General features: G+C 48.1%; 2 protein-coding genes across 8 annotated transcripts; both read left to right on the top strand.

Annotated features, from left to right (window-relative positions):
- Nucleotides 1-17377: 17377 nt before the first annotated feature.
- Nucleotides 17378-108561, top strand: LOC133359451 (uncharacterized). Of its 6 annotated transcripts, XM_061577862.1 has the most exons (11): nt 55397-55530; nt 56385-56469; nt 62698-62794; nt 63125-63253; nt 72563-72676; nt 76001-76141; nt 76953-77348; nt 94491-94766; nt 96914-97092; nt 97409-97482; nt 101639-108561. In XM_061577862.1, exons 2-11 carry the CDS (start codon nt 56428-56430, stop codon nt 101745-101747), a joined length of 1557 nt encoding a protein of 518 aa, XP_061433846.1. In that variant the 5' UTR covers nt 55397-55530; nt 56385-56427; the 3' UTR covers nt 101748-108561. The 6 variants fall into 6 exon arrangements, with proteins under 6 accessions (XP_061433849.1, XP_061433848.1, XP_061433847.1 ...); XM_061577865.1 differs by lacking the exons at nt 55397-55530; nt 56385-56469; nt 62698-62794; ... (6 more) ...; nt 97409-97482; nt 101639-108561 and adding exons at nt 17378-17993; nt 24130-24226; nt 24552-24680; ... (5 more) ...; nt 33893-34068; nt 35996-36618; XM_061577864.1 differs by lacking the exons at nt 55397-55530; nt 56385-56469; nt 62698-62794; ... (6 more) ...; nt 97409-97482; nt 101639-108561 and adding exons at nt 17378-17993; nt 24130-24226; nt 24552-24680; ... (5 more) ...; nt 33893-34068; nt 35996-36618.
- A 3808-nt stretch (nt 108562-112369) lies between these two features.
- On the top strand, nt 112370-130524 carry LOC133359375 (uncharacterized). Of its 2 annotated transcripts, XM_061577773.1 has the most exons (10): nt 112370-112986; nt 119289-119385; nt 119723-119851; nt 122363-122476; nt 124251-124376; nt 124724-124809; nt 124935-125223; nt 126117-126392; nt 127732-127907; nt 130102-130520. In XM_061577773.1, exons 1-10 carry the CDS (start codon nt 112921-112923, stop codon nt 130264-130266), a joined length of 1524 nt encoding a protein of 507 aa, XP_061433757.1. In that variant the 5' UTR covers nt 112370-112920; the 3' UTR covers nt 130267-130520. The 2 variants fall into 2 exon arrangements, with proteins under 2 accessions (XP_061433757.1, XP_061433758.1); XM_061577774.1 differs by lacking the exon at nt 124251-124376 and having other exon boundaries at nt 130102-130524.
- Nucleotides 130525-138244: the final 7720 nt, after the last annotated feature.

Genomic DNA, 138244 nt, shown 5'->3' with positions numbered 1-138244 from the left:
CGCAAGCACCTTCGGTCGCTCACTATTGAGAGATCCCCCGCCGTGCAGCAGCCTGCACGTGTTCACACTCACTCTCCTGGCCTCTCCACAATCTCCTACAATGGCAGTCAATGGGGCTCAACCAACACATCTTTTCCAGCCTATAGCTTGGACAATATTTCATGCGCACTCCATATTGGTGTCTAACTCGTCTACAATTAACTTCTCGCATGTGTAGTGGTGTTAACTACTCGCTGTTCGCAAACTGTGAGAGAGCGGATCGTAAACAAGGTTCTCCCGCTCAATCAAACGGTCAGGGTCAAATGGGGTAAGGTAGGATCCAAACGCCAGATTGGGAAGGACCAATCGGACGGTTCCACAAGGTGGCCGGGGATTGGACAACCCGGCCACGAACGGCTATAAAAGCCAGAGCGATGAGAGCTCTTGGCCAGTTCTGCTACACGAAGACCCAAGTCGGCCGAAGACATCTAGGACCCTGGACCAAGCCCTCCAGTCCTTGTCAGGGCTAGGGCTCAGTGTAACCAGTGGTCGGGGAGAGATCCCCTCGGTCCAGCCAGAGGACGCTGGGATAGCAGGGAGATTAGATAGCCTGCAAGGTCCGGAGGCTGTGTCTCATCAGGGTAACGGGTGAGGGGACCATATACCCCCCTTGTGTGATAGGGACTATGTATTAAGATAATAAACAGTGTGTGCCATAAAGAAGTTTAGAAGTCCGTCCTTTACAACACTACACATGTATTAGCTTATCACACTATTATATGAACTTTACTTTGCACATCTCTGAGCTTATCACAATTTCCAGCTTAATGCAGTACAACTTCTCGAAGTCCTTAACTCTGCAAGTGAATCAAACTATTAATAAAACGACGAATAAAACGTTCATCGATACTTAGAGTTTGCCTTAGTCAGAAATCAAATACGCTTTGCCTCTGCAAAGCTCACTCTTAGCCAAATTGCGAGTGCTATCCCCGGAGTCTGCCTTAACGGTACTAATGCATGCTATTTTTGTCTCCTCTTATATATAATTTCTAGCTTATTTAATTAATTCCCTAAGACACATCAAAAGCCCAAAGCTTCTCGCGGTATCACTGATCTCGTGCATTCAGTCTTAGTTCACGTTTTGTTCTGGTTCCACAGACATCCTGGCACCTGAGGTCATAACCCCTAACATACTCCCTTCCTTCGGAGGTTTGTTCGTTTTGTTTGTTTCTCGATCCACTTTCCTGGTGAGGATTGTGGCGGCAGCGTGTTGAGTATGGCGGTCCAGACCTGCCCTTTCCTAGCGACAGACTCCAGCACTACTATACTTTCCACTACACTATACACTACTACACTATATTTTACTACGTTATACACTACACTACTATACACAAACTCTAGCTCTTCCTGGTGAACTCCCAGGCGTTTCCAGGCCAGCTGAGCGACATAGTCACGCCAGTGTGTCTTGTGCCGGCCCCAGGGTCTTCACTCAGTGGGACCTGCTGCCCAGTAGAGTTCGAGGGGGGAGTCTACCAGGGGGCATCCTTTCCAGGTGTAATGCGGGCGTAAACGGCCCTCCGGAGGTGACGTCATGAGGGGAGGAGTTAGGCCACGTGGGGGGAGAGGGGTTAAGCTATAGAGAGAGGGGAACCGGAAGAGGATAGGGAGTGACGGGGGACCAGGAACGAGAGAGGCCACGAAGGGCGAAAGCGGAGGGTGGCGAGATCGCCACGAACACAGGGGAGCGAGGATCGGCGCCGTTGGCCAGCGGTGACCGACCCGAAGCAGCGAGGAGGCTGCAGTCAGCAGCGGGGCTGCATACAGAGTCAGCAGCGGGTCTGCATACAGAGTAGCAGCCAAGAGGGTCTGCATATAGGGTTAGCAGCGGGGGTCTGCATAGGGAGTCAGCAGCGAGTCTGCAGGGAGAGAACGGAGGTTACAGTAGGGGAAGCAGAGAGTCTGCGGGGAGAGAAAGGAGGCTACAATAGCGATAGCAGCCGGGGGCTACAAATACAGTGTCTATAACAGAGTGCCGTGTGGGAGAAGACAAGAACCCAATAAAGGACACGAAGTCAGAGAGAAGCGTCTGAGTCCTTTTATTACACTGGAGTCAGAAGTGAAACGGCATGGCGAAACAATTGAGGAAAAAGAATATTCCATCTCCCGCGTCGGCTTCATCTTCAGACGACGACGATCTTCCTCCTGCAGTCGGCTTGACTTCGGCAGAGGAAGAGATCCGTGAGGGTCCGGGTGTCGAGGAGGTTGCCGCGCCGTCGGACCCATCTGCTTTAAAGGTCGATGATTTAAGATGGACCCAGATGGCGGAGCAACTGGCAACTCTTAAAAACGTCATCACACAGTTGTGTGACCTTGTCACGCCAAGGGCGGCGTTGGAAGGTGATGGTGGTGATCGGCAGGAGCCCGGGTCGTCTTCGATGGCGCCGCCATCGGCCACGCGGCGCGAAGACGCCATCTTGGGCGTGGCGCACCACGGAAAGCGGGAAGCCGCCATTTTGGGACCGCCGCGACGGTCGTCCGCCATCTTGTCGACACCGCGTTGCGACGCCTTGTTGAATTTACCACCGGAGGAGTCAGCGGCGGAAGGAAGCAAGCCAAGGAGTCGCAGTCGTCACCTAACAACCGTCAAAGAATTCTCTATTGGGGGCGATTGGAGTGCGTTCGCCTGTAGATTTTTGGTGGCGGTACGAACAGCAAGGTGGACGGACGCTGAGGCACTGGAGGTGCTTCCGACTCTTCTTGATGATGAGTCCGTTCGTTTTTTTCGCTCTATAAAAGCTGCGAAGAAGAAGACTCTGCGAGGGGTGTTCGATGAAATGGCGGACGCGTACGAGCCACCGGATGACGCCCATTGCCGATTCGTGCAACGGCAACGCGCACCTGAGGAGTCACCTGTGGCGTATAGGGGCGCCGTGTTGGAACTCGCTATGGCCGCTTACCCGGAGACGGAGCCTGACCTGCTGGAACCTCTCATCTTGGGGAAGATGTTGGAGTTGTCCCGAGATCTTGGCATTCCTATGCCGGCGTGCGGTCACGAAAAGCTCACGTCCCGGGCCGCGGCCAAGTGTCTGGACGCCCAGTTTAATCTCCGCCGCTGGAAACAGGTTACGGCGTGGACGGGCGGTCCTGTCATCGATGGGGGTGCCGTAGGGTGGGACCCTACAAAGGCCGTGTACGTGCCGGATGGGAGCGGCCAGAAGGAGTTGTCGGCTGCCTCTGCTCCGTGGCCGGCCCGAAGCGGGCCGGGGCCGCGGGCTGCGCCGCCGGTGCGGCCGCGTCGGGACGGGGTGCCCGCTGCGCGCCGCTCCGACGTCGAGTGCTTCCGCTGCGGCCGTCGGGGCCATTATGCCAGGGACTGCTGGGCCCGTGTTCCGGGTCCGCCCCAGCAGGAGGCCTCGACAGCGGACGCTCCAAAGAAAGATCCTCCAGCACAGGCAAGTCGGTGCGCACCAGACACCCGGCAAGGCCCGACACCTCACTCATCGCCGTTGTTGTGCGACGCGGATGTTGTTAAATACGGGAGGCCAGTATCTGCGCCTTGTCGCTCGATAACGCAGTGGCGTAAGCTGGCTCGGCGGGTTGTCGCGGCCGCTACCGGTTCGTCCACTGTACCTGGGTCGATTCAAGGGGTGGACGTACGCATTTTGGTGGATTCCGGTGCGTCCGCGACCATTATTTCGGATGTGATATTCCATCTTTTGAACATCCCACCGGGGGCCGTGAGGCCGGCTTACGCTTCCTGCATCGCTGCAAACGGGGGTAGTATGGGCATCGTGGGACAGGTGGACGCTAACATTTCTATCGGGGGAGTCTCGGCCTCGGGCGTTGTGTTAATTTCGAGGTCCCTGGCGGTTCCTTGCCTGTTGGGTACTGATTTTATGGCTAAGATGCTCATTCTAATTCGAATCAATGAAAATTGCATTGAACTGCCGGGGGGCCGGAAATTGGCATTTTTACAGTCCGCCTGGGGGCGACCGGCTCCTGTCGCCCAGGTGCAGGCGTTATCGGAAGTTTCGGTTGATATTCCACCTGGCTCGCAGATACTCATTCCCTTACGATATCGGAAGCCGGTTCCGGGTCGGCAGGGTGCTTTTGGGATTTTGCTGTCGCCGTCCGCCGCTGTTACGGGCGGATTGGCGCTAGTGGGGGCGCAAACTATTGTCCGTCCAGATCAGCGGCCGTTTTTGCAGGTGTTAAATGCGAGTACTGAAAGCGTGTGTGTGCCGGCTGGTACCGTTGTGGCACATGCCACTACGGCGTTTACGGCTCAAGAGTGATCTGCCGGACGGAGGGCTGGTGGGTGGTGTTTCACATGATGGAGGGGTGGATGATCGTTGGATCGCTGAATTATGTGGGGAAAATTCGGCCCTTTCCGCCGAGCAGCGTTGTGCGATTCATAAATTATTATCGAGTTATTCAGATGTGTTTAGCTCGGACGATTTGGACTTAGGACGCACCTCGCTGCTTTATCATCATATCGATACAGGGGACGCTGCCCCTATCCGCTTGAACTCGCGTCGGATGAGTCCGGCTGAGCGTGAGCATGTTCGAGGGGCAGTGGATGACATGTTGAAAGCGGATATTATATCTCCGTCTAATAGCCCGTGGGGCGCGCCTGTTGTGTTGGTTAAAAAGAAGGATGGTAAATTGCGATTTTGTGTGGATTTTCGGAAGTTGAATAAAGTGTCGGTGGCAGATGCGTATCCCCTGCCGCGTATGGACGATTCTCTCGACGCCTTGTCAGGGGCTAAGTTTTTTTCAACGCTAGATCTCTCTTCGGGCTTCTGGCAGCTCCCCCTTGACGAGCCCTCGCGAGAAAAGACAGCTTTCCGTACGCCGCAGGGGTTATTCCAATTTAACTGTCTTCCGATGGGGTTGAATGCGGCCCCTGCCACTTTTCAGAGGTTGATGGAGTTGGTATTAACGGGGTTGCAGTGGGAGACATGTCTGATTTATTTAGATGATATTATTGTCTTCAGCCGCACATTTGATGAGCATTTACTGCGGTTGGAGGCTGTATTCACCAGAATGCGTTCTGCTAATTTGAAATTCAAGCCAAAGAAATGTCACCTACTGCAACACTCCGTTCGATACTTGGGACATATTGTTAGTGCGGACGGGGTGGCCACGGATCCGGAGAAAACTGCGTGTGTCCGTGATTGGGCAACCCCGGCCACGGTGGGTGATGTGCGTCGATTTTTGGGGTTCGCCTCGTATTATCGGAGGTTTGTTCCGAATTTTGCTACTATCGCGAGGCCCTTGCATCTCCTTACTGGGAAGGGACACAAATTTGCTTGGGGACCGCCGGAGGAGGCGGCGTTTCGGAGCCTGCGCAATTTACTGGCTACTGCACCGACGTTGGATTATCCGGATTTTGAACATCCTTTCATTCTGGATACTGATGCAAGTGACACTGGTATTGGGGCGGTGTTGTCCCAGTCGAAAGGTGGAGTTGAGCGCGTGGTGGCGTATGGGAGTCGGGTTTTGTCTCCCGCGGAAACCCGCTACTGCGTCACTCGCAGGAAACTTTTGGCCATTGTTTTTTTTCTCCGCCAATTTCGACCGTATCTGTACGGTCGGTCGTTTATTGTCCGCACGGACCATGCGGCCTTGCAGTATGCTCTTAAGATGGACCAGCCATCCGGACAATTGGCGAGGTGGCTGGACACGCTGCAAGAATTTTCCTTCCAAATTTACCATTGGAAGGGTGTGCGTCACGCTAATGCGGACGCACTTTCCAGGTTGCCGCAACAATCCCCTTGTGCGTGTGCGTCGGGAACGCATAGGTGTGGACCGATTCGGCTCCCCCCTCAGCCTGTCGCGCTGGCGGTGGATGTTCTTGAAACTCCGCTTACACCGGGACCGGTTGATGGGGGACCGGCTGATGGGATTTTGCGTCTCCCGCGGTCTGTGTGGATTCGGGAGCAAATGTTGGACGATTCCTTGGTGACGTTACGAAAACAATCGGAGAAGGCAAGTAAGGGACTCGGTGCGGGTGGTGTACCGGAAACTGCTCTCCGAGATGGGTTGCTGATGTGGAGGGAAGGGATACAGGAACACTGGCGTCTCGTTGTACCTGCGTCATTGCGGTACGAATTGATTAGATCTCTGCACTGTGACACACTTTTACATCTGGGGGTGCAGAAAACCCTATTGACGCTGCAGCGAGACTATTATTGGCACGGCATGACGACAGATGTCGTCGGTCACGTTCGCGCGTGTCCCGATTGTGCCCGCCGTAAGCCGCCTAAACATCCATATGTTCCGCCGATACAATCGATTCAAGTATCTCGGGTTAATGAGCTGGTGGCGTTAGATATTTTGGGACCCTTTCCGCCATCCGCTAAGGGAAATAAGTATTTACTGGTGGGGGTGGAGTACCTCTCCCGCTGGCCGATGGCCTGGCCTTTGCCTGACCAGTCAGCGGCGTCTATCACTGACGCCTTTCTATTTGGGTATGTAATGGACAAGGGGGCGCCGGAGAGGCTCCGTACAGATCAAGGGCGTAACTTTTCGTCCAAATTGTTGGGGGAGGTGTGTGCGGCTCTTGGAACTAAAAAGATACGGACATCCCCCTACCACCCACAAACGGATGGTATGGTGGAACGGTTGAATCGGACTCTGTCCGCTATGCTGTGCCATACAGTCGGGGAAAATCAATCTGATTGGGATTTGCATATCCCTGGGGTGCTTTCGGCGTATCGCATGACGCCGCACGCGGCTACTGGATACTCGCCGTTCTTTCTTATGTACGGCCGTGAAAATGTGCCGCCGATTAATGAGCAGTTGGGAACCGGTGCGAGGGGACCTGTTAAGCCTCTTCCTGAGTATATTCAGGACAACGTTCGCCGTGTCACTGAGGCAAGGGAAAGAGCCCGCATGGCTACGGCCAAAGCCCAGGCCAGGAATGAGCGGTGTGCCCGACGTTCAAAGGGGGAGTGCCCCTGGAAAACGGGGGACCTGGCCTGGCTTCATTGCCCACAGGTGCGGCCAGGTACCTCTCCTAAATTACATAAACCATGGCAAGGACCGGTCCGCCTCATTGAGGTTCCCAACCCACAGTCAGCGCGTGTTCGGGTTGGTTCGCGGCGCTGGTTCGTGCATACATCCCGGTTGAAGCCGTACATTGCCCCGCGACCGGATGCGTCATCTCCCGAGGTTGCCTTGCCGGGGTCTGTTGCTGCCGACTCGCCCTTGCCTGTGCCTGCTGACCTTGCAAGAGCGCCTGTCGTACCCTTCACAGACAAGCCGGCCGTGACGCCGCACGAAGGAGGACGTTCCGCTCGTGGGATGCCGACCGGAGCCGCAGAACCTACGGGACCTGCAGCTCTTCCTATCCCTCCGCGGACGCGATTACGGGACGTCTCTGAACGCGACCGGGACAGTGGCAGGCCTCCATTGGCGACGGATGAACTTGCTCCCGTCGCCCTTAAAACCCTGCCACGTTCCCGCTCGGCGGGTGGGCTGCCGGCCGTCCGGGACGGCCCGGCTACCCGTACTCGCTCGAAATCCCTCACGTTTCGTTAAATTGTGTTGTGTTGTGTTCTTGTTATATTCTTGTTGCATGCTTCGTGTCTTTTTACGTGTTGGTCCTTTACACCCGCATTGCTTGTCAAGTTGCATTTCAGCCGAGGTCGGCTGGATTTTCTTTATGGGGGAGGGTGATGTAATGCGGGCGTAAACGGCCCTCCGGAGGTGACGTCATGAGGGGAGGAGTTAGGTCACGTGGGGGGAGAGGGGTTAAGCTATAGAGAGAGGGGAACCGGAAGAGGATAGGGAGTGACGGGGGACCAGGAACGAGAGAGGCCACGAAGGGTGAAAGCGGAGGGTGGCGAGATCGCCACGAACACAGGGGAGCGAGGATCGGCGCCGTTGGCCAGCGGTGACCGACCCGAAGCAGCGAGGAGGCTGCAGTCAGCAGCGGGGCTGCATACAGAGTCAGCAGCGGGTCTGCATACAGAGTAGCAGCCAAGAGGGTCTGCATATAGGGTTAGCAGCGGGGGTCTGCATAGGGAGTCAGCAGCGAGTCTGCAGGGAGAGAACGGAGGTTACAGTAGGGGAAGCAGAGAGTCTGCGGGGAGAGAAAGGAGGCTACAATAGCGATAGCAGCCGGGGGCTACAAATACAGTGTCTATAACAGAGTGCCGTGTGGGAGAAGACAAGAACCCAATAAAGGACACGAAGTCAGAGAGAATCGTCTGAGTCCTTTTATTACACAGGTACCAAAACCGCCTCAACTAGCTCCTCTAGATCTGAGGCTCTCCCGAATTATTGAGCTCTTCAACCCATCACAGAGAGTGAGCCCAGCAACCCTACGGAGAAACCTCATTTCGGCCCCTTGTACCCGCGATCTCATTCTCTCGGTCATTACCCAAAGCTCATGACCATAGGTGAAGGTGGGAATGTAGAGCTACCTGTAAACCGCGAGCTTCACTACCATGGAACGGTACAGTGCCTGCATCACTGCGGACGCCACACCGATCCGCCGGCCGATCTCCTGCTCCCACTTACCATCAATCGCAAAAGAGACCCCTTGGTGCTTAAACTCATCCACTAAGGGCAGCTGTTCCCCCCTCGCTTGGAGAGCACACCCACCGTCTCACGGGAGTGAGCCACGACCTCAGATTTGTAGGTGCTGATCCTCATCCCAGCCGCTTCACACTCGGCATCAAACCGTTCAAGTGCACGCTGGAGATCACAGACTAACGAGGCAAAGAGGGCAACGTCATTTGAAAAAACATCAGCAACACCACCTCCATGTCCCCAAACCAGATACTCTCCATACATCGGCTGCGCCTTGATATCCTGTCTATGAAAATCACAAACAGGAGTGGAGACAGGACACACCCTTGGCGAAGTCCAACACCCACAGTGAACGACTTTGATTTAACACCAAGAATACGGAAACAGCTCTTACTCTGGGAATAGGGAGACCGGATAGTGCACAAAAAAGCGGGAGAGGTGCATTATACTCCCGCAGCACCTCCCACAAGACATCGTGGGGAACACGGTCATATGCTTCATCCAAGTCTACAAAACAGAGGTAGACCAGAGAAGCATACTCCCATGATCCCTTTGATAACAAAGGGGTTTTCCTGGTATTGGGGATGTAATGATAGACCTACTAAAACTCATCGTTATGATCATGATACGTGATTATAACATGCGTGTAGAAATCATGGCAAGGTGCTCATTCTTTGTGTTCTAACCATTGTGGGCACCTCGGTGGCTAGGAGATGTTAACTTACCTCGCCTAGAACGCAGTAGGTCGTGGGTTCGCTCCCAACCGTTACCCCAGCTGTATATTTGGTGTCTGTGTCTCTCCTCTCCCCGTGGAGGTCGCATGGATTTTTCTCTGGGTCCTCCGGTTTTTGCCCTCCACACTTGGAATCAATGTCACGTGTTTAGGGTATTTGGCTGTTATATATGTCCACGTGAAAAAACACTTTGTTGAGCTCTAATTTGTTATCGCTTCTGAAATACAGCTACTATATAGCTCAGTGTGCCCTCATCTGGGGAAAACATTTTTAGTTTCTTACCGCTCTCCTGACAATGTGAACAAATCTTGATGTTTCTATTTAGCAAATTATCTCTAACTTCCAAACCTAGATATTTTAATGCAGTAGACTCTCGATTGTCCATGCTAATGACAGGGAGGATGGCAGCGGATTATCCAAAAATATAGATTTTACGCACATCTCTTTCCCAAAAACCACTCATACACGTGTAGTGGTGATACGCGCTGGGGTAGGGATCGTGTGCCAGCGCGTAGTGATTGGCTGTGTATGTGGTGACGCGCGCTGACGGTGGAGGATCAGGGGTCAGCGCGGGGTCGTGGGTTACGGGGTGCTGATTGGCTGTGTGCCGGTGACGCGCTGAGAGGGAGTGATCGGGTGGCAGCGCGGTGTGATTGGTTGAGAGTGTTAACACGCGCTGGGGGAAAACGGATCGTAGAGATAGCGCGTCGTCATTGGTTAACTAAGAAGCGATGCTCACGTCGACGTCCGCATCAGCTCCGTCTCCCGTGAGCAGGGGCTATAAAAGGGGATGCACACAGGCGCAAAGGCAGTATGTAACCAGCGAAGACTGAAGACGGGGATGAAGAGATAGGGCCCTGCGGTACCTAGTCCCGCTGTCCTAACGGGACCGGGACTCTGTGTAACCCAGAGGCGAATGCATGGTGTGTAGCCATAGGCATAGGGTCTACACGAGTCGAATGCATGGTGTGTAGCCAGAGGCATAGGGTCTACACGAGTCGAATGCATTGTGTGTAGCCAGAGGCATAGGGTCTACACGAGTCAAGTGCATTGTGTGTAGCCAGAGGCATAGGGTCTACACGAGTCAAGTACATTGTGTGTAGCCAGAGGCATAGGGTCTACACGAGTCAAGTGAAGTGTGTGTAGCCAGAGGCATAGAGTCTACACGAGTTAAGTGGAGTGTATAGTCAGAAGTATAGAGACCACACGTTGTATTGTGACACGTCGAGATTTAATAAAAGTGTGTTACCCGTCAAGAAGTTCCTGCCGTCATTTCCAATACTTCAACTGGCGTCAGAAGTGAAACGGTCTTCCAAGCATGGATACAAGGAAGACCCGTCGGACCCACGGGATTGACCGCGGGGACAACCTTGACGACTCGGGCCAGCTGGCATCGGGGGGTGAGGACGAAGAATTGCCCACGCTGCAGGATCCGCCGACGGCGCCGGACGAGCGACGGGGGACCGATGCCGTGCTCCGCGAGGCGCACTCCCGTCTGGCGGAGCTGCTGCTCGCCGCCGCGTCCATCCTGGCGGAGATCACCTCGTCGGGAGGAGCGGGGACGGCGGCGGACATTCTACAGGGTCGCCCCGCAGATTCCCGCCAAAATGATTTGGCGATTCCCGCCATTTCATCTGCGCCGACTTTTGGCGGGAACGCCCATCACCACGTGGCAGCGGTTCTCCAAGCGCGCCCGCTTACGTCACCAACGCGCGCTGCGGACCGCCATCAGACACCCGCCACTGGGGCCGCCATCTTACACACCGACGGGGGGGCGGTGAGGAACCACGAGGCGGAGGACGACTTCATCTTTCAACAACGCCTTCCCACATTGTCAGCCTTCAAGGCGGAAGGCGGGGACTGGGGCCAATTTCAGCGCAGGTTTTTGGCGCATCAGGAGATGTCCGCCTGGTCCGACGCTACGGCGCTGCGGGCACTGCCTGCCATGCTGGACGTCAACGCGCTCGCGGCCTTCACGTCCGCACGCAGGTCGGACCGCTCCACGCTCAAGGATGCGCTGGCTCTCATGGCAAAGGTCTACGGTCCTCCCTCGGCGTGTCGCCATCATTTTTATGCAAGGCGGAAGGCGGACACGGAGACCGTGCTTGCATATCGCATGGCGTTGCTGGCTCTCGGCGACGCCGCGTTCCCTCGTATGGACGAGGAGGGCAAAGATGCGATGGTTTTGGAGCAACTGCTCAAGTTGGCGCAGGACCTGGGGGTCCCCATCAACATGGCCGACGAGATCGATATTTCTTCCTTGCGGGTCGCTACAAGTATACAAGCGCACGAGGTCCTTCAACGTAAACAGGGGGTCGTCTGCAACGCTGCCGTGGCCTCAGCTTCGGGCCCGGTAGTCACCGAACCCCAAGTCGTCAGCCCACGAGAGGAGGCATTCACCGCGGGACGACCGGGGGACTGGAGGTCGGGGGGTCGTTCGCCTCTGCGATCGGCCCGCAAGCTGGAGCAACCGAGATCTCCGACGACCCTCATCACGTGTTATAACTGCGGCCTCCGGGGCCACGTGGCGTCCGGTTGCCGCGCCCCACGTCAGCGCGCCATGGGACCTCGGCTGGACGACGAACAAGGCCCCAAGTCATCCCTACAAACCCCGGCAAGTCGCGGCACCTCACATGCTCGGCCCGCATACTCGACACGCATGGGCCGTCGCGTTGCGGCGGAGGAGAGCCGGTTAGGGTTCGGGGATTCAGTTCGGCGAGGGGGGTTCGGCCGGGACCGGGGAGACATTAAATGGTCGGAGTTGGGGCACAGAATAGTGGCTGCCTCAGCGGGTTCATCCGTCGTTACGGGATCTATTGATGGGGTCGAGGTCAGGGTGTTAGTGGACACGGGGGCATCGGCGACTATTATATCGGACCTCATTTACAACATTCTCCCTGTACAATGCCGTCCGCTGCTTCCAGTGGATGTGCCATTTTACGCCGCTAATGGGGGATCGTTGGGCATTATCGGTCAGATTAGGGCGTCCATTTGCATTGGAGATATCAAATTGTCGGGACCCGTTTTCGTTTCATCCTCCTTGGCGGTTCCTTGTCTATTGGGCACTGATTTTTTGGCAAAAATGCCCATCAAAATTCTCATTGATCAGCGTTGCATTGAACTACCATCGGGTTGCCGTATTTCATTTTTGACGAGCCCTACTGAAATTCGGACGGCGTGCGCTACGATACAAGCGTTAGCGACACAGACCGTGCACGTGCCCCCGGGTTCACAAATGTTAATTCCCCTCCGGTTGCGGAAACCATGGGTGAGGGAGACCTCGGATCAAGGCATGCTTTTGGGTCCTTCTAATAGGGCTGTTGGAGGTCTCGATTTGTCGGTGGCTCACACTTTGGTTGGGGCTGACAGGGATCCGTTTGTGATGGTTTTGAACGCTGGGTCGCGGCCGGCCGTCATTCAGCAGGGCACCGTGCTAGCTCACGCGGCACGGGTCCCTGCGGAAGAGCGGCTGGTTGCGCAGGCTGATCCGAGCCCCACGCAAAACGTTAATCCGAAGGAGGACCTCGAATGGGTCGATTCGCTGTGCGCGGACTCTGACGATTTGTCAGCGGGACAGTTGGGTGCGCTGCGCGGGTTGCTGATAGAATTTTCGGATGTGTTCAGTAAACATAAGTATGACATTGGGTGCACGGACCTGTTACGCCACCACATTGAAACTGGCGATGCGGCACCGATCAGGCTAAATCCCTTCCGACTGAGTCCTGCTGAGAAGGAACATGTTCAGTCGGCTGTTAACGATATGCTAGAAGCCGACATTATTTCGCCTTCTTCCAGTCCTTGGGGAGCACCTATTGTGCTCGTTAAAAAGCAGGATGGTTCCTTGCGATTTTGCGTAGATTTCCGCCGCCTGAATAAGATCTCTGTGGCCGACGCGTATCCGCTCCCCAGGATGGACGAGTCCCTCGATGCATTGTCCGGTGCGCGATACTTTTCGACTCTTGATTTATTATCCGGATTCTGGCAGTTGCCACTCGACGAAGAGTCTAAACCTAAGACAGCATTTCGGACTCCAGGGGGCCTGTTTCAGTTTAACCGGTTACCCATGTGACTTCACTCCTCTCCTGCGACGTTTCAGCGCCTTATGGAGTTAGTTTTGTCGGGCTTGCAATGGGATACGTGCTTGATTTACCTTGACGATGTCATTGTTTTCAGTAAAACGTTTGAGGAACACCTCCAGCGATTGAGAGGGGTGTTCTTGCGAATGCGATCGGCTAAGTTAAAGTTTAAACCGGCCAAATGCCACCTTCTTCGTAAATCCGTTAGATATTTGGGTCACATTGTCGACTCTTCGGGGATTTCTACCGATCCCGCGAAGACTGACTGTGTCAGTTCATGGCCGACGCCCACGTCAGTTTCGGACGTGCGCAGTTTCATCGGTTTTGCTTCTTATTATCGCCGATTCGTTGAGCACTTCGCCACCATTGCAAAACCATTGCACGCTCTGACGGCGAAAGGAGTGAAGTTCCGATGGGGACCGGAGGAGGAGGCTGCATTCTGCTCCTTCCGGGACGCCTTGGTGGGTGCCCCACCCTTGCGCTATCCTGACTTTGCGAGTCCCTTCTTGCTAGACACGGATGCTAGCAACAAGGGCATTGGGGGGGTGCTGTCCCAAGTCGCTGGGGGTGTCGAACGGGTAGTCGCCTATGGTAGCAGGGTGTTGTCGCCGGCAGAGCAGCGCTACTGCGTCACCCGTCGCGAGCTGCTTGCCATTGTTTTTTTCGTACAACAATTCAAACCATATCTCTATGGTCGTCACTTTACGGTCCGGACTGACCACGCGGCGCTCCAGTATTCATTGCGGGTCGCCCAGCCCTCGGGCCAATTGTCACGGTGGTTGGAAGTCCTCCAGGACTATCAGTTCACGACTACATACCGTAAGGGGTTGCAACACACAAATGCCGATGCTCTGTCGCGATTGTTGCCTTGTCACAAATGTGCGTGCTTATCGGGATCGGCGCGCTGTAAACCGCCAGTTACGGAAGGCGAGGGGGCATTGGTTGCGACCGCGGGCACACCAATTGGGGAGGGTCCCGCTACCCCAGGGGGTCAGGACTCGCTGCTCTCACTGTCGCTGATTGAGTGGGGCCGTCTCCAAATGGCGGACAGCTCCCTGCTAGCGTTGCACCGCAGGATGGAGGGTTCCGAAGGGGACCAGGAACGGACTGGCTCCTACGTACTTAAGCAAGACCTGTTAATGAGATGGGACAGTTTGTCCCGGCGGCACGCGATTGTGGTGCCATCTGCTGTGAGGGGGAAAGTTGTCTTGGCCGCACACGAACGCCTCTTGCATTTGGGAGTAAACAAAACGCTTGCCCTGCTTCAGCGTGACTATTATTGGCCGGGGATGGGGAGTGACGTGGTGAATATTCTGAAGGGATGTGTTGAGTGCGCCAGACGGAAACCACCGCCCGTGGCAGCAAATCCACCGCTGCAATCTATTCAGGTCTCGCGCACTAACGAGCTCGTTGCGCTCGATATTCTGGGGGCCTTTTCCAGTCACGCCTAGGGGTAATAAGTACCTGTTGGTGGGGGTCGAATATTTTACCCGGTGGCCTATGGCGTGGCCACTCGCCAACCAGTCGGCGGCGGCTGTGACGGACGCCTTTGTCCAGGGCTACGTCCTGGACAAGGGGGCTCCCGAACGCTTGCTGACCGACCAAGGGAAAATTTTTTCAAGTAAATTGCTGCAAGAGGTGTGCGACCTGTTGGGTACTAAGAAGGTGCGTACCTCCCCGTACCACCCGCAGACGGACGGGATGGTGGAGAGACTCCACAGGACATTGACTTCTATGCTGTGCCAGCAAGTGTGTGAGGCACATGTTGATTGGGACCTGCAGGTCCCTGGGGTCCTCGCCGCGTATAGAATGGCCCCCCATGCAGCTACGGGGTTTTCCCCGTTCTATCTGATGTACGGTCGGGAAGCTGACCCGCCCATGGAAACGCAGCTGGGCCTGCCCGCACCACGAACTAATTCGAAATTGGCAGAGCATCTTAAATTTAATATTCATAAGCTGACGGAGGCAAGGGAGGCCGCACGGCTTAATTCGCGGGCTCGCCAAATTGCGAACGAGCGGTTGCGTGCACGGAAGGTGTCCGTGCACAATTGGGAACCAGGTGACAGGGCCTGGCTGCATTGCCCTCAGGCACCTTTGGCTACGTCGCCTAAATTGTTGAAGCCGTGGCGGGGACCCGTGGAGGTCGTGCGGGTTGCACGCCCCCAGTGCGTTCAGATAAAATGGGGAAAGCGCCGTTGGTACGTCCACCCCTCCCGACTGAAACCGTTCTCGCCTCCATATGGCCTCCCCTTGTGTCGTGAGGGCCGAGCATGTGACGTGACCGACGACCCTAAGGGGGAAATGTCTTTGCCTGATCCTCACATGTCTCCGCCTGATCCGCTCCCAGGTGTCTCGGAACTGACATCTGCCGACCACCGGCGGCCGGATCTGCGCGGCGGGGCCGGTCCTTCCAGGCCCGATCCGCGCCGTCTAGAGCTGCCGGAGCCACCGGGCGGTCGTCAGCGTCCCGTCCCATACGACGGACCGGCCAGACGGACTCGCGCTAGGTCGCGCTACTTTTCATGACCTACCACGTGAGGAGTCGAGGCAGCCGGAGCGCCTCGTCACTGCGTTTAGTCACAGGGACATTTGGCGCGTTCGTTTTTTGGAGTTCGCTTTTATTGTGTTGTTCGTCGGGCTGTACATTGCTTCTTATTTAAGTGTTGCTGTTGTGTTGTTGTTGTTGCGTTACGGGGCACACTGGGGGGTGGGGTTTTTATTATTGCGTTGACGTTGGGTTGTGTTGTTGGTTAGCAGCCGGGCCGGCTGCGAGCTATGTGGGAGGGGGTGATGTAGTGGTGATACGCGCTGGGGTAGGGATCGTGTGCCAGCGCGTAGTGATTGGCTGTGTATGTGGTGACGCGCGCTGACGGTGGAGGATCAGGGGTCAGCGCGGGGTCGTGGGTTACGGGGTGCTGATTGGCTGTGTGCCGGTGACGCGCTGAGAGGGAGTGATCGGGTGGCAGCGCGGTGTGATTGGTTGAGAGTGTTAACACGCGCTGGGGGAAAACGGATCGTAGAGATAGCGCGTCGTCATTGGTTAACTAAGAAGCGATGCTCACGTCGACGTCCGCATCAGCTCCGTCTCCCGTGAGCAGGGGCTATAAAAGGGGATGCACACAGGCGCAAAGGCAGTATGTAACCAGCGAAGACTGAAGACGGGGATGAAGAGATAGGGCCCTGCGGTACCTAGTCCCGCTGTCCTAACGGGACCGGGACTCTGTGTAACCCAGAGGCGAATGCATGGTGTGTAGCCATAGGCATAGGGTCTACACGAGTCGAATGCATGGTGTGTAGCCAGAGGCATAGGGTCTACACGAGTCGAATGCATTGTGTGTAGCCAGAGGCATAGGGTCTACACGAGTCAAGTGCATTGTGTGTAGCCAGAGGCATAGGGTCTACACGAGTCAAGTACATTGTGTGTAGCCAGAGGCATAGGGTCTACACGAGTCAAGTGAAGTGTGTGTAGCCAGAGGCATAGAGTCTACACTAGTTAAGTGGAGTGTATAGTCAGAAGTATAGAGACCACACGTTGTATTGTGACACGTCGAGATTTAATAAAAGTGTGTTACCCGTCAAGAAGTTCCTGCCGTCATTTCCAATACTTCACACGTATAAATTAGTCGATTTTTAAGCACATCTGACGATTTTGATTGTTACTCCTTGAATTTAGAACGAATACTAATAATTGACCGATCGATTCGCGTGCTCAGGGATAACACTTTCCTGCTCCTGCGCATAAGACTCAGCCCACTAACTGGACAGCAGAGTCACGTCAATCAAAATAAATCAAACTCTGTCCACTGTTTTTAAAGATATGCAACTGCTGTGGTGTCGAGGCGATTACGTAGATTTCGGATGAACCAGGGCACGTATTTATTTGGTTTAAGAACGCGATTTGTAATTAATGGAGGTATGCGCACCACTTGGACATGTGACCGCACCCAAAATTACGACTCTTATCATTCAACGAGCCTGCGTTGTCAGGGCTACAGCAGACTGCCAACTCCCTCTCATAAACTTAGCACTACAAACCACACACGTGACCTTCGCAAGGAACTCGCAGTAAGAAAAAACACGAAGAGAAAACGTCCCACTGTGTCACCAAGCAATTGCCTAGTCTCTTCGTTTAGCATTGAATCCGGCTGCGATTTAACTGTTAAGAGCGAGGTTTAATTAAAAAAAACACCTTTGGAGGTGACAATGTAGAGAAGAAGCTTGCGAACTCAGGCTTCTGACAAGAGTGGGTCGAGAAGCGTGACAAGAGGGTGAGGAGACAGGAGAGATATAGTGGGGAATATAGAGAAACAAGACAGATGTGGATTTTTCCCTCCACATTTAGAATCAACATCACGCGTTTAGATTTACGTGTCTGCTCTACAATTCCACTTGATAAGCCACTTCGTTGAGCTGCTATCATTTGTGATAGCCAGGTTGCTCTTGAAAAAGAGTTACACAGCTCAGTGGGGCCTTAACCCGGTGAAATAAAAAAATATAGTTTAAAAGTAGTTGAAGAGAAAAATAATATTACGGAGCCGTCATAGGAGGTGAGAGGTGAGAAAGGAGTCGAAAGTCTGAGGGCGAGGAGTGAGGAGCGATGAACTTCATGACCAAGCGGAGGAGCTCGCCTGGGCTGGCGCTGAGAGGAACACTCCTACTGATGGTGAGGACCACCACTTATAGTTTCATTCACTCGTTCATTCATTTGTGATGTTAAGGGCTATAACCTTCATAGGGGAAGCATTACTTGAGGATGAATCATTTTTCCATATCCAGCAGTTGATGTTCTCTCTCTGGAGTGTTCTTTCCTTTGGCAGCCATTCCGTCGTTAAATCTCGACCACCCGGCCATCATTCTTTCACTTTATGACGTGTCTTTTCCAAGCTCAGTTACTTTTATGAACAGTCAAGATAATGTTTGTAACCTTTCTATGTTCTCTAATCCACATGTTCCACTTTCTGTCTCTCAACGAAATTCCAAGCCTGCATATTTCCATAGTTTTACGTGCACGTTTCAGTTTTTGCTAAAAATTTTCCATCAATGTCAACGTTTCTTAATGAGATTGAATTTCGTCTTTTAACCAGGAGACAGCCCATTGTTATTCACTATCTCTGTCTCAAGTGGCATGACAAAGTAATTATTACGAGTAAAGCAAAGATGATTTATTATTTAAGTAATCGATTACTCTATACATTATCCATTTTATCACTCAATCAATCAGATAACACAAAACCAGTTGTGAGGAAGATGAAAAAATCTAACCTCTTTCCACATGTGTTGCTGGACGGGAGGTGATGGGCAGGGCTTTGTGACGCCATTGCCATCATGAGCCTTCAGGGATACAGGACGTGAGGGTGGCTGCCATTTTTGAAGGGGTCTAAGTTATTGACCACCAAACAGCAGTCTTTTAAGATTGTTTGGCCAATTCATCAATTGAATAGAAGAAATCGTCCCAAACTCACCTCTACAAAATCAGCTTTTTGTGTCGATCATTGCGCCTATAAGTGGTGGCAGAGAGCAAGGTGCAGATACCGGGTTATGATCCCACTTGCTGTAACGACCACCCAGTGTTACAGTGAGGAAAAAAAATTATTTGATCCCCTGCTGATTTTGTACGTTTGCCCACTGACAAATAAATTATCAGTCTATAATTTAAATGGTAGGTTTATTTGAACAGTGAGAGACAGAATAACAACAACAAAATCCAGAAAAACGCATGTCAAAAATGTTATAAGTTGATTTGCATTTAAATGAGGGAAATAAGTATTTGGCCCCCTCTCAATCAGAAAGATTTCTGGCTCCCAGGTGTCTTTTATACAGGTAACGAGCCGAGATTAGGAGCACACTCTTAAAGGGAGTGCTCCTAATCTCAGACCAACTGTAACGACCACCCAGTGTCATGTCCTCATGCATGGCGGGTGTTCTCTGAGTGTCCTTCTTTCCTCCCCAAACGATGCCGTGCGCTCGCTATTTCAAGTGCAATTGACAAACGTCCCAATGGTGCGTGATCCACTTGAAAAAAAGTTAGTTGATTCTTAGTCAGGCTGTTATGGGCATACCGGTAGATGAATTACATTGTAGCTGTGCGTGACTTCAAATAATATTGTGTGTGTAAGAATGACTAAAGATTATAGGGAAAAAAGGGGTGAACCAGGTTGTCTTAGTTAATGTACAGTGCATTGGTAAACATGAACCAGGTCTACAGCTTCAGTATCAGTCTGTCTTTTGCCGTTGCAGTCAAAGGTACAGAGTTTATTGTCCTCATTATATATATGACCTCTCGTGAAATGTAGTCAAGTTAATGTTTAAACCAGGTGACAACTCAAGAGAACAGAGTTATCTTATTTGCAAGAGTAACCTGATATTGTGGTGTAGAGAATGGACAATATGTATATGCAGTAGTCCCTCAGTTTACGTTTTTAATCCTTTACACGAAAACTACTGCTTACCGAGATAACTGCTAAATTAATATAGAAATTACACGTTAAAAGCATGAAACCATTCTAAGATGATCGGAAGTGAACCTTAAAAACGTCCTGCTTCGTTTTAAAACGAATTACTTTCCTATTCCTCGTTTCCTTTTGCGAATTCACTTTCGAGGCCATTGCTATCGCAACGAATTCACTTATGAGTTGAAAAATAAGCAAAAAGCACTTAGTATGCAAGAGAGCTGTTTTCACTCCCTCAAGACCCACCTCTTCTCCCTGGTCCATCATTCCCTCCATCCCAAGGTAACCACCGTAATTCCTGAACCCACTATCCTCCCTCCCCATACTCCATCCCTATTCACCATATCACTTTTAGCTACCCTCGTTGTGCAACTCATAACCCTTATGAATCGCCTTGGATAAAGGCGTTTTATAAAAATATAAATTACGATAAACAATTCCAGTCGAGGTCTAAAGGCTTATAAACAGGCATCGCTGATTGGCTGAGGCATGCCCATTCCCACTTACGAGCGCTCGGATTTGCCGAAATTCGTGACCGCGTGTATAATATAAAACAGGGGTCCCCAACCCCCGCCCGTGGACCGGTACCAGTCCGTGGCCTGTTTGGAACCGGGCTGCACAGCAGGAGGTGAGAGCGGTGATTCCTCGCGTCGCCCGCCATTATTTTATTGACCACTTCCGTCTGTGCCTCTTTCCCGCACTTTGCACTTGTCTCGGTCAAAAGTCAGTTTTGGAAAGCCCACAAGCTAACCCTAGCCAAAATGAGTAAAATACAAACGTCGCTAACAGCTTCTTCCAGGAAACCGGTCTCTGGTGCCAAAAAGGTTGGGGACCGCTAATATAAAACATACCGTTAATCAACGACGTTAACGTGACTCAAAACCATAGGGTCCTATGGGAGGTTTAACATTAGCTGAAAAACCGTTAACTGATGTCACTGTTAATCGAGGGACTACTGTATATTAAAAATACAGAACACTGGGAAGACAATGAAAGTCGCCCTATTGTGAATGTGATGCAGTGCGATCTCTGAATCACGTAACTCACCACTGCCCATTATAGCCTTACAGAGGCACTGACTTTATACATAAATCAACTTTGGATGCCATCGAATGGATCACCTTCTCAACATGAAGTTTAAATATTTTGTCCTTGGCTTTGCACTTGCCATAAGAAAGAAATACCGGGAAGTTGACTGCTATTATCCCAACGAGTCTCACCACCACCATGGGAATGTGAAATTAATACCAAGAGCTCAGGGCCGCAGTTGAGATGAACGCTGCTCTATGGTTGTTCGAGCAGAGACACTGGCATCTGCTACTGTGTAGGTTTATACCAGGGATGCTCAAATCTGAAAATGATGCGCAAAGATGTGTCTTGCATGTACAACATGTCAGCCCTGTTCAGACCACCAGCTCAATGCACACGATTGTGTGTTGCTCAACCTATTTGTTTCATGGCCTATGATAATTTTGTCTGTTGCAATGAGTGTCATCGTCCATAATATGTTTTTTTTGGGTTAGATCGTGAAAATATAATTGCGTCGTTAAATCAGCCACCACCCGACACAACCAATTAGTAATGTTTATCACGTAAACAAAATATGCCAATTCGTTACTAGTGTTGTGTGGTTATTCTTGACACCACTGGAGACTTGTAGATCCACACTGAGACGGAGCTTCATGTAAGGACTTGAGCCAGTTGTTTATTAACCACTCTTCACACGTCACTTACTCCCTGAGTACTACACACTCACTGCCTACACTCCACACCCGACACCTGCACCCGTTATGGTGCGCGTCAGAACTCTGGCCTGCAGGGGGAACTGTCTCCCATTATTCTACGCCCCGGCACGGCTTCCCCTCGTCTGCCCCGGGCGGGGGCACGCCATCACTGCCCGGCGACGAGGTTAGGCTTCTAACCCTCTAGCCTTCCTTCGGCGGCGGCTGGACTGTTCCCACTGCAGGCACACGTTCCCATCTCTACTCACACTCCACACCCCAGGGGAGGGGTACTGGGGATTCCTAGCACTCACACAGGCTACTCTAGCCTGGCGCTAATTTCCCCCTACCCTGGGTCTCAACTTCCAACCTCACACCTTCCCGGCTCCTTGCGATGACCCGGAACACGTCACGGGTCCCACCCTAAATATCCCCGGGGACATGACATCACCATCCCACCCGCCATGCATGACGTCATTCTCTGACGTCACTGCAACGGAGGGCGAGCGTGACGTAACGTCATTATTTACTACTCTACACTAGTACAGCACACCGGTGTGTTGGAGAGCAAATCCACAACATTTACAATCTCACTATGACGTTGATCCAGTAATTACAAAGAGCAAATTAGGCGGACAGCCTAATTGGCTGTGTTGGGTGTTGGCGGGTTTAATGACGCATATATGTACGCGATCTAACCCAAAAAAAACCTGTATTATTGATATTGGTCGTGAAAGCCTCCTACGTATTAAACTGAGTTTCATCGTCGTTTATTGATTTGAATTATTGCCGCCTTCACGCAAGTTATGGGTCCGATAGTGTAAACGTACAACTCTCCATATTTGAGGCTCCCGGAGGCAGATGGCAACAGCATATATGACTGTGCTGTACTGACGATTCCTAATGTGGATGAATCCGGTCTAGAATTGTCTTTGTTTCATTGCTGTTTGTTGTTGGGGTGACCACATTTTCTCGACTCTGTGAGTTGGCATTTAAAAAAACACAACGGCCACATTCAGTTATTTTGAGCTGGTGATCTGGATTATGGTGACAAGCCTTTGTTCGTAAAATGCTGCACACGTTTGCCTGTTGTAAATCTGCTCGGGTTTGCTGTGATATGATGATGCTTATTACATTACAGTTGTTCTGCTGTGCCTCCAGGCACATTCCGTCTTCTGAGTTTCTCATTCACAGGGAGTGATTAAATTGGTGGTTTCACTTAGTACATTCTTCATTTTTTGTATGATGGTTAAAGCTTATAATGTGAGGTCTAGTTTTTAAATGGACTCAATGGCCTCCTGAGATGCTTAGTGAAGAAATGAAACACCTCCCACAACAGATATTAGTGTTCAAGTTAAATTTCGATTTAAAGCTTTCGTGACTGCAGAGATTCATCTTCTTGGTTCTTTCGGTAAAGTCACGTAGAAGGGAGATACAGTGATACCTCGGTTCACGAACGCTTCTGTTCATGAACAACTCGGTTCACGAACAGAAAAGTTCATAAAAATATGCTCCGGTTCACGAACTCCGCTTCGGTTCACGAACAGGAGCCGCGGCCATTTTAATGCTATTTCCAGGCTGTCACATGGTCGTGACTTCCTGTAGGAAGATCGTGGAGAGAAGAAGAGACACAGAAAGAAGTACTGTGAGTACTGTGAAGACACTTTCAGTGACTTTTTGCTTTTTGGTGTGCTTTTTAGCACATACAGTACTGTACTGTACTACTGTACTGTACAATACTGTACTTACTGTATTGTACAGTTCACCCGTTTGAGTGCTTACTGAAGTCATCTCAAGCAAGGTTAGTGTTCTCTCATTATACATTACTATATTGTACAGTACCAATGTGTATTGTAATTTGTTTCATATTTTTGTGCTTCAAAAACCAAAAAAAAAGGTCAGAACGGATTAACCGGATTTACATTGAACCCTATGGGAAAATGTGCCTCGGTTCACGACCAATTCGGTTCGCGACCAGAGTCAGTTCACGAATTAAGTTCGTGAACCGAGGTATCACTGTAATAAAATAATACAAATAAAACATAATAAAATACAATTCTCCGGTTCATGGCTGTCTTTCCGACAGCCATGTTCTTCACCTGAGGACAGCTGCTTGCGTTGTGGCCGAAACGTCGTGAGAATTGTATTTTATTATGTTTTATTGTTATTATTTTATTACTTCCCTTCTACGTGACTTTACCGAAAGAACCAAGAAGAGTGTTCAAGTTGATATGTTCCATGGTCTGGGAGTCATCTCTCAATTGTGAAGAAGGGCAGCCGCCATCGCCTGTTCTCTGTGCGAGTTCAGTTGACTGCTGTTTATCGCCTTCGAAGGGAGGTCTACGCCAGATACCTGTGCTGCTGGATTAGTGATGAAGGTGTTGTGGGTTCTTTATGTTGCATGCGTGTCCACGATTCCATCCGCCTGATAAAGGGTTGGTGCCAGCTGCACCAATCGTTGCTGCCGATTTCCAAATTTGCCAGCGTGATGAGTTTTAAGCTCGTTACAAATGCTTCATGGTAACAACAGGGATAGGTTTTCTAAAACCACCAGGACTGTCGCAGTCACAAAGTTACGTTTGTCGACGTCACCCTGAATCACTCCATTCTGTGTCGACCTTCTCTGCAGGTGTGTTGTGCACTGCAGGAGCCGTCTGCCGCCAAGGAGTGCAGAGATGGATTCTACAAATCACCAGAAGGAGTCTGTTGCCTGTTGTGCCCTGCAGGTAAAAGCAACACACAGGCACGGAGACTCCCAATCCCTGTGGAACGACAAAGTGTGGTGGCCAGGTCCTTCCTGTCCCAACCAAGTCACAGGCCCTACTCCTGTGGAAAGGAACACAACTGGCCCTTGTGTTTACCCCGTGACCTCATCACTATCAGGATACAAAAAGTGATTCAATACTGAAGAAATTTTTTAGTCAAGCTATTGTACTCTGAACAGAACTTAACACTGGTTGACTCTCAGTACAGCCCGTGTCTCTCTGAACCAACTTGTGGTCACTGTGTTTGTAAAACGCCTTTGCTTGCTCGCATTTCGTTGTCCTTCAGGGACGTTCAAGGTGGTGGACTGCATAGCTGACGGAAGGAAGGCTTTGTGTGATCTGTGCTCTAAGGGCACTTATATGGACAGAGACAACCAGGAGGAGAAGTGCTTATGGTGCAGCAGCTGTGGTTCAGGTAAGTGGCAGCACAGCAAGTAGGTTGTTGTCATATCTGCAATGTGCGTGATATTTATCTCATGTATGCATGACGGGTGTTCCTTTGGATACTCCCATTTTAACTGGCATGAAGCAAAGATAAAACTTGATAAGCAACTGACCAAAACTTTTTTAAAGAGAGACAACCCCACCTCGAACTAAATATTCCAATTGTCCAAATCATGATCTTGTCAAGAGACAACAAATGCCTGGGAACTCTCACACGCCACAGAAGATGACATCACAGAACCACATTTTAATTCCAATTTGTAGGCCCCTTTATTCATACTATGGTTAGGCAATTGTGTCCTTCTGACAGACAGGTGGCATTCAAACTGAAATGAAATTTTCAAAATTAATTGGTGCAGCTACTTAACATCAACTCGGTATAATCACAGGCAGCTGAAATCCAGATTAAAATCTAGGATATTGTACGATTTTTTTGCAACATACGTAGCCAACTGTGCTACTCTTAGGTTGTGTTATTTTGATGTTTTACCTACGTGACTTTACCGAAAAAACCTAAGAATAAGAATATGTGTATAGTGTATTGTATAGTGTAGTATATATGTAATAGGTTCAACTGAGTCTGAGACGTAGACTTGGAGGCAACACATTTATTCAGTTCCAACACACGGGGTAACTTTCCCCTTAACAGAATAACAACCTGTGGTGTTGACCACAAGGTTAACTACACTAGTTACTACACTACACTAGTTACTACGTAGCTAGTGTAGTTAACCTGGTGGTGACCACCAGGTTAACTACACTAGTTACTACACGACACTAGTTACTACATTACACTAGTTACTACACTACACTAGTTACTACGTAGCTAGTGTAGTTAACCTGGTGGTGACCACCAGGTTAACTACACTAGTTACTGCACCACACTAGTTACTACACTACACTAGTTACTACGTCGCTAGTGTAGTTAACCTGGTGGTGACCACCAGGCTAACTACACTAGTTACTACACTACACTAGTTACTACGTCGCTAGTGTTGTTAACCTGGTGGTGACCACCAGGCTAACTACACTAGTTACAACGTAACTGCTAATTTGGACCGGGACCAACAGCTTCGGCCCGGGTCTACGTGTTCGAGACTCGTTGAACGGAGAAGGTAGACGAATATTTCTTCCAGGACGAACAATAACCAAGGTCCCTCTCGGGACCCGGCTTATATTCTCTGTGGTGTGGCCAGCTCCGCCTTTGGCCACGTCCACTTTCCAGAATCCTCGGGAAGGATCTGGGTCCCAATCACGTGACCCCCCCCCCAGCCCCTTCTTGGGGCCCCTTTGTCAGCATAACTGGTCACGTGTCCTCCCGGGTCAACCAGAGTGCCATGGCTTCGAATAACCTCATCCTCCGGCCGGCACCCACACACCCTGTCCTGTAGGGTCGGCACTGCACGCCAAGCGTGGCACCATCTAGCGCTATCATTCAGCACTCACCGGGCCCCTCTAGGGCCAGTACTACACCCAGCATGTCGACATCCAGCGATGTCACTACATATAGTAGTGTGCGTGTACGTATCCATAATATCAAATTTTGGGTTAGATCACGTGAATATAAATGTCTCGTTAAACCTGCCACCACCCGACACAACCAATTTATAAGGCTTGTCACGTTAAGAAAACATACCAATTCGTTAATAGTTTAGCACACTGGTGAGTTGGAGAGTAAACCTACTACAACATTTACAATTAGAGTACCATGACGTTTCGCTAGTAATTACAACCAGTAACATCAGTCAACATCCAGAGTTACGGAGAAATCTTCGTGTTTTGGTCTTAAATAGAGGGGACAATGTAATGTCTTCACTTGTGAGCCAATCAGGTGCGAACAAAAGAGGGGGGTTAATGTATGCATATCAACTACAATGGATAACATCATGGGACCTCCTTTGCCAGTATTAAATTATAATAATAGGGTTTTCCCATTTATGGCAATAAATCAGGTGTTAAGATGTTAAAACACCAAACTGAAAACTTTGCAAGAAATCATGTCTGCATTAACCACATATACTTGTGGTGAACATGCAAACTAAAAAGACGTAATAATCAGTTGTGTAAAACTTAATTATTACTGGCCGAGACTATTTGGAGAATCTATTGAAATTGAGATAAATACAATTAATTTTAACTGCTCTCACAGACTTAATGCGGCCTGGAAGCGTATTATTAAGTAATACATCTTACAACTGTATTCCTTACAAAGTAAACACATGCTAATCAACTGGGATTAGCAATCTAATCTATTGTCATATAATTTCAATACCCCCACCCCCTCCTCCACCTCTGATCCCTCCAACACACAAGTGGGCTGAAGTTGTAAACTAATTGGCGCGTTGTTTATGTGACAAACCTTACTGGTTATGTCGGGTGGTGGAGGGTTATGACACATTTATACTTATGCAATCTAACCCAAAAACGTTTATTATGAAATATATGTTGAACTTCTTTCACACCGTATGTAGCCAATCGTGCTAATCTGTGGGTTTCTGTGGGTCTGTATTGGTCTGGGTTTGTGTGGGTCTCTGTGTGTGTATGTTTGTTGAACTTTAGCACCGTCAACTTTCTCATTGCAGGCGAGGAGGTGGCTGTGAACTGCTCCGTGGCCCAGGACACGGTGTGTCGGTGCATGGAGAGACTCAAGAGAGATGGCGATTCGGGAATTTGTCTGCCTGAGGAGCCACACTCAGGTAGTAGTAGTGTAGTGAGTCCAACTGAGTCGCAGACGTTGTTCCTTTTAGAGGCAACACATTTATTGTAACACCATAACACAAAGGGGTAACGGCTCCTTTACCCAATATAGCCTAGGGTGGTGGCCACCCAGCCAACTACGCTATACAGAGGGGTTACTGCTAAGAAGGGTCGGACCCTCACTCGGGTCTCCGACGACATGGTTGCCTCGTAAGAGGGAGATCTTTTAGCTTGAGACGTAGAGCTTCCTGCTTGTAGGTGTTGAGCTTCCAGCTTGTAGAATGCAGTGACCCCGGTCCCTCTCAGGGACCCGCCTTATATCCCCTACAGTCAGGGCCGCTCCGCCCTCGGCCCCGCCCGCCTTCTCCAGCATTCTCGTTCCCTCTCGATCCCTCTCAAGAGCTCTCCCCGGACACGTAATCACCCACTAGCCCCCCCCCCCCCCCACCTAGGGCCCCCTATGTGGACACTCCGGATCACGTGTCTACGGGGTCAACCAGAGTGCCATGGCCCGGGGCAACCCTGCCCGTGGGCTGACACTCACCCCATCCCCCTCGTGGGAGCCCCCACCACAAGCTTGCGTGGTGCTTGCACTATTCCAGTGCTCACCAAGCCCCGCTAGGGCTGGTATTACACACAGCCACCCACACGGTGCTGTCCATGTTGTAGGAACATCGAACGGCGTGGCCCTTCTATGCCGGCACCATACAGTGACATCTCCTATGTTACTACAGTAGGATTACGAAGCCGCTCAAGTCAACCACAACAGCAGATTCGTTTCTCAGCTGACAGTGGGAGCAAGGGACAGCCTGACAACTCATACAGCAGAAACTGTCTGCAGTAGAAGCACAAATTGAAATTCAACCTAATGTCTATTGCAGGCTTCAGGGACTGCATGTATGGTCAAGCCAGCCATGTGTGATGTTATCAGTTTAATACCCTGTGCAATACTGAACACCTAATATTTATTGTCTCTACACAAAAATTTTAGGCTGGAGTCCCCTTGCTTCCAAATCTGCACACTGGGTAGTAGGACGTTTCAGAGGTTTGTAGTTTAAACCCAACGCCTACCCTAGTTGATTCTGCTGGTGCATTCAACAAAATAAAATTCACCATCTGCTTCATGGTGAATGATAGAGGTCTGGTAACCTTATTTGGAAATAGAAGGCCATGTGTTCTGGTATCGCGGTTCAAATGTGAAAATTACCTGCAAAGTTCGTTCTTGGGGGAAGGATAATTATCAAAAAATATCGCCAACAGCTGTCCAACTGCTGCAAATGATAATCTGTGAAAAGACGCCTTCACGATATTGTTGTGCTAAACAAACTATAGAAATAATGCAAAGAGCAATTATTTTATGGTTTGATAGAGGTCTGGATTCCCATGCATTGCAATGCATCATAGAGACCAGACGATTAGGCGAAGAGGGGACTGCTGTTGACAGCTTGTTATTTTTTTCTCCCTAATAAAATTTCAGACACCACAGTAGTCGTGTTGGTAACAATCTTCGGCTTCGTCCTGACTGCACTCCTGTTGTACATATTTTACTTAAACATGAAACTGAAGGGGTCTACTTTTTAGAAAAAACTGTAGAAATTATGCAAAGAGCAATGATTTTATCGTTTTATTTTGATAGAGGTCGCGTTAATACAACGTACTGCATTCGTATACATTGCAATGTATCACATAGACCTGACAAGTAGGCGGAGAGGGGACTGCTGTTCACAGCTTCTTCTTGTTTTTCTCCTTCATAAAATATTCAGATGCCACGTCAGTCGCGTTGATAGCAGTCCTCATCTTCGTCCTGACTGCACTCGTGTTGCTCATAGTTTACTTCAACTTGAAGCAGAAGGGGTTTACTTTTAAAAGTATGTTGAAGCCATCCGGTAAGTGGTAATGTTCCGTGCTTAATCCAATGATCTCATCCTGGTATTCGGGATGAAATTATACATCTACCAACATTTATTTTTACTCTCATTATATGTGAATAAAAATGTGTGGAGAAATCAAGTCTCGGCACTAGCCGCCTCTGAATGCTCTCTGCAGACACCACTGCACAGAATGATGAAAATTAGTCGCATTCCATTTGAGAGCTTGGCTTCGGTGTCATTTTTAATTGTCCCTAGGAGAGTGTTGGTGACAGTCATCTCTGCCATGCCTCAACTCATCCAACAATATTTCACACTCGCGTAAAGTCGTGTTGGACAGGACACTCAATTGAAGTTTTGTCATTCATTCGTTGTGTGCTTACCGCTCTTGTGACAAAGAGAGGAAGTGGACAATTATCGGAGTCCGGAGGGGCATCGCAATAGGATTTGTATTGAATCAAAAACGATTGTAAACTGTCTGTTCCTGGTCTTTGGCCGCAGGTGATGACATTTTCATCTTGACAATGCAATTATGCAACTTTACATACCAGTTAATGTCTGTCCAATCTTAAACAATATAAATAATTAGTCTTTGGTTCTTTCGGTAAAGTCACGCAGAAAGAAAATTAATCAAATAATAGAATACGACGTTTCGATTGCAACACAAGCAATCGTCATCAGGTAGAAAACAAACCTAGTGAACTTAGAAATAAAATGCAATACAACACAGAGAGTCGGCTAACACGAGTCAGCACATTACCTGGTTGCTTTACATTCTTACAAAGATGGCTAAATTTGAGAGCGAGACAAAACACAGACACGGAGACACACAGACAGACACACAAGCAGAGAGAGACAACAAAGAGACACACAGAGACACAGAGAAACACACAGAGTATACATAATGTAAATGTTCTTCATGACTCTAATATCACCATGTTTAGAATTCTGTGTCCAATTTTAGAATAGTTTTTCGTTTTGGACCTATAAGAAAATGATACAACCATATCAACTGTGCTATGAATCAGTGATAACCTAATTGTATCGGATTTTTTTCAGACACTCCTCCTACAAATTATGAGCATGATGAAAATCTACCGCTTGTTTATATAATGCGAAATGAACACAAGGTGCCATATGGAGTTCAGGTAAACTCAACACAGCATGGTTACATGATGACCCTACTCTACATTGTTTCATTGTGTAGGCGTACATACCAGTACAGTGAAGACTCTATCCCACAAACACAGAAACAATTGTAACCGTGTCTTCTCCACACGCTACAGAGGAGCAATGATAGCAGCGATACAATGCAACTCATCCAAGAGAACAAAGAGAATCTCAAGACCTGGATCGGAACGGATCCCTCGGCTTTCCTGGAGCATCTCAATGGCCTCAATTTGATTCCACGGCGTGTTCATCAAGCGGCTGTCGACAAGGGCGGAGAGGAGAGTGTGGAGCTCGTACTGGACCACTGCATCAGCCAGGGAGAGGCGGGCTGTGAGAAACTGTGGGACGCCCTCTACTCTGTGAGGATGCAATACGTGCAGCTGTGGAAGTGGATTCAGAAACATGGTACGACCCACGTAAACGAACCACAAAAACAACTACGGCTAAACAATTTTTTATATTACCAGCTATAAGGGCTCCCACTGAGTTATGTATCTCTTTATTAGAAGCGACCTGGCCATCATAAATGATAGCAGCTCAACGAAGTAGCGATATCATCATCATCACGTGGAAATGTATATCAGCAGCCAAGTACTCTAAGTACGTGATGTTGATTCTACAGACTCACTCATAGAGACTCATACTCAGAAGCTTACAGAGATCTCGAGTCCAATATAGAACCAAAGAGACCCATACTCATCGAAACCCATACTAAAACTAAACTATGTTTTATTTATGTTACCAGGTAAAGCCAAACTGAGCAATGTAGTAGCTCTCTTTCAGAATCGAAGTGTATAGAAGCAGCCACATCCTCTAAATGCATGGATGTAAATATGGAGCGGGAAACCAGAGGATCCAGATAAAAATCCACACGACCACGTGGAGAGAGACACCGCAAACTCCAAATATACAGCAGAAGGCATCAGGGTCGGGATTGAATCCACGACCTCCTGTATACAAGGAGAGGTAATTAACATCTAGCCACCGCAGTTGCCCACCAGTATATTGATATTGAATGAATTTTATTAGAGTGAAGGAGGGAAAATTTTGGCATATGCATTGCTTTTGTAATGCTTTCTAACACCAGCTCGTCCTCGGCGGAAGTAATTAGCGACAATAACGCGACGTTTAAAGCAGCACGGGAATGGCGCCACGCTGCGTGTGACTGAACAATGTCACGTTACGTTTGAGAATGTTTGAGTACCGATGTGAACTTAATTATGTTATATCTTGTGCCTTGATTCCAGAAGTACAACTGTAGCTGAATATTGAAATGTGTTAAACGATACGTTTTAAATTCATATGCACCTCTGTTGACTGCAGGCGAGGCATTGAGGGCCATTCGAGATAAGGAGTCGGATCTGAAGCTGTGGATTTCCAGAGACCCCAATCATCTTCTGCTGCAGCTGATGAGCCGAGGACGAATCTCGAACGAGCTCTTCACTGAAACCAAGGGCATCCGGGATGGCGCGGAGTGCGCGGAGCTGCTGCTCAAATACTTCACAGAGAGAGGGAACGATGACTGCCTCAAGCTTCTGTTTGCTCTGCAAGCCGTGCAGGACCGTTATCCTGGAGTCAAGGAGTGGCTGGAAGGCCTTGGTAGCAAACAATCTTTGAGACACCTTCCACCTCTTTCATGCTAACCGGCCATCATCTAATCCAGTGACATGTCATGCCCAAGTGTAGCCGGTGTGAGCTCAGCTGTGATGAATCGCACGTGTACATTGTGCCCTCTGCTAATTGCTGTGGAGAGGCAGGTGCATTTATTTAATTATTATAAGTGGATCCCCCTTCAAGCCTCACGTGCACAGCAGCGTGAAGACTATTCAAAGTAGAGGGCATGCCTCCAATTCAGATTTGGGGTGGACTACGTGCTGCTGAGATTACACACTACATTAGCTCTATTGTAGAGGCCGACCGAAATTCGGTTTCGGCGCTGAAAGTTGGCAATTGGTTTCGGCCAAAAGTAAATTTTTAACTTTCGGTTTACTTTCGGTTTCGGCCGTAAGTCACTTTTTTACTTTTGATCTGGTTTCGGCCGAAACTGATATTGACTTTCGGTCGTCAACCGAAGATCTATTTTTAGAATACAACGCTCGTGCTAAGTCTATCAGCCGGTCAGTCGGTGGATCTTTGTCTTTAGCCTGTGTGTGTGGGGGGCGGGGCAGCGACTCTGTAGTGATTCGCGCGCTGCGCTATGAACCCGGCGGCCCGAGTTCGATTCCCGCTCACGGCCGGTGACGATTATTTGAACCGGTCCTGGGCCTCCCCTAGGTCGACTCAGCCTCAAACGAGTAAGTGGTGTGGTATGTCAACATCGCCACTGGGGAGACAAAGGCGGCCAGTCGTGGTGAATCCAAGTCCCGGGCGAAGCCGGGTAGTAAAGCGAGTATTTCATAAATCTTGTGTTCGGTAACTTTGGTTATATACCTTTCTGTTTCGGTCTTGGTCGAAAGTGTAGCTAAACTTTCGGTTTCAGCTTCGGTTTCGGCCGAAAGTGAAGTTAAACTTTCGGTTCCGGCTTCGGTTTCGGCCGAAAATGTAGTTAAACTTTCGGTTTCGGTTTCGGCTGAAAGTGAAGTTAAACTTTCGGTTTCGGCTTCGGTTTCAGCCGGAAGTAATTTTTTCACTTTCGGTCAGGTTTCGGTTTTGGCCGAAACCATAAATTCAGTTTCGGTCGGCCTCTACATGAATGTAATATTAATTAATCGACTGACAGGAACTCGGTTAATGTTAATTGACTGTTGATTGGGGTAATCGCTTGTGTTGCGTTTCCGAACTTTATTATTGTTAGTTTAACACGTAGTAGTCGTAGGCATTCTCGACCAATTTTTTCCACAGTGGAGGTTTTTTTTGTGGGGATTTGCATGAATATCAATGTTTCGTTTAGCCCGTAGCTACAGGCGTTATGCTGCTTGGAGGTGCATTGTTAAGTGATACACTGTTTAACTGCATGCCTATAGAGATCACCATACATGGATGGTGATTAGCTGTGAGCAGCCAATAACTGGTATTGCGATATTTGCACCCAAAAAGGACAGGATGTACATTGTGTGCATGCATAATATGCACGCGTGAAGTACATACATCATGTATGTTGATTAACTGTGCATAATAAAACCAATAATAGATACCCGTGGTCATTTATGTGACTACATTAACCCCCCCCCCCCCGCTTCTCGCACATGATTTGCTCACAAGTGACGACATCACATTTATCCCTCTTCGATTTAAGATAAAAATAGGATTTCTCCACAACTCTTACTAATTGGCTGTGTCGGGTGGTGGCGGGTTTAACGACACATATTCCTTTTAACGCAATCTAATCCAAAAACCTTATGAATAAAATATTCTTGAGTGCTAACATTATGTTCAGCTGTCCAAGAGCACTCCAACCTCCCCTAAAGGCTGAATCAGTGCGAACGGTGTCCCCTTTCTGGTGCTGCAGGCTTCCTCAGGAGAATCTCTAAATCCCACGTGGTTCTGAACAGCTACAGCGACTTTGTCCTCCGGGACAAAATCCGCTTCAACACGAGAGAGCTGCTCATGGCACTGCGGGACGACCTGACGCCTCTGCTCTCCCAACTACAGATCAGGAACATACTCACCGACATCAGTGTATGGGTATGTCCACTAAGATCATCGTCATCATATTCATAATCGTCATTTATCATCTCATAAAGAGGTGTTTGGTATTCGGACACAGAGGTCTCGAACTTAAAAACGCCTCGCGTCAGTCTCTCTGCTGTCACCGCCTCGGTGTGGAACTCTGTCCCATTGGACATCCACAACATCAAATGCACTCTGACTTTTAATTATTATTTAAAAATATTGGCCAAATAATGATAATGACATAACGCGCCAGATTTAGTAGTGTGTATCATGACGTGAGGCTGTAACATTTCGAGACCTTTGATATCCGAAGAAGATTTGGAGCGACGCTGCTGTGTAGGGTTCTACCATGAGCCTTCAGTGCAAGGCGAGAGTTGTGAGGCGAGGTGTGGTGGTGGGGAACCGGTGGTGAAGGGGTGATGATAAATGCAGGCGATTATTATAATTTGTTCTTGCTGGGGAAAGAGAGCCAATGAAGAGCACGGAGAGCAGTGGCCGAGTCGAGTCGTGGGTTGGTGGACACCAAGGGCGACACGAGTAAGGTTGTTCTGGAACCCTTGTAATTTGGAGACGTTGATTGATGATGACTTGGAGGGAACGACATTGCAGTAGTCGAGATGAGGGCCGACCTATAACTGCAGGTGACGGTGTTCGCAATATTTATGTTAATGACTGGTCGTGGGTGACGAAGAGTAGTTGACATGAATGTCCAGAGAAAAGGTGGAATAATCCAGTGACACCAGTGAATTTGATGCGGTCCATAAGGGGATCTGTGGTGCCGGTGATCGTGATGTTGAGCGGAAAAGAGGGTGACATGAGCCGCTGTCTGTTCCCAATGAGTGTGGCTTCAGATTTGGCTGCATTTAAAGAAAGATCATGCGACCAAAACCAGTGCTGCGAGGCTGTTGTGCACTCTGAGAGATTTTCAATTCCTTGAGCATTAGTGGGGTTCATTGGTGTGTATAATACAATGTCATCAGCATAGGAGTGGTATTTAATTCCGAAACTATTAATAAGTTGGCAGCATGGGTGGATGTGTAGACATCAAACAGTAGTGGCCCATGCACGGAGCCCTGGGGTCCCTGCACAAGTCCTTTGTGATAGTGGATGTGGATTCACCTTTATGAAGAGGTGGTTCTCTCTCGGCCACATAGGATGAGATTAATTTTAGGACTATTTCTCCAATTCCAAAGTCGGACTCAAGAAGACTGGTAAGCTGGTAAAATTAACAAAATCGAGAGGTGATCGAATGCCCAGACCAATGAGAGCCGCGATTGCAGAGTCGACGATTAAATTTCAGTCTCCATGGAGTAAGTCGAACGGTCGCCAGATTGACAGGGACAGGCGTTTGGCGACGAGGTAATCTGAGTCTTAATTTGAGCAGGAGTACGACTGTCACGAAAGCACTATGGATATGCTTTCTAGGCTTTACAGAACATGTCCCATTTTGAGTCTACTGCAGAATTGGTTGACAGTGATAAATCAGAGTTATCAGCAATGAGTGCTATGCGTGTGTCTGATTTAATTCCTTTTAGTGCTGGTTTTGTTTCCAACTTTTTAGGGGAATCCTGTGATCAATGTGGCCAGTATTCTGCAGGGGTAAGACCCGAAAGCAAAATCAAATTTATCCAGAAGTGTTTGTTCATATTGGATCATCTTTACTCGAGTTATTGTAACCACAGGCATTACAGATTGACGGAGCCAATTTTAAACTTTTGGTTGGGAGGCGTGAACAACAAATATGGGACCTTGTTGTACGTGTCTCACAATCACGCGCACCAAGTCAAACTTTTGTCATTAACGTTGCTTCACGGCTGAAACAACACAAACAGAGTGGTTCTGGAGTATTGTTGGCAAGTGGCTCTGAAGAATCACCATCGCTATAGAAACGTCATTCCGCTATGAACGTCGCTTCTTGCGGTCATGTGTTCACCCGCAGGAAGTGAAAGGAATGCAAGCTCGGCAAGGCAGCGAGAAGGCGACGCAGCACATGGTGGAGTTGGTGATGGCGAGAGGGCGACCCAGGGTCAAGCAATTCTGGGAGGCGCTGTGGGACCTCAGGGAAAGTTACCCAGACCTGAAGGACATCTTTGAGAAATTCTAATGGATGGAACCAGAAAGAGAGGAAGACCTAACAGAGAATGGCTTGACGACGACATCATAACGAGTTTGGTGCCAGAAAGCTTAAAATCAATTTTGGTCTATGAACGTGCAGTGTTTGTGTGCATTGTGTTTGTTATTGTAATGTTCTGACCCTGTGCCCCTACTGAACATCTGGTGAGATGTTAACTACCTCGCCTTGTATATAGGAGATCGTGGGTTTATTCCTGACCCTGACGATGCCTGTTGCTGTATATTTGGAGTTTGTGTGTCTCTCTCTCCATGGTGGTCGCGTGGATTTTTCTACGGGTCCTCCGTTTTTAATAAATAGTAGTTTTATCTGTGAAAAACAGCTGTATAGCTTATCAGATTCCTTCTGAATTATAAATATTGTAAATCTAGTCAGGTTATTGACAAGTCCTTTGCAATAGCCAGATGTTGCTGATACATACAGCTAACTTGCGTTGTCTTATGCGGTACTGTACATTAATAAAATGTGATCACTTCCTATTACCGGGTGCTCGTTATATCATCTCACACAATACAACACAAAGACCCCCCCCCTCGTGTAGCCCGTAAACGGCAACAACACGGAACTTAACGTGAACTTTAAGTACACATCGGAAGGCGACGCCTACACCGTGTACTTGTCTACCGCGTTGCCACGCTGCTACGTGTGCGGTGGATTCGGCCTTGCCCGTGCAATTTGCACGGGCAAACCAAAAGGAAAAAACTCGCAGCCTGCAACAAACGTCATGCAGCAGCAGCAACAGCAGCAGCCGCCACAGCATCAGCAGCGCGAGCAGAAGCAGCAGCTGCAGTAGCAGCCTGCACAGCCGCAGCAGCAGCCGCAGCAACCGCAGCCTCAGCAGCAGCAGCCAGCACTGCACGAGTGCCAGCTGTTGCAGCAGCAGGACGCTGACTCGGCGGCCGGTCGCGCAAAGTCTCCCACCGACGACGAGGATGGCGAGGGCTTCACCCTCGTCACCTCGCACAAGCGCAGGGTAAAGCCCGGCCACGGCGGAGGAGGCCAAGCGGCCCCTAATCTTACGCGCACGGCCACCGCCGATCACGAGCCCTATCCAAAAGTCGCAGAGCAGGACGAGCAATGCCCCCCCGCGAGCGCCGTCCCAGACGGCGTTGTGGGGGGTGGATATGAAGACATGCTCGATGGCGACTCGCCTGAGGACAGCACGGTGGGACAAGTGCCGGAAACATCCTCGCTGACACCGCCGCATGCTGCCTCAGCATCCTCAGGGCAAGAGGAACCACCAGCCGGTGCCACGCCTGATTGGCGCCACACTGCAGGAAGGCGACGAAGGCCGGCTCACCTCACCCGAAGGGAGAGTAAAAGAACCTCCACTACCAGAGGGCAGCCACATTCTTCACGATGGGGCCCTGCCATCACCAATGACAAATTAGGTTTCTGCCGAGTCACAGTTTGACAAGCTCGAGGACTCGGACGATGAGGTGTCGGAGACTGAAGGAGAGGACAACGTGAGTGAGCTCAGCTACTCACAAGTCAACAGCGAGTGCGATTACTCACCTGGGAACATCCACAGCTTCCTCGGGAAAACTTTCAGGAAGCGTCAAGATAGGGTTGGGGCCATTTTCCCTGACCTCACCACTTTCCTAAAAGCGTCCCAACAAATCTGCCGCAACAGTGACAGGTTTGTTTTCTCGACTCAAGAATACTACCTCCTAAAAGCGTTCATGCGCAAGGCGTAGAAGGAGCTTACTTAATTAACCCAGCCACCAGCAACTATCGTTAACACTGCCACCACCACACAACTACATGATGGCTTCAGCTATTAAGGTTGCTAGTCTGAACTGTAATAGCGCTCGCAGTGACAAGAGGTGGGACCAGATATGCCGCTTTGTCAGGGAACACAAAGCAGATGTGACTCTCCTCCAGGAAACTCACCTCGACGCCACTCTGGAGGCCCAACGCCAGCCTTTTCTAGGCGGCCGGGCCTTCTTCAGCCGTGCTGAGGACAACCTCGCCGGCGAGGCGATTGTGCTCAGTTCGCTGTTTGCACGAGAGAATGTCTCCTTAAAAGAAATCGTCAAAGGTTACTTGATTTTTGTTGAATTCGTCCTGAATAAATCCAGCCTCAGGTCTTTTAACGTTTACGCGCCGAGCAAGGCCCCCGAGAGGAAGCTCTTCTTCAGCGCACTGCGGGATGCACTCACGACAGACAACATGGACGACGTGCTCACCGTCGTGGGGGGAGACTTTAACTGCATCCTCGAGCCAGCTCTCAACCGTAACACTGCCGAACCTCACCCTGAATCCGCACGGCCATTAGCCGACCTCGTGCGGAGACTGGATCTGCATGACGTGCGGTGACTACAGCATCCAGCCCAGTGGCAGTACTCTTGGTGCAGCTACGGCTCTCAAGGCAGGGTAAGCCTTGCCAGGCTCGACCAAATGTATGTCAACATCAGCAGCGTTAACCTGCTCATGGACAGTAAAATCGTACCCTCCGGTTTTTCCGATCACCACCTGGTTTTTGTGCTGCTGTGAATTCCCAGAGCGGAGCAGCACAGCACCTACTGGAGACTCAACGTACAGCTGCTTGATGACACTGACTTCAGAAAAACCTTCAACACCTTTTGGGCTCAGTGGCTGCCTGCCAAAGGAAGCTTCAGCTCCCACCAGATATGGTGGGACAACACAAAGGCGCAGGTCAGGGCTCTCTATCAGCAGTTCATGAGCCAGCATGCCGCCGCCAAGAACGAGGTGGCGCGCCAACTGCAGAACGAGCTGCGAGCACTAGAGGCAGAGCTGAGCTCATCCCATGGCACACAGCAGGGTGAGACGCTACTGGAGAAACAGTGGCTTTTCAGGTCCATCACGGACGAGCAGGCACATAGTGCTTTTGTGTGCTAAAAGATGCAGCACCTGTCGCAGCTGCACTCTCCCTCTAAGTTTTTCTTCCGCTTAAGCAAAGCACCGGCCAACACCACAAACATTTCCAGTTTGCGAACTACAGATGGACAAACAGCAACATCTGAGAGCGAGACTGCCAAGCACGCCAGGGATTTCGACTCGCAACTTTACGCCGCCGAAACCATACACGACGAGGCTGTCCAGGAGCTACTGGACGGGGGCCCTACCTTCGAAGTCCCCAAGCGGGATCGTCTGGACAGCCCCGTCAGCCTGCAGGAGCTCCACACCACTGTGAAAGGGCTCTCAGCTGTTAAAGCCCCGGGGATTGACGGCCTGCCGGTTGAGTTTCATGTGGCCTTCTGGGATGATCTTGGCTCTTCACTACTACAATTGTTGACGGAGAGCCTGCAAAAGGGTGCACTCTCACAGAGCTACAGGAGAGCGGTGGTCTCCCTGGTACCCAAGAAGGGGGACCTGCGCCTCGTCGAGAATTGGCGACCCGTGTCCCTCTTGTTGCGCTGACTACAAAATCTTCTCCAAGGTGCTGGCAAACCAACTCAAGACAGTGCTGGGTCAGCTGATCCTGCCAGAACAGACGTATTGCATCCCCGGACAGTGCATATACGACAACATCGATACAGTCAGAGACATAATCTCCCTTGCAAAAGCGCACAACATGGACTAAAGCCTCTTCTTCTTGGATCAGGAGAAGGCCTTTGACACGAGTGCTTAGACAAACTCCTAACGTCGCTCAGCTTCGGCCAGGCCTTCATCTCGCACGTTAGGCTCCTGTACACGGGCACTTCCAGCCTCTTGAAGATAAACCAGCAGCTCGGCGCCCCTTTCTCTGTGACGAGGGGGGTCAGACAGGGATGCACCCTTTCGGGGCTGCTGTACATTTCATCCATTGAGCCACTGCTACGCCACCTGAGACGAAATCTGTCTGGCCTCAAAGTCCCGGGACCTGAGAACGCGGCCGTCAAGCTCTCGGCTTACGTAGACGACATATGCGTCTTGCTCAACGATGCGCATGATTTCCTCGCGCTCTGCCAAGTGCGAGGCCCTGTGTTTGGGGTCGCGAGGCGGCGTTCACTCTGTGCTCCTCCTAGAATGAGTTAGTTGGGAGGACGACGGAGTCAAGTACCTGGGCGTTTACCTGGGGAAACCACACGTCGCTGTGAACAACTGGACCGAGCTGGCCGGCACAATCAAGGCTAAATTACTGACATGGGCATGCCTCGCTCCGCAGATGTCATTCAGTGGCCGAGTGCTCCTCGCTAACACCCTGGCAGCATCTGTGCTGTCGCACAAGACCAAGGCCCTCCAGCCTCCTGTTTGGCTACACACCACAGTCAACTGCTCACTCGCGCACTTCGTCTGGCATGGGAAACACTGGCTCAGGCCGGGCGTTCTCTGCCTGCCGGTGGGCGAGGGCAGCCAGGGTCTTGTGGACATCGCCGCCAGGATCATGAGTTTCAGGCTCATGGCAGTCAGGCGGCTGCTGTACGACCGGGAGGAGATACCCTGGAAGTCGCCGGCCCTCGCCCTGCTGAGGAATGCACGGGGGTGCGTGGGGTACGGAAAGGAGATCTTCCTGATGGACCTGAGCGTGGTCGACTACACGAGGCTGCCAGGTTATCACCAGAACCTCTTGGACGCGTGGCAGAGCTTCGAGTAGAGCAGAACACGCGTGTCCTACGACCTCGCGCAGTTCCTGAATGAGCCCTTGTTCTTCAACGGCCTCTTCCATGGGATCAGAAGAGAGAGGACCCTGGCTCTACGCCTCACATCAGCAGGGATGCGGACAGTCTTCCACCTCGTGCAGGCCCACCAGCCCAAGTGGAAGACCGCAGTTGAGATCGCCAGCACCGTGGGACTCCGCCTCATGCTCGCTGGGGAGAAGCTGCTGCGGAACGTGCTCCGCGCCATGAAGGAGCTGCGCCTGAAGCTGGAGGCGCCGGGGGATGGTGCCGGCCCTCCCCCCATTCCTTCTCCTTCTCGGAGGTGTGCTTCTCCTGCGCGCAGCCCCCTTGCCACAACGAGCCGGAAAGCTACTGAAGCTCCGAGGCTGCTGGAACGTGCCCCTGAAGAGTGCCCCGAACACAGCGCTCTACACGTGCTGTGTCAAGGCGCTGCATTCCCGGGACCTGGCCGACCTACCGGACACAAAATGGAGAGACCATTTCTCTCCCTTCATTGCGGCCGCCCCTCAGTGGAAACAAATGTACAAGTCTCCCGTAGCCAAACGCTGCGGTGACCTCCAGTGGAGATTGGCACACTCCACGTTGCCATCGACCGTGTGGCTCAGCCAAATCCCGCCAGTGGTAACAGACTTGTGCATTTCCTGCGGTGCCAGGGAGGATCTGCCCCACCAGTACTCACGCTGCCAGCGGCTCAAACCAATATTCCGCCTTTTGGGGGACATCTTCAGGAAGCTGGGGGTGCCATTCTACAACATCAGCTTCGTATATGGGGTGCCTTACCTGGCTAACAAGCGCCATGACCTCGCCAACTTCACCTGTGCTCAGGCGACGATGGCGGTGTACAGAATGAGAAAAAAGATACTGGAAGGTGACACTGACGGCTGCTCTGTGCTTCCAGTGTTCAGGGGCCTGCTTAAGGCGCGGCTCCGGCTGGAGCACGCATACCACTCACATGTCGGTGATGTGCACGTCTTCTTCGAACGCTGGGGAGCCAGAAAAGCCCTCTGTACCAGCGTGGACGGCACCCTCATGTTCACCTTCTGAAGCGCTCTCTCGTCACCGTGGCGTGCGTAATGACCACTACCACCACGTGACTTTTCTTTCGTGTTGTGCGCGGTGCATTTAGCGCCACAGCGCGTGGATTTATAGCGTTTGTGTATTTGTTTGCAGGTGACTGTGTATTTCATATGCTATTGCTGCTGGCGGCAATAGAAGTTGTTTAAAAGTCAAAAGTCTCTTTTTCCAATATCTCCCTCTCCCCATCCATCTCCCTCCCTCTCACACACACGCGCGAAGGCTATGCCCAACACTTTGTAAGCAAGACCCCCCACCCACATCGTATCCCAGGTGATGCGCATTGGAGAGACGTCGAATGGCGTTCGACTTGAGAAATCAACGAAATTAATATAATCTAACTTGTACTGCAGTACATCAGTGGTGCAGCAGAGGGCAGTCGTCCCACGTCAACGTACAAAGCCACCCCATAGCACCAACGCGTAGTCGGCCAGCGTGGTGAAGTATGATCGAACGGAACGTGCGCCATATTAAGTAAATACAATTGAATTGTACGTGCTATAAAACGACGGTGATTATCTGGCGATGATGCTACTACATAGAGAATCATGTATGCATAGAGACCCATAGAGATGCATGTCGAATTATATATACATATACATAGAGATGCATGGAGAATCATAGAGACCCTTATAGATGCATGGAGAAAAACAGATATAAATACAGACCCCCTATAGATGCATGGGGAATCACTGAACTAAACTTTTTTTTTATTGTAGCTCTTTTACATTGAGCTATCGCAAATCATAGCAGCTCAACAAAATGGCTGATATCATCATCACATCGACATTTACAGCAGGAGCCAAATCAATCTAAACGCATGATGTTGATGCTGAACGTGTAGAAGGAAAACCGGAGGACCCGGAGAAAAATTCACGCGACCACCACGTGGGGAAGAGAGAGAGACGAAGGCTCCAAATAGAGAGCAGCAGGCATAGTCAGGCTCGGGATCGAACCCACAAACTCCTGCATATCTGGAGAGGGAGATAACATCTCGCAGGGTCGGGATCGCACCCACGACCCCATGCATACCTGGCGAGGTAGTTAACATCTCACAGGGTCGAGATCGAGCCCACGACCTCCTGCACACCAGGCGAGGTAGTTAACATCGCACAGCGTCGGGATCGAACCCACCACCTCATTCATACCAGGCGAGTTGCTTCTCCGTCTCCTTGCCACCGTTGCGCCCAATTCAAATCACCGGATGGAGCGCGCGCGACTACCTCCAGTCTCCCGCCAACATCTCCACGGTAACTGAACAGGATGCGCGATGACCTTTCCTCCCACTCGCCTTTACCCTTCCATTCTAAGGGCTAACGCTTGTGTTGCGTTCGAAACGTCGTGATTTATTTATTTCTACCTACGTGAATTTACCAAAAGAACCAAAGAATAAACAGAGTTTATGTCAATGGATCACTATGCATCTATATCGGGCTCTATGAATATCTATGGTCTCTATGTGTATCTATTGGTATCTGTGTCTCTTTGGGTCTCTAAGTGTATATATGGGTCTCTACGTGCATCTGTGGGTATCTGTATCTCTTTGGGTCTATGTGTGTATCTTTGGGTCTCTGTGCGTCTCTATGCATTTATAATATTTGGCTGCTATATATCTCGACGTGATGATAGACCACTTCATTGTACTTTTTTGTAACAGCCAGATCGCTTCTGTAAAAAAGCTATATAGCTCAACGGGCATTACCTGGTGAAAATTACAGTTGTTTAGTTTACAGTTGTTTAGTTTAGTGCAATAAACACTCATCAAGGAATTGTCTGAAAACATCTTAACATAAAATTTGAATGCAGAAGCCTCCTGAAAAGGAGTCGTACGACTCGGTGCGCCCTCTCCTGGATGAGTCGGTACGAGATTATCTATATATATAAAATCGTGAATCTGTCTGTCTGTCTGTGTGTCTGTGTGTCGCCGGACCATACACACTTTCATTGGACGAAATGTCAGGGATTTGCGACACACCATTGGTCCGGCGGTTGCCCCTGCATTGCGACACACGATTGGTCCGGCGGTTGCCCCTGCATTGCGACACACGATTGGTCCGGCGGTTGCCCCTGGCAACGGGTAGCGACGCATGCGCCATTTTTAATTCCCGTTAAAAATAGACGCACGCATTAACACGCGACTCTGACGTTAATTCATCACAGTTCCACGTCCTCTTCAGTCCCCTCCCACCCCAATCTGTTAAATTACTGTTATAGGCTCCGTAGATAATAAAATAATAGCGATTAGACACTATTATTGTAGCGCGGGGGGAGGGGGGGAACGCCACCCGTACCCTGCCTCTGCCGGGTGGGCAATTTAGGCGAGGCCGGAGGCTCTGCACGCTACTAGGCCTCGACACCCACCACGCGAGTCTGAGGTAAATTCATCAAAGTTTCACGTACTCTTCACTCCCCCCCCAACACAATGTGTGCAATTCATATTACTTTCAAACCCTAAGCGCCAATAATCTATTCTTTAAATGGTGACTGTACAAATAGTCATTAAGCTGGGTGAGCGTACTGACAGTCTATAATGTATACTGTAGCCTGCTTATTAAATTGCCTGAGTCTACTGGCAGTCTATTATGTAGACTGTAGCCTGCTTATTAAGCTCCGTGAGCGTACTGCCACTCTATCATGTAGACTCTAGCCTGCTTATGAAGCTGAGTGGGTGTACTGGCAGTCTATAATGTAGACTGTAGCCTGGTTATTATAATCGATTCTTTAAATGTTCTTTGTACAAATAGTCATTAAGCTGGTTTAGCGTACTGCCCGTCTATTAAGTAGACTGCAGCCTGCTTATTCAGCTGGCTGGGTGTACTGCCAGTCTATCATGTACACTGTAGCCTGGTTATGAAGTAAAGTTTGTCAATTTGTAACACGTACGCCGATTCCCACTCACGGCCACCACCGGTGACGATTATTTCAACCCGACCTGGGCCTCCCCTAGGTCGACTCAGCCTCACACGAGTAACTGGTGTCGTGTGTGAACATCGTCACTGGGGAGACAAAGGCGGCCGGGCGTCGTGGATCCAAGACCCAGGCGAAGCCGGGTAGTCAATCTAGTAATTTATTATTAGTGCCGAACACATTACTACTCTTGGGGCATATCACGGCCCCTCTGGAGGCTGCCTCTGTTCTAATTGCGCTAATTGTGCTCTGAAGATTTTTACTGTTTTTTCCTGGATCTTTCTGTTGGGAAACGTCAATTTAAGATGTTCTTTGTTATGATTTGTTTGTTGCGGTTGCACCCGAGTCAAGAGCCTCATGGCTCACAGGGCTATACCTAAAAAATGTAACTGAAAAAAAACTGAAACAAGCCGACAGAGCAGTCTCTCTGATCATCTTCGGGTGCCTTTGGAACTTCCTCACCTGCCTCAGAAAGATTACGACAATTCGGATTCGGCATTTCAGTGTCAATTTTATTTAAACTCACGCGACGACGTTTCCATTAGAAAAGGATTTTAGAGATGGATTTCCATTAGATTCCTCCAGGATAACTATTCTGATTCTAATTCTGAACACGTTTCGATGCCGAGAACCCGCAACCAGGATCTCGGTTGTTTCTCGTGTGATGCGTTGCCCCACTGTGTGTGTTGTTCTTCTGGCCGTGAACTTCACCGAGATCACAGCGGTGGTAATCAATGAATCAAATTTACAGAGGTTTAAATTGCGCCCGTGCGTTTGTCTTCTTGCTTTTGCTTGTTACACTTCTCTCTCTGTCACCCGAGAGGGACCCCAGCCGCTCCCCCCTTGTACTGCAGAGTTTGTGGTACACCTCAATGTCTCTCACTCCCTCTCTAGCCACCAGGAGCTCAGGGAACAGCTTGGCCAGTGGTTCTCATCCGGGGTTACCACGCGGCAATGTCCTGGGGGGGGGGGTATGTGAAGGTAATTTATTAACGTGTGAAATTCTATTGTACGTTAGAGTCATTGGTGAATAATCTTGTATGTATCTGCCAATCAAAAATAACTACAATAGCATTTAAATCAATATGGTAATTTAGAACGATTTAAAATACCTTTCTAAACTCATCGATCATACACAATGCGGGTTTCCTCACAGTAATGGACCATTGGCTAAACCGGTGATGTTCATTCTTCGTAAAATTTATCTCTCAGAACCACGTTGGGTCAGGCAAGGGGGGTACAACGTTTCGGTTGAAACTAAATTCAACAATGGGGGAAGGATCACACAGTATTGTAGTAGCCAAATAAAAGGTTGAAAACCATTAACCTCTAGGCAACGTTGAAGAGTCACGACCAGTGCCCCCTTATTCATTCCCACTGACTCCCCAACACGATGGCACAATGAGTCCTAGATTATGATTCACTAACACTGCCACCTCCCCCCCCCCCGAGCTCCTCGTGTCTTAATGCACTGCCCCATCTGCCTTTGGCCCAATCACATACCTGTCAACCTCGTATCAGTACAGACCAATTCAGACGTTGCAAAGTCCCATCACAAGACAGAAACACAAACAAATTGACAAAAATGCCCATATTGAAACGGCTGTATGCCATTTACACCTGAAAACGCAATTTCCCTGTCCACGAATACATGGTAAACCGTATGCGTTGACAAGGTATGCATTTAATTACGTCACAGATTAATTTTATCATGTTACAGCTCGTCTTTGTAGTTGCTGTTGCTGCCTCAAATTAATAAATAAAAATAAGAACATTCCTTCAATACCGTGCGAATATTTATCAAGCCGATGGGAGGATGGCAAGACAGTTGAATTTCCTGCCAAACGGCTCGAACGGTGGGCGGTAACTCCCGCATTGACCCCAATGTGGGGTACGAGATGGCCCCATTCAAACCTATGGGGAGCGCGAAACAGTCGGCTTTCCCGCGAAACAGCTTCGAATGGTGGGCGCGCGCTCCCCATTTCAACCAATGGGGGGCGCCAGACTCATCCTGGCCAACAGCTCTAACGGTCGGCGCGAGACCTTTACCTGGGGGCGCGAGACCTTTCCCTGAAGACAACGGATTTTACGATGGATGCTGCTCATGTCGCGCGTACATACGAGTCGTGCAAGTTCAACGTAGCCGCGCCTGCAACCTAGAGCAGTGTGGCTCTTAATATTTACTGCAGCATTGCACTGCTTTGATTGATGAAACAAATTAGATGTTGTACTTACGCGCCCATGCCTAATGTGTGTTTTCATGATTTACCTTCGAAAAAAATCTGTCCATGTCTCGCTACCCCCAGAAAGGGCATCTCGCACCCCAGCGAGTGCGTGCGCCGCAGGTTAAGAACAACGGCCCTAGAGGGTCGCGATTCAGCCCCTGGCTGAATGACTCAGCAGATGGTCACCTTCGCACATTTTCCGTCTCTCCACGTAACAAAACTAAACGATTTCTTAAACAACCTTCTGGGAGCGCCTACAGTAGTTAAATAATTTGGTCGTTAAGCAAGTATAGGAAATACACGCTAAAGGCTTTATTGATTCCAATATCGAAAATGATCCCTTTTCACCCAAAAAACGTACTTTATAATATTTAAACAATGGATATGAATACGTAAAGATACTAACAACATTATATACACGGAATATGAAAATAAACACGGTTATTTTATGCCTTGATTAATATTTACTGTACCTACAACAGCCTGTGATTAACAGGGGAACATGTTGGGATCTATGGGGGCACTGCACTATTATAGACTATACCACTATAGAATACTATGCACTACACTATACACTACACATTAGGCTCTATAGAGGCCCGTCGTTAAATGATTCGTCGCTAACAGGGGTGGCTGTTAAGAGGGGCTTCTGCTGTATTTTCCTACAGAACTGAATATACGAAAACATTTCTTTAACCGATTTATAAAAATTTTATTCGCATTTACTTTTTACAAACTTCTAAATTCAACGTCAACGCCAGCAATTGTCAACACACATTCGTCATCTCCAAGGTACATTTTGGGCAGAATTTCTGAAGAAAAATATCGTCCTAGACGTTATGTAGTAGCGCTTTAGAGATTTCAATCCTTGGTTTGCGGAACATCTAGGAGGCTATTCATTACATTGGCCATCTACGGCCTATCCACTGATCGGCGAAATCATCATTAAGCTTCGCGTATGAACAGATAATGAAAAATGTGGTGGAGCTCGAAAAAATAAATGGTCAGCTTAGAATTAATGGCAAGATGGTTACAATATCTACAACACTCTTGGAGTGATTGTACTTTCAAAATAGTGACTTTTCAGACATCCTAAATTATCTACAATATATTCCCTTGAAGACTACGGTGTTGAACAAGCCTGTTGAATTGCTTTTTATCATGGGATACCTTTTTTTTTACAGAAACAAAGTATAATAGATAAGAATTAGGATGTTTTACCCTTTCTGGCAATAAAACACAAGTTGTGTTAAGATGGTCAAACACCAAATAGATACCCTTTGCAAGGAATAAAGTACTGTATTGACCACACAGTAATTGTGGTGAACATGCAAACAAGCATGCTCTGCTAATAATATATGCATCGTCTTACTGCCATAAAAGTTATCCCAATGATATAGTTGCTTACCCCGAGCTATAAATGTTCTGATAAGTGTGCAAATAAGCTCCTTGGACACATTCATTTTTGTACAAGTAGAGATTTATTTCTAACAATGTACTTACAGTTCTATGTTACAACCGCCACACTCCTAATTACTTTGGCTATCTTCAGAACCGCTGGATTGCACCAAGTGGGTTCTCAAACAGTCAGCCCCGCTGGTTTGCACCAAGTGGGTTCTCGAACAGTCAGACCTAATGCTTTCCACCTATTTGGTCACAGACATTTATCCCCGATGGTTAGCAACAAGTTAACAAATAGGCAACCACGATGTTTCCTACTTAGTTGGTCACAAACAGTCAACCCCGATGGTTTCACCAAGTTGTTCACGAGCAGTCGGCCCCGATTGCATCCACCTTGGTCGTCAATCAGTCCCCAAGAAAGTGCCCAGACTGTGCACCTCACTGCTCCTTATATACTCGCTCGGCCTCGCCCCTATCAGACAGTGTCCCTCCCCCACCACTCTACGACAACAAGTTGTGTACTTTATTTAATAATGATTGCAGTGCCTTCCGGCCACCTGTTAACAATGATCTCAATCTTGATTTGAAGCTTTCATGACTGCAGGAATCCATACTCTTTCGTTCTTTCGGTAAAGTCAGGTAGGTATAAAATACAAAAAATCACGACGTTTCGGGCGCAAAAAACAAGCGTCCGTCATCGGGTGGGAAAGCATGGTCTGCTGCTGAGGCAGATTGTTTTAAAAAGTTTGAAATGGGTGTAGGCCAAGGGTCATAAAGAAGTGGCCAGGTCTAGTGATGTTAATGTGGGAAATTAGCATGTAACTGTAAGATAGGAGAGTTGCCTCCTCGATGAGGGCACGGAAGTGAGAGATTAGCATGTTAATGTAAGAACGAAGAATGGTGCAATCCAAAGGCATCAGAGTGCAATCCAAAGGCTATGTGAGCATGAGAGTGCAATCCTAAGGACATGTGAGCATGAGAGTGCAATCCAAAGGCATGGGAGTGCAATGCAAAGGACATGTGAGCATGAGAGATCTAAGAGAGATGCATCGAGAGAGAGAAAGACACAGAGAGTCTGAAATAACAGCTGACATAGGCAGGTAGAATTGAAACATCACAGTCAGTTAAGACTTTACCTGGTTAATAACATCCTTCCAATGATTTCTCAGTTTGTACCCATCTTCTCGGTTGAAGTTGTGTCTGTGTTTATATATCTGGATGGCTTCATGAACAAATCTCTGAAGGTAGCCAGTAGGTTTGCAGAATTTCGTGTGAGCCCACAGCATTAAAACAATGAGCAGCAACGGCAGATGTATTGGTCCAACCGTGTTTCAGAACTGCCTTGTGTTCACGAACGCGGTCCGAGACATGTCATTTCGTTTCCCCAATGTAACTGCTGCCGCATCCACAACTCAGTTTGTAGACACCAGGATATTGCATTTCAGGAATCACATCCTTTACAGATGGGATTAAATCATGGATTTTGTGTTCTGTGTTGAAACGAACCTGGATCTTGTGTTTGTTTAAGATTTTGGAAATCTTTTTGGTAACCCCTGCTATGTATGGTAAAGTGATGGTTTTGGTTGGATCCTCAGACGGTTGTCTCCGCATGGCTGGGGAGACCGCTTTGCGGATTGGACGGTCCGAGTATCCGTTCATCCTGAGGGCTTGGTGTATGTGCTCCAACTCACTGGCTAGGTGGTGCTGGTTGGAGATGCAACGGGCCCTATGGTGTAGTGTTTTGATGAGGGAATTCTTCTGGGCTGGATGGTGGTGGGAGTCTGGCTTTAGATCGGCATCCATTTGGGTGGCTTTCCTTAGACCGAATGTCCTAATGAGCCATCAGGTCTCTTCTCGATAAAACATCTAGGAATGGTAGCTTGCCATCCTTTTCCACTTACATGGTGAACTTTAACGAAATAACCAAAGAGTAATGATCTCAACGCACGCCTTCCCGCACTGTCGCTGTACAGTCCCCTACATGTGCATTGTCTTTGTATTATTCGCCTTTTTGCGTTTTCTCTGGGCTGACACTGGTGGTGAGACTAGGCCATAAAGAAGGCTGTTGTCTCTGGCCAATCAGTTTCAAAGACAATGCCCACACAGTGAGGAAAAAAGTATTTGATCCCCTGCTGATTTGGTATGTTTGCCCGCTGACAAAGAATTGATCAGTCTATAATTTTAATGGTAGGTTTATTTGAACAGTGAGAGACAGAATAACAACAACAAAATCCAGAAAAACGCATATCAAAAATGTTATAAATTGATTTGCATTTTAATGAGGGAAATAAGTATTTGACCCCCTTTCAATCAGAAATATTTCTGGCTCCCAGGTGTCTTTTATACAGGTAACAAGCTGAGATTAGGAGCACACTCTTAAAGGGAGTGCTCCTAATCTCAGCTTGTTACCTGTATAAAATACACCTGTTCACATAAGCAATCAATCAATCAGATTCCAAACTCTCCACCATGGCCAAGACCAAAGAGCTCTCCAAGCATGTCAGGGACAAGATTGTAGACCTACACAAGGCTGGAATGGGCTACAAGACCATTGCCAAGCAGCTTGGTGAGAAGGTGACAACAGTTGGTGCGATTATTCGCAAATGGAAGAAACACAAAAGAACTGTCAATCTCCCTCGGCCTGGGGCTCCATGCAAGATCTCACCTCGTGGAGTTGCAATGATCATGAGCACGGTGAGGAATCAGCCCAGAACTACACGGGAGGATCTTGTCAATGATCTCAAGGCAGCTGGGACCATATTCACCAAGAAAACAGTTGGTAACACACTACGCCGTGAAGGATTGAAATCCTGCAGCACCCGCAAAGTCCCTCTGCTCAAAAAAGCACATATACATGCCTATCTGAAGTTTGCCAATGAACATCTGAATGATTCAGAGGACAACTGGGTGAAAGTGTTGTGGCCAGATGAAATCAAAATGGAGCTCTTTGGCATCAACTCAACTCGCCGTGTTTGGAGGAGGAGAAATGCTGCCTATGAGCCCAAGAACACCATCCCCACCGTCAAACATGGAGGTGGAAACATTATGCTTTGGGGGTGTTTTTCTGCTAAGGGGACAGGACAACTTCACCGCATCAAAGGGACGATGGACGGGGCCATGTACCGTCAAATTTTGGGTGAGAACCTCCTTCCCTCAGCCAGGGCATTGAAAATGGGTCGTGGATGGGTATTCCAGCATGACAATGACCCAAAACACACGGCCAAGGCAACAAAGGAGTGGCTCAAGAAGAAGCACATTAAGGTCCTGGAGTGGCCTAGCCAGTCTCCAGACCTTAATCCCATAGAAAATCTGTGGAGGGAGCTGAAGGTTCGAGTTGCCAAACGTCAGCCTCGAAACATTATTGACTTGGAGAAGATCTGCAAAGAGGAGTGAGACAAAATCCCTCCTGAGATGTGTGCAAACCTGGTGACCAACTACAAGAAACGTCTGACCTCTGTGATTGCCAACAAGGGTTTTGCCACCAAGTACTAAGTCATGTTTTGCAGAGGGGTCAAATACTTATTTCCCTCATTAAAATGCAAATCAATTTATAACATTTTTGACATGCTTTTTCTGGATTTTGTTGTTATTCTGTCTCTCATTGTTCAAATAAACCTACCATTAAAATGATAGACTGATCATTTCTTCGTCAATGGGCAAACGTTCAAAATCAGCAGGGGATCAAATACTTTTTTCCCTCACTGTATATAATAACCAGAGTGTTTGCATGTCCACCACAAGTACTGTGTGTGGTTAATGCAATGCTTGTTTCCTTGCAAATGTATCTACTTCGTGTTTGAACATCTTTGCACATCACATGTTGTTTTTCCACAAAGGGTAAAAACAACCTATTTTTAATTGTCATACTTTTTTTTTACTTTACCCAAGCCTCAACGCTCATCTGAGAAGTAAATCACCTTCACCTCGACACTGTAGACCAGCGGTTCTCACCCTCGTGTTGGCTGCTGTGTTACCCCCTCCTTGTTGGATGTTGTCTCAACCGAGTCGTTAACTCCCCATTGCCTGGATACCGTCAAGCATGGTCCTGGGAAATAAATGTTACGAATTATGAACCTCGATATTTTAAACAAATTGTCCTTTTGGTATATGAGGTTGTAACCTAACTTGGCTAAGTAACTTCAAGCGAATACTCAAAACAGATTCCAATGGTGCCGCTCTGCGTATGATGTAATTATTTGTCCGGCTCGCTGCTTTACTCTAGGAAGCCAGCAGCATTGTTTGACGATTGATGAGTTTAGAAAGATATCTTTGATATATCGTTCTGGGTCAGCGTACGGATTTACATCTTGATCGTAATTATTTTAGACTGGCAGATTTGTCTCGGCATCGCTGTGCGCTGCATTGCACCACTATCCGAGTAGATAACCTCGCTTTCACTAAACCTTCAGAGCCAGGGTGAACATCCGACTCCAAACGTATTTAATGAATTGAACGAGGTAAAACTGATGGAAAAACACAGCACAAATACAGCATCTGTTAATACTTGGAAATATCAATACAATGACTGAACACTACAGCATCATAACATTGTCTTAGGTAACATGAAACTCAATAATAGAACCTGGATGGACCAGGCACCTACATTAGTACTGAATAGCTATACAAGAGAATAAGCTACTGTGTTAAATAAGGGCACTTCGTGTAATTACCATACTGCAGCCTAAATGTACAGCACTACACATAACACTGAACTGTGAATGAGATATTTCGTCAACCTTGCTCTCAAGATCGCAAAAAAGTTACATGGGAACAAGCCTGACTCGACTTATTCAATTACAAGTAACATCCACAATAAGGTAAGTGGCAGGCTTCGTTGTTAACTAGGCCTCATATTTATCATAACAATTTAACAGCATTATAAAGACATTTACAGCATTCCCAGTATTATAAGAAAGTAAACGAACTTACAGACAATGCTTCTTAAAGTCCCACAATGAACAGTTGCACCTGTTTTCACTGAGACGCTATTTGTGCCACCATTTTGTACTCTGTGTAATGGCCGATGGCTTAGAGGATGTCAAATCGTAACTTCCTGGTCACGTGACCAAACTCAACAGGAATTTCCTGTGTACACACACCTCCACACCTGTCGTGAGGCAGAACAAGATTCATCATACACACAACGGGATTATTCACCAATGACTTTCATGTTATGATATCATTTCACACGCGTTTAAAAATCACTTCACGTACATACACCCCGTGGGCAATTGCCACGTGTATCACCCAGGGGTCCGCGTATCACCGGTTGAGAACCACTGCTGTAGGGCAGTGTAGTGTACAGTGTAGTGTATAGTGCAGTGTACAATGTAGTGTATAGTGTAGTGTATAGTGCAGTGAATAGTGATGTATTGTAGAGTAGAGCATAGTGTATAGTGCAGTGTACAGTATAGTGTATAGTGGTGTATTGTAGAGTAGAGCATAGTGTATAGTGCAGTGTATAGTAGTGTAGAGTGTAGTGCGTAATGTATTGTATAGTGTAGTGTATCGTAGTATAGAGTGTAGTGTATTGTATAATAGTATAGTATATAGTCTATAGTAGTCGTTAGCGTAGTGTATAGTGTAGTATGCAATGACTTTCATGTATAGTATAATTTCACACATTTATAAATCACGTCATGTGTACTCCCCAGTGGTCCCGAGGTTAAGAACCACCACTGCTGTAGTCGATACGAAACATGCAGGGAGCATGTCTCTAGCACTGCATCGGTATTTTGGGTTCGCTCTTCCACAAAGCTGCTTATGGATGATACCCTGATGCACAAATGGAACATTAGAAACCTCTCGGGCTGTAGTTGTGCGACTGTTGTCATCCAGAACGAGAGATCGTAGTACGAGGTGTAGCGACGCAATGCCCCGATCCACAAATACGAAGCAGGAGACATCACAGCGATGACGATTTACTACTCCGCTACTCCTGATCATGGTTGTCTGCCGCCTCGACCACCTGAATGTGACATCATTATTGTTGTCTCTGCCATCTACATCAGCCATATGACAAGAAGAGACCCATAGAGACTCAGATACATATAGAAACTCACATAGACTTAGAGACCCATAGAGACTCAGAGACCCATAGAGCCTCACAGAGACTCAGCGACCCATAGAGACTCATGAGACTCAGAGCCGCATAGAGACCCACAGAGACTCAGAGACCCATAGCGACGGAGAGACTCAGATACCCATAGAGACTCACATAGACTCAGAGACCCATATAGACTCAGAGACCTATAGAGACTCACAGAGACTCAGAGACCATATAAACTCACAGAGACTTAGAGACCCATAGAGACTCACAGATAATCACAGAGACTCAGAGACCCATAGCGACGGAGAGACTCAGATACCCATAGAGACTCATATAGACTCACAGACCTATAGAGACTCACAGATACTCAGAGACCATAGAAACTCACAGAGACTCAGAGACCCATAGAGACTCAGATACCCATAGAGACTCAGATACCCATAGAGACTTACAGAGACTCAGAGACCATTTAAACTCACAGAGACTCAGAGACCCACAGAGACTCACAGAGACTCAGAGACCCATAGCGACGGAGAGACTCAGATACCCATAGAGACTCATATAGACTCACAGACCCATAGAGACTCACGGAGACTCACAGACCTATAGAGACTCACAGAGACTCAAGACCCAGAGCCTCATGTAGACCCAGGTACAGAAAGACCCAAAGAGACCCATAGACACGCATAGATCCATAGACTAATAGAGACATCACGGCAATATACTCCCCTTGCTCCTGATTACGGTTATCGGTTGACTTGACCACGTGAATGCAAAATTTTGGTCGTAATCTCTGCCATCGACAACAGCAGCCGTACGGTAGAAGATCTGTTTCCACCCTGTGGCAAATGTCGAGACCCACCCACTCACTCTACGGTCACGAAGCCTCACAATGTACTATATATTTCAGTGCTTCACCTGTGTTACCACTGTACGTCGTATGTCAACAGTGACACGAAACTACAACTCACTTGGCCGCATTCCACGGTGAGCATTTCCACCAAATAACATCCGTACATCGGCAGGCCAACAAAGGTGAATCGTTTCTTGACGTGAAATTTTATTATAACAGGCGCTTTCTGAAGACCCACGCACGATCACCGCGATGTTCGCCAAAGAGTGGTGAGAGAGACAGACTCAAACACTCGTTCATACTCACCGACATACAGTCCCCAGTCTAACACACAGACATCCATACTCAAGAACCACACTTCTTACACAGACGCTCTCAACCCCACACACACTCACCCACTCACTCACCCACTGTGAAATACACACACTCCCCCACTCACTCAGCCATTCTCAAATACACACACTCACCCACTCACTCACCCACCCCCAAATACACACACACTCACCCACTCACTCACCCACCCCCAAATACTCACCCACTTTAAAATACAGACACACACTCACTCATATACCCCCAAATACACACACTCACCCACTCACTCACCCACCCCTAAATACACACACTCATCCACCCTCACATACACACACCCACCCCCAAATACACACGATCGCCCACTTACTCACCCACTTTAAAATACAGACACCCACTCACTCAACTACCCCAAATACACACACTCACCCACTCACTCATCTACCCCAAATACACACACACACTCACTCACCCACACCCAAATACACACACTCACCCACTCACTCACCCACCCTCACTTACACACACTCACCCACTCAATCTCTCACTAAAACAAACCCGCACTGAATCCTACCCACGCTCAATCACACACACACCGATCCACCCTCGTCCAGACCGAATCTCACGCACACACATTCATACTCACCCACACTCAATCATACCCGCACACACACAACACCCTCACTCCGCCCAGTCTCACACAGACACTCAACATCTCACACACTCAAACACACCCCACTCACACAAATCCACACACACACACCGATCTGCTCTCTCATCATCCACACTGAACCTCTCTCACGCACTCACACAGACGGTCAACACCGAGAGATGTGACGAGGAGCCGGAGCGGTGTCATGACCCTGTGGACAGAGATGCGTCTTCTGCTTCTACTTTTGGTGAGGGCCACCGCTCTTAACGGGCGCCACGGTGGCTAGGAGATGTTATCTACCTCGCCTGGTTTACAGGAGGGTTTGGGTTCGATCCCGACCTTGACAGTGCCTGCTGCTGTATATTTGTAGTTTGCGTGTCTCTCATCATCATCACCACGGTTGTTAGGAGATGTGAACTATCTCGCCTCGTATACAGGAGGTCGTGGTTTTGATCACGACCCTCACTACACCTTCTGTTGTATATTTGGAGTTTGTGTCTCTCTCTCCACCCGGGTGGTCGACTGGAATTTTCTCCAGGTTCTCTGTTTTTTCCTCTGCACATTTAGAATAAATAATCACACGTTTCGAGTATGTGGCTGCTGCTATACATTTGCACTTGATGATGATATCAGCCACTTAACCTAGCCACCATAACTAACGTATATGACGTGGCTGTGGAGACCGATGCGTGGCTGCCAATCTCTCTGTCCCACATTGGTTGTCCTTGCCGCTTGCCTGTCTGAAGGCGTCTGCCTGTTTTAGACTTAAATTGTTTACAACGTTTACATAAACTGCGATTAGATTGTTGTCCTTCCACCCAACCTCCGATTATTATGGTTTGCTACATACGATGCGAAAGACGTTCAATATGCATATATAGGTATAAATCACGTATATAACAAACAAAACACTATGGTACCACAGTAACCCATGCCTTGTTATACACTCGACTAATTTGTTCGATAGATATATGCACCCACGACGGCAGCTTGGGGTGTCAAGATTGCTACGTGTTGCCTCCGGGCAGACCAGAGAACCACACTGGCGCGTGTTGCCTTGTGTAGACGAGTAACAATGTGGCTTGGATATACAGCACACTCTCAATTATCCGCTGTGCAGTTGACCTGATCTGCCACTTAACCACAAACCTGAGATTTTGACGTGAATTAATAATTCATGGGGTTTTCCCTTAAAGCTTAATACAGGGTTAGATCGCGTAAATATATAAATGTGTCGTTAAACCTGCCACCACCCGACACAGCCAACTAGTAAGGTTAGTCACGTAAACAGAACGTGCCAATTCGTTACTAGTACGACACCACTCGTGTGTTGGAGAGCAAACCCAAAACATTTACAAACTCAGTACTCTTTCTAGAGTGATGTACAATGGCAGACTTTTCAGTAGACTTATCAGTATAGTAGCCTGGCTCTTTTTAAAGTGATGAACAATGTTTTTTCTCTCTCTCTTCTCATACAAGAAATATTGGTTAAGAAACGAAGGGAGGGGGGCATTGTTGAACAGTCCATTCATCCGAAACAGCACCAGCAAGGGGTGTCGTAAGGACTGCAGATGGAAATATATTTTTTCTCTTGAAAAACCACCACGTATATCAAGTTCAAGTTAATTTATTAGGTATAGCCCTGTGAGCCATTCTGCTCTTGAATCGGGTGCAACAGCAACAAACAAAAAACAAAAACATGAACAAAAAAACATCTTAAAGTGAATATGTGACTGAGTGCAAACAGAAAATCCAAGAAAAGACAGCAAAATATTGCAGAAAAAACACCGTACACCAACGCTGTGCAAAAATCCCAGTGGGATGCAAGTCAAACAACAACAAAAACCACAAGGCAACTTAGATTAAGGCCATCAGTCTAACTCTGTACTACAACAAACAAACATGGCTAAACCAATACACTTTTCGAAATCACCAAATAAAGCCATGAAAGCAATGAAACAGTGATCATAAGAACTGTGACGGAATTTTTACAATAAACGACATAAACAACATGTACTACCAAAACCCTGCAAGCCATAGCTGGCTGCATGAGTCACTCCACAACAGTAGGAGCATCAATCGGAGTATTATAATTTTTCAATGCACCTTTAAGATCAGCACACTAAATCAAAACACAGGTCATACTTTGCAGCGATCATCCGGAGCGAAACATTTTATTTTAGGCCACTGAATTGCAGTGGCAGCTAGGGGTGTACAACTCCTCTAGAGCAGTGGTATATAGTAGTATAGTATATCCTTTGACGATGCTGTGACATTGTGATTATATACCTCCATTAGAATAAGACTACCTGGCCCCAGCCACGGGTTAACAAGTCCTAAACGGGAGCAGCAGGCAGAAGAAGATGTTAACATCTCAACGGTTGTGACGGCGGACGATGCCTTCAGCAGAACGACGTCTCCAATCGTCCTTGGTCTCCTTGCCATTGGATTCGTGGTCCCGTTGTGTCAAGAAGCTGCTGTGTGGAAGCTGTTGTGCAACAGCTTCTCCACAATAAGGAAATCATGCTCACATGTGTCTTTCGTGGAAGGGGCCACAGCTTACTATGTTGAACGTCTTTCACACCGTACGTAGCCAAACGTGCTAGTCGGAGGTTGTGTATAGTAGTGTAGCGCATAGTGGTGTGGTATATAGTTGTGTCGTGTATCGTGTAGTGCAGTGGTTCTTAACCTTTACTTGTAACCGTTTGGTTCTCAATTATTATTTAAAAAATTGTAATGTTAAAAAATACATCGGGTTTGATGAAACAGTGGTTACGTGCCCGTGTTTAAATTGTGTTTCTATGATTTACCGTGTAAAAAGAAATCCGTCCGTGTCTCGCACCCCCAGAAAGGGCATCTCTCACCCCCAGGTCTGCGTGCACCCCAGGCTAAGAACCACTGGTGTAGTGTATAGTAGTGTGTGTGCTCCTAAGATGCCCTGATAATTATTTGGGCCACTGTGGGTCTTCATGGGTCTGGGTTTATGCGCGTCTGTGTATGTACGCACGTTGAACGTCTTTCACATAGTACGTAGCCAACCTTGCTAATGGGAGATTCGTACATATTTTTTTTAAAACAGTCGTAATCATCATCACAGAGGCTAACACAACAACATTGGTGTGAAAAACACGAGGTTATAAATGGCACGATGTGCCTCAAATTCTTAAGGAAACAGGCCTCATATCACACATATCCATCTCACATCCGCCGCCACGCTCACTGTGGGTCGAAACCAGTCCAACCGGCTTCTTTACACTTTACCACATTAAATGAGAATCTGGGTTTTCCCCAACCTTTATTTTTGTATCGCCATCGACGCCTTTGGTATGGCCCTCCAGTGGTAAACGCATTCGCCACCGCGTTGCAGACGAATCGGGGTTCGATTTCCAGTGGCTGCCCCGTTCGCGACTGCGTGTGTCACCAACCCCAATGTGTAATGGGCGTCCCGTGATGTCGTTCACAAGAGAAAGCCATTGTTTGCCAGCGTCACGGTCCAAATGTAGCCACAATTAGAAATTTACTTGCAAATGGAAGAAAAAAAACTAATTCTGGTGACACTGAGACACAAGGACCACGATATAGTTCTTCGGAAACTGCTGATGGCATTTTTTTGCGTAATGTGCACAAGGCGGAGTGAATTTTGTACACGATTCTGCGTGGTTATTTGAAAGCCCTGGGTGTTGGGTGGGACGTGTGTGTACGTGTGTATGTTGGACTTCTTTCGCACCACCGTACATTGCCAACTAAGCTAACCTTTATGGGTGTCTCTATGGGTCTGGGTGTCTGTGTATGTATTGTGTTGAACTTATTTTGCACTATACGTAGCGAACCGTGCTAATCTGTGGGTCTCTATGTATTTATGGGTCTTGCTGTCTGTGGGTCTCTGTGTATATACTTATGTTGAATTTATTTTGCACCGTACGTAGCCAACCGTCAGAGCCTGTGGTTTTCTGTGGGCGGTGAATGGTGGGTAGTGGTGGTGATATTGATGGACTGACTGATGCCGTTCAATCAGTTGAGAGCCCAATTCTATTCATTCGACCCTTTGATTGATTAACGTCGTCCTTGTGTTTAACCAAGCCAGAGGACGTGAGACGAGTCCCTTTTGCGAGTTGTTAGACTCGGTAGGACGGATAGAATAGATGTTTTTCTTTTCTCTCAACCTTGTGTGAAAACCGACTCCCGCATCTGGGTGAATAGCCAGTATGCTGCTGCTGCAATAACAAACACAATATTGCACAATACCTATACTTCCTTATTGGAGCCAGTAAAAGTAATCACAATGTGTCGCAGAGGCAACATTTGGGTTAGTGTGGATAGGGGTTAGTGATGGGGGGGATATGTAAACATTTCCTTGAAGTGGCACGAATTTTCCTGAAATATTTTCACCTCGTTTTTGTGGTGTGACAGTCAATTCCACGCTCGCTCTCTATGCAACTGTAATGCAAGCATAAATGGGGTTGTTGCTGGGCTCGGGTCCAATCACACGGCCCGGGGTATTGAGGGGCGGAGCCTGGTCTGCGGGGCGTGTGGGAGGGGCCACCGTTCACCTCGTCTCCAATGGGAGGCGAGGTGAATGGGGGCGGAGCAGTATGGGAAGGCCGGATCTGAGGATCCGGAAGGGGAGGAGTCAGGGTCACGTGGGGGGGAATGTATATAAGTGAGAGCCCGGAAGAGATCAGGGCAGTCAGGGAAGTTAAGAGGCTGAGCCACGTTGGGTGGTGAGGAAAGATCCGCGCCATCGGCCACGTGGCCGAAGGACCTCTGCACGCCGTCGGCCAGCGGTGTGCGGAGTGCGGGAATAGAGGAGCTAATGGAGGAGCGTGCGGAGCACGCGAGAGGGAGCGTGCGCGGGGCGCGCGCGAGACGACACTGGTCAGAGAGGAGGCCAGTGGGGGGTGCGGAGAACCTAAATAAAAGACAAGCGGAGACCAGCAGTGCCTGACGGAGTCTTTTATTACACAACAATGCCAGGCCACGCTCATGGACACACTAAAAAAACCTCTAAAAATGTTCCCCTTGTTATGAGCACTTTAAGAATGCAGTCGATCATCAATTATTCGGTGCGCCATTATCCAACATTATCCGGCGAAACCGCTCCCAAAGAATGTAACGAGTCCGGCTATCGGCACCTCGTGTGTGACAAAAACACGTAGCTATGCTTTATTTCCGTGTAAACTAGTATATACACTACATTATACACTACATACAACTTAAACAATGAAAATACTGCACGTATGAACATTACCCCATGCACAGTCGTCGAGATTGGTAGTGGTAAGTACGGTACAGTAAATACAGTAACGTTTTAAAGTAGGATGTTTATTTAATTACCAGGTTTACATTAAGAGGTTAAATTTCCCACACTAACACAGCCACCTCATTCGCTGAGCTCGACGTTGCTGCTCTGCGATCTGCCATGAACATACTTTATTTCTCACAGTAACATAGCCACCTCCACGCCCTCGTGGAGGCCGCTCTCCGATCTTACATTTACATGCTAATTTCTCACATTGACATCACTAGCCCTGCCCACTTCGTTTATGACCCTAGGGCTACACCCATTTGAACCTTTGAAACAGTCTGCCTCAGTAGCTTTCCCCCTCTTATTTTCCTCCTGATGACAATCGCTTGTGTTGTGATCGAAACGTCGTGGTAAAACGTCGTAGTTTTTTGTTATTTTTGTAATTTTCTTTGAACCTATCTACGCGACTTTCCCGAAAGACCCCAAAAATATGTTTATTTTAGTCTATTTGTATTTTTATTAATGCCAATTTCACATAGTAAACAAACGTAATGTAAATTTTCACTTAAAACTTTCGTGACTGCAGAATTAATATGCTTTGGTTTTTTCGGTAAAGTCAAGTAGATAGATAAAATAAAATAAAACAGAAACCACGACGTTTCGATCACAACACATCGAAACGTCGTTGTTTCTGTTTTTTTTATCTATCTACGTGACTTTACCAAAATAACCAAACAATATAAATGTAAAGCACAAAAAAACATAGGCGCAACACCTGAAAATATAGCATCATGCAAGAATGTGCAAATAAATAATTATTTGGTGATTATCTGGCGTTTTTAAAAAAAGTGCTGGGTTGGGTCAACCTCTGATTTGGAATTGAACTCGCAAATTGAAAAATTGGTCCGTCTAATGCCATCAGAATGTGCAATTTTCCAATATACAAGGTGTGTGTGTCTGATGACAATTCTCTGACCATTTATCCGAGTTAGTGAACACCAAATTCAGACAGGTTGAGAATTTGGTTCAATATACAAGGTGTGTCTTTGTGTCTGAAGACAATTCAATGACCATTTTACCCGAGTTATTGAACACCAGGTATGGATTCGGGACAAAATACCAATGCAAATAAATGCTTCTGAAAGCACCGGGACTGTCGCAGCTACCAGAAATGCGACGTTTGGTGACGTAACCCTAAATCACTCCATTCTGTGTGAACCTTCTCTGCAGGTGTGTTGTGCACTGCAGGAGCCGTCTGCCGCCAAGGAGTGCAGAGATGGATTCTACAAATCACCAGAAGGAGTCTGTTGCCGGTTGTGCCCTGCAGGTAAAAGCAACACAAAGGCACGGAGACTCCCAATCCCTGTGGAACGACAAAGTGTGGTGGCCAGGTCCTTCCTGTCCCAACCAAGTCACAGGCCCTACTCCTGTGGAAAGGAACACAACTGGCCCTTGCGTTTACCCCGTGACCTCATCACTATCAGGATACAAAAAGTGATTCGCTACTGAAGAAATTAGTTTTAAGTCAAGCTATTGTACTCTGAACAGAACTTAACACTGGTTGAATGCAGTGCAGCCCGTGTCTCTCTGAACCAACTTGTGGTCGCTGTGTGCTTGTAACAACTCCATTGCTTGCTCACACTTCGTTGTCCTTCAGGGACGTTCAAGGTGGTGGACTGCATAGCTGATGGAAGGAAGGCTTTGTGTGACCTGTGCATTAAGGGCACTTTTATGCACAGAAACAACCAGGAAAGGAATTGCTCATGGTGCAGCAGCTGTGGTCCAGGTAAGTTGCAGCACAGCAAGTAGGTGGCTGTCATATCTGCATTGTGCGTGATATTTATATTTTGTATGCGTGATGGGTGTTCATCTTGATACTCCGATTTTAACCGGCATGAAGCAGAAGACGAGCAACTGACCAAAACGTTCTAAAAGAGAGACAATCCCACCTCGAACTAAATATTCCAATTGTCCAAATCATGATCTTGTCAAGAGACAACGAATGCCTGGAAACTCTCACATGCCACCGAAGATGACAACCACATCTTTACTCCCATTAGTAGGCTCCTTTATTCATGCTCGGGTTAGGCAATTGTGTCATTTTAATAGACAGGTAGCAATCAGACTTGAAATGTCTAATTCTCAGAGCTCGAACTTTGCCAAATGAATTGAAAAATCTATTATAACACGATCGTTTCTGGTGCAGCTACTTAATATCAACTCGGTATAATCACAGGCAGCTGAAATCCAGATTCAAATCCAGGATATTGTACGATTGTTTAACTTTTTTGCACCATACATAGCCAACCATGCTAATCTTAGGTTGTGTGTAGTGTAGTGTATTGAAGTGTAGTGTATAGTAGTGTAGTGTAAAGTAGTGTGCATGTATGTTGAACTTATTTTGCACCGTACGTAGCCAACCGTGCTTATTGGAGGTTATGTATAGTGTAGTGTATAGTGTAGTATATATTAGTGTGCATGTACGTATCCATAATATCGATTTTTGGGTTGGATCACGTGAATATAAATGTGTCGTTAAACCCGCCACCACCCGACACAGCCAATTCGTAAGGCTTGTCACATAAACAAAACATACCAATTCGTTTTTAGTTTAATACACTGGTGTGTTAGAGAGTAAACAACATTTACACTTAGAATATTGTGATGTTTAGCCAGTAATTACAACCAGTGGCATCAGGCAACAGCCAGAGTTGTGGAGAAATAATTTTGTTTTCGTTTTAAATAGAGGGATAAATGTGATGTCTTCACTTGTGAGCCAATCATGTGTGAAGACCAGAGAGGGGGTTAATGTGTGTGTAGTGACTAACTCGGAGACGAATAAGAGTTAGAGGCACTTCATTATTAGAAAGCACCATCGGGGTGAACACTTTATAATAAGTCCGTCTATGATCAGCAACGTTACTCAGTCAGGACAGTTGGTAGGCTGCCTGACTGGTGACGCTCCAAGATGGGGAAGACGGAGATGATGACAAGAAGAATGGTGAAGACTTCAGCAGCACGACGGGGATCCCACTCAATACGACAGCCCTGAGGTCCTGCACAGGGGCCCTTCTTATATTGTCAGTGTGGCCTGGCTCCGCCCCCGGTCACGCTTCCTTTCTAGAACCTACCAACGGGTTCTTGGTGTGCCCCTTCTGTGACCTTTCCCCTAGATCCCCCTCTGTATAACCTGGCCTGCTGACGTCAGGGCTGCTGTAAGCCACAGATCCCCTTCCCCAAGAGCAGCCAGCACTATGCTTCTACATTACTGATTTTATGCCACTACATATGTATGCTATCTAGATTTCAAGCTTTCGTGACTGCAAGGATTCATACTCTTTGGTTTTTTCGGTAAAGTCACGTAGGTTAAAAGAAAACAAATTAATTAAATCACGACGATGAATTGAATAAAAACATGTACATCGGGCCCTCAAGATGAACGGATACTCTGACCGCACTATCCGCCAAGCTGTTTCTCCCACCATGCAGAAACAACCACCTGAAACTCCGATCAAAACCATCACGTTGCCATACATAGCAGGCGTTACCAAAAATATTTCCAAAATTCTAACAAACACAAGATCCAGGTCCGATTGAATACAGTACACAAAATCCGTGATCTGATCCCATCCATAAAGGACGCCATTCCTGAATTACAGTACCCCGTTGTTTACAGATTGAGTTGTACCTGTGGTGACTGCTATATTGGGGAAACGAAACGACACATTGCTGACCGCATTCGCGAGCACAAGTCGGATTTGAAACATGGCAAGATGAATTCGTCGGCCGTTGCTGACCACTTATAATACTGCTGGTTCTCATGACATTGTGTTCTCAGATACCAAGGTACTTTGCAAACCTCCTGGATACTACCAAAGATTTGTCCACGAGGCCATCCAGATATACAAACACAGGCATAACTTCAACCGAGATGATGGATTCAGATTGAGCAATCATTGGAAAGATGTAATTAACCAAGTTAAACTTTAGTTACCGTGCAGTTTACTGATAGACAGCCAGTTTAGATGTATCTTCTTAAACATATCCATATTACCAGTATGTTACCCCCAGCTCCACGCACCACCATTAACATCACAACACGTTGCTTATCATTTGCTTAGCTCTTATCTCAGAGAAAATCAGACTTACACGCACCGAACTAGATCAGTTAGACAAGACACTCCACAAATCACACTTATCTTTGACTGCAACAATGTCCACATCGGATTGGGAACATGTAGACAATATGACTACCTCTTCAGCTGCCGCTATGTCGACCAAATGTAAGGACAACTTGATTTCCAAATTCAACCGCCTCTCAAACAAGAGACCGGACCCACACACTGAAAAGCTAGACGTTAACAAAGTCGTAATTAATCGCTGTAACAGTTTTATTTCTGATGGTCTGAAATCCGTTTTAGCTAAAGGACTAAACTTTGCAGTCACACCTAGACACATACCAGTTAATGATATCATTGACCGCAGTCCACTCACTGGCATTGACTATATATCTTGTATTCTCCGCAGGGAATTGATTCTTTGCTCCGCTGCAAGCCTCCTACCACCACTCTCCTATTGACATATTTCGTTTGCTTCCTCTTAGTATCTTTCACGCGACGGTCAATGGTATAGTGTATAGCGGATTTTATAATTATAAATTGTATAAAATTGTAATGTTTAATACAATGTATAAAGTAATATATAGTATCGTAATTGTATAGTGAATATACAGCAGTGTGATATACAGTAGGGTGGGTAGAATAATACAGTGTAATATTACAATGTATAGTAATACAGTATATAATTTAATGTTGGGTTTGTCTATAGCAGTATATAGCAGGGGGTAGACCCGTGTTATGTAAGAGAATTAAGTTTAGCTGGAAGCATATTATAATTTTGCGACATATAATTATAATGTATTACTTACTGTTAGTAGATCAGCTTATTGGAGAGTATATTTAGTATACTGATGATACTATGTAATTTATACTTTAGTTGTTTACGTGGTGGTTGAGTTACTGCAGCTACATACTATTAACATTCCTTCACTATGGGAACCTCATTTGCCAGTAAAAATATGATAATTGTTTTTTTACCCTTCTATCTGGCAACAAAACTAACACCTTTTTTACAAGGAGTCATGTTTGTATAGACCGCAATACCTGCAGTCATAATACAAACAAAAGACATAACTCTGATAATGTGCACTGTCCTTGAAGTTGATTGGTCCACACCCGAGACAGCTTTCCTTAGAGCCTAGTCTCACATGGGTTGGACCAGATGACGCCAAAAGGCGCACCTTTTGGCACCTTTTGGCGTCATCTGGTCCAACCCATGTGAGACTAGGCTCTAAGGAAAGCTGTCTCGGGTGTGGACCAATCAACTTCAAGGACAGTGCACATTATCAGAGTTATATCTTTTGTTTGTATTATGACTGCAGGTATTGCGGTCTATACAAACATGATTCCTTGTAAAAAGGTGTCAGTTTTGTTGCCAGATAGAAGGGTACAAAACCAATTATAACATTCCTTCACTTCATTAATGCTACTCCTACCCCCTCCCTTTGATTCTGCGAATCCTGCATAATGCACGGGCATAATGACTTTAAACCCCCTTCCCACCTCCTACGCACTTCACAAATAGTACTAATCCCATATCTGAATTTCCCATAAATATGCTAAATTCCTATTGATATGCACACTTATTTTGTTAAGGCGCACCTTCCCACTCCAACCTAGCTTAAATAGACGCTCCAAGCCTGGGGCGTGTTATTCAGACGCTGTCTTCTCGACAGACCTGTTTCTTCACCTGAGGACGGCTGCTTGCGTTGTCGCCGAAACGTCGTGAGAATTATTTTATTATGTTTTATTTTTATTATTTTATTACTTCCCTTCTACGTGACTTTACCGAAAGAACCAAGAAGAGGTTGCTTATCATGTTTAGCTTTTTTTTTACTTTAGTTAACATGCAGTTTACTGATAGGCAGGCAGTTTTGTTTTATCATGTTTAGCTTCTTTTTTCACACGCTGGTGGCCTGCTTTGAATTTTACCCACCCAGCAGCATAACAAAAGGCGGCTTAATCCTAGCTTGCTTATCTACTTCTGCCATCTACATTACAAAGGCTCAGTTCCAGCAGCCGTACTGACCATCTCACAACAACTCCTCTCCCGCGGCCCATCCTGGCTCCTCCCCCCTTAACTAGTATATAAGGTCGTGTCTCTTGGGACTTTACTTGATACAGCAATTTTGCTGTGACGGTTTCACCTGAAGACGGAAGCTTGTGTTGCCTCTGAAACGTCGTGATGTAATTTTTTTTTTCTTTTAACCTACGTGACTTTACCGAAAAAACCAAAGAGTATATGTATGCGTGTTGAACTTCTTTCGCACCGTATGTAGCAACCATGCTAATCTGTGGATCTCCGTGGGTCTCTATGGGTCTGGGAGTCTATGGGTCTTTGTGTACCACCTTGGCCTTATTTCGAACCGTACGTAGACAACCATGGTAATCTGTGGGTCTTTGTGTGTGTATACATGCTAAACTGCTTTCGCACTGTACGTAGCCATTCATCTGCGTTGAGACCTGATCAACATTTTTTGCTTTCGGTAAAGTCACGTAGTTAGAATTAAAATCAAGTAAAATAAATCACGACGTTTCAATCGCAACACAAGCGGCTGTCATCAGGCAAAGGAGTCCGCCTCTAAAGGCAAACTGTTTAAAGTAGAACCTCTGGTCACGACCATAAATCGTTCCATAACTTTGGTCGCAACCCGATTTGGTCGTGACTCGAACCTAATTTCCCCATTGGATTGTATGTAAATATGATTAATCCGTTCCAGACTCCTACGAACTGTATATAAATAGTTTTTTAAAAGACTTTTAAGCACAAAAATTGTTAATTATGCCATAGAATTCACAGTGTAGTAGTAAAATAAATGTAAAAACATTGAATAACACTGAGAAAACCTTGAACAACAGAGAAAACTAACATTGCCGCGTCAAGGTTTAGAATCGTTCAACAAGATTATTGTTTCGTCTGCTACATCAGTCGGTCGATTCTGAGAGAGAGAGAGAATATTCGTATGAGCAATTCATGTTTCTATTGAAAGTAAGTTAACAGTAATATTTGGGTACAGTATTGTTTTTGGAAGCATTCGCCGTAATATTGTATGAACGTTTACTTCACCACATCATCGTATGAATGATGCGAGAAGAGATTACCGGGTTCTTGTGTTAGCGATTTACGTACTCAGCGCTTTTCGCTCTCTAAATTACGGCTTGAATGAGGGGGGAGGGGTATGACTACACTCACAAAATTAATATCTTACCGAGACCGATTACTAAGCGAGACTGACTGAGCAAGCGGCCACACCGTGGGTCGCTGTTGTTCAGAGGCGTAGCTAGGGGGGGGCAGGGGGGTACATATGTCCCCGGGCGCCAAGGTAAAGGGGCGCCAAAATGAAGATTACAACGTTACATTATAACTTATTGCGGCGGGCGCGGCAGCCTGAAACTACTGCACAAATCTACACCTCAACCTCAAAGTTTATATATCCCGCCACACACAGCCTACATGTCATGTAATTACATTTTGGTACGCGGAAAATTTTAATGCGGATGAGGATAAAAATGTTGGAAACGTTCTCGCTCTGATCAAACTCGTTGCTCAGTATGACCCATTGTTAGCAAAACACGTACATCACGAGGAGAAAATCCGGGATCAGTTTCTTATTTGTCACCGAAAATCCAGAATGAATTTATCCAATTACTTGCGTCGACTGTAAAGAACCAATTGTTGAGTGATATCAGGAAAAACAAGTACTACGGTAACTTACTTGACTCAACTCCTGATCTAGGACATTGAGAACAGCTTTCTCAGGTCATAAGATTTGTGGATGTGGATTTTCAAACTAAAAAAAGTAACTATCAAAGAATCATTTTTAGGTTATATCGAGATACATGCAAAAGATGCAGCAAGCCTAGAAAGAGTCATCGTCGAGAGACTGAAATCTGACAACATACCTCTAGCCGACTGTCGGGCACAATGTTATGACAATGCTGCTGTGATGACTGGGCATATATCCGGCCTTCAACAACGAATATGTGACAAAAATCACAGAGCATTGTTTGTCAACTGTGACAACCACAGCTTAAACTTAGCAGGAGTACACTCAGCTAAACAGGATCCACTTGTCACATTTTTTGGAACAGTTGAAAGTATATATTTGTTCTTCTCTCATTCAACAATTCGTTCGGAAGATTTAAAAAAAGCTGTGCCCATCACAGTAAAGCGGGAGTCTGAAACACGCTGGAGTGCACGATCAGAAGCTGTTAAAGCTATCTATGAAGGACTGGATGAACTAGTAGGGCTGCTAGACAAATTATCGGAGGACATAACTATGACGCCTGAAACCAGAAGTGATGCAGAACAGTTACAGGTGTAACTCACTACACAGGCATGCGTATTACATTTTAACTTCATAATTTTATTACATTTCTGGAATGTCATTCTTGGAAAAATTGATCGTGTTCAGAAGCGCTTACAGGATCCTACTATGAATTTCAAGAAAGCAGCAACTGATCTTGAATCTTTGGAGCATGAATTTGTCAAGCTTCGTGATGATTTGAGCCAAGTTGCTGTAGAAAACGCCAAAACAAGATGCACAGCCTGGGGGATCGATGTGGACAGAAGAATTAGGCGACGTCGGAAGATGCCAGGAGAACTGGCAAGAGATGCAGGACTTTCAGCAGAAGAAATTGTGCGCGTTATGAAGTGTATTTTATCGACTTCAACAGGAGATGTCAACACGGTTTTTACGACTAAAAGACCTGAACACAAAATTTGGATTTCTGCTGGACGTCAAAACTCTTCTATCCGACACAGATGTCGATGCAATTCGTCGAAATTGCACAGATTTTGGACATTTCTATGACACCGACATTAATGGCCACGAACTTTTCACAGAAATTGGAGATTGCAAAATGCTGCTCAGTAACCGGAATGAAGTTCTACCAGAAACTCCTTTGGATCTTCTTGGTTTTATTGTGTTTTATGGAGACGACATATTTCCGAATTTGCGAATTTCACAGCAAATGTTATTAACAATAGCAGTTTCAATTGCAAGCTGTGAGCGGTCGTTCAGCAAATTGAAACTTATTTTGTCGTATTTGCGTGCTTCAATGGGACAAGATCGTCTCAGCAATCTTGCTCTTCTTAGCGTTGAAAGAGAAACATTGGAAAAAACAGATTTTGATTACGTGATTGACCAGTTTGCGACAGTGAAATCAAGAAAAATGTATCTTTTGTAGACTGTCAACCAGTCTACGACAGTGACTGAGTGAGCCATATAATATAATTTCTATAAATTTGCTTCTTTAAATACAATGTTTCATTACAATTTTAATTGTTATTCCTTATTCGATGTAATAGGAAAATGTGATTAAACGGGGGGGGGGGGGGGGGGCGCCAATTTTATAGTTTGTCCCCGGGCGCAAAATATCCTAGCTACGCCTCTGCTGTTGTTTGTAAACAAACAACAGTACATTTGGCGCTTACAAAAAAATGGCGCGAAAGGGGAAATCGGCCGCGGCCGTGTTTGATTGCCACCTGATTATGTGTTCGTGACCAGATTAAATTTTTTTGTGAATTTTTGGTCGGAACCCGATTTGGTCGTGGTCAGAAGCGTTCGTGACCAGAGGTTCTACTGTATAAGGGTTTGGGGATGGGCGTAGCCCAAGTGTATCAACCAACACCACAAGCACGGGTGGTGCACGAGTGCATCCTTCCAATGATTGCTTAATTTGTATCAATCTTCTCGGTTGAAGTTATGTCTATGTTTATATATCTGGATGGCTTCATGAACAAACCTTTGATAGTAGCCCGAAGGTTTGCAGAGTACCTTGGTCTCGGAAAAACAATACCATGCGAGCCCACAGCGTTATAACAATGGTCAGCCACGGCAGAGGTATTGGTTCTGCCGTGTTTCAAATCTGCTTTGTGTTCACGAACACGATCAGACATCTCGTTTCTTTTCCCCAATGCCACTGCTACCGCAGGTACAACTCAGTTTGTAGACTCCAGCATATTGCATGTCAGGAATGACATCCTTCACAGATGGGATTAGATCACAGATTTTGTGTACTGTATTGAATCAGACCTGGATCTTGTGTTTAAGATTTTGGAAATCTTTTTGGTAACACCTGCTATATACGGTAACGTGATGGTTTTGATCGGCTTCTCAGGGGGTTGTTTCTCCATGGTTGGATAAACAGCTTTGCGAATAATGCGGTCCGAGTACCCATTCATCTTGAGGGCCTGGTATACATGTTGCAATTCACTGGCTAGGTGGTGTTGGTCGGAAATGCAGTGGGCCCTTTGGTATAGTGTTTTGATGAGCGAATTCTTCTGTGCCGGATGGTGGTGTTCGCGAACACAAAGCAGATTTGAAACACAGCAGAACCAAAACCTCTGCCATGGCTGACCATTGTTATAACGCTGTGGGCTCGCATGATATTGTTTTTTTCCGAGACCAAGGTACTCTGCAAACCTTCGGGCTACTATCAAAGGTTTGTTCATGAAGTCATCCAGATATATAAACATAGACATAACCTCAACCGAGAAGATGGATACAAATTGAGCAATCATTGGAAGGATGTTATTAACCAGGTAAAACCTTAACTGCTTTATGGTTGTTCCATCTTATCTGCCGGGTACTAGTCTATTTTTCCGAGTTAATTTCCCCCCGCATCCCCAGCGTTTGGCATTGCTGCTGCATTGGCATTGTTGCTTCAGTGGCATTGTTGCTTCATTGGCAATGTTGCTGCATTGGCATTGTTGCTGCATTGGCACTCGCGCACCGCCCGTGCTTCTGGTGTAGGTTGATACACTTGGGCTACGCCCATCCCCAAACCCTTATAAACAGTTTGCCTTTAGAGGCTGACTCCTTTGCCTGATGACGACCGCTTGTGTTGCGATCGAACATCGTGATTTGTTTTATTTTATTTCTACCTACGTGACTTTACTGAAAGAATCAAAGAGTATGGATTCCTACAGTCACCAAAGCTTCAAATCAAGATTTTTTGCTTTCTCATTACAGGTGAGGAGGTGGATGTGGACTGCTCCGTGGCCCAGGACACCGTCTGTCGGTGCACGGAGGGGCTCAAGAGAAACGGCCACTCGGGAAATTGTCTGCCTGAAGAGCCCCACACAGGTAGTAGCAGTAGAGGCTTGCAACGGTGCCCAAGCCAGCGCAATTAAGCTGTTTGACGAGTCAGCTGGTAACTGATTCAGCAGCAGCGGATTGTATCTTGAAGGCAATATATTTTTACTGATTGTTTCATCGGAGGAATGAATATAAACACATGGTTCTGCATGAATGTACTTCACAATGTTACGATAGGATTGTCACGCAAAGGACTCCGTGACTGTCAGCGCGAGGGATTGAGTAACCCATTCAGTTTTACTGCAGTTCGATTCCAATTCTGATGCCTGCTGTGCGTTTGCTTGCGCGAATGCTTGATGTTGCTTAGCCTGCGTATTTTGTGGGTAAATAAATATTGCAACCTAAGCATTATTGTTTTGATTTTGCTCCTTCAAATGGGTGTAAACTAAAATATAAATTTTTTTCTAAACAGGTAAGGCCAATCTGAGCTGTGCAGCTCCTTTTAGAAGCGACCTGGCTATCACAATTGATAGCTCAACGAAGCAATAGCTGATATCATCAGCATGTGCAAATTTATAGCAGTATTCTTTGGTTCTTTCAGTAAAGTCACGTAGATAGAAAGAAAATACAAAATATCACGACGTTTCGATCGCAGCACAAGCAATCGTCATCAGGCAGAAGAGTTAGCCTCTAAAGGAAAAATATTTATAAAGGTGTGGGGATGGTCGTGGCCCAAGTGTATTGGCGGCAACCAGGAGCATGGGCGGTGCACCAATGCCAATGCAGCAAAGGGCCGCCAAGAAATCACTGCACGCTGCTCCACACACCACACTGCTGACGGTGGAGGTTGATTGGCAAAAAAACACAAGTCAAGGCATTACCCAAATTGGTTGATGACATCTTTCCAATGATTGCTGAGTCTATAACCTTCCTCTCGGTTGAAATTGTGTCTGTATAGATAGTGCTCAACTTTACGCAGACAACTTCTTCTTTTCCCGTCGTCACTTTTTATTACAAAACTCTTCAAATTCCACAACCGAGACTTCAGCTCGATCTCTGCTCACTCGCTGCGCTCCGCTGGCCTCGCTCGCTCCGTTCCCTCCCTCTCTCTCTGTCTCTCTCTCTCCGACTCTCCTCTCTGCTTCGCCTGTCACCGCTTCGACTGTCTCGCTCTGTCTCGGCTTCTCCGTCTCACTCCGACTGTCTCTCCCTCTCGACTCCGTCTCACTCCAACTGTCGCTCTCTCTCGGCTTCTCCGTCTCACTCTGACTGTCTCTCTCTCTCGTCTCCATCTCACTCCAACTGTCGCTCTCTCTTGGCGACTCCGTCTCACTCAGACTCTCTCATATCTTCTTCTTCTCCTGCTCCACTGCTAACCTATTCTATCTCTCATATCTTCTTCTTCTCCGTCTACACTGCTAACCTATTCGTCTTCTCCTCGACTGTCTCCGTCCAGCTCTCAGCAACAACTCCCCATCCCACTCTCACGCTCCCATATTATTTATCCCTGTCCTCATTAATTTCCAATTAATTAACTGACCTCCTCACCGACGCCCCGCGCCCGCGGCCCCCCCCCCCCGCCACCTGCTCCCATCCCCAGACTTGCTGGCGTCACCTTGTCCCTGACAACAACAACAAGCCAATCCCTGCCCTGCATTCCATAACCGCCTAACGAGCCGTCTCTCTCCGGCCGTTATCCTCCAGCAACACCTGCTTGCCCTGATGCGACCCCACTGTCTATAACCCACACGTGTTTCCAATTTCCCCTCTTGGCGCGCGTTAAGCCACTACATATATATGGATGGCTTCATGAACAAATCTTTGTTGATAGCCAGTAGGTTTGCAAAGTACCATTGTCTTAGAGAAATACATTTCGTGTGAGCCAGCCGCATTAAAATAATGATCAGCCACGGGAAAAGTATTGGTCCCACCGTGTTTTATAGCCGTAGCCAAATAATCTAAATGAGTGATGTTGATTTTAAATTTGGAGGGGGAAATCCGAAGGACCCGGAAAAAATATCAAGTGACCACGGAGAGAGAGGGGGAGACAAGCAAACTCCAAATATACAACAGCAAGCGTCGTCAGGATCTTGATCGAACCCACGACCTCCTGCATACCAGACGAGGGAGTTCACATCTCTTAGCCAACGCGGCGCCCCAGAGCAGAATCTACCCTCCAACCACACGGACCCACTTCTTCTCGATAACACTGGCGTCTGGGTACCATGGATATAGCATGGAAACCTTCCCCTTTATTGTCCCATGTTGATAAACCCGACGATGTAGTATCGTGCAGGAGATAAAAGTTGTCACAGGTGTCTGTTTTGATGAGGTCCCTCGCTGCCTTCGAGATGTAGTGGAGTGGTTTCGACTTGGCCCTGGCACCTGCAGTGGAGGGGCTCGACTTGGCCCTCCCTCTTCTTCTTCTTCTAGTGACCAACTCCTTGAATGCGAGTGCTGTGCAGTCCTTCAGCACTGTAGCAGCATGTTGCGTGGTTTGCTGGGGTTGAACCCCTTAAGCTGGTGAGAGATCTCAGATATGGCGTGGAGGCCTCCTTGAAGATAGACCTCCAACCGCACCCAGTTTACCCTTCCACGCGCTGTGTTGGTTGACATTACCTTGCAACAGTGTTTTCTTACAACGTGGTGGAAATAGTAGTTGCGTTCCTGAAGGACACCGCTTTATGGAAAAATCGCCTTATTTAAATAATGTATATAGTAGGGGGTATAAAGCACAGTCCACGATAATGCGTGAGATGGTGCGTAACGCAGGGCCTGAACAAAGACCGAGGTGCATGTAGGGTAGCATCTAGAAGCATCCAGCGGCATGCAAATTCTTTGTGTGATGATGCTACGCTGAGGCAGCCGCGCGACCGCTCATTCCAACTCGCGCTGCAACGTACGTCCGTTCGCTGGATCGCGTTACATCAAATTTGCATCCGCGTTATGAAAGAAAATGTTGTCCTCGAATATATTCGTCACGTTACATCCAATTCGCGTTATGAACACTACGAATTACAAGAGAACAGACTCTTCAGTAGACACTAGATTTTCCGCATGCAGTTTATCCGATTTGGGGATTAACTGCGCTTCTGCGATTTTGATATAGATGAATAACTCATGGATTTTCACTTAAGCCCTAATTTTGAATCTAAAAATTGTTATACACGTTCGTGTTGCACCGTTGTTAATTATCTGTAAGAAGCCTAGCTTATGGCGCTATATAAATTCCGTTAAGATTATAAGATTTACCATTGGTGTATGCAAGTTAGGTTCATACAACATAATGGTGTCCCATATGGGACAATACATCGTAAGGGTGTGTTCATTTGGAGAATCTGTTAATAGTTTCTCTTTCTCCTCCTTTACCAGATATTACTCAACACACGACCGTCGCCGCCATCGTGTTGAGTTGCGTCCTTGCAGTGCTACTGATTGCCGTAGCGATATTCCTGCTGTGCTCAAAGACTAAATTGAAAACGCTGATTTTGAAATTCTCCTCCAACCGATCTGGTACGTGGAATTTTCCAAGGTTGAATTCAAAGGGGGTTTCCCTGGTATTTGGGATGCAATTATGTCTACTAAAACTCATCATTATGATCATGATACGTGCATTAAAATGTGCGTGTACCACGGTGGTGAGATGTGGGTGCTACGCTGGCTAGGTGATGTTTACTACCTCGCCTGGTATGATCCCAACCCTGACACCTGCTGTATAATTGGAGTCTGCGTCTCTCTTTCTCTCTCTCCCTCCCCGTGGTCGTGTGGATTTTTCTCCGGGTCCTCCGATTTTCCCCCTACACATTTAGAAGCAACGTCACATATTTAGAGTATTTGGCTGCTATAAATTGCCACGTGATGCTGATAAGCCACTTCGTTGAGCTGTCATTTGTGATAGCCAGGTCGCTTCTGCAAAAGAGCTACACAGCTCAATCAGGCCTTACCTGCTAAGATTGTTTTTGTTTAGTTTTATAGTTTATAGTTTCTTACCCCTCTCCTGCAGTGTAGATGATGTAGACACATCTCGAGGTCCCTATTTAACAACTTTCCTCGATTGACTCCCACACCTGGATATTTCAATATTTCCAAATGTATAAGTCCATAGTACTCTGGATATCTGGTTCTCTAGATGTTGGGAGGAAGTCTGTATAAGTCAGTTGTTTTTTGTTATATTTATTGCCAGCCTATGAACCTACCTCTGTTATCACAACTGTTTTACAATACTAAAAACATATGTGTACCCTGCATCTAAAACCAGTAGAACGTGAAAATATTAACATTCATCCAGAATCGGTGAAAATGTTTTGATATCTTCATTTCACAGGTTCTACCCTTGGAGCCAACAACAATGAAATGGAAAGGCTTAATCAAGTGGTGACAGAGGGAAAAACTCCGGTAAATGCAACAAAGCAACCCTCGTATTCTCCACTTCAGGTTAGACATGAGAGCGAGACACTGAGGCTCATCCAAAAAGACAGAAAACATCTCAAAACCTGGATCGGGGTGGATCCCGCGCACCTGCTGAAGCATCTCAACGACTCGCTCATGATCCCTCGAGATCTCTACAGAAAGGCCAAAAGCAAGAGTGGAGAGGAGACTGCGGAGGTCATTCTGAACCACTTCATTCAACTGGGAGAGAAGGGGTGCGAGAGACTCTGGAACGCCCTCTACTCCGTTAGGACGCACTATGTGCAGCTGTGGATGTGGCTTCAGAAACACGGTATGAGACCATCAGTTGTTACCATTTGTTGAAGGATCATCACAATTTTCGTTGTTTACTTTATTGCGCTGTGCAATAAACTAACACGCCAGATTTTGCAAGAAAAAGAAAACTCAAAAGTGCAGAGCCAAGCTCAGGGCTGCTCGAAAGCCTCATCGAGACACAGAGAGAGGCCCTTAGATGTTTCTTGAAAGTCAAGAGTGCATTTGATGTTGCACAAGTGCAAAGGGATTAGACAGTTCCCCTCCGCGGGGGCAACAGCAGAGAACCAATCTGAGGCTGTAAGAGTATAGTGTAGTGGATAGTAGTGTAGTGTATAGTAGTGTAATGTATAGTGTAGTGTACAGTAGTGTATAGTGTAGTGTAGAGTAGTGTAGCGTATTCCGACGTGAGGCTTTAACAGTTCGAGACCTTTGGTGTCCGAAGCAGATTTTGAGTGACGCTGCATTAGGGTTCTACCATGAGCCTTCAGTGCAAGGCGACAGCAGTAAGGTGAGGTATGGTGGTGGGGAACTAGTGGTGAAGGCAAGATGACAAAGGCAGGCGATTTATTTCGCCTCATACACAAATGCCACTCATTCTCATCAATCTGTAATGCATCATCATTATCTTTACATATGCGCTAAATAGTCGCATGGAGCCACATTAATAATCCTAGGTTTAAATGTTTAAATAGATAATACATCAAAAATGCATCCACACCTGGATAAAAGTTCAAATTAGCTACAAATCAGCAAAGCTTAGAATTACTTGAAAGCCTGACCCAGACACAGATAGAGGCCTTTAGATGTTTCTTGAAATTTAAGAGTGCATTTGATGTTGCACAAGTGCACAGGGATTAGAGAGTTCCACTCGGAGGGGGTGACAGCAGAGAACCGACTTGAGGCTGTAAAATAATAGTGTAGTGTATAGTAGTGTGTCGTGTATAGTAGTTTAGTGAGTTAAACTTAGTCGCATTCGTACTCTTGGAGGCAACACATTTATTTAACACCAACTGCCCCTTAACGGAATAACAACCTATGGTGGTGACCACCAGGATAACTACACTAATTACAACGTAACTAGCTACTACGGACCGGGACCACAGCTCGGTTCCAGGTCCAAGTGTTGGAGACTCGGAGAACGTAGACGTAGACGAAGGTTTCTTCAGGATGAACAACAACGCCGGTCCCTCTGGAGGACCCAGCTTATATCCTCTGTGGCGTGGCCGGCTCTGCCCTTAGCCACGGCCACCTTCCAGAACCCTCAATCAGGATCTGGACCCCGCCCACGTGACCACCCCTAGCCCTCACTTGGGGCCCCTTTGTAGACTTAACCGGTCACCTGTCCTCTCGGGTTAACCAGAGTGCCATGGCTTTTAGCAACCTCATTCCTACAGCCAGCACTTCCACACCCTATTCTGTAGGGCTGGCACTGCACGCCGAGCGTGGTGCCATCAGCGCTATCAATCAGCGCTGACCGAGCCCCTCTATTCATTACACCGCACGCCGTGCCTCTCTAGGACCGGCATTACACAGTGACATCTCGCGATGTCACTACAGTAGTGTAGAGTGTAGTGTATAGTGTATTATATAGCCTGGCACAAGCGCCGTGATGATGTCACTGCCACTTAGTGGCAAATGGCGGTTGTTGTATAGTAATGTAGTGTACAGTGACCTGAGCCTGTAACAGTTTGCGGCGATGAGTAAATAAGCAATGATGTTTATGTCCGCGACGGCACTCAAGCTCGCCGTAGGCGAGTCCAGAATAAAGTAATAGAGAACCTATCTTATGTACATTCATATTAAGCGTTTTTGTTTTTGCTTAAATTGGTCCGATAATATATGTGTAAAGTAGTAACTCGGCGGGAGACGACTTCACGGGTAGCACACTCTTTTATTTCACCAACTTATAGTTACACGGGTGACTAACACCCACTTAGTTACACGGGTGACTAACACCCACTCAGCTACTCGGGTGAGTAACACCCACTCAGCTACTCGGGTGACTAACACCCACTCAGCTACTCGGGTGACTAACACCCACTCAGCTACACGGGTGACTAACACCCACTTAGCTACTCGGGTGACTAACACCCACTCAGCTACACTGACACGGGCTCTTACGCCCCGTAGCCTTCCGGAACACACCCGGCTGGGGTGTCCGTCTCGGCTCTGGGTACCACCGTCCCGACCCACACGGGCGTCGGACTACGGGTCCCCCAGTCTCGGCTCCGAGCCACACAGGGCCCCGGTCCTGACAAGGACGGCGGGACTAGGGGTCTCGGGCCACTACCTCCTCCACTCCGTCTTCGGTCTTCAACTGGTTAACAACAACCTCGAGTGCTCTCGCGCGTCTCCCTTTATGCACCTCCTGTGGACGTCGCTGAGAGCACCCATCCTATTTGACCAATCACTGCGCGCTGGCTACGATCCTCTTTTCCCAGCTTGTGTCAGCGCGCCTCACCACCGGCGCGCGCGTCCATACCACGCCCACATCGCGTGCCCAACCCCGCGCCCCGTGATCCATCACTGTCGGCGCACGTCAACACCACCACTACATCACCCCCTACCACATAGCTCGCAGCCGACCCGGCTGCTATAAAAAATATACAACACCCCCTCCCCCCCATGTGTGCCCCGTAACACAACAACAACAACATAACAACACAACACGAACACCGCAATCCGCAAAAATCAGCAAATGCCACACCAACAGCAAGAACAATATGTACAATCCGGCGAGTGGCAACAATAAATGTGTATGCAGAAAAAAAAAGTTTTCTTTTTTTTTTCTTTTCTCTCCGACTCGTGCAGCGTCCCAATCCTTCCGAGCGTCCCTTGAACGGGACATTACCCCGGCAGAGGGGGAACACAGCGGCGAGGTCGGGTTTGAAAAAAAAATCTGTTTTCATGAAAAGTGTTGCGTCCTAGCCCGAGTCCGCCTTGCCGGTCCGTCGTACGGCACCAGACGCGGTTGACCGTCCGGTGGTGCCGGCAGTTCAGGAAGGCATGGGCCAGGCATCGGGGCTCCGCGCGTGCCGCGGGGTTCCGGATCCCGACGGTCAACAGCCGTCAGGTCCGAGACACCTGGGGGTGGGTCAGGTGGAGACACGTGAGGATCAGCCTGCGACACATCCCTCCCCGAGTCGACGGTCACATCACACACTCGGTCGTTACGGCACAAAACGGGGTCACGCGGCGCCGCGTAGGGTTTCAGTCGGGAGGGGTGCACGTACCAACAGCGTTTTCCCCATTTGATCTGTATACTCTGGGGTCGTGCAACCCGCACAATTTCCACCGGTCCCCTCCATGGTCTCAACAATTTGGGGGACGTAGCCAATGGTGCATGTGGACAATGCAGCCAGGCCTTATCGCCTGGTTCCCAATCGTGCGTATGCACCCTCCGTCCATGCAATCGCTCGTTCGCGATCTGCCGAGACCGCGAATTCAATCTCGCAGCCTCTCGCGCTTCAGCCAATTTGGCGATATTAAACTTGATATGGTCTGCCAATTTAGATTTTGCACGCGGCTGGGAAATCCCCAGTTGGACGTCCATGGCCGGATCGGCCTCCCGCCCATACATAAGGAAAAATGGAGAAAACCCCGTCGCCGCATGAGGGGCCATTCGATAGGCCGCTAGTACCCCCGGTACCTGTAAATCCCAATCCACCTGGTCGTCGCAGACCTGTTGGCACAGCATAGACGTAATCGTCCTGTTCAGATGTTCAACCATACCGTCAGTCTGCGGGTGGTACGGGGAGGTACGTACTTTCTTTGTACCCAACAGGTCGCACACCTCGCGCAACAAAACGCTCAAAAATTTTCCCTTGATCCGTCAGCAAGCGTTCGGGGGCGCCTTTGTCCAAAACATAACCTTGGACAAAGGCGTCCGCCACTGCCGCAGCCGACTGGTTGGCGAGTGGCCATGCCATGGGCCAGCGGGTGAAGTACTCTACGCCAACCAGCAGGAACTTATTTCCCCGAGGTGTAGCGGGAAAGGGCCCCAAGATGTCTAACGCGACCAATTCGTTTGTGCGCGAAACCTGAATGGATTGCAGCGGTGGATTAGCCGCTATTGGTGGCGGTTTTCTTTGGGCGCACCCTACACATCCCTTAAGAATGTTCGCCACGTCGTTGCCCATCCCCGGCCAATAGTAGTCTCGCTGAATGAGGGCGAGCGTTTTGTGAAACCCCAGATGCATGAGTCGTTCATGAGCAGCCAGGACGACCCTACCCCACATAGCAAACGGCACCACGAGCGCGTGACGCCGGGACATGTTGTCCCACTTCATCAAGAGGCCCTGTCTGCGCACCCAGGAACCGACCCGCGTTTCCCCTCCCTCGGGATCGTCAACCTTCCGACGTAGCGTGAGTAGGGAGCTGTCGGCCATTTGCAGACGGCCCCACCCAGGCAACGCTAACAGCGAGTCCCTCCCCGTGGGAGCGTCGACCCCCGTAGTATCCGTGGCGGTGAGCACAACTTCCGCGGGGACAGCGACAGAGGGTTTACACCGCGCCGATCCTAACAGACATGCGCATTCCGTACGCGGCGGCAACCGCGACAATGCATCCGCATTCGAGTGGCGCAATCCCTTGCGGTAAATCGTCGTGAATTGGTAGTCCTGAAGGACCTCCAACCATCGGGACAATTGGCCGGATGGCTGCGCCACCCGCATAGCGTATTGGAGAGCCGCATGGTCCGTGCGAACCGTAAAATGACGGCCGTAAAGATACGGCCTGAATTGCTGTATAAAAAACACAATCGCCAGCAATTCACGACGTGTCACACAGTAGCGTTGTTCCGCGGGAGACAGAACCCTGCTACCGTAGGCGACCACCCGTTCGACCCCCCCGACCACCTGTGAGAGCACTCCCCCGATACCCGTGTTACTGGCATCCGTGTCGAGCACAAACGGTTGCGTGAAATCGGGGTAACACAAGGGGGGAGCCTGCACCAAGGCGTCACGAAGGGAGCAGAACGCGGCCTCCTCTTCCGGCCCCCAGTGAAAGCGCACCCCTTTAGCCGTCAAAGCGTGCAGGGGCCTGGCTATGGTGGCAAACTGCTTGACAAAACGACGGTAATAGGAGGCGAATCCTATGAAGCTGCGGACTTCAGTGACAGAGGTTGGCGTCGGCCATGAGCTGACGCAGTGCGTCTTAGCAGGGTCTGTCGAGATCCCTGAACGACTAACGATTTGGCCCAAATACCTGACCGATTCCCGAAGCAGAAAACATTTAGCCGGTTTAAATTTAAGCTTAGCGGAACGCATCCTGAGGAACACCGCTCTCAGTCGCTGGAGGTGCTCCTCAAAAGTCCGGCTGAAAACGATGATATCATCGAGGTAAATCAAACAGGTGTCCCATTGGAGGCCTGACAAAACCAATTCCATGAGCCTCTGGAACGTGGCGGGAGCGGAATGTAAGCCCATGGGCAATCGGTTGAATTCAAATAGGCCTCCCGGTGTCCGGAAAGCGGTTTTTGGTTTCGATTCGTCATCGAGGGGCAATTGCCAAAATCCCGAAAGCAAATCGAGCGTCGAAAAAAACTGTGCTCCCGCCAAGGCATCCAGCGACTCATCCATCCTGGGGAGCGGATACGCATCTGCCATAGAGATTTTGTTTAGGCGGCGGAAATCGACACAGAACCGCAAGGACCCGTCCTGTTTTTTTAACCAGGACGATAGGAGCACCCCACGGACTGGAAGAGGGCGAAATGATGTCGGCCGCCAACAAGTCATTAACCGCCGACTGCACATGCTCCTTCTCGGCTGGACTGAGCCGGAAGGGATTCTGTCGAATAGGGGCCGCGTCCCCAGTAGCTATGTGGTGGCGCAACAGGTCTGTGCAGCCAATATCGTACTTGTGCCTGCTAAACACGTCAGCGAACTCGAGTAGCAAGCCCCTCAATGCACCCAACTGCACACTGGACAAGTTACTGGACCCGGCACACAACGAGTCCAACCACTCTGTCCCCTCCTCACTTTGAGGATGCGTATCGGCACTCAAATCGGCGTGAGCAACGAGTTGTTCCTCGACGGGTAGCGGCGCGGCGTGAGCCAGCACCGTTCCCTGCGTAATTACGGCCGGCCGCGACCCCGTATTCAGGACCATAACGAACGGCTCACTGTCCCCCCTCACCATGGTCTGGGCCACCGCTAAGTCGAGGCCCCCTTTAGCTCTGTTAGACGGCCCCAACAGAACTCCCTGTGCCCCCGCATCTACCCCGAGGGGTTTTCTCAACCGAAGGGGTACCAACATTTGCGATCCCGGGGGCACCCGTACAGTCTGGGTTGCCAGCGCCTGCACCGTCGCACAAACCGTGCGTATCTTAGTAGGACTCGTCAAAAACGCAACCCGCCGTCCCGATGGAAGCTCAATGCAGGCCTGATCTATGAGAATTTTGATGGGCATTTTAGACAGAAAGTCCGTGCCTAGTAAACAAGGAACGGCCAGCGATGATGATACAAAAATAGGACCCGCCAATTTTATATCGCCAATACAAATAGTCGCCCGAATCTGGCCGATGATTCCCAAGGATCCCCCGTTCGCCGCGTAAAATGGTACATCCACCGGCAGAAGGGGTCGACATTGGACGGGAAGAATGTTATAAATAAGGTCCGAAATGATAGTGGCCGACGCACCCGTGTCCACAAGCACCCAGACCTCAACCCCGTCAATAAACCCCGTTACCACGGACGACCCGGCCGACGCAGCCACTATCCTGTGGGCCAATTCGGACCATTCGACTGCTTTCGGGCCGTGTACGGACCCCTCTCGCCGAACCGAACCCCCGGTGCCCATACGCGGTCCTCCCACCGCTAAGCGGCGACCCGAACGTGCCGTGCATGTGGACCGAACGTGTGAGGTGCCGCGACTTGCCGGGTTCAGCTGGGATGTCTTGTGGCCCTGGTCGTCGTCCGGACGTGGTCCCGTGTTGCGCTGACGCGGGGCCCGGCACCCGGACGCGACGTGGCCCCGAAGGCCGCAGTTGTAGCAGACGACGAGGGACGTCGTAGGTTTCGGTTGCTCCAGCTTGCGGGATGAACGTGTGGGCGAACGACCTCCCGTTCTCCACTCCCCCGGTCTCGAAACGGCGAAGGCCTCCTCCCGAGCCACAGCAGGCTGAGGTCCGATGACCGTGGCGGCCGGTGCCCCGTTCCCCGCCGATGCGCAGACGACCGTCGGCTTGTGCTTGAGGACTTCGTAAGCGTGAATACTTGTGCAATCCCCAGGGAGCAGATGTCCATTTCGTCCGCCGTATTGATGGGAACTCCCAAGTCGTGAGCCAACGCCAGCAGCTGCTCCGTCACCATGGCGTCCTTCCCCTCCTTGTCCATGCGGGGAAAAGCTGAGTCCGCCAGGGCGAGCAGCGCCGTGCGATAGGCGAGCGTTGTTTCTCCAACCACCTTTCGCCGATCGTAGAAATGGTGGCGACAGGTCGAGGGTGGCCCGAACACCTTAGCCATCAGGTGTAGCGCGGCCTGGAGCGTTGAGCGGGACGACCTCGGGGCAGATGTGAAGGCTGCAAGCTCGTCGTCGTCGAGCATCGCTGGCAGCGCGCGCAGGGCAGTGGTGTCGGACCACCCCGACATTTCTTGATGTGCGAGGAACCTTCGCTGGAAGGCTCCCCAGTCGCCCCCGTCTGCCTTGAACGCCGACAGCGCGGGCAATCGTTGCTGGAGGACTCGGTCGTCGTCGTCGGAACGATTTTCCCGTGCGCCGCTGTGGTTGCAGAAAATGTCGGCTCCGTCTGCAGGCGCATAATGGAGAGCTCCGGCGTGCGCCGATGACGCGGGCTGCGCTGTGTGGAGATCTCTGGCCACGTGGTGTCCGCGCTTCCCGCCAATTGGTGGCGGACCCTCAAAAATGGCGCCAACTTCAAAACTTTTGGCGCGAAAAGCCTTCTGGCGGGATCCCTCCAGCCGCACTCCCTCCTCCAACCCCGCAGCCGTCCCTCCGCCCGCTGGAATGGAGATTTCCGCCAAAATCGCAGCGGCGGTGAGCAGCAACTCCGCCAGGCGGGAGTGTGCGTCCTGTAGGCTGGTGTCGGAGGCAAGCGGAGCATCGGCCATTGCCGCGAAGTGCTGCATCGGCGGCAACTCCTCGTCCTCTCCTCCCGAGGTTGGTGTCTCCGGTACGCCGTCGTCTCCCCGATCTTGCTCGTGGGTACGGGTAGTCTTCCTTGTGTCCATTCTTCTTGAAGACAGGTTTACTTCTGACGCCAGTTGTAAAGTAGTAACTCGGCGGGAGACGACTTCACGGGTAGCACACTCTTTTATTTCACCAACTTATAGTTACACGGGTGACTAACACCCACTTAGTTACACGGGTGACTAACACCCACTCAGCTACTCGGGTGACTAACACCCACTCAGCTACTTGGGTGACTAACACCCACTCAGCTACTCGGGTGACTAACACCCACTCAGCTACACGGGTGACTAACACCCACTTAGCTACTCGGGTGACTAACACCCACTCAGCTACACTGACACGGGCTCTTACGCCCCGTAGCCTTCCGGAACACACCCGGCCGGGGTGTCCGTCTCGGCTCTGGGTACCACCGTCCCGACCCACACGGGCGTCGGACTACGGGTCCCCCAGTCTCGGCTCCGAGCCACACAGGGCCCCGGTCCTGACAAGGACGGCGGGACTAGGGGTCTCGGGCTACTACCTCCTCCACTCCGTCTTCGGTCTTAAACTGGTTAACAACAACCTCGAGTGCTCTCGCGCATCTCCCTTTATGCACCTCCTGCGGACGTCGCTGAGAGCACCCATCCTATTTGACCAATCACTGCGCGCTGGCTACGATCCTCTTTTCCCAGCTTGTGTCAGCGCGCCTCACCACCGGCGCGCGCGTCCATACCACGCCCACATCGCGTGCCCAACCCCGCGCCCCGTGATCCATCACTGTCGGCGCACGTCAACACCACCACTACATATGCAATACAGTGTTAACGAGTCCCTTTATTTATTTTTTGTTGAGGATCATAATAGAATGATAACACGATGTATATATAGTCGGTTCTATTGAGACGCACTCTTAAGCATTGAGGCAACACGTTTTATTCACTAACACAACAGGTAAGTCTACACTCAACCGGATAACGACTAAGGGTGGTGACCACCACAGATAGCTACATAACCACATGGGGACACTATATAATAGGCCAGGTCAGCTAACACGTTGTCCGGCTCTCGACGACTTGTCCGATGCCCGAAGACCAAGGATCAAAGACCTGGCTGGCGGATTCCATTTCCCTGGGACAGCAACAACGAAGACGGTAACCCTGCCTGCTTCTCTGCACCGGCTGTTATCCGCTCCGGCATGGCCAGGAGCTCGAGGGTTCTGGTTCCCCATCACGTGTCCCTCTCACCGCTTTTGGGGTTAGCCCCTTCCACCTTGTCCGGTCACGTGTCCTCCCGGGTTCACCCACAGTCCATATCCTCACGCACCCTCTCTCTCACCGTTGCCAGGGCCATGCCCCTACAGCACCCCCAGTCACTGGGTACTGTCCTCTAGTGACATCTAGTATGTCACTACACATGTGTAGTAAGTATATGGAGGCTTGACGACAGGATCGGAGGCACACTTATTTATTACACCAACACAGTTAATTACAGGTCACTGGGCTACAGGGATTTCTCGACAGCTAACCCCTCTAACCTATACCAATTCCTCCACTACGGGACTAGGGGAGGCTATCTGTCCCAGCTTGGTTAAGCTGGGATCCCGGCTCCCTGAGTCACCAGACCAGCTTCGTCTGGGCTCTCGGGGCCACGCCACCGGCTTGCCCTGGTCGGCCCTTATAAGGACAGCGAGCCAGGGGAGCTCTGGGGCCTACACTAGCTGGTCTTCCGTCTTCTCTGGTTATAGCTGAGTCCCGACTCCCGAGCCTTTCGGCTCATCACCTTTTATAGGACTTGCCCCCAAGGGGGGGGCCCGTGGGGGATACACATGCGGACGTCGGTGCGAGCGCCACCCTTGTGTACGGCCGTAACCCCGCCCCTTGTGTTTGTTGGCCATCCGTGGCCATGCATAATCACACCTCAACATTCGTAGACATGCGCAATTACACCTCTACATCACCCCCCCCCTGTACAGCTCGCAGCCGTCCCCGGCTGCAAAAAAAAAAAAAAATCAGAATAAAGGTGCATCCCTTACAAAAACCCCGTGTGTGCCTCGCGTAATTTTTAACAAGAACAAGAACAACGAGAGGAAGAGAGAGAGAGAGAAAAAAATAACCCGACGCACCCCCCCCGGATAACACCCCAAAACCAACATATATATACACTCCGGACGTCACCTTTCCCATCGTCCGCAAGGCCCCCCAACGGCCGACCTCACAACACCCCTCCCCTTTTGTCCGCAAGGCCCCCCAACGGCCGACCTCACAAAAGTCTGCGCGTTTTGGCGCGCGTTCTCGCGGCGGGTCCGTCACAAGGGCCCGTCCCGGCACGCTCAGTGACGGTTGTTGACGGTCCGGGTGCAAGAGGGTCAGGCTCCGCTGCCGAGTGACCCCCGACCCCTCCGGGAGGGGTTGGTGGGCGTGGGCCCGTCACTCCTGTTTCACCTGGGGGCGGAACAGTTGGCGTCAGGTTAGGCGAGTGCAGCGACGACGGGGAGTCGGCGACACCCTCACACGTTTGGCCATGCGTGTGTGTGTGTGAACCCCGGGGCGGCGTGACGAATGGTTTTAACCTTGAGGGGTGCACATACCACCGGCGCCTCCCCCATTTGACGCGAACACATTGCGGCCGCAAAACCTGCACGACCTCCACTGGCCCCCGCCACGGCCGTACCAATTTCGACGAGGTTGCCAGCGGCACCTGAGGACAGTGCAACCACGCCCTGTCCCCTGGTACCCATTTGACCACCTGCACCCGCCCCAACCGAAGCCTCTCGTTCGCCTTCTGGCGGAGTTCAGAATTTTGCACGGCCTCTTCCCGCGCCTCAGACAATTGAGCGATGTTAAATTTAACGTGTTCGGACAACTTAGACTTCGCCTGGAGCGCCGAGAGCTTCAGCTGGGTCGCCACAGGAGGGTTAACTTCGCGCCCATACATTAAAAAGAAAGGGGAAAATCCGGTGGCCGCATGGGGAGCCATTCTGTAGGCCTGCAACACACCGGCTATGCGGAGGTCCCAATCCGTCTGGGATACCGACACCTGCTGGGACAGCATGGACGTGATGGTCCGATGCAGCCGTTCCACCATCCCGTCAGTTTGTGGGTGATACGGAGAGGTCCGAACCTTCTCCGTACCCAAGAGGTCGCACACCTCACGTAGGAGTTTACCAGAAAAATTCCTACCCTGGTCAGTAAGCAGCCGTTCCGGAGCACCCTTGTCGAGGACATAGCCCTGGACAAAGGCCTCCGCGATGGCTGCTGCCGATTGGTTCGCCAGGGGCCAGGCCATAGGCCATCTCGTGAAGTATTCAACCCCCGTTAGTAAATACCTATTGCCCCTGGGTGTAGCGGGAAATGGGCCAAGTATGTCCAGAGCGACGAGCTCGTTAACCCTGGAAACTTTTATGGACTGCAGCGGAGGGTTGGACCCCCTAGCAGGTGGCTTCCTCTGCGCGCATTGCGTGCACGACCCCAAGAGGTCCCCCACGTCCTTTTCCATGCCCGGCCAGAAGAAATCTAGCTGGAGCGTGGCAAAGGTTTTATGAACCCCCAAGTGCAGAAGCCGCTCATGAACAGCCCATACCACCTTACCCCTTAAAGCAGCAGGCACCACGAGCCGCTGGCGCCGGGTTTTACCATTCCAGTGCATTAAAAGTCCCTGGAACAACCCCCACGAGTCAACGTTTTCCACCCCCTGGCCAATCCCCCCGGCGCGACGGCGCAGAGCGAGGAGGGAGGTGTCCTCCATTTGGAGGCGACCCCATTCCGCGACTGACAACCCCAGCAACGAATCCCTCCCTTCTTGCTCGATAGGACCCGAAACCGAAGGTGCATCGGCAGCGGCCACGAGGACCGAATCGGTGGTGACGTTCGGAGACCTACAACGCCCCGAACCCAAGAGGCACGCGCACTCCGAAGTGGGTGGCAATCGCGACAGGGCGTCAGCGTTCGTGTGGCGGAGACCCTTACGATATGTGGTGACAAAGTCATAGTCTTGGAGAATCTCCAACCATCGAGACAACTGGCCCGATGGTTGTTGAACCCGCAGGGCGTATTGTAGGGCCGCATGATCTGTACGGACGGTGAACCGCCGACCGTACAGATACGGGCGGTACTGCTGAATGAAATAAACAATCGCCAATAATTCCCGACGGGTAACGCAGTACCGCTGTTCGGCTGGAGACAGTACCCGACTACCGTAAGCCACCACATGCTCTACGCCCCCAATGAGCTGGGACAGCACGCCCCCGATGCCCGTGTTACTTGCATCTGTATCGAGCAAGAAGGGTTGTGAAAAATCCGGGTAATTCAACGGCGGCGCCCCCACCAAAGCATTCCGGAGGGCGCGAAAAGAAGCCTCCTCCTCCGGCCCCCAATGAAACCTGACTCCCTTGGACGTCAAGGCATGCAAAGGTTTCGCAATCGTAGCGAAGTCAGCCACAAATCGCCGATAATACGACGCGAACCCAATGAAACTCCTGACCTCTCCCACAGAGGTGGGAGTCGGCCAGGAGCTGACGCATTCCGTTTTGGCGGGATCAGTGGATATCCCCGAGCGCCCAACAATGTGACCCAAATATCGCACCGATTCGCGGAGTAAATGGCACTTCTGTGGTTTAAATTTCAAATTGGCAGCCCGCATTTTGAGAAAAACAGCACGCAACCTCTGGAGGTGTTCCTCGAAGGATTTGCTAAAGACGATGACATCGTCTAAGTAAATCAAACACGAATCCCATTGCAACCCTGCCAAGACCAATTCCATTAACCGCTGAAAAGTTGCCGGCGCAGAATGTAAACCCATCGGCAAGCAGTTAAATTGGAAGAGACCCTGCGGTGTCCGAAAAGCAGTCTTAGGTTTTGATTCGTCATCCAGAGGAAGCTGCCAGAATCCAGATAGCAAATCGAGGGTGGAAAAGAATCGCGCCCCCGCCAAGGCATCGAGCGACTCATCCATTCGAGGAAGCGGGTACGCATCTGCCACAGAGATTTTGTTCAGACGCCGAAAGTCGACACAAAACCGCAGTGAGCCGTCGTGTTTTTTCACCAAAACGATCGGCGCGCCCCACGGGCTATTGGAAGGGGAAATGATATCGGCGGCTAGCATGTCATCAACAGCCGATTTGACATGATCCTTTTCGGCGGGACTCAACCGAAAGGGATTTTGGCAGATTGGCGCGCTGTCACCCGTGTCAATATGGTGTCGCAGCAATTTAGTACAACCAATATCAAATTTGTGTTGACTAAAAACGTCAGCAAATTCGCTCAGAAGAACTCGCAGCTGCGCGCGCTGCGAGTCGGACAGGTCCACTGAACCCGCGCAAAGCGCATCCAGCCAACCGTCATCACAGTCCGAATGCGGTCGCGACGGAGGATCGGTGGATACCTGACCCACGAGTGGTTCCTCATAGGGTACCGGCGTTGCGTGTGCAAGCACGGTCCCTTGAGGAACCACGACCGTTCGCGATCCCACATTAAGGACTGCAATGAAGGGGTCCCCATCCCCTCTCACCATGGTCTGAGCCGCGAGCAAATCTGGTCCATTTACCCCGGCCCGAGATGGTCCCAACAAGACCCCCCGATCCGCAACCCCTTCATTAAACGGCCGACGCAATCTAAGAGGGACGAGCATCTGAGCCCCCGGAGGCACGCGCACAGTTTTTGTGACGAGCGCCTGCACGGTGGCAAACGCCCGACGCTCCGTGGTGGGGGAAGACAGAAATGTAACGCGTCGGCCCGATGGGAGCTCAATGCACCCTTGGTCAATAAGGATGCGGATGGGCATTTTGGCCAGAAAATCCGTCCCCAACAGGCACGGAACCGCGAGTGAGGAGGAAACCAAAACAGGCCCGGATAATTTAATGTCCCCAATGCAGATAGTGGCGCGGATTTGGCCAATAATGCCCAGAGAGCCCCCGTTAGCGGCATAGCACGGCACGTCAACAGGGAGCAAGGGACGACTTTGAACGGGAAGGATGTTATAAATTAAATCAGATATAATGGTCGCCGATGCCCCTGTGTCAATTAAAATCCGCACCTCTACCCCATCAATGTGACCGACCACGACCGATGATCCCGCCGACGCAGCAACGACACGATGGGCGAGCTCCGACCACTGACCCGGTTGGAGCGCCCGCCGCATTACCGAACAATCGCGCGCGACGGATGGGGAATTTGGAGCCCTGTTTAGTTGGGCGCGTGAGTGTGTGTCGGATGTGTGCGTGGGCCAAACGTGTGAGGTGCCGCGACTCGCCGTATTTCTCTGCTGGAGCTTGGGAGGAGACGGCGTGGCGTCCTGACGAGGTGTCGCCCCGCGCTGACGGGGAGCCCGGCATCCTGACGCAACGTGGCCTTGCAGGCCACAGTTGTAGCAGCGTGTGAGCGCCCCCGATGTCCTGGGCTGCTCCTGGTGGCTCGGTCCATTCCGAGCCTGTGGTACTGCCGCTCTCCATTCCCCTCGCCGCTCCACCCCGCAGACCTCCTCCGATGGGAGGGCGGTAGCCGCCATGGCATGGCTGGCCGCCCCCTTTGCCGCCTTTCGACGAAGGGACCGCAAGCCCCCGTGGATGTGGCGCGCGACCAGCAGGGACGACATCTCTGAGTCGTCTTGAGCCAGGACGTTGACGTCCAGCTCATCAGCGAGTAGCAGCAGCTTCTCAGCCACCATGGCATCCACTCCTTCCTCGTCCATCCTTGGGAAAGCAGCCTTCGCTAGAGCCAGGAGAGCAGTCCGGAAGGCCAGAGGTGATTCGTTGGTGCCCCGACGCCGATCGTGGAAAAACTGCCTGCAGTCCGAAGGCGGCCCATAGACGGCTGACAGCAGCTGCAACGCCAGGTGTAGGGTGGCGCGCTTTTCCCTCGGCGCCGAGGTGAGGGTAGCCAGGGCGTCGTTGTCCAGCATCGCTGGCAGCGCGCGTAGAGCCTCGGCGTCCGTCCAGTTCGCCATCTCCTGATGAGCGATGAACCGTCTCTTGAAGCCGCCCCAGTCTCCGTCTGCGCCTACGAATTCTTTCAGAGGTGGCAGACGCTGCTGCAAGGCGACGTCCGTGGCTGTAGATCGCTCTCCGTCGCTCCCCGCCGATGATACAGTGTGGGCGGGCTGTGCACATGGCATCGCCGGTCGCTCCGATGTTGACGCGCCGGCCGGTGTTGATGATGTCACGGCTTGTGCTTGGCGCTCAGCAGTCACGTGACGCGGGCCGGCCCCGCCGTCCGCTCGCACTGTAGAGATGGCGGGAAATTTAACCGCCAGCCGCGTCGGGGTGGCGGGAAACGTTGCCGCGCGCCGGCTGCTGTCGTCGACCCGCGCTGCCCCTCCAGCCCCCAGCCGCGTGATCTCCTCCAACGCAGCGGCGGCGGCGTAGAGCAGTTCCGCCAGGCGGGAGTGGGCCAGCCGGAGTCCTTCAGCCGACGCATCCCCCCCCTCTTGTCGTAGCGGCACGGGCGTACTTGGCCCCGGCTGCTCCGATCCGACCCCGGCCATCTCTGGTGTTGAATCGGCCGCGGCGTCTTCCATCTCCGACTCCTTGGTACGTGTCGTCCCTCGTGTGTCCATCGTTTGGACGTTTTACTTCTGACACCAGATGTAGTAAGTATATGGGTCCCGACTCCCGAGCCTTTCGGCTCATCACCTTTTATAGGACTTGCCCCCAAGGGGGGGGCCCGTGGGGGATACACATGCGGACGTCGGTGCGAGCGCCACCCTTGTGTACGGCCGTAACCCCGCCCCTTGTGTTTGTTGGCCATCCGTGGCCATGCATAATCACACCTCAACATTCGTAGACATGCGCAATTACACCTCTACACATGTACTGTACAAATATGTAGTGACATCTAGTATGTCACTATATATATGAACATTTAGAACCATTACTATCAGTAAATCTACCTAAGGGGGGGGGGAGGTTAGTGAGTAAATAATTAACAAAATACTGTACAGGTAGACATCGCTTAGAGCTCAAGATTCTTTCCTAGAGAAGTGAGCTGCACGATTAGTTATGCGACTGGACGTGGATATTGTTAAACGTCCTGCAGCAATACGTAAATAAACATACAAATGTGATGCGAGCGTAAATGGGAAGGCCGGATGTGACATCCGAGAGTGAGGAGTCAGGGTCACGTGGGAGAGAGGTTATAGGAGGGAGCCCGGAAGAGATCAGGGGGAGTCGATGGAGTGAAGAGGCGAGACCACGTTGGGTGGCCGCCGTGCCATCAGCCACGGGCTGATAGGGCTTGGCAGACCGCCAGCTAGCGGTGTGCGGAGAGAGAGCAGAGTGTGCGGGGCGCACAGAGCCGTGCGGAGTGCACGGGGCTAGCAGAGTGGCTAGCGGAGCCGTGCGGGGTGCACGGGGCTAGGAGAGTGGCTGGCGGAGCGTGCGGAGTGCACGGGCAGCAGAGTGGCTGCAGAGTGTGCGGGGCACATAGAGCAGCAGAGTGGCTGCAGAGTGTGCGGGGGCACACGGATCAGCGGGGTGGCTGCAGAGGGAGTGCGCGGGGCGCGTGAGAGACGACGCTGGTCCGAGGAGGGGGCCAGCGGGGTGCGGAGGAGAAGAACATAAATAAAGGACCAACGGAGACCTACATCGTGTGTGAAGGAGTCCTTTATTAAACAAATATACAAAAATAAATATCCTCCTGTAAAAGGTTACTGTCTTTTTTACTGTACCCTACTTACCACTCCAATCTCGAAGACTGCATGGGGTGATGAATATACGTGCAGTATTTTCAATGTTTAAGTTGTATGTAGTGTATAATGTACTGTCTACACTATTTTTGACCGCTGGATAATGTTGTGAGCTGGATAATCGGGCACCGGATAATCGATGATCAACTGTAATGCTGTCTAGTTTTATTTTAGTGGATTCATTTTGCAGCAGTGCTAAAATATGAAACTGTCCCATTGAATGCCAGTTATTTGTGATGAAAATCTAAATTTTAAAAGCAATCCCACGGGGATTATGGCTCAGTGCTGTTGACAGGCCCACGAAGAAATTTCCCCTATCGGTCAACTGACCTGTGGTTTGTGTTTGCCACAGGGGAGGCAGTGTGGTCTGTGCGACAGAAGAAGGCAGATCTAAAGATATGGATCGGTGAGAAGCCCCAGCATCTTCTCGTGCAGCTGATGAGCCGAGGACGAATCTCCAACGACCTCTTCAGTGAAGCCAGAAAGATTAAGAATGGCAGGGAGTGCGCCGAGCGAATTATCGACTACTTCATCAACAAAGGCAACGATGACTGCCTCAAGCTGCTATTTGCTCTGCACGCCGTGCAGGACCGCTATCCCAAAGTCAAGCTGTGGCTGAGCTCCCTCGGTAAGAAGCATTTAACGTGGTTCTCGTAGCAAGGTGTCCCTGACGCCACGGTGGCTAGCAGATATTAACTACCCCGCCAGGTGAACAGGAGGTCGTAAGTTCGATCCGGACCCTGACGCCTGCTGCTGTATATTTTGGCGTTTGCGTCTCTCTCTCCCTCCCCGTGGTTGCGTGGATTCTTCTCCGGGTCCGAGAGGCGTGACAAGAGAGTGACGAGACAGGAGAGATGTAGTAGAGAGTATAGAGGCACAACAAGAGAGATGTGGAATTTTCTCCGGGTTCTCTGGTTTTCCCTCCACATTTAGAAGCAACATCACACATTAATATTATTTAGCTGCTGTTATAAATGTCCACGTTATGATAAGCCACTTCGTTGATCTATCATTAGTGATATCCAGGTCACTTCTGAAAAAGAGATACATAGCTCAATGGGCCTTAGCTTGATTTGAAGCTTTCGTTACTGCAGGAATTACTCTTTGGTTCTTTCGGTAAAGTCACGTAGAAATAAAATAAATAAAATAATAGAGTACGACGTTTCGATTGCAACACAAGCAACCGTCATCAGGTAGAACAAAATTTGAGAGAGAGAGAGACAAAACACAGACACGGAGACAAACAGACAGACACAAGCAGAGAGAGATAGCACAGAGACACACAGAGAGAGACACACAACATAGACACACAGAGACCCAATGCCGCTGTGTCAATGCCTTAAATAGAGAGAGAGGGGGGGTAAGCAGAGAGAGGTGGGTCTGCTGGGGCAGCTGTTGTAGCAGAGAAATTAGCATATCAATGAATCCACCCCGCTGGTAAAATGAAATAAAAAATAATCTAAATCGTTAAAATATCGAAAAGACATGTTCCTGAAATGTTGTACGCACGCATGTTGATCTTTTTACACACCGTACGCACCCAACCTAGTTGTTCGTAAAGCAAAACTCCGTAAATCGAACTCTGTTTTTCCCCATTGCCATCCATTATATAATTGGAGATACGTTCCAAAAAACACACTTAAGAATGCAGCAAACCGGACAATATTAGAACCGTAATACACGCAATAGACATTGGCACTAAAGGATAAATAACCTCATTGCCTACGCCATAACGTTAGACGGGGAGAAGGCATATTTTGACAGGGTCGAGTGGAGATTTCTCTTTCGGGGGACAGGGAAAATGTTGGCCTCACCCTCCACATTCATTAACAATTACAACATTTCTTCATGTTAAACCCTTTCGCTATGGAAGCAGTGCATTGTTAAACGTTTCAGACTATTATGAATGCATCTTTTATACGAATTTGTCTGTCTGTTAATGAAGCGTCGCTCAGTGTTCGTACCGTATTTTTGTGCAAAACACCGCTACCTGCACGGTCACTACAGGTTGCAATTTACACTGCCCATTTTTTACCGCTTGCTTGAGATAATTCTGGTTACGACCGTTTACACTGTCTGCGATGATGGTGTCACATAAACAACCACCAACAATGAGGTAAGAGGAAGCCACTTCCCAACTCACCTCCCGTGGCTACGGCTCAAGAAGCCCAGAACAGAGTGCGGTGTTTAGGAGGTGAAGAGGGCAAGCAGGACGAGATGGGATGGGGCATGCACGTGGGTAGATGGATGTCAATAATGTTGGGGGGAGTGGTAGAGCAGCGGTTAGCGCTATGCTCGCTGCGCTACGAACCCGGCGATTCCGGGTTCGATTCCCACTCGCGGTCAACAGCAGTGATAGCGATTATCTGAACCAGTCCTGGGCCTCTCCTAGGTCGACTCAGCATCAAATGAGTACCTGGTGCCGTGTATAGTAAACATCACCACTTGGGGAGACAAAGGCGGGCATGGTGGTCCTGGCCACCCACTCCTCGTGTGCCATGCCGTCTTCCATAGATGCTGCTACTCGCTAATAGCACTTTCCCCAACAGTCTAAAATACTACACGAGGAATCTTTGTCTCTGTGCGTGTGTGTGCGTTCCTCGTGTGTGTGTGCAATTGTGGCGACTCATTGGCCCCCTTCTGACCACAAGTTTGCATCAGGACTCAAGTTGTTAACACAATGAACAAAGAATATAAAAAAATAATATGGACTGCTCAGTCACTACCACATCACTTGAATTAACTACTGGTCAAAATTGTTTTTTCCATTTTCAGAATTCTTCAACAATCTCTCCAACACGTGCCCCCTGCATCTGAACTGCTACACTGACCGCGTGCTCCAGGATAAAATCCGTTTCAATAGGAAGAGGCTGGTCCAAGCGTTCGCGAGTAACATTGATCCGCTGTTCACACAGCTCCACAGCCGGCGCCTGTTCACCAGGAACAACATACGGGTGGGTATTTAGTGGGCTTCCTAAAACACATCGCAACTGCTTGCCCTCCACACACATGGGCAGAGTCCTCAAAAAGCTGTATTTAGACAATATGAAAGTGTATTTTAAATAATTAATCTATGCATAAAGTAGACAGGGGGGTTTGATCATTGACCGATGGAAAGGTCTAAGTAAATGTACCCTGCAATTTTCTTGCTCGTGCCACTGCTCGTGCAAGGTGCCCTCCAAATTTTTGCACCACCCCAAACTCTGTGGTGCTCTACATAATCGATGTGGTTTCTCTCGGCCAATTAATTTCGTGAGTGTTTGCACGTAGGAAGAAACTGGAGCACCCGGAGAAAACCCCACGCTTACGAGGTGGCAACGCTCTATCCCATATAGACGGACCAGGTGGGGTCCATATTTTGCTATACCGCCGTTATCCTGACAAGTCACGATATGGCTCCTCCTCCGACGCTCAAAAGGAAGGGAGTTTTGCAAATTTTAAACTATTGAAAGCTCTTTTGCAAGGCCCCACTGAGCTACTGTGTAGCTCTTTTTTCAGAAGCAACTTGGCCATCACAAATTATAGCAGCTCAACAAAGTGGCTGCTCATCATCATGATGTGGAAATTTACAGCAGCAGCCAAATACTCCAAATGCTTGATGTTGATTCTAAATGCGGATGTAAAAAAAACGGAGAACATGACCACAGGGAGAGAAACATTTACGCAAACTCCAAATATACATCAGCAGGCGTCATGGTCGGGTTCGAACCCACGAGCTGTTAACTACCTCGCCTGTATTTTTCAATTTAAAGCTTTCGTGACTGCAGGGATTAATCTTCTTGGTTCTTTCGGTTAAGTCACGTAGAAGGGAAGTAATAAAATAATAAAAATAAAACTTAATAAAATAATTCTCACGACGTTTCTGCCACAACGCAAGTCATTATGCCTGTGCATTATGCAGGATTAGCAGAATCAAAGGGAGGGGGTAGGAGTAGCATTAATGAAGTGAAGGAATGTTAATAGTATGTAGCTGCAGTAACTCAACCACCACGTAAACAACTAAAGTATAAACTACATAGTATCATCAGTATACTAAATACACTCTCCAATAAGCTGATCTACTAACAGTAAGTAATACATTATAATTCTATGTCGCAAAATTATAATATGCTTCCAGCTAAACTTTATTCTCTTACATCACACGGGTCTACCCCCTGCTATATACTGCCATAGACAAACCCAACATTAAATTATATACTGTATTATTATACACCACCCTATACCGTATACATTGTAATATTACACTATGTATTATTCTACCCACCCTACTATATATCACACTGCTGTATATTCACTATACAATTGCGATACTATATATTACTTTATACATTGTATTAAGCATTACAATTTTATACTATTTATTATTATACAATCCGCTATACACTATACCATTGACCGTCGCGTGAAATATACTAAGAGGAAGCAACGAAATATGTCAATGGGAGAGTGGTGGTAGGAGGCTTGCAGCGGAGCAAAGAATCCATTCCCTGCGGAGAATACAAGATATGTAGTCAATACCAGTGAGTGGACTGCGGTATGAAGGTCACCATAAACGTGAACATAATCAGTTAAGATCCGAAATGGTTTATTACGTCCTTCCAATGATTGCTGAGCCAGAATCCATCTTCTCGGTTGAAATTGTCTCTGTGTTTGTATATGTGGATCGCCTCATGAACAAATCTCTCATGGTAGCTAGATGGCTTGCAGAGAACCTCTGTCTTGGAGAAGTTAATATCATGTGAGCCCACTGAATTGTAACAGTGATCTGCCACGGCTGAGGTGTTTGCCCTACCGTGTTTCAAGTCTGCTTTATGTTCACGGATGCGGTCAGAGACATGTTGTTTGGTTTCTCCAATGTAACTGCTACCACAGAGGAAACTTAGTTTGTAGACGCCAGGGTACTGTATGTCTGGAACCACATCTTTTACAGACGGGACCAGATCACGGATGTTATGTACTGTGTTGAATCGGACCTGGATCTTGTGTTTTATCAGGGTTTTGGAGATCTTTTTTGTGACCCCAGCAATATAGGGTAAGGTGATGATTGCGATGGTGTCAGGTACACGAACTTTGGTGAATAAGGAAACCACATCAAAACTGACAAGCAGGTCGTCTGGGGACAGGGAAATTCCCTTGATTGTCGATACCAGGTCAGTAGAGTTTAGTACCGCAGAGGTGGTTTTTCCAGTGAAAGGCCGCAGGATTTCAGACAAAAAACGAGCCAGTTTGTAGGTGAGGGAGTTGATAGTAGAGACAATGGGACGAAGAGGTGTATCTTCTTTATGTATCTTTGGCAAGCCATATAATCTTGGTGGCCTGGCTGCAGAAGGTTTCAACGAGAACTGTTTGGTTTGATCAAATAATGCGGTTGAATCAGAAATGATTTTGTTGGTTTTAATGACGAGGCTGTTGGTGGGGTCTCTTTTTAAATCCTTAATATTAAGTTCGCTTGCTTGCTTATGACCGTGCAAATCTTTCGGTCGTTTTTTAACCCACTTCCCGTGATCAAATAGAGCTGACATTTTCCACACAGACTCGTTGTGCGTGACAATTTATTTTCGTGAAAATTTTTTTCCATAACTTTACACTTTTTAGGAATTTTTTTATATATTTAATTACCAATTGCTTAATGGTGGCAGGCAATCATCTGACCCATAGGTGGCAGCCATCTCAGCCAGTGGCCGAAACGTCGTGAGAATTATTTTATTATGTTTTATTTTTATTATTTTATTACTTCCCTACCTCGCCTGTATACCAGTCGAGGCAGTTAACATTCTAGCCATTGTGGCACCCGTTGTGTGTGTGATCCACCAACACCCATCTACAGAGCTGGATTACAGGCAAGTGAATATTCACGACCAGCAGCTGGCTAATGTTTCCTTCATACATTTCTGTCCGCCTAATGATGAAAAAAATATATTTTATGCAACCCATCGGGGCCCCACGGCTCCTTTCAAGAGTGCATGATTTCAGCAACAGTGATTCAGTACATATCATCAAACTCTGGGCCGATCTTCAACACAGTGTCTCATTAGCACGGTCAATCTTCTGTGGGTCAGTTTACTTGCATGTGTACGGTTCACGCGGCCACCTTAGTGTCATCATCCCAACAAACGGCCGCGTTTCTTCAGATCATTCGTCCACCTAATGCAGTTCATCCTGAGCCCTGCTCATTTAGATTCTGTGCCAGCAGACAATGGTAATAGGGGGGCTGCTGTAAGCGAGACCAGGTCAAGTAGATAGGAGCTGAAGAATGGTTAGAGCAGAAATCTATGGGACCTTTTTTTGCCAGTATAAAATTATCAAAATAAGAATAGGTTTTAACCTTTCTCGCAATTAAACAGGAGTTGTGTTAAGATGTTCAAACACCAAATATAAACCTTTCGCAAGGAGGCAAGTCTGCATTTTTTAATACTTTGATACTGCCAAAAGAATGTCCAAATTTTTCATTCAACATGTTCCCATAGAGCCACTGCATGATTACGAAACCCAGGGTTTACATTTTTAAATAGATCATACATCTCAGATGCATCCACATATGGCTAAATGGTATCATATTTCGAGTTAAAATAAGCTACAATTCAGCCTTCAATGAAGCTGTTCTTGATTGCGACAATGAATCACTGGAAGTAGCACTTCACCTGTATTCACCACACACTGCTGGCAGCTGTGTTTAGGTAATCGTTCTGTTCGTGTGCCGCCGCATCTGCCCACCTCTTGCCGTGCATTTCCAACAAAATGCGATCTTCAATTTGCTGAGTGTTTTATGTTCTTCCACCTGCGAAATATATCCCGGCTCCGTAACATCCTTGACACTGCAGACATTTAAAGACTGATCCACACATTTCTTTTCTCCCGCATTGACTACTGTAATTGCCCTGCCTTTTTGGAACCTTAAGCAAGCTCTTTAACAGACTGCAGCCTGTTCAAAAAGTGGGTGCCAGGGTGCTAATTGGTTAAAGCCCTTTAAGGATCAAATCACACAACTGTGCTCCTGTCCCCTTCACTGCCTCCCTGTCTGTACCCCCAGTGTTGATTGAGATTCTCTTACTGGTATTCAAGGCCTTACATGGACTTGCTCCTCCTCCTTACAATCACAATCTCCTTCAACGATGTATTCCATCAAGACCATTGAGATCCTCAGATTGTGAATTGCTCACTGTGTACAACGCGTGCATGCATGTGTGTCTGTTAATGTAATGGTGGAGATGAGTGAGGAAGCAATGTGGTGCCGAATCTGTGATGCTGATTAAATTCGGCGAAAGTGTAAATTTGACGCTTTGAAAAAAATGCTTCTTATAACCTATTTACATGCTTCCACTTTTTAAACCGTTAGTGCATCTAGTAAATGGATTCTTAAAATGTATTCATGATATAATTATTTTCATGCTCAGTGTCTGCTGCTGGTGTGTTTTGTACAGTGCTCTGAGATCATTGATGAAAAGCGCCACGTAAATTTATCATGCATTATTGTTGCACCCCCCCCCCCCCCTCTGACAGACGCTCAACGAAATGGAGGCCAAGAAGGCATCTGCGCACGTTCTGGAACTTGTCCTCAGCAAGGATCAATACAGGGCCAAGGCGTTCTGGGAGCTCCTGTGGGAGTTGAAGCATTCCTATCCTGCTCTCGAAGACATCTTCTGCAGCTTCTGAGACAAGAGTGGAGTTATTTTTTTGTATTAGTACCCGGCATTGCCCGGGCATAAAATATATTTCAAAACTTCTCTTAAAAACATTACATATACATACACAGATACTAAGTAATTTTGAAAGCCCGGTGGGCCGTTTGTTAATTTGTCCACCAACAAAATAATTAGAGGCTTGCAGAAGTCCAAAAAATAATAGAAATTGGGGGGTGAATAGTTGATCTAAAAGGTTTGCGAAAATTGTCGACCCCTTTAGAATCTACTAACTCTATAGTAGTATCTACCAACTCAATTGCAGTATCTACTATCACTACAGCAGTGCATACCGACTTAGGTGGTACCTGCTATCACTACAGCAGTGCATACTGAATGTGGTGGTATCCTGCTATGACTATTGCAGTGCACACTGACTGTGGTGGTTCCTGCTATGACTACAGCAATGCATACCGACTTTGGTGGTCTCTGATATGACTACAGCAGTGCATACTGACTGTGTTGGTACTTGCTTTAACTACAGCAGTGCATACTGACTATGGTGGTACCTGCTTTCACTACAGCAGCGCATACTGACTGTGGTGGTGCCTGCTATGACTACAGCAGTGCATACCGACTTTGATGGTACCTGCTTTCACTACAGCAGTACATACTGACTGTGGTGGTACCTGCTTTCACTACAGCAGTGCATACCGACTGTGGTGGTACCTGCTATGACTACAGCAGTGCATACTGACTGTGGTGGAGCTAGCTACGACTACAGCAGTGCATACTGATTGTGGTGGTACCTGCTATGACTACAGCAGTGCATACTGATTGTGGTGGTAACTGCTATGGCTACAGTAGTACATGCAACTGTGGTGGACAGACAGTACATACGCCGGTGAGGGTGTGCACGGTGTGTTGGCAGAGCGGAGTAACTAGGGTAAGGGTCACGGAGGACCTCGTCTGGAGGCCCCTGGAACTTGCTAGCGGGTTCAAGAAGCGAGGGTGGAGCCAGGCTGCGCTGGTAGCATAAAAGGAGCCGAGAGCGGGTGGGCTCGAGGCTGCCGGTTCTGTGAATGGACTCGTCTTGTCGCTGTCATCGCTAAACGTCTCCGCTAGATATTGCGCTACGAAGGATAGTAGTTGGCTATCTCAGTCAGCGCCGTCAGTGTTAGACGACTAGTGTTATGTACAGTCAAGGCTGAGCTACTGTGGAGAGTGTGCGGACGAGACCGTGGAAGTTGTTAATGAAGAAAGTACCTCCTAGAAACTCTGTCCCTGAATCGTTGACACTACAATTGTAAACTACTGGAAATAAATTAATAATGGTGCTTCCACTTTGGGAGGGAGACATCCCCCCCCCGTGCCTCCCTCACCCCCCTGAGCTATGTAGCTCTTTTTTATAAGTGATCTGGCTAATAACGAATGATAGCAGCTCAACGACGTGGCTTATCATCATCACGTGGACATTTATAGCAGCAGCCAAATCACTAAAAACGCTAAATCACTCAAAATGCTAAATGTGGAAGGAAAAAAACACCAAAGAATCAGAGAAAACTCCACACGACCACGGGGAGAGACGACAACGCAAACTCCAAATATACAGGCGTCAGGGTCGGAATCAAACCTACGACATCCTGAATATTAGGCGAGGGAATTAACATCTCCTCGCCACCGCGGTGCCTCTTATCAATCAGGATGTAATAATTCCATAGAGATAATATCACCTCCAAATTCATCCTAACTTGTCAGTGAAGTTGTATTCAGGGAGATGGAATACAAATATGTTTTCTGTTCCCAGGTGCCATGTACAAACTAGCACACATTCACGAATAATAACAACTTAAAACACAGTTTTAGGTATTACACGGAGTTCTCGACCTACGAAAACCCGCACTTACCAACCAGCTTCCACTAAAGTATTCGTTTTCTTTACATTAACTTAAAACGCGAACTCTCACTTGCACATTGAACTGCAGCACTATTTTTTCAGCTGAGCGATTCTCTGCAGATGTTATGGATCAGCCTCGTGCTGTGAGTGTGTGTTGTGTATTGGCATTTTTTTACAGTATACGTATTACAGTGTTACAACTTAAGAACGGTTCTACTTACAAACGGGCCTTGTCAACGAATTACGGTCGTAATTCAAGGACTGGCCGTATTTCAGTAACGAATTTATTTTCATCGTTTCAGTAACTGATGATTATTATTTCAGTAACCAACCTTCGGTATACGTCAGTGGATGCTGGGGGTTCCAGTGCTTTGTTGTTAAAAGAGAAAAAAATGTTCGTTGAAGAGCGATTCACAGATGCAACACGCAGTGCCTGTGTGATTAAGTTGTTTTGAGCCAGGATTGATTACAATGATTCGTTACATCACGACCGGTTATAAATTAGCGCCGTTTAACTCTGGGAGATAGTTAGCCGGTTTTGATTAAGGTCTGATTTTACCTTTGTATTTATAAATAAATACATGTAAATTAATGATCAAACCTAGTGAGTATTTTTAGTGTGTCCTTACATTTTTTTGGTTAAAAACAACTCTAAATATGTACTTGTATCTTGTATTTTATAATATGACACTTTTATCAATAATATCTTCATATTTTTGCCAAGCACTGTATAGATTTTCAGTAGTTTGGGAGATAAGGTCTCTCTCACTACACACGCACAAAGTGCTTGCCACAAATGAACCACAATACCTTGCTGATTTCGTCAAGAAGCATAAACCATTACGTGGACTACAGTCATCCTCGCAGTGGCTATTGGCTGGCCATCGAACGTGGTGCTTTCAGATGCCCTTCTGCGGTCGTCTGGAACAGGCTTCCTTCTAATATTAGGAAGCCACTGGATCTAAGCAATTTAAAATTCTTTAGATTGAAAGCCATTTTTTTTACTAATTTTTGTGATTAATTTGTTGTCCTTCCCCCACTCCTCCGATTATCATGGTTAAAGTCTGCTGACAACTTAACAAGTAATTGCGAGTGACTATATGCACTTGGGTAATTTAGACAACTCTTTTCAGAGACAATGTAACTCCAACCCTTCAAGACTACTCGGTGCCCACTCCAAGACAATGAAGATGACCCATTCCAAGGTGACGACAGCGACGACGATTTCCCACAACAACAGCCCCCATATCCGGTCTGCGCTAGCTCTTATCCTTCTTGCGACTCGGCCACGCCCCTATTCCTGAACTCTCTCTCACCGCACATGGCCCTGTCTCTCTCTGCCCTTATTACCATTCACGCCCGTTGGGTCCCGTGCTTCCCCTCACGTGACCCTGTTCAACGCTTGTCCCATCAATCATTATTATCAACCACTTAGGTTGTTCCAAAATATGGTGTCGCGTTGCTTATGTTATGTTAATTTTTAAAAAAAATTTTACACGAATATGAAAACCATGTTTTGTTCATTTAAGCATGTATTGCTGAAGAGAGTTGACCAGCGTAGAAGAACAAAGTTGCACCATAGAAAAGACATCCTAATGATGATGCAGGCAGTGATGAGAAGGAAACTGACACTATTTGGACACCGTATGGACAACAACAGGATTTTTTTAAAGTGTGTTGTTTTTCGAAAAATGAAAGGAGCCTGAAAAAGAGGAAGACCTCACAGATAATGGCTTGACGAAATCATAACGATTGGCCACTACTTGAGCATATTGGTACGACAAGACAGAGAGAGGCAAGTTGAAACAACAAATGACGAAATGTGCAGTGGACACCTACGAGCCATCCTCCCCACGCAGTGTAGACGATGCTGAAAAGAATACAAGAATGTCTCAAAGCTCCGAACAACCTTGCCCCAACCTACAACACCAGACACGTTGTGCACCCATGTCCCATCAAGACCTCGAAGATCTGGGGATGAAGATCTCCGCTGCGTTCCCAAGTCGAGGCTTCGGTCGATGGGCGACTGAGATTTCCCCCATGGGTGCTGCAGTGGCGATATGTTAACTCCCTTGCCTGGTATGCGGGAAGTTTGTGGGTTTGATCCCACCCTGACGCCTCTTGTATGTTTGGAGTATGCATGTCCCTCTCCCCGTGATGGCGTGCATCTTTGTTGGGGCCCTCCGGTTTTTCCCTTTCCGCATTTATAAACATGCGCTTAAGAGTATTTGGACTCTATAAATAACTATTATCAAGGCCAAAAATGAGGGTCTCGTCTGCCATCAATGAACGAACAACACGTTGGCGGGCGAAAACACGTCGCCTGGAACTAAGCGGGGATAGGTGGGTGGCTGCGTGGTAAAATCAGGATAGCTGAAATCCTTGTTTATTACCTCAGTAATGTAGTCTATTTTCTAATCGGGCACCTCACCAAATCGTGCAGTTAAAGACGAACGCACATCCGGAATGGTCTATTAACGATAGAGATCTTCAATAATAGTGATGGGACAATGAAAGCAAACAGCGACAGCGCTTGGCCTTACTCCGACTCGGGCCATAGCTCAGCCCCTTTTAACATGACGACCAAATGTAAGTTGTCTACAGCAGTGTATAATGTGGTGTATAGCGTCGTGTATAATAGTGTAGTTTCTAGTAGCGTAGTATTTTGCAGTGCACTGTAGTATAGAGTAGTGTATAATGGTGTAGTGTACAATGGCGTGTATTTATGTTTAACTTCTTTCGCACCATACGTAGTGTATATAGTGTCATACATAGTGTAGTGTATAGTAGTGTAGTGCATAGTAGTGTGTAAAGTGTAGTGTATATTAGTGTAGTATATAATAGTGTATTGCATAGTAGTGTATAGTCGTGTAGTGTATCATAGTGTGTATAGCAGTGTAGTGCATAGTAGTGTAGTGTATAGTGTAGTGCATAGTAGCCTATACGAATGTTGAAATGCTTTCCCACTGTACTAAGCCAACCGTGCTAATCGGAGATGTGAAAACCTGAACAGCCCAAAATTGGTTTCCCGAGACAGCAAAAACGAGACAGTGATTTCCATGTTCATGATGGTCTCTTGCTGGCAGGGTTCATCCACAGCTGCGACACTTGCTTTGAGTGACCATGAGTCACTATTTTTGGCACCAGCTATCAGCATTTTCACTGAGGCAACAACTGCTCCTTAAATAATCTTACCCAGTGACCGTGTGCCAAAAGAAACTTACGCGGCTGTGCCTACGATGAAGAGTAGAAGAATTAAAAATGTTACTCCAATGGGAAAGAGTCACACTTCGTATCTACCGACGCAGTACCTCAAACTGGGAATTGCCCCAAGGACCCAGAATGCAACATATGGAGGATGGGCAGGAAGGCGCGTGTGTGTGGGGAGGTGCTGGGACCGCCCACTTTGCCCCAAGGGGCGGGGCATGGTCCGTCCCCCCTGCAGCCCATTACCCGGAAGGGATAACTCTCAAAATGTTAAAAATGTGAAAATATGAAAAAGTATTCGTGAGTTTCTGGGATTTGTGCCACCACACAACAAAGTTCTTTATCCAGTAAAATTTTGGACGTAAAATATGTTATTACTGTGGCGGGCAAAGTGTGACACTCTTACATTTAAGGGAAATTTATTTTTATTTTCGTTTGAGAGATTTGTCTGAGCTTTTTGCGGTTTCCGTATTCTTGATTCAAATTTACACTTAAACCTTTCTTGGGCACGAATGCGCATGACCTCGTTACCAGTTAATATGAAGGGTTTAATTTAAGCACAATTTTTTTTTTAGAAACAGTCGTCACACTGCAAAACATCCCCTGCATGTGTAAAGGGTGAAGAGTCCTCTTTATAACAAATAATATTAATAGTCACATTTGGTAATTGCGCCATCAAGTGGTGCAATGTCACAGATGCAGACGCCGTTCCTCCACTAGGGGACGATGGGGCGCCGTCCCCATCAATCAGCTGGAGATGAGAAATTATTTTTCTTCTGAAAAAAAAGGCATTTCTAAAAAAAAACTTTGTCTTTTAAATTTTGTAAAAATGTAATGATTCTTTCAACGCTAATTGCCGAATTAGGATAACCTTTTCATTTGTTCATATTAGAAACCACTGCGACACCACGGTCTGATTTGTGCGTCGGGAAGGTCTCTGGGCCGGCTGTGTAGGCATCTGAGTGAGAGATTCCCATTCATTCATTGCGATCACCTTCGCATTTTAGCCACGCCGTTTGAGCCCCATTTAGGGCGGTGAAAAAGGCCCCCATAGCTGTAATGACGATAGAAGGTTACGGTCTACACGTAGGTGTAAGAATGTATGCGGCTGTTATTGTAGATTATGGAGTGTCTTGGTTGCATTGGTTAATTTGTTGAGTCGTGTCTGCTGATCTTGAATTGTTCTTTAGGATTTTGGCAGTGTCAAAAGGCTTGCATGGTGTGGACTTGGGGGTCATGGGGACAGCATTTGAGTGTTTTTTTTGCTTTATATTGTTTATAAATGCCTACCGTTGGTAGATAAGACAGTTGCGTCACTTTCATGGGAAGGTCAATAACATGACGAGGTTTTTCATAATTAGAACACCAGATTTTCCGAGGTCACTCACAACAGCCGCAACTAGTGAAAATGTTACGAGCCACCACTGCACAGATGATTATAGGCTGCCAGTAGGGGGGCAATGCTGTTATGCGCGTTTTGTATTATTTATCCTTCAACGTTAACCTGACAAGGCTATCGGCGTTTCATTGTGAAATTAAATATCCTCTTCGGGTTTCTCACAAAGCAGTATTTTATATATATTGTGATGCATAAAATAATAAAACAAATATTCAGCGAGAATATTAACGTGAAATATGTTGGAAAAATGTGAATGTAATTCAGTGTAAATGAAATAAAATGTGTGCTTAAGTGTAATTTAGCAATGTGTTTTTATTGAATTCTGATTTTTGTGCATCCAATTAAAAGAATGTTACGATTGATAATGTGTCTGATTAAGAAGCGATTATGCATGAGGTTATCACTAGTTATTATCATTGGCTCTCTCGTTGTCTAGGTGTATGTATTATCAATCGTGATAATATAAATGATTGTTGCTTATCATTTACTGATTCTCGCTTCATTAATTATGAGTCATTATGTCAGGTTGTAGGATCCAGATCTCACCGCAGAATACAGTTCTCACAACTGAGACAATGATACATGAGTTTGGAAAGAAGCACTCGGAATCCTGCTTGATATAAGCAGCTTTAATATCAACTTACTCTAATATCCAAATACACTTGTCATCACTTGTCAGAAATTGTCAAATCTCACGACCACGTGATTAAAATAGAACAATAGGAAAATACCTCAAAATGGTAATATTTGTACGGAATGCGTGTAAAAAAAAGATAATGCATATAAAATGGTTAGAAAGCATCAACAATCGGATCTGTCGATCACGCGATAACAATAAAACATCCCGTCTCATGTCTCATTGGAACGCGACAATAGACAGCTCGTTTGTTGTTGTGTGTGATGCATTCAAGTTGAGATTCTTCTTCTTTCACAACCTGTACAAGGTTCAGTTAAAAATGGTAAGTGAGTGTAAAGTTAATGTCCCATCTTCTATCTTCTTTTTCCCTGAAAAATACCTCCAGTCCTACAACGAAGCGTAGAACGGCAGGCTTCGTCGACAGCTGGAGAGCGCTCGCGGCTCCCGAGTCAGCACGCTGCAAGTCAGCCGTTAGCTGCTGCACACGCGATGTTATCTGCACGCCAGGCTCGATCTGCAGCTGGAGCATGCTGCAGCACGCTGGCCCAGCACGCTGTCTGGCAGTAAACCTTGGAAGTGGCTTGGTTCGCGAGCACCTTCGGTCGCTCACTCTTGAGAGATCCCCCGCTGTGAGGCAGCCTGCACGTGTCCACACTCACTCTTCTGACCTCTCCACAATCTCCTACAATGGCAGTCAATGGGGCTCAACCAACAAAACTTTTCCAGTCTATAGCTTGGACAATATTTCATGCGCACTCCATATTGGTGTCTAACTCGTCTACAATCAACTTCTCGCATGTATTAGCTTATCACACTATTATATGAACTTTACTTCGCACATCTCTTAGCTTATCACAATTTCCAGCTTAATGCAGTACAACTTCTCGAAGTCCTTAACTTTGCAAGTGAATCAAACTATTAATAAAACGACGAATAAAACTTTAATCGATACTTAGAGTCTGCCTTAGTCAGAAATCAAATACTCTGCCTCTGCAAAGCTCACTCTTAGCCAAATTGCGAGTGCTATCCCCGGAGTCTGCCTTAACGGTACTAATGCATGCTATTTTTGTCTCCTCTTATATATAATTTATAGCTTAATTAATTCCCTAAGACACATCAAAAGCCCAAAGCTTCTCACGGTATCACTGATCTCGTGCATTCAGTCTTAGTTCACGTTTTGTTCTGGTCCTACAGACATCCTTGCACCTGAGGTCATAACCCCTATCATACTCCCTTCCTTCGGAGGTTTGTTCGTTTTGTTTGTTTCTCGATCCACTTTTGCTGGTGAGGATTGTGGCGGCAGCGTGTTGAGTATAGCGGTCCAGACCTCCCTTTCCCTGGCGACAGACTCCAGCACTACTATACTTTCCACTACACTATACACTACTACTATATATTACTATATAACTTTAGTTCTTCCTGGTGAAGTCCCAGGCGTTTGCCGGCCAGCTGAGCGGCATAGTCCTGTCAGTGTGTCCTGTGCCGGCCCCGGGGTCTTCACTGAGTGAGACGTGCTGCCCGGTAGAGTGCTAGGGGGAGTCTACCAGGGGGCATCCATACCAGGTACACAAACCGCCTCACCTAGCTCCTCTAGACCTGAGGCTGTCCCGGATTACCGAGCGCCTCAACCAATCACAGAGAGTGAGCACAGCAACCCGACGGAGAAACCTCATTTCGTCCCCTTGTACCCGCGATCTCATCCTTTTTGTCATTACCCAAAGCTCATGACCATAGGTAAAGGTGGGAATGTAGAGCTACCTGTAAACCGCGAGCTTCACTACCATGGAACGGTACAGTGCCTCCTTCCCCTCGGACACCGCACCAATCAGAAGGCCGATCTCCCGCTTCCACTTACCATCACTCGCTAAAGAGAACCCTTGGTACTTAACCTCCCCCCTCGCTTGGAGAGCACACCCCACCGTCTCACGGGAGTGAGCCACGACCTCAGATTTGTAGGTGCTGATCCTCATCCCAGCCGCTTCACACTCGGCATCAAACCGTTCAAGTGCACGCTGGAGATCACAGACTAACGAGGAGAAGAGGACAACGTCATTTGAAAAAACATCAGCAACACCACCTCCATGTCCCAAAACCAGATACTCTCCATACATCAGCTGCGCCTTGATATCCTGTCTATGAAAATCACAAACAGGAGTGGAGACAGGACACACCCTTGGCGAAGTCCAACACCCACAGTGAACGACTTTGATTTAACACCAAGAATACGGAAACAGCTCTTACTCTGGGAATAGGGAGACCGGATAGTGCACAAAAAAGCGGGAGAGGTGCATTATACTCCCGCAGCACCTCCCACAAGACATCGTGGGGAACACGGTCATATGCTTCATCCAAGTCTACAAAACAGAGGTAGACCAGAGAAGCATACTCCCATGATCCCTTTGATAACAAAGGGGTTTTCCTGGTATTGGGGATGTAATGATAGACCTACTAAAACTCATCGTTATGATCATGATACGTGATTATAACATGCGTGTAGAAATCATGGCAAGGTGCTCATTTTTGTGTTCTAACCATTGTGGGCACCTCGGTGGCTAGGAGATGTTAACTTACCTCGCCTGGAACGCAGTAGGTCGTGGGTTCGCTCCCAACCGTTACCCCAGCTGTATATTTGGTGTCTGTGTCTCTTCTCTCCCCATGGAGGTCGCATGGATTTTTCTCTGGGTCCTCCGGTTTTTGCCCTCCACACTTGGAATCAATGTCACGTGTTTAGGGTATTTGGCTGTTATATATGTCCACGTGATAAAACACTTTGTTGAGCTCTAATTTGTTATCGCTTCTGAAATACAGCTACTATATAGCTCAGTGTGCCCTCATCTGGGGAAAAAAGAATTTAGTTTCTTACCGCTCTCCTGACAATGTGAACAAATCTTGATGTTTCTATTTAGCAAATTATCTCTAACTTCCAAACCTAGATATTTTAATGCAGTAGACTCTCGATTATCCATGCTAATGACAGGGAGGATGGCAGCGGATTATCCAAAAATATAGATTTTACGCACATCTCTTTCCCAAAACCACTCATACAGGTATAAATTAGTCGATTTTTAAGCACATCTGACGATTTTGATTGTTACTCCTTGAATTTAGAACGAATACTAATAATTGACCGATCGTAGCGCGTGCTTAGGGATAACACTTTCCAGCTCCTGCGCATAAGACTCAGCCCACTAACTGGACAGCAGAGTCACGTCAATCAAAATAAATCAAACTCTGTCCACTGTTTTTAAAGATATGCAACTGCTGTGGTGTCGAGGCGATTACGTAGATTTCGGATGAACCAGGGCACGTATTTATTTGGTTTAAGAACGCGATTTGTAATTAATGGAGGTATGCGCACCACTTGGACATGTGACCGCACCCAAAATTACGACTCTTATCATTCAACGAGACTGCGTTGTCAGGGCTACAGCAGACTGCCAACTCCCTCTCATAAACTTAGCACTATAAACCACGCACGTGACCTTTGCAAGGAACTCGCAGTAAGAAAAAACACGAAGAGAAAACTTCCCACAGTGTCACCAAGCAATTGCCTAGTCTCTTCGTTTAGCATTGAATCCGGCTGCGATTTAACTGTTAAGAGCGAGATTTGTAAAAAAAACACCTTTGGAGGTGACAATGTAGACAAGAAGCTTTCGAACTCAGGCTTCTGACAAGAGTGGTTCGAGAAGCGTGACAAGAGGGCGAGGAGACAGGAGAGATATAGTGGAGAATATAGAGAAACAAGACAGATGTGGATTTTTCCCTCCACATTTAGAATCAACATCACGCGTTTAGATTTACGTGTCTGCTCTACAATTCCACTTGATAAGCCACTTCGTTGAGCTGCTATCATTTGTGATAGCCAGGTTGCTCTTGAAAAAGAGTTACACAGCTCAGTGGGGCCTTAACCCGGTGAAATAAAAAAATATAGTTTAAATGTAGTTGAAGAGAAAAATAATATTACAGAGCCGTCATAGGAGGTGAGAAAGAAGTCGATTGTCTGAGGGCGAGGAGTGAGGAGCGATGAACTTCATGACCAAGCGGAGGAGCTCGCCTGGGCTGGCGCTGAGAGGAACAATCCTACTGATGGTGAGGACTACCACTTATAGTTTCATTCACTTGTTCATTCATGTGTAATGTTAAGGGCTATAACCTTCATAGGGGAAGCATTACTTGAGGATGAATCATTGTTCCATATCCAGCAGTTGATGTTCTCTCTCTGGAGTGTTCTTTCCTTTTGCAGCCATTCCGTCGTTAAATCTCGACCTCCCGGCCATCATTCCTTCACTCTTTGTCGTGTCCTTTTTAAGCCCAGTTACTTTTCTAAACAGTCAAGATAATGTTTATAACCTTTCTATGTTCTCTAATCCACATGTTCCCCTTTCTGTCTGTCAACGAAGTTCCAAGCCTGATTATTTCCATGGTTTTACGTGCACTTTTCAATTTTTGCTGCATTTTTTCCATCAATGTCAACGATTCATAATGAGATTGAATTTCGTATTTTAACCAGGAGACAGCCCATTGTTATTCACTATCTCTGTCTCAAGTGGCATGACACAGTAATTTTTACGAGTAAAGCAAATATAATTTATTATTTAAGTAATCGATTACTCTATCCATTATCCATTTTATCACTCAACCAATCAGATAACACAAAACCAGTTGTGAGGAAGATGAAAAAATCTAACCACTTCCCATATGTGTTGTTGGACGGGAGGTGATGGGCAGGGCTTCGTGACGCCATTGGCATCATGAGCCTTCAGGGATACAGGACGTGAGGGCAGCTGCCATTTTTGAAGGGGTCTAAGTTATTGACCACCAAACAGCAGTCTTTTAAGATTGTTTGGCCAATTCATCAATTGAATAGAAGAAATCTTCCCAAACTCACCTCTGCAAAATCAGCTTTTTGTGTCGATCATTGCGTCTATCAGTGGTGGCAGAGAGCAAGGTGCTGATACCGGGTTATGATCCCACTTGCTGTAACGACCACCCAGTGTTACAGTGAGGGAAAAAAGTATTTGATCCCCTGCTGATTTTGACATAATTTCAACCGTGATGATGGCTACAAACTGAGTAATCATTGGAAAGATGTGATTAACCATGCAAAAAAGATTTAACTACACATATTTGGACCATCTTATTTGACAGACAACTATTCTTGAGTTACTGTCCAGGTTACTGATAGACAGCCAGTTTTGTTTTACCATGTTTAGCTTCTTTTTTCACACACTGGTTTCCTGCTATAAGTTTTACCCACCAAACAACATATCAGGAGGCCGTTTCTTCCTGACCTGCTTTTGTGCTTTTACCATCTGCATGGCAGAGGCTCGGTCTCATTAGCAGCAGTTGCAATTTGAACAACTCTGGCACCCCCCCCCCCCTCTCAGGCTCAGTCCTTTGTTATGTAGACTAACCGTAGTGCCAAGCCGCACCTTACCATAATAAAAGCTCAGTCCTTTGTTATGTAGATTAACAGTAGTCTCAATCCGCACCTTACCATAATAATAAAAAGTGGGCCGTTCCTGGCCCATTCCCCCCACACTCAACCACTATATATACGGGATAGTATATCTTGTATTCTCTCATTTACTTGATACAGCTATCGTGCTGTGACGGTTCCACCTGAAGACGGAAGCATGTGTTGCCTCCGAAACGTCGTGATTTTTATTTTATTTTTATTTTACTCTTATTAATTTAAAATTTTTACCTACGTGACTTTACCGAAAACCTAAGAATATGAATACTTGCAGTCACGAAAGCTTCAAATCTAGAATGAATGGGTTATTATTTTTTATGAAAGTTACTTCGCACATCTCTTAGCTTATCACAACTATTAGCTTTGTGCAGTACAACTTATCGAAGTCCTTGACTCTGCAAGTGACTAAAAATATTACGAAAACGTAAAATAAAATTGTCAGCGATACTTAAGAGTCTGCCTTAGCAAGACATCAAATACTCTTTGCCTCTGCAAAGCTCATTCTTAGCCAAATTGCAGGTGCTATCCCCGGAATCTGCCTTAACAGGAGTGATGAATATGATTTCTGTAAACTGTTACGTAGAATTTCTAGCTTATTTAATTAATTCCCAAAGACCATGGAAAGCCCAAAGCTTCTCGCGGTATCAATGATCTCGAGCATTCATCCGGTCAGTCTTAGTTCACGTTTTGTTCTGGTTCTGCAGACATCCTGGCACCTATCTGGCAACAAAACGAGAAGGGTAAACAACCAATTATCATATTTTTACTGGCAAATGAGGTTCCCATAGTGTAGATGCTTGCCCCTAGCTCTCATACTCTGATGGTGCATTGTCTTTGAGTTGTGCGCCTTTTGGCATCATCTGGTCCAACCCATGTGGGACTAGGCTCTAAGGAAAGCTGTCTCGGGTGTGGACCAATCAACTTCAAGGACAGTGCACATTATCAGAGTTATGTCTTTTGCTTGTATTTATGACTGCAGGTATTGCGATCTATGCAAACATGACTCCTTGTAAAAAAAGGTGTCAGTTTTGTTGCCAGATAGAAGGGTAAACAACCAATTATCATATTTTTACTGGCAAATGAGGTTCCCATAGTACAGGTTGCCTTAGTTAATGTATAGTGCATTCGTAAACATGAGCCAGGTTTACAGCTTCGGTATCAGTCTGTCTCTTTGCCGTTACAGTCCAAGGTACAGAGTTTATTGTACTCATTATATATGTAGGACTCGTACAAGTGTTGTCTTTATCTCTCTTTATTTTCCTCCTGGAGTCCACCTTCGCCGCGCCACCGCTCCGGGTCTCGGCGCGACCTCACTCCGCTCCGCGTCGCTCTGCTGCGCCACCGCTCTGCGTCTCTCCGTGCCCTCACTCCGCTCCGCGTCGTTCTGCGTCTCTCTACCTCACTATCGCTACGCTTGTCGTCTCTACGGTTTCTCATACTCTGCATCCTTCCGATGCATGGCTACCCTGGTTGCTCACTGCGTTCTCGCTACCACTGTCTCTCCATGCTTTACTCTACTAACACTGTCTCTCTACGCTTTACTCTACTATCACTTGCTCTGCGACTCCCTGGGCACCCTTGCTGCAACTCCATCCACGACGCCAACTCATACAGGACTCCCCTCTCTCTGTTGCGCTCTGGCTTATATCCCCACACCAATTAATCTGCCCTAATTATCTCTACTCCCCGCCTATCGCTCGCCCCCTGGCCCCCCGTGTCACGTGACCTTGTTTTCGCCGCCAGAGTGACGCCGGCTAATGCCCAATTACCTTTCCAGCCAATCACTAGCCTGTGTCCTCCCGGTTACCCTGACACCTGTTTCAACTCTTAACGACCCACTTCGCCTAAAGCCACAACAACAACCATTACCTCACATCACCCACTGTACTGTGCTTGCTCGCATAGCAACAGAGGCGGGGGATGCGTGGCGCGTTAAACTCAAGCCCTACATATATATGACCTCTCGTGAAATCTTGTCAAGTTAATGTTTAAACCAGGTGACAACTCAAGAGAACAGAGTCATCTTATTTGCAAAAGTAACCTGACGTTGTGGTGGAGAGAATGGACAATATTTATATGCAGTAGTCCCTCAGTTTACGTTTTTAATCCTTTACACGAAAACTTCTGCTTACCGAGATAACTGCTAAATTAATATAGGAATTACACGTTTAAAGCATAAAACCATTCCAAGATGATCGGAAGTTAACCTTAAAAACGTCCTGCTTCGTTTAAAACAAATTACTTTCCTATTCCTCGTTTCCTTTTGCGAATTCACTTATGAGTTGAAAAATAAGTAAAAACACTGAATATGCAAGAGAGCTATTTTCACTCCCTCAAGACCCACCTCTTCTCCCTGGCCCATCATTCCCTCTATCCCTAGGTACCCACCGTAATTCCTGAACCCACTATCCTCCCTCCCCCATACCCCATCCCTAATTCACCGTATCACTTTTAGCTACCCTCGTTGTGCAACTCATAACCCTTATGAATCGCCTTGGATAAAGGCGTTTTTTAAAATATAAGATACGATTAACAATTCCACTCGAGGTCTAAAGGCTTATAAATAGGCATCGCTGATTCGCTGAGGCATGCCGAGTCCCACTTACGAACGCTCGGATTTGCCGAAATTCGTGACCGCGTGTATAATATAAAAAAGGGGTCCCCAACCCCCGCCCGTGGACTGGTACCGGTCCGTGGCCTGTTAGGAACTGGGCTGCACAGCAGGAGGTGAGAGCGGTGATTCCTCGTGTCGCCCGCCATTATTTTATGGACTACTTCCGTCTGTGCCTCTTTCCCGCACTGTGCACTTGTCTCGGTCACAGTTTTGGTAATCCCACAAGCTAACCCTAGCCAAAATGAGTAAAAAACAAACGTCGCTGGAGAGCTTCTTCCAGGAAACCGGTCCCTGGTGCCAAAAAGGTTAGGGACCGCTAATATAAAACATACTGTTAATCAATGACGTTAACGTGAGTCAAAACCATAGGTCCTATGGGAGGTTTAACATTAACTGAAAAACCGTTAACTGATGTCACCGTTAATCGAGGGACTACTGTATATTAAAAATACAGAACACTGGGAAGACAATGAAAGTCACCCTATTGTGAATGTGATGAAGTGCGATCTCTGAATCACGTAACTCACCACTGCCCATTATAGCCTTACAGAGGAGGCACTGACTTTATACATAAATCAACTTTGGATGCCATCGAATGGATCACCTTCTCAACATAAAAGTTAAATATTTTGTTCTTTGCTTTGCACTTGCCATAAGAAAGAAATACCGGGAAGTTGACTGCTATTATCCCAATGAGTCTTACCACCACCATGGGAATGTGACATTAGCACCAAGAGCTCAGGGCCGCAGTTGAGATGAACGCCGCTCTATGGTTGTTCGAGCCAGAGACACTGACGTCTGCTACTGTGTAGGTTTATACCAGGGTTTCTCAAATCTGAAAATTCTGCGCAAAGATGTGTCTTGCATGTCCAAAATGTCAGACCTGTTCAGACCACCAGCTCAATGCCCACGATTGTGTGTTGCTCAACCTATTTGTTTCATGGCCTATGATAATTTTGTCTGTTGCAATGAGTATCATCGTCCATAATACGGGTTTTTTTGGGTTAGATCGTGGAAATATAATTGCGTCGTTAAACCTGCCACCACCCGACACAGCCAATTAGTAATGTTTATCACGTAAATAAAATATGCCAATTCGTTACTAGTACAGCACACCGGCGTGTTGGAGAGCAAATCCACAACATTTACAATCTCACTATGACGTTTATCCAGTAATTACAAAGAGCATCATTAGGCGAACAGCCTAATTGGCTGTGTTAGGTGTTGGCGGGTTTAATGACGCATATATGTACGCGATCTAACCCAAAAAAACCCTGTATTATTGATGATATTGGTAGTGAAAGCCTCCTACGTATTAAACTGAGTTCCATCGTCGTTTATTGATTTGAATTATTGCTGCCTTCACGCAAGTTATGGGTCCGATAGTGTAAACGTACAACTCCTCTCCATATTTGAGGCTCCCGGAGGCAGATGGCAACATCATATATGACTGTGCTGTACTGACGATTCTTAATGTGGATGAATCCGGTCTAGAGTTGTCTTTGTTTTATTGCTGTTTGTTGTCGGGGTGACCACATTTTCTCGACTGTGTGAGTTGGCATTTAAAAAAAACACAACGGCCACGCATTCAGTTATTTTGAGCTGTTGATCTGGATTATGGTGAGAAGCCTTTGTTCATAAAATGCTGCACACGTTTGTCTGTTGTAAATCTACTCGTGTTTGCTTATTACGTTACGGTTGTTCTGCTGTGCCTCCAGGCACATTCCGTTTTCTGAGTTTCTCATTCACAGGCAGTTATTAAATTGGTGGTTTCACTTAGTACATTCTTCATCTGTTGTATGATGGTTAAAGCTTATGATGTGAGGCCTAGTTTTTCAATCCACTCAATGGCCTCCTGAGATGCTTAGTGGAGAAATGAAACACCTCCCACAACAGATATTAGAGTTCAAGTTGATACGTTCCATGGTCTGGGAGTCATCTCTCAATTGTGAAGAAAGGCAGCCGCCATCGCCTGTGCTCTGTGCGAGTTCAGTTATTTGCTATTTACCGCCTTCGAGGGGAGGTCTACACCTGTGCTGCTGGATCAGTGATGAAGGTGTTGTTGGTTCTTTATGTTGCATGTGTGTCCACGATTCCATCCGCCTGGATAATAGGTTGGTGCCAGCTGCACCAATTGTTGCTGCCGATTTACACATTTTCCAGCGTGATGAGTTTTAAGCTCGTTACAAATGCTTCATGGTAACAACAGGGATAGGTTTTCTAAAACCACCAGCACTGTCGTAGCCACAAAGTCACGACCTTTACCCTAATCACTCCATTCTGTGTGGACCTTCTCTTCAGGTGTGTTGTGCACTGCAGGAGCCGTCTGCCGCCAAGGAGTGTGGAGATGGATTCTACAAAACACCACGAGGAGTCTGCTGCCGGTTGTGCCCTGCAGGTAAAAGCAACACACAAACACAGAGACCCCCAATCCCTACACCTCTGTGGAACGACAAAGCGTGGTGACCGGGTGCTTCCTGTCCCCACCAAGTCACAGGCCCTACTCCTGTGGAAAGGAACCCAACTGGGGCCAGCTTTTACCCCGTGACCTCATCACTATCAGGCTACAAAAAGTGATTCGATACTGAAGAAATTAGTTTTCTGTCAAGCTACTGTATTCTGAACAGAACTTAACACTGGTTGAATGCAGTGCAGCCTGCGTCTCTCTGAACCAACTTGTGGTCGCTGTGTGTTTGTAAAACGCTATTGCTCGCTCGCATTTCGTTGTCCTTCAGGGACGTTCAAGGTGAAGGACTGCACATCTGATGGAAGGAAAGCTTTGTGTGACCTGTGCCCTAAGGGCACTTTTTTGCACAGAGACAACCAGGACGAGAAGTGCTCATGGTGCAGCAGCTGTGGTTCCGGTAAGTGGCAAGACAGCAAGTAGGTTGCTGTCATATCTGCAATGTGTGTGATATTTATCTCATGTATGCATGACGGGTGTTCCTCTGGATACTCTCATTTTAACTGGCATGAAGCAAAGACAAAACTTGATAAGCAACTGACCAAAACATTTTGAAAGAGAGACAATCCCACCTCGAACTAAATATTCCAATTGTCCAAATCATGATCTTGTCAAGAGACAACAAATGCCTGGGAACTCTCACACGCCACAGAAGATGACATCACAGAACCACATTTTAATTCCAATTTGTAGGCCCCTTTATTCATACTATGGTTAGGCAATTGTGTCCTTCTGACAGACAGGTGGCATTCAAACTGAAATGAAATTTTCAAAATGAATTGGTGCAGCTACTTAACATCAACTCGGTATAATCACAGGCAGCTGAAATCCAGATTAAAATCCAAGATATTGTACGATTTTTTGCAACATACGTAGCCAACTGTGCTACTCTTAGGTTGTGTATAGTGTATTGTATAGTGTAGTATATATGTAATAGGTTCAACTGAGTCTGAGACGGAGACTGGGAGGCAGCACATTTATTCAGTTCCAACACACGGGGTAACTTTCCCCTTAACAGAATAACAACCTGTGGTGTTGACCACCAGGCTAACTACACTAGTTACTACACTACACTAGTTACTACACTACACTAGTTACTACGTAGCTAGTGTAGTTAACCTGGTGGTGACCACCAGGCTAACTACACTAGTTACTACACTACACTAGTTACTACGTAACTAGTGTAGTTAACCTGGTGGTAACCACCAGGTTAACTACACTAGTTATTACACTACACTAGTTACTACGTGTAGTTAACCTGGTGGTGACCACCAGGCTAACTACACTAGTTACTACACTACACTAGTTACTACGTAGCTAGTGTAGTTAACCCGGTGGTAACCACCAGGTTAACTACACTAGTTACAACGTAACTGCTAATTTGGACCGGGACCAACAGCTTCGGCCCGGGTCTACGTGTTCGAGACTCGTTGAACCGAGAAGGTAGACGAATATTTCTTCCAGGACGAACAACAACCACGGTCCCTCTCGGGTCCCGGCTTATATTCTCTGTGGTGTGGCCAGCTCCGCCCTTGGCCACGTCCACTTTCCAGAATCCTCGGGAAGGATCTGGGTCCCAATCACGTGACCACCCCTAGCCCCATCTTGGGGCCCCTTTGTAGACTTAACTGGTCACGTGTCCTCTCGGGTCAACCAGAGTGCCATGGTCTCGAATAACCTCATCCTCCGGCCGGCACTGCACGCCAAGTGTGGCACCATCGAGCGCTATCATTCAGCGCTCACCGGGCCCCTCTAGGACAGTACTACACCCACGATGTCGCTAGACTGCACACCATGCACTGCACCCAGCATGTCGACATCCAGCGATGTCACTACATATAGTAGTGTGCGTGTACGTATCCATAATATCGAATTTTGGGTTAGATCACGTGAATATAAATGTCTCGTTAAACCTGCCACCACCCGACACAGCCAATTTATAAGGCTTGTCACGTTAAGAAAACATACCAATTCGTTAATAGTTTAGCACACTGGTGAGTTAGAGAGTAAACCTACTACAACATTTACAATTAGAGTACCGTGACGTTTCGCTAGTAATTACAACCAGTAGCATCAGGCAACATCCAGAGTTATGGAGAAATCTTCGTGTTTTGGTCTTAAATAGAGGGGACAATGTAATGTCTTCACTTATGAGCCAATCCGGTGCGAACAATAGAGGGGGGTTAATGTATGCATATCAACTACAATGGATAACATCATGGGACCTCCTTTTCCAGTATTAAATTTTAATAATAGGGTTTTCCCATTTATGGCAATAAATCAGGTGTTAAGATGTTAAAACACCAAACTGAAACCTTTGCAAGAAATCATGTCTGCATTAACCACATATTCTTGTGGTGAACATGCAAACAAAACGACGTAATAATTAGTTGTGTAAAACGAATTATTACTGGCCGAGACTAATTGGAGAATCTATTGAAATTGAGATAAATACAATTAATTTTAACTGCTCTGACAGACTTAATGCGGCCTGGAAGCGTATTATTAAGTAATACATCTTACAACTGTATTCCTTATAAAGTAAACACATGCTAATCAACTGGGATTAGCTTTCTAATCTATTGTCATATAATTTCAATATCCCCCCCCCTCCTCCACCTCTGATCTCTCCAACACACCAGTGGGCTGAAGTTGTAAACTAATTGGCGCGTTGTTTACGTGACAAACCTTACTGTTTATGTCGGGTGGTAGAGGGTTATGACACATTTATACTTAAGCAATCTAACCCAAAAACCTTTATTATGAAATATATGTTGAACTTCTTTCACACCGTACGTAGCCAATCGTGCTAATCTGTGGGTTTCTGTGGGTCTGTATTGGTCTGGGTTTGTGTGGGTCTCTGTGTGTGTATGTTTGTTGAACTTTAGCACCGTCAACTTTCTCATTGCAGGCGAGGAGGTGGCTGTGAACTGCTCCGTGGCCCAGGACACGATGTGTCGGTGCATGGAGAGGCTCAAGAGAGATGGCGATTCGGGAATTTGTCTGCCTGAGGAGACACACTCAGGTAGTAGTAGTGTAGTGAGTCCAACTGAGTTGCAGACGTTGTTCCTTTTAGAGGCAACACATTTATTGTAACACCATAACACAAAGGGGTAACGGCCCCTTTACCCAAAATAGCCTAGGGTGGTGGCCACCCAGCCAACTACGCTATATAGAGGGGTTACTGCTAAGAAGGGTCGGACCCTCACTCGGGTCTCCGACGACGTGGTTGCCTCCTACGAGGGAGATCTTTCAGCTTGAGACGTAGAGCTTCCCGCTTGTAGGTGTTGAGCTTCCAGCTTGTAGAATGCAGTGACCCCCGGTCCCTCAGTTACTCGCCTTATATCCCCCTACGGTCGGGGCTGCTACGCCCTCGGCCCTGCCCGCCTTCTCCAGCATTCTCGTTCCCTCTCGATCCCTCTCAAGAGCTCTCCCCGGACACGTGATCACCCACTACCCCCCCCCCCCCCACCTGGGGCCCCCTGTCTGGACTCTCTGGATTACGTGTCTACAGAGTCAACTAGAGTGCCATGGCCCGGGGCAACCCTGCCCCTGGGCTGACACTCACCCACTTCCCCTCACCCACTTCCCCTCGTGGGATCCCCCACCACAAGCTTGCGTGGTGCCCTCACTATTCCAGTGCTCACCAAGCCCCGCTAGGGCTGGTATTACACACAGCCACCCACACGGTGCTGTCCATGTTGTAGAAACATCGAATGGCGCGGCCCTTCTAGGCAGGCACTATACAGTGACATCTCTGATGTCACTACAGTAGGATTACGAAGCCGCTCAAGTCAACCACAACAGCAGATTTTTTTTTCTCAGCTGACAGTGGGAGCAAGAGACAGCCTGACAACTCAAACAGCAGAAGCTGTCTGCAATAGAAGCACGAATTGAAATTCAAGCTAATGTCTATTGCAGGCTTCAGGGACTGCATGTATGGTCAAGCCAGCCATGTGTGATGTTATTAGTTTAATACCCGGTGCAATACTGAACACCTAATATTTATTGTCTCTACACAAAAGTTTTAGGCTGGAGTCCCCTTGCCTCCAAATCTGCACACTGGGTAGTAGCACGTTTCAGAGGTTTGTGGTTTAAGCCCAACGGCTACCCGAGTTGATTCTGCTGGTGCATTCAACAAAATAAAATTCACGATCTGCTTCATGGTGAATGATAGAGGTCTGGTAACCTTATTTGGAAATAGATGGCCATGTGTTCTGGTATCGCGGTTCAAATGTGAAAATTACCTGCAAAGTTCGTTCTTGGGGGAAGGCAAATTATCAAAAAATATCGCCAACAGCTATCCAACTGCTGCAAATGATAAGCTGTGAAAAAACGCCTTTACGATATTGTTGTGCTAAACAAACTATAGAAATAATGCAAAGAGCAATTATTTTATGGTTTGATAGAGGTCTGGATTCCCATGCATTGCAATGCATCATAGAGACCAGACAATTAGGCGAAGAGGGGACTGCTGTTGACAGCTTGTTAGTTTTTCTCCTTCATAAAATTTCAGACACCACAGTAGTCGTGTTGGTAACAATCTTCGGCTTCGTCCTGACTGCACTCTTGTTGTACATATTTTACTTAAACATGAAACTGAAGGGGTCGACTTTTTAGAAAAAACTGTAGAAATTATGCAAAGAGCAATGATTTTATGGTTTTATCTTGATAGAGGTTGCGTTAATACAACGTACTGCATTCGTATACATTGCAACGTATCACATAGACCTGACAAGTAGGCGGAGAGAGGACTGCTGTTGACAGCTTCTTGTTTTTATCCTTCATAAAATATTCAGACGCCACGTCAGTCGTGTTGGCAGCAGTCCTCATCTTCTTCGTCCTGACTGCACTCGTGTTGCTCATAGTTAACTTCAACATGAAGCAGAAGTGGTTGACTTTTAAAAGGATGTTGAAGCGATCCGGTAAGTGGTATTTTTCCATGCTTAATCCAAAGATCTCATCCTTGTATTGGGGATGAAATGATACATCTTCCAAAATAGCTTTTTACTCCCATTATACGTGAATTAAAATGTGCGGAGAAATCAAACAAGCAGAGAGACAACACAAAGACACACATAGAGAGACACACAACATAGACACACAGAGTATAAATAATGTAAATGTTCTTTATGACTCTAATATCACCGCGTTTAGTATTCTGTGTCCAATTATAGAATAGTTTTTCGTTTTGGACATATAAAAAAATGATACAACCATATCAACTGTGCTATGAATCAGTGATAACCTAATTGTATCGGATTTTTTTCAGACACTCCTACAAATTATGAGCATGATGAAAATCTATCGCTTGTTCATATAATGCGAAATGAACACAAGGTGCCATTTGGAGTTCAGGTAAACTCAACACAGCATGGTGGCATGATGACCCTTCATTGTGTAGGCGTACATACTAGTACAGTGAAGACTCTATCCCACAAACACAGAAATAATTGTAACCGTGTCTTCTCCACACGCTACAGAGGAGCAATGATAGCAGCGATACAATGCAACTCATCCAAGAGAACAAAGAGAATCTCAAGACCTGGATCGGAACGGATCCCTCGGCTTTCCTGGAGCATCTCAACGGCCTCAATTTGATACCACGGCGTGTTCATCAAGCGGCTGTCGACAAGGGCGGAGAGGAGAGTGTGGAGCTCGTATTGGACCACTGCATCAGCCAGGGAGAGTCGGGCTGTGAGAAACTGTGGGACGCCCTCTACTCTGTGAGGAAGCAATACGTGCAGCTGTGGATGTGGATTCAGAAACACGGTACGACCCACGTAAACGCACCACAAAAAAACTACGACTTAACAATTTTTATATTGCCAGGTGCAAGGGCCCCCACTGAGCTATGTATTTCTTTATTTGATAGCAGCTCAACGAAGTATCTGAGATCATCATCACGTGGAAATGTATAGCCGCAGCCAAATACTCGAAACATGTGATGCTGATTCTACAGCCTCACTCATAGAGACCCATACTCAGAGGCCTCCAGAGATCCGGAGGCCAAAATAGAACCATAGAGACCCACAGAGACCCATACTCATCGAAACCCATTCTGAAACGAAACTATTTTATTTTATTTTACCAGGTAAAGCCCAACTGAGCAATGTAGTAGCGGCTTTCACATGTGATAGATGAAGGAAGTGGCTTATCATCACGTGGAAGTGTATATAAGCAGTCAAATCCTCTAAATGTGGAGGGGGGAACCAGAGGATATGGAGAAAATCCACACGACAATGGGGAGAGAGGCACCGCAAACTCCAAATATACAGCAGAAGGCATCAGGGTAGGGATCAAATCCACGACCTCCTGTATACAAGGCGAGGTAGTTAACATCTAGCCAACGCAGTTTCCCACCAGAACATTGATACTGAATCGATTTTATTAGAGTCATGGAGGGAAAAGATATGGATATGCATTGCTTTTGTAATGCTTTCCAACACGAGCTCGTCCTCGGGGGGAAGTAATTAGCGACAATAACGCTCCGTTTAAAGCCGCCATGATGCGTGACTGAACAACAACACGTTACGTGTGAACCTAAATATGTTATTTGTTGTGCCTTGATTCCAGAAGCACAACTGTAGCTGAAAAGTATTTAAAATCAATGAAATGTGTTCAACGATACGTTTGAAATTCATATGAACCTCTGTTGACTGCAGGCGAGGCATTGAGGGCCATTCGAGATAAGGAGTCGGATCTGAAGCTGTGGATTGCCAAAGACCCCAAACATCTTCTGCTCCTGCTGATGAGCCGAGGACGAATCTCGAACGAGCTTTTCACTGAAGCCAAGAGCATCCGGGATGGCGCGGAGTGTGCGGAGCTGCTACTCAAATACTTCATAGAGAGAGGGAACGATGACTGCCTCAGGCTTCTGTTTGCTGTGCAAGCCGTGCGGGACGAGTATCCTGGAGTCAAGGAGTGGCTGGAAGGCCTTGGTAGTAAACAATCTTTGAGACACCTTCCACCTCTTTCATGTTAACCGGCCATCATCTCTTCCAGTGATATGTCCTGCCCAAGTGAAGCCGGTGTGATCTCAGCTGTGATGAATCGCACGTATACGTTGTGCACTCTGCTAATTGCTGTGGAGAGCCAGGCGCATTTATTTTATTATTATAAGTGAAGGCAATGATGCACAGCAGCGTGTAGACTATTCAGAGTAGAGGGCACGCCTCCAATTCAAATTTGGGGTGGACTACATGCTGCTGAGATTATACACTACATTAGCTCCATTGCAACATAAAAATGCAAAAGTAAAATGAATATTACATGAATGTAATATTAATTAATGTAATATTAATTAATCGACTGACAGGAACTCGGTTAATGTTAATTGACTGTTGATTGGGTTTTCGGTGGTGATGAAGAAATTCACAATTAAGACTTTAATATTAAAGTTGATTTAAATATGTATTATACTCATCACAATTGTTTCTAGACTATTAACACTGGTGTTCAATCCCATCGATAGGGCGACTGAGCTGAGGTGTTGTTGTTGTGACGTGGAGCGTGATGAGGGGTGGCGGTTCGTTGGGTCACGATCGCAGGCAACGCAAATGCCCCTCGAAAGAGACACTTTGAAATGCCGTTTCATAAACCTCTGGTGCTCATCTATTGTGGAGTCGCCCTCACTTCACAGGAGGACAGAAACACAACGCGGAGTCACAACTCATCATCGTTTCCGAACTTTATTATTGTTAGTTTAACACATAGTAGTCGTATAGGGCATTCGCGACCAAAATGTATCCACAATGGAGGTTTTTTTTGGGTGAGATTGCGTAAATATCAATGTTTCGTTAAGCCAGTAGCTACAGGCTTCGTGCTGCTTGGAGGTCTATTGTTAAGTTACACACGCCTATACAGATCACCATACCTGGATGGGGATTAGCTGTGAGCAGCCAATAACTGGTATTGCGATTTTTGCACCCAAAAACGTCAGGATGTACATACAATAATAGATATCTGTGGTCATATATGTGACTACACGAACCCCCCCCCCCCGGTTCTCGCACCTGATTAGCTCACAAGTGATGACATCACAGTTATCCCTCCTCGATTTAAGATACAAATATAATTTCTCCACAACTCTTACGAATTGGCTTTGTCGGGTGGTGGTGGGTTGAACAACACACATTCGTTTTTACGCGATCTAACCCAAAAACCTCTTATGGATAAAATATTCTAGAGGGCTAACATTATGTTCAGCTGTCCAACCTGCTCTCGTCCACTCCTGAAGGCTTATTCAGTGTGAACAGTGTCCCTTTTGTGGTGCCGCAGGCTTCCTCAGGAGACTCTCCACGTGCCCCGTGGATCTGAACAGCTACAGCGAAAATTTCCTCCGGGACAAAATCCGCTTCCAGACGAGGAAGCTGCTCCTGGCACTGCGGGACGACCTGACGCCTCTGGTCTCCCAATTGCATATCAGGAACATACTCACCGACAACAGTGTGAGGGTATGTCGGCAAAGATAATCGTATTCACATTCATAATCATCATTTATCATCTCATAAATAGGTTTTTGGTATTCGGAGACCGAGGTCTCGAACTGTTATAGCCTCGCGTCGTTCTCTCTGCTATCACCCCCTCGGTGTGGAACTCTCTGTCCCGTTGCACATCCTCAACATCAAATGCACTCTGATTTTTAAGCAACATCTAAAGGGTCAGGCTTTAGAGCAGCTGAGCTTGGCACCGTGCCTTTGAGATATTGACTTGTCTGCAAAATGTGGTGAGTTATAAATGTCATTATTATTTGGCCAGTATATTGAATAATAATTTAATGTTAGAGTGCATTTTATTTTGCAGATGTAAAAAGGGATTAGAGTTCCACACCGAGGGGTGACAGCAGAGAACCAACGTGAGTCTGTTACAGTGTAGTGTATAGTGTAGTACATAGTAATGTAGTGTATAGTGGGGTGTAATGTATAGTAGTGCATAGTGTAGTGCTATAGTAGTGTATAGTAGTGTAGTGTATCGTGACATCAGGCTGTAACAGTTCGAGACCTTTGGTGTCTGAAGAAGATTTGGAGCGACGATGCTGTGTAGAGTCCTACCATGAGCCTTCAGTGCAAGGCGAGAGTTGTGAGGCGAGGTGCAGTGGTGGGGAACCGGTGGTTAAGGGGTGATGACAAACGCAGGCGATTATTATAATTTGTCCTTGCTGGAGAAAGGGAGCCAATGAAGAGCACGGAGAGCAATGGCCGAGTCGAGTCGTGGGTTGGTGGACACCAAGGACGACACGAGGAAGGTTGTTCTGGAACCCTTGTAATTTGAGGACGTTGCTCGATGATGATTTGGATGGAACGACATTGCAGTAGTCGAGGTGAGGGCCGACCTATAACTGCAGGCGACGGTGTTGGCAATATTTATGGTAATGACTGGACGTGGGTGACGAAGAGTAGTTGACATGAATGTCCAGAGAAAAGGTTGAAGAATCCAGTGTGACAACGGTGAATTTGATGCGGTCCATAAGGGGAATGCTGGTGCCGGTGATCGTGATGTTGAGCGGAAAAGAGGGTGACATGAGCCGCTGTCTGGTCCCAATGAGTGTGGCTTCAGATTTGGCTGCATTTAAAGAAAGATCATGCGACCAGAACCAGTGCTGCGAGGCTGTTGTGCACTCTGAGAGATTTTCAATTCCTTGAGCATTAGTGGGATTCATTGGTGTATATAATACAATGTCATCAGCATAGTAGTGGTATTTATTTCCGAAACTATTAATAATTTGGCAGCATGGGGGGATGTGTAGACATCAAACAGTAGTGGCCCATGCACAGAGCCCTGGGGTCCCTGCACGAGTCCTTTGTGATAGTGGATGTGGATTCACCTTTTTGAAGAGGTGGTTCTCTCTCGGCCACATAGGATGAGATTAATTTTAAGACTATTTCTCCAATTCCAAAGTCGGACTCAAGAAGACTGGCAAGCTGGTAAAATTAACAAAATCGAAAGGTGATCGAATGCCCAGACCAATGAGAGCCGCGATTGCAGCAGAGTCGACGATTAAATTGCAGTCTCCATAGAGTAAGTCGGACGGTCGGCAGATTGACAGGGACAGGCGTTTGGCGACGAGGTAATCTGAGTCTTAATTTGAGCAAGAGTACGACTGTCACGAAAGCACTATGAATAGGCTTTCTAGGCTTTACAGAACATGTCCCATTTTGAGTCTACTGCAGAATTGGTTGACAGTGATAAATCATAGTTATCAGCAATGAGTGCTATGTGTGTGTCTGATGTAATTCCTTTTAGTGCTGGTTTTGTTTCCAACTTTTTAGGGGAATCCTGTGATCAATGTGGCCAGTATTCTGCAGGGGTAAGTCCCGAATAGCAAAATCAAATTTATCCAGAAGTGTTTGTTCATATTGGATCATCTTTACTAGAGTTATTGTAGCCACAGGCATTACAGATTGACGGAGCCAATTTTAAACTTTTGGTTGGGAGGCGTGAACAACAAATATGGGACCTTGTTGTACGTGTCTCACAATCACGCGCACCAAGTCAAACTTTTGTCATTAACGTTGCTTCACGGCTGAAACAACACAAACAGAGTGGTTCTGGAGTATTGTAGGCAAGTGGCTCTGAAGAATCACCATCGCTATAGAAACGTCATTCCGCTATGAACGTCGCTTCTTGCGGTCATTGGTTCACCCGCAGGAAGTGAAAAGAATGCAAGCTCGGCAAGGCAGCGAGAAGGCGACGCAGCACATGGTGGAGTTGGTGATGGCGAGAGGGCGACCCAGGGTCAAGCAATTCTGGGAGGCGCTGTGGGACCTCAGGGAAAGTTACCCAGACCTAAAGGACATCTTTGAGAAATTCTAATGGTTGGAACCAGAAAGAGAGGAAGACCTAACAGAGAATGGCTTGACGACATCATAACGAGATTGGTGCCAGAAAGATGTGGCCACTACTTGAGCAGATTGACACTACAAGACAGAGAGAGGAAATTGGAAACAACAAATCTTGATTTAAAGCTTTCGTGACGGCAGAAATTCATACTCTCTGGGTCTTTCGGTAAAGTCACGTAGATAGAATAAGATTATTATTCTAAATAGAATAATAATATTTTTATTCTGAATAGAATAATAATATTTTTATTCTATCTACGTGACTTTTCATACTCTCTGGGTCTTTCGGTAAAGTCACATAGATAGAATAACAATATTATTATTCTAAATAAAATAATATTTTTATTCTAAATAGAATAATAATATTTTTATTCTATCTACGTGACTTTTCATACTCTCTGGGTCTTTCGGTAAAGTCACATAGATAGAATACAAATATTATTATTCTATTTATAATAAAAAATATTATTGTTCTATTTACGTCACTTTACCGAAAGACCCAGAGAGTATGAATTTCTGCCGTCACGAAATAGAATAATATTTTTTTATTTTTTCTACGTGACTTTACCGAAAGACCCAGAGAGTATGGAAACAACAAATCATGAAATGTGCAGTGGACCACATCCTACGACGGGGCTATCTGTCCATGGATCATGATGATGATGTATGAGTTGTGGTGCAGTGGTTATCGTACTGCACTAACCACAGTGGCTAGGAGATGTTAACTCTTCCACCTAGTATGCAGGAGGATGATGGTTCCATCCGGACTCTGACGATGCCTGCTGTTCTATATTTGTAGTTTCCCGTGTTGGATTTTTCTCCCAGTTCACGTTTATAATCAACGTCACGCATTATTTGACTCCTGCTATAAATTTCCACGTGATAATATTAGCCTCTTCGTTGAGCTAACATTTGTGGTAGCCAGATTTCTTCTGAAAAAGAGCTACACAGCTCAGTGGGGCCTTAACCTGGTAAAATAAAAATTAGTTTAGTATTTTTCGTTATCTATGATTGTTTTGCTTATAACTGTGAAGTAATGTGTTCAACTAAAAGTGAGATTTATCTTACATTATTTAGAGTGACATGGCTATGGTACAGTCTAGCAAGGCAATTATTGGCACTCGCCAACAATCATGAGAGGGAATATTTTTCATGGCATATTTTGTGTACCGACGTGACTTTACCGAAAGAACCAAAGAGTATAGATTCCTGCAGTCACGAAAGCTTAAAATCAATATTGGTCTATGAACGTGCAGTGTTTGTGTGCATTGTGTTTGTTATTGTAACGTTCTGACCCTGACTGGACATCTGGTGAGATGTTAACTACCTCGCCTTGTATATAGGAGATCGTGGGTTTATTCCTGATCCTGACGACGCCTGCTGCTGTATATTTGGAGTTTGTGTGTCTCTCTCTCTCCATGATGGTTGCGTGGATTTTTTTTCCGGGTCCTCCGTTTTTAATAAATAGTAGTTTTATCTGTGAAAAACAGCTGTAGAGCTCATCAGATTCCTTCTGAATTATTAATATTGTAAATCTAGTCAGGTTATTGACAAGTCCTTTGTAATAGCCAGATGTTGCTGATACATACAGCTAACGTGCGTTGTCTTATGCGGTACTGTACATTAATAAAATGTGATCACTTTCTATAACCGGGTGCTCGTTATATATCATCTCACACAATACAACACAAAGACCCCCCCCCCCCCCCCCGTGTAGCCCGTAAACGTCAACAACACGGAACTTAACGTGAACTTTAAGTACACATCGGAAGGCTACACCGTGTACTTGTCTACCGCGTTGCCACGCTGCTACGTGTGCGGTGGCTTCAGCCATGCCCGTGCAAATTGCACGGGAAAACCTAAAGGAAAAAACTCGCAGCCTGCAACAAACGTCACGCAGCAGCAGCAACAGCGCCAACAGCAGCAGCCGCAGCCATGCAGCCTCAGCAGCAGCCGCAGCAACCGCAGCAGCAGCCAGCACTGCACGAGTGCCAGCTGTTGCAGCAGCAGGATGCTGACTCGGCGGCCGGTCGCGCAAAGCCGCCCACCGACGACGAGGATGGCGAGGGCTTCACCCTCGTCACCTCACGCAAGCACAGGGTAAAGCCCGGCCACGGCGGAGGAGGCCACGCGACCCCTAACCTTACGCGCACGGCCACCGCCGATCACGAGCCCGATCCAAAAGTCGCAGAGCAGGACGAGCAATGCCCCCCCGCGAGCGCCATCCCAGACGGCGTTGTGGGGGGTAAATATGAAGACATGCTCGATGGCGACTCGCCTGAGGACAGCACGGTGGGACAAGTGCCGGAAACATCCTCGCTGACACCGCCGCACGCTGCCTCAGCATCCTCAGGGCAAGAGGAATCACCAGCCGGTGCGGCGCCTGATTGGCGCCAACTGCAGGAAGGCGACGAAGGCCAGCTCACCTCACCTGAAGGGAGAGCAAAAGAACCTCCACTACCAGAGGGCAGCCACATTCTTCACCATGGGGCGCTGCCATCAACAACGGAATACGAGATTTCTGCTGAGTCACAGTTTGACGAGCTCGAGGACTTGGATGACGAGGTGTCGGAGACTGAAAGAGAGGACAACATGAGTGACTCAGCTACTCACAAGTCAACAGCGAGTGCGATTACTCACCTGGGGACATCCACAGCTTCCTCGGGAAAACTTTCAGAAAGCATCAAGTTAGGGTCAGGGCCATTTTCCCTGACCTCACCACTTTCCTCAAAGTGTCCCAACAAATCTGCTGCAACAGCGACAGGTTTGGTTTCTCGACTCAGGAATACTACCTCCTAAAAGCGTTCATGCGCAAGGCGTAGAAGGAGCTTACTTACGTAACCCAGCCACCGGCAACTACCGTTAACACTGCCACCACCACACATCTACATGATGGCTTCAGCTATTAAGGTTGCTAGTATGAACTGTAATAGCGCTCGCAGTGACAAGAGGTGGGACCAGATCTGCCGCTTTGTCAGGGAACACAAAGCAGATGTGACTCTCCTCCAGGAAACTCACCTCGACGCCACCTGGAGGCCCAACGGCAGCCTTTTCTAGGCGGCCGGGCCTTCAGCCATGCCGAGGACAACCTCGCCGGCGAGGCAATTGTGCTCAGTTTGCGGTTTGCACCAGAGAATGTCTCCTTCAAAGAAATCGTCAAAGGTTACTTGATTTTTGTTGAATTCGTCCTGAATAAATCCAGCCTCAGGTCTTTTAACGTTTACGCGCCGAGCAAGGCCCCCGAGAGGAAGCTCTTCTTCGGCGCGCTGCGGGATGCACTCACGACAGACGACATGGACGACGTGCTCACCGTCGTGGGGGGAGACTTTAACCGCATCCTCGAGCCAGCTCTCAACCGTAACACTGCCGAACCTCACCCTGAATCCGCACGGCCATTAGCCGACCTCGTGCGGAGACTGGATCTGCATGACGTGCGGTGACTACAGCATCCAGCCCAGTGGCAGTATTCTTGGTGCCGCTACTGCTCTCAAGGCAGGATAAGTCTTGCCAGGCTCGACCAAATGTATGTCAACATCAGCAGCATTAACCTGCTCATGGACAGTAAAATCGTACCCTCCGGTTTTTCCGATCACCACCTGGTTTCTGTGCTGCTGTGAATTCCCAGAGCGGAGCAGCACAGCACCTACTGGAGACTCAACGTACAGCTGCTTGATGACACTGACTTCAGAAAAACCTTCAACACCTTTTGGGCTCAGTGGCTGCCTGCCAAAGGAAGCTTCAGCTCCCACCAGATATGGTGGGACAACACAAAAGCGCAGGTCAGGGCTCTCTATCAGCAGTTCATGAGCCAGCACGCCGCCGCCAAGAACGAGGTGGCGCGCCAACTGCAGAACGAGCTGCTAGCACTAGAGGCAGAGCTGAGCTCATCCCATGGCACACAGCAGGGTGAGACCGCTACTGGAGAAACAGTGGCTTTTCAGGTCCATCACGGACGAGCAGGCACATAGTGCTTTTGTGTGCTAAAAGATGCAGCACCTGTCGCAGCTGCACTCTCCCTCTAAGTTTTTCTTCCGCTTAAGCAAAGCACCGGCCAACACCACAAACATTTCCAGTTTGCGAACCACAGATGGACAAACAGCAACATCTGAGAGCGAGACCGCCAAGCACGCCAGGGATTTCGACTCGCAACTTTACGCCGCCGAAACCATACACGACGAGGCTGTCCAGGAGCTACTGGACGGGGGCCCCACCTTCGAAGTCCCCAAGCGGGATCGTCTGGACAGCCCCGTCAGCCTGCAGGAGCTCCACACCACTGTGAAAGGGCTCTCAGCTGGTAAAGCCCCGGGGATTGACGGCCTGCCGGTTGAGTTTCATGTGGCCTTCTGGGATGAGCTTGGCTCTTCACTACTACAATTGTTGACAGAGAGCCTGCAGAAGGGTGCACTCTCACAGAGCTGCAGGAGAGTGGTGGTCTCCCTGGTACCCAAGAAGGGGGACCTGCGCCTCGTCGAGAATTGGCGACCCGTGTCCCTCTTGTTGCGCTGACTACAAAATCTTCTCCAAGGTGCTGGCAAACCATCTCAAGACAGTGCTGGGTCAGCTGATCCTGCCGGAACAGACGTATTGCATCCCCGGACAGTGCATATACGACAACATCGATACAGTTAGAGACATAATCTCCCTTGCAGAAGCGCACAACATGGACTAAAGCCTCTTCTTCTTGGATCAGGAGAAGGCCTTTGACCCGAGTGCTTAGACAAACTCCTAACGTCGCTCAGCTTCGGCCAGGCCTTCATCTCGCACGTCAGGCTCCTGTACACGGGCACATCCGGCCTCTTGAAGATAAACCAGCGGCTCGGTGCCCCTTTCTCTGTGACGAGGGGGGTCAGACAGGGATGCCCCCTCTCAGGGCTGCTGTACATCCTGTCCATTGAGCCACTGCTATGCCACCTGAGACGAAATCTGTCTGGCCTCAAAGTCCCGGGACCTGAGAACGCGGTCGTCAAGCTCTCGGCTTACGTAGACGACATATGCTTCTTGCTCAACGATGCGCATGACTTCTCCGCGCTCTGCCAAGTGCGAGGCCCTGTGTTTGGGGTCGCGAGGCGGCGTTCACTCTGTGCTCCTCCTAGGACGAGTTAGTTGGGGGGACGACGGAGTCAAGTACCTGGGGGTTTACCTGGGGAAACCACACGTCGCTGTGAACAACTGGACCGAGCTGGCCGGCACAATCAAGGCTAAATTACTGACATGGGCATGCCTCGCTCCGCAGATGTCATTCAGTGGCCGAGTGCTCCTCGCTAACACCCTGTAAGCATCTGTGCTGTCGCACAAGACCAAGGCCCTCCAGCCTCCTGCTTGGCTACACACCACAGTCAACTGCTCACTCGCGCACTTCGTCTGGCATGGGAAACACTGGCTCAGGCCGGGCGTTCTCTGCCTGCCGGTGGGCGAGGGCAGCCAGGGTCTTGTGGACATCGCCGCCAGGATCATGAGTTTCAGGCTCATGGCAGTCAGGCGGCTGCTGTACGACCGGGAGGAGATACCCTGGAAGTCGCCGGCCCTCGCCCTGCTGAGGAATGCAGGGGGGTGCCTGGGGTACGGAAAGAAGATCTTCCTGATGGACCTGAGCCTGGTCGACTACACGAGGCTGCCAGGTTATCACCAGAACCTCTTGGACGCGTGGCAGAGCTTCGAGTAGAGCAGAACACGCGTGTCCTACGACTTCGGGCAGTTCCTGAATGAGCCCTTGTTCTTCAACGGCCTCTTCCATGGGATCAGAGGAGAGAGGACCCTGGCTCTACGCCTCACATCAGCAGGGCTGCGGACAGTCTTCCACCTCGTGCAGGCCCACCAGCCCAAGTGGAAGACCGCAGTTGAGATCGCCAGCACCGTGGTACTCCGCCCCATGCTCGCTGGGGAGAAGCTGCTGCGGAACGTGCTCCGCTCCATGAAGGAGCTGCGCCTGAAGCTGGAGGCGCCGGAGGATGGTGGCGGCCCTCCCCCCATTCCTTCTCCTTCTCAGAGGTGTGCTTCTCCTGCGCGCAGCCCCCTTGCCACAACGAGCCGGAAAGCTACTGAAGCTCCGAGGCTGCCGGAACGTGCCCCTGAAGAGTGCCCCGAACACAGCGCTCTACACGTGCTGTGTCAAGGCGCTGCATTCCCGGGACCTGGCCGACCTACCGGACACAAAATGGAGAGACCATTTCTCTCCCTTCATTGCGGCCGCCCCTCAGTGGAAACAAATGTACAAGTCTCCCGTAGCCAAACACTGCGGTGACCTCCAGTGGAGATTGGCACACTCCACGTTGCCATCGGCCATGTGGCTCAGCCAAATCCCGCCAGTGGCAACAGACTTGTGCATTTCCTGCGGTGCCAGGGAGGATCTGCCCCACCAGTACTCACGCTGCCAGCGGCTCAAACCAATATTCCGCCTTTTGGGGGACATCTTCAGGAAGCTGGGGGTGCCATTCTACAACATCAGCTTCGTATATGGGGTTCCTTACCTGGCTAACAAGCGCCATGACCTCGCCAACTTCACCTGTGCTCAGGCGATGATGGCGGTGTACAGAATGAGAAAAAAGATACTGAAAGGTGACACTGACGGCTGCTCTGTGCTTCCAGTGTTCAGGGGCCTGCTTAAGGCGCGGCTCCGGCTGGAGCACGCATACCACACACATGTCGGTGATGTGCACGTCTTCTTCGAACGCTGGGGAGCCAGAAAAGCCCTCTGTACCAGCGTGGACGGCACCATCATGTTCACCTTCTGAAGCGCTCTCTCGTCACCGTGGCGTGCGTAATGACCACTACCACCACGTGACTTTTCTTTCGTGTTGTGCACGGTGCATTTAGCGCCACAGCGCGTGGATTTATAGCGTTTGTGTATTTGTTTGCTGGTGACTGTGTATTTCATATTGTGATGCCGCCGTCACGAAGCCGTTCAGCAGGCGCCCCATCTACGACCTCGCCACCACCAAGCGACGGAGCCGACCCCGCGTCCCCCTCACCTCACCTCACATGAACACACCCGCACGCATTTCCCCCCCCCCCCCCCCCCATAGAGCTCCGAGGGGAGGTCACTTGACCGACCGGTTTTTATCTGAGAAACCCTTATCGGGATTAACTTTCACGGTTTCTGGCGACCAGGGAATTGGACGACCTCCCCCGCGGCGCTGCGACCGGCCTTAAGATGGTATGGTCGCGGCGAAGGGCATTCGGCCACCGCGGTTGAAACGCATCCCCCCACACACACCCCCACGGGTCGACGAGACAGGCAGAGGAGGGACGGGGTGGCATAGTTTAGCGTGTCAAAGCGGGCTCGAGTGCATAGGTGCCATCGTTAGGGAAGTTAAAGGATAGGGCGGGAATGGCAAATAATCAGAGAGGCGACTCGGACGCATAGTGCGCAATTGATGGGGCAGGTGGGGGAGACATGCGGAGGCTCCGCGCTTAACTCCCACAGCAGGCCGTGGTGATGGACGCCGCTGCATAATGCGCAACAAGACCAAGGCGCCATGCATGAGAAAGAGATTAATTAGAATAAACGCCGCAACACGCAGCGCATCTGATTATCATAGCAAGGGCACCCGGAACCGCCGTACGCGTGCTGACGGGCGCATCCCTTTGATGTAGGGAGGATAATAAGGGGGCGCATAGGAGAGATCTGTCTCTTACTCCAGCACCAGGCGACAAGACGCTCTCCAGCCAGCGACCCGAACGTCCGTGAGACGCATCGAGGTACGCTGCGAGTACGGGATCAATGGACCGCCGTGGGCACCTAACAGTGAGTAAGAAGGTGAAGTAGGATCATAGCCGATAAATAGGGAATAGGTCCAGGGGTAGTAGAATAGGCCAGCCTCGTCGATTCATACTGACTCAACAACCAGTCCCAGGTAGCAACCAATAAATCATTAATAGCCGATCGTGTCCCGTGTGATCTCGCTGAGAAGTGGGAACGCGTGTGGTGCTGTGTACACAGCGGCTCGCCACGT

The sequence above is a fragment of the Lethenteron reissneri genome, chromosome 65, assembly GCF_015708825.2.
Source record: "Lethenteron reissneri isolate LAM-NWPU_2019-01 chromosome 65, ASM1570882v1, whole genome shotgun sequence".
NCBI classification, from domain to species: Eukaryota; Metazoa; Chordata; class Hyperoartia; order Petromyzontiformes; family Petromyzontidae; genus Lethenteron; species Lethenteron reissneri.
Note: the sequence above shows the minus strand (reverse complement) of the source record. Positions and strands in the feature narration are given on the sequence as shown.

Coding starts and splice junctions, on each gene's coding strand:
- LOC133359451 (XM_061577862.1), top strand. CDS start 56,428: ATGACCCTGTGGACAGAGATGCGTCTTCTGCTTCTACTTTTG. Junction 97,093..97,408: donor TCACCAGGAACAACATACGG/GTGGGTATTTAG, acceptor GTTTGCACGTAG/GAAGAAACTGGAGCACCCGG. Junction 97,483..101,638: donor ATCCCATATAGACGGACCAG/GTGGGGTCCATA, acceptor CCCCTCTGACAG/ACGCTCAACGAAATGGAGGC.
- LOC133359375 (XM_061577773.1), top strand. CDS start 112,921: ATGAACTTCATGACCAAGCGGAGGAGCTCGCCTGGGCTGGCGCTGAGA. Junction 112,987..119,288: donor GAGGAACAATCCTACTGATG/GTGAGGACTACC, acceptor CCTTCTCTTCAG/GTGTGTTGTGCACTGCAGGA. Junction 124,377..124,723: donor AAGGATGTTGAAGCGATCCG/GTAAGTGGTATT, acceptor GATTTTTTTCAG/ACACTCCTACAAATTATGAG.